The sequence below is a fragment of the Canis lupus genome, chromosome 8, assembly GCF_048164855.1.
Source record: "Canis lupus baileyi chromosome 8, mCanLup2.hap1, whole genome shotgun sequence".
Taxonomy (NCBI): Eukaryota; Metazoa; Chordata; class Mammalia; order Carnivora; family Canidae; genus Canis; species Canis lupus.
Window position 1 is genome coordinate 52749133 of NC_132845.1, and position 136935 is coordinate 52886067.

A 136935-nucleotide genomic window follows, 5' to 3' on the forward strand; every position below is an offset into this window, starting at 1 on the left:
CTCTGTGGCAAAGTGATCAAGATAAAAGAAATCACTGGACAGAAGGGAGAGAGTTGTCCAGGTGATTTCCTGTTCCCGGTACTCTGAAGCCCCATTGTAGGTAGGTGACAAGAGGGCACAGAATAGCAACAGCAAGAGGCATTTAGGGCAGACACTAGGGAGAACTTCTTGGCAGAGAATCAAGAGACTTATGACTGTGTGATTCTGAGGTATTTAGCACTACTTATTTCAGGGATATTTAAGAAAGGACAGATACCTTCAGGGACAGAGGGGCTAGGTGGTTGGTAGAAGCCTATGAATTTTCCCAGGGTAGGTGAGGAATTCTTCCCAGGACAGGACTGCTGCTCAACATAAGCAGGTTTTTCAAGCCATACTGTTTCTAGGTTGCCCAGAGAAAAGCATAAAAAGGAACCAAATTGCTTCTAGTATTCTGTCTAAGTGTGTCTCCCCAGACTCCCACCTTGGATCCTGGCTTCTACAGTCTGTAAGCCCTCTGGCTTCCTCAAAAGTCTTCTGATGTGGGTCTCTGTCACCATGCCTTCATTGACAAGTAACTGGCACGCTTATTTTGTCCCTGGCTTGTGAATCTCCATTTCCAAAGTTCATGTCTCCAACAGAGACCTCTGCATTTAGGGAGCCCCAATCCCTGCTGGTCATGAGGGCACTTTTAGTGTATTAACCATGGCTGGTCAGCATCCCAACAGACTAACTCTTGAAGAGTGGACCTTTGGGGTGAGGAATAGCTAGAGTGAGAGCAGACAGGCAATCTCTATGCATTGGGGCACTTTTTCCATCTGGGAGGACATAGGATCTGTGGTGACCTGTAATGTCAAAAATCCCTTATTCAACTGCAAAATTTTTCTCTTTGGTGAGTATTTCTGGAAAACAGCTTGTCTCAGAAGCTGAGAGCCCTCTGCTTTTCAGCTTTTTTTCTTTAAGATTTGTATTTATTTATTCATGAGAGACACACACAGAGAGAGAGGCAGAGAGAGAAGCAGGCTCCCCACAAGGATCCCAATGCGGAACTCGATCCCAGGACTCCAGGATCACTCCCTGGGCTGAAGGCAGGTGCTCAACTGCTGAGCCACCCAGGCATCCCTGCTTTTCAGCTCTTATCTTGGGGTCTGAGGATCCACTGCCAGTCAGCAGCGTGGGCAGGTGAGATCCATTCTACTGGGAAGTTAGTGTTCTAGGCCTGAGTCTGAGATTGACTTGCTGTGTGACTTTAAGGAAGTATTGTTCCACTCAGGGTTTTCATCTTATCCCCTCAATGACCTGGGAAGGTCTTTGTTTTTCTGACCCAATGACTCAAACAGAGCTACAGAAGAGCTAATACTAATTGAGTTGGACAGGACAGCAGGTTGAGTGGGATAATTTGCAGAGACAGAGAATATTAAGTTCTCTTAATATCTGGGCAAAGTATGTTTGACATGCATGATAGATATCCAAGAGAAGAAGTCAAGCAGATTGGGTTGCAACAGAGAGATCCAGGCTGGAGACATGTGTGAGGGTCATCAGCAAGGAAGTTGGGGTTCAAGCTACCATATCGAGTGAGAGCTTGTATGGAGTGAGTGTGGACATAGGAGATGCGTCAGAATCATCAAAAGAGAAAGTGAAGAAAGGAGGTGAAAGAAAGTACATCAAGCCTATGGGAACTCTGTTTCTCTCTTCCTGGTTGGAGCTAGAACTTGCTGTCAGTCCTGGGCATAAATCTGCTCTTTGTCCCCTGGATTAAAAGAACTGTCCCTGCTGATCCCCAAGCTCTGGGGTTGTGCATTGCATAAGCACAGCAGGAGGACTGCCATCACCCCAACTAAGTCTTGGGTTATCCATAGTTAATGATTAGCTGTGCTCTCCATGAAGACTGCAGGGATTCCGGGGATTCCGGGAGCTATCTGCTCAGGAGGAGGGTGGACCAAGAAATCCATGGAGAAACTGCCCAAAGGACTTTGCAGGTGAGCACCATTGTCAGTAATGGTGACCTAATGGGTCACTAAATGATCTCTAGATGTCAGGGCTAGGGAGGAGAGTAAAAATCTCCAGGAAAAAGCAATCTGCAACCCTAGGGACCTTGAAAGGGTCAAGTCTTAGTGAGGATGCAGCACTGGGCAAAGGAAAAGTATCTTTAGCATAGCAAAGAGAAGGACTGGAGTGGCTGGGAGAAGGACAGTCAAAGGGGGTGAGAATTGTATAGTAGTCAGGGAAGGAAGCCTGCCTGAGGAGGTGAGGCCAGAAGAATGAGCAAGAGACACCCATGGAAAGAGAGAGGAACCAGAAGGTACAAAGGTAACAAATATGCCCACCTAGGAGCTGGTAGAATATCTTTACATGTTTGTGTAGAAAATAGGAGAGGAGACACAAATGTTCAGAGACCTGAACATTCTGGCTCCTGCTGCCTAGACAATGAAGGATGGATCCAGCCATTGGTGGTTTAGATCACTACCTGAGAGACTAATGGATCATAGAGAATTGCTTATTGTTAATAAGTAGAATAAATAACAGATCTTTTACACTATTAATAAAGTTTTTTTATTGCTTTGAGGTATGCCTGGAAAAAAGGAGCTATCTCAGTCAAGATTCAGTTGAAGGAAATAGATGCTACCTGTATTAGTATTTACTGTAGTAAAAAACATCCAGGAGCTTATACTCATACATATTATTTTGCATGGGCTTGTGTGTTAGCTGTGGCTGTTAGGTTTCAGTTCAGCTCTACATGCGCTATCATCCAGATATGCTACTGGGATATGCTATTCTTATAATAGAAAACAGAAATGCAAGAGTTCCTGACCAGCTGCACAGTCTCATCTACTCACATCTCATTGACCAAAGCACATCCCATGAATAAGCCAAAGTCAATGAGAGGTAGATACAATCTCTTTCCCAGCATGCACTGTGCAAGTCATATAAAAATGAATGGGGACATGAAATCCTACTGTAGGGAACAGGCAATTGTTGGGGAAAAAATTCATTCCACCACACCACACTATTTTAAACACAGAGGTATTTATTGCATGAAATTAGGTGTTTATAGAATTATCAGATGGGTTAAAGAGGCAGGATTTGGACTGGGCATTGTGCTTTTGGAGAATGGCACACCAGAGGGAAACAGAACTGAATGCTGAGTGCCAATTTACTCATAATCAACACAAAATCTTTTCTGGAAGAAGCCTGTAAGGTTGTGATGAATCTCATTAAGCAGCTGACCTAGAGCAGTCTATACCAGAAAGATTCACCACTGTGACCTTTTTGCTTCACAGGTGTGACCATGTATTGGCTGCGGAAACTCCAGGGGCTCTGTATCCTATGGAGGACCCAGATCTCTAGTCGTACTGTCCGCCTCCATACCAAGCAACTGGCATCCCTGCAGTGGGGTCACCAGGAGGTCCCTCCCAAGTTTAACTTTGCTAGTGATATGATCGATCACTGGGCTAGCATGGAGAAGGTAATGGGGTAGAAAAAGGGCACAAAACTGAACAAAGTTCATTGATTCATCTACCCATTCCATAAATATTCATTGAGTACTTATATGTCAAGTACTATGATGAGCTATGAATAATTTGTCCATTTTACATGAAGGCAGCATAAGTAGGAGCAAGAGAGTATGGGGTTGGCAGAAAAGAGCTCCCGGGGGCTGGTACCAGGTAGATCAATCTGGAACACGTCCCCACCTTGGCCTGAGTAGATCAATCTGGAACACATCCCCACCCTGCCCCGGACAGCCAACACACAGTTTGCCAGTACATACATGATCTGTTGTAACCTCCCAGGGTAAAACAGGAGAAGGGGGCTGTCATCATAGAGAAAGTAGATTTGAGTTTAGTAAGACAAAATCAGCACTGACCAAAGGTTGAGTCAGTCTTCTCAGAAAAGTATGGGTTCTTGTCATTAGGGGTGTGTAAGCAGGGTGGCCAATAGGCAGAGATTGTTCAAAGGGCTCCATCACGAGATATCAGAGAAACAAAGCAATGTGGAAATTTTTGTTTCCTTTCCCTCCCTGGACTTCTAGAATTCCACCCCATTCATTGCCAATCCTGCTACTGCCTTCACCTGACATTCTGTGCACCTTTCTGGAGCATGGAAGATGAATTCCTGGCTAGTATAAGGGAAGAGGTGGAACATGGCACTCAAAGGAAGTCATACCATGATGTTGGCTTGAGGTCCCATGACATAGCCTTGATGTGCAGATCACAAATGCTGGACCTCTAGAGGAAGATGGCCCATGGTGCAGGGAACGCTGAAAAAATTAGTAGTAATAAGTCAACATTTTTTTTTCCTTTTCATTTGTTTATGTATATTTTTATTGGAGTTCAATTTGCCAATATATAACAACCAATGCTCATCCCATCATATGCCCCCCTCAGTGCCCGACACCCAGTCAACCCATCCCCCCACCCACCTACCCGACCCCTACGCCGTGGTCATTTCCCAGATTTAAGAGTATCTCACATTTTGTTGCCCTCTCTGACTTTTCCCACTCATTTTCTCTCCTTCCCCTATAATCCCTTTCACTATTTTTTATGTTCTCTGTATGAGTGAAACCGTATAATGATTATCCTTCTCCGATTGACTTACTTCACTCAGCAAAATACATTCCAGTTCCATCCATGTTGAAGCAAATGGTGGGTATTCCTTGTTTCTAATGGCTGAGTAATATTCCATTGTATATATAGACCACATCTTCTTTATCCATTCATCTTTCGATGGACACCGAGGCTCCCTCCACAGTTTGGCTATTGTGGACATTGCTGCTATAAACATTGGGGTGCTGGTGTCTCAGTTTTTCACTGCATCTGTATCTTTGGGGTAAATCCCCAGCAGGGCAATTGCTGCGTGGTAGGGCAGATCTATTTTTAACTCTTTGAGGAACCTCCACACAGTTTTCCAGAGTGGCTGCACCAGTTCACATTCCCACCAACAGTGCAAGAGGGTTCCCCTTTCTCCACATCCTCTCCAACATTTGTGGTTTCTTGCCTTGTTAATTTTCCCCATTTTCACTGGTGTGAGGTGGTATCTCATTGTGGTTTGGATTTGTATTTCCCTGATGACAAGTGATGCAGAGCATTTTATCATGTGCTTGTTGGCCATGTCTATGTCTTCCTCTGTGAGATTTCTGTTCATGTCTTTTGCCCATTTCATGATTGGATTGTTTGTTTCTTGGGTGTTGAGTTTAATAAGTTTAATAAGTTTAATAAGTTCTTTATAGATCTTGGAAACTAGCCCTTTATCTGATATGTCATTTGCAAATATTACCACAAAAATTACCATAGTCTTTGGCATGAATGTTAATTTATCTGATATGAGGATGGCTACCCCAGCTTTCTTTTGAGGACCATTTGTTCTTTTTAAAAATTTTTATTGGAGTTCAATTTGCCAACATATAGCATAACACCCAGTGCTCATCCTGCCAAGTGCCCCCCTCAGTGCCCATCACCAGGTCACCCCCACCCCCTGCCCTCCTCCCTTTCACCCACCTCTTGTTCATTTCCCAGAGTTAGGAGTCTCTCATGTTCTGTCTCCCTTTCTGATATTTCCCACTGTTCTTTTCTCCTTTCCCCTTTATTCCCTTTCACTATTTTTTATATTCCCCCAAATGAACGAGACCATATAATGTTTGTCCTTCTCTGATTGATTTATTTCACTCAGTATAATACTCTTTTGAGGACCATTTGAGTGGTAAATGGTTCTCCAACCTTTCATTTTCAGGATGGAGATGTCCTTGATCTAAAATGAGTCTCTTGTAGACAGCAAATAGATGGATCTTTCTTTTTTATCCAGTTTGAAACCCTGCATCTTTTGATGGGATCATTTAGTCCATTCACATTCACAGTTACTATTCAAAGAGGAATAAAGGGGAAAAGAGAGAAATGAGTGAAAATATCAGTGAGGGTGACAGAACATGAGAGATACCTAACTCTAGGAGATGAACAAGGGGTAGTGGAAAGGAAGGTGGGCAGGGGGTTGGGGTGACTGGGTGACAGGCATTGAGGGGGGCACTTGACAGGATGAGCACTGGGTTATATGCTATATGTTGGCAAATTGAACTCCAATAAAAAAAGAATATCACTACTTAAGTATGCTTAATTTAATTAAGTCATATATCAAGGGTGTGAGGCCAGGGTATATTTTAAATTATTGTGGATTTAAAAAGTGGCAAATGACAGTTAAGCTTATAGAGGCAGGATGAGTAGGATTTTTCCTATTAAATTTTCATAAGTTTGGGAGCTTTTGTGAATAATTAGGTCAATAAGTAGTGGTGAGAAAGCCAACAAGTTCAGTTTTATGCCACCATTCACCCACATCAGACTTCTAATTATGATTCATCCCATGGACATGTATGGGTAATACCCTGCAAAACTTGCCCTGAAAGTTAAGTGTAAGTATATTCTCAGTTTATAATTATAGCAGTGTTACCTCTTTGTGCTTATGGAGCATGAAATCATGTAACTTTGGGTTTTTTTAAATGTAACTCCCCCTCACCCCAAAAAGATATGAATTTAGTTTAATCATAATACCTATTCAGTCCCTGTTTTTGTGGATTATTTCTTTGGGCTTCCTCTTTCTCTTTCAGGGTCCCTTTTAATATTTTTTGCAGAGCTGATTTGCTCGTCACATATTCTTTCAGTTTCTCCCTATCTTGGAAGCTCTTTATCTCTCCATCTATTCTGAATGAGAGCTTTGCTGGATAAAGTATTCTTGGCTGCAGGTTCTTCTCATTTAGGACCCTGAATATATCCTGCCAGCCCTTTCTGGCCTGCCAGGTCTCTGTGGAGAGCTCTGCTGTTAATCTAATATTTCTCCCCATATAAGTTAGGGATCTCTAGTCTCTCATTGCTTTATGGATTTTCTCTTTATCTTTGGAATTTGCAAGTTTCACTATTATATGTTGAGGTGTTGAACGGTTTTACTGATTCTGGGCGGGGGGGGGGGGGGAGACTCTCTATCTCCTGAATCTGAATGCCTGTTTCCCTCCCCAAATTAGGGAAATTCTCAGCTATGATTTGTTCAAATATGCTTTCTGTCCCTCTGTCCCTCTCTGCATTTTCCCAATTATACGTAGATTCTTTCTTTTGAAGCTATCATTTATTTCCCTTAACCTTTCCTCATGGTGTCTCAGAATTGTTTTTCTCCTTTTTCCTCAGCTTCCTTCCTTGCAATCTACTTGACTTCTATGCCACTCACTCTTTCTTCCACCTCATTAACCCTCGTGGTTAGAACCTCCAGTTTGGATTGCATCTCATTTCATTGATTTTTTTATTTCAGCCTGATTAGATCTAAATTCTGCAGTCATGAAGTCTCTAGAATCCTTTATGCTTTTTTCCAGAACCATCAGTAGCTTTATAATTGTGCTTCTGAATTGGCTTTCTGACATCAAATTGTAATCCATATTCTTAATTCTGTGACAGTAGTACTGTTTCTGCTTTCTTTTGTGGTGAATTCTTCCTTCTAGTCATTTTGTTCAGTGAGGAGTGGTCTATGAGTGGGCTGAGTCTAGAATATCAACCACAGCCTAAGCACATGTATTACCCTAAGCAAATTTCACCTTAGATGATTCTGATGAGGTCAGAGACCAGAAAATGAAAACAAAGATCAGAAAGAAATATAACAAAAGGACCACTAAAGTGAAAAACAAATTTTAAAGCAAAGTAGTAAAATATACAAGGCCAAGAATCCCAAAGAAAAAGAAAAAAAAAGAAGATAAAAAAGCAAAAGTAAAGAGGGAAAAAAAGAGAAGAAAGAAAAAAGGGTGGGGAACTGGGAGATGGTGAAGAAGTTGTAGTGGAGGGAGAATGTAGTCTACCTGAGGGATTCTAGAAGGTTATCTCTTGGTTTGGAGTGTATTACATTCTGTGGGTTAGAAGAGGCTCTGTCCTAAATTTATATAAACCAGCAATACGGTAGAAATCCCCAACATTGACCACCAAAAGATAAATGAGACAAAAGAGGGGGGCAAAATGGGAATGAAGAGAGAATATAATCTCACAGAATGAACCAGTATGGTATATCACTTGGTGCTGGGTGCATGCTGGTTATGTTTTAGAAGGCATTAACTTTTGCCATTGTAGGACAAAATGAGGCAGAAAAAACAAAACACACACACACACACACACACACACACAAATCTCCTTTCTCTCCCCAAATTGAATTGATTATGTTGAAGGGAATCTAGTAGTGGAAAATATATCTAGGACGTGTAATTGTAGAAATATGAAAGTCAAAAAGACAGAAACTTAAAAATGAAGAGGTGGTAAAATATTGTAGTTAAGGTGGGAAAAGAGAAAATATATTGAAAATTTTTAGTCTGATATAAAAATGAGTTGTACTGGTAAAAGGAGGGTCAGGGAGGGTGCCCTCTAGTTCTATATACTAAATCCCTTGACTTTCCCGGGAGCTTTCCAGCACTGCTTGGTCAAGAACTTGCTCTTCCCCTGTTCTTCCAGCAGTTCTCCTGGGGGAGGGGACTGCTGTGCTGATTCTCAGGTGTGTGTACCTGGGGGAGATGCCCCCCCTTCTGGTGCTGGGCTCAGTGGGAGCTGTTTATCCTGTGAGGCCCCTGCTCTCTGGTGGCCCCGCCTCTCCCAGGCACATGGTGAAATAAGGAGGAGCAACGACAGTGGCTGCAGCCAGGTCTCCAGCTCTGGAGTCCGCCCCCTACAGTAACTAAGGCAGTCTCCCAGTCCGCACTGGCCTAGAAGCTCCCGGGCTGGTGGGGGGCCTTGATCTGCACAGCTTGGGGGCGCCCAGCAGGAGAGTCCTCACTGTCCTGTGCCTTCCCCATCTCCGCCTGTCCTGCGGGGTGAGGAATCGTGGGCTGTGTCCCCCAGCGCCCTGGAATCCAGGACCCTGCGCTGCTGGAAAAGCGCTTTTGGGGCCCGCATCTCCCGAAGGCATCAGAGCGCAGACCCCTCCATCCAGAGCAGCCCGCCTAACCGATGGACTTCTCCCAGATACCCCGCCAGGTGCACTCCAGCCCTTTACCAAAATCAGCCCATGGTTTGTGGTGCGCGCTCCCCTGGGCGCACTTCCTCTATTAGCGACTCTGGGAAACTGTAGGCTTCACTGCCCCCCTGTGATTCTGCCCAATTTCCCTGCTGAGCACTTTTCCTTCTGGGAAGAATCGGTGTGGATTTTTAAGTTTCTGCTTCTCCGGGGCTGGGCTTTCCTGTCCCAGAGGCTCTCACTACCTGGCCTTAGCTGGGCATCTCGCAGTGCCCTTCCCCCACTTGATTCTTCTTTATTTTATTTTTTTCCGCCCTCCTACCTTGCTAGACGTGAAAACCCTTCTCTCTGTAACGTTCCAGCTGTTCTCTCTTTAAATATCAGGTCGAATTCGTAGGTGTTCAGGATGTTTTGAAAGTTATCTAGGTAAGTTGGTGGGACCAGGTGAGTTGAGGACCCTACTCCTCTGCCATCGTGCCCTGCCCCCTAAGTCAACATTTTAAAATTGAAATTTTTCAGATAAAAATTTAGGTTTCTGGCTTTTCTTTAAAAGTTATATCTCCTTAGAATAATGAAGAAGGTCTTTGCTACCATGATTCAGAATTCTGAATCCATAAAAGAAATGATTTAATAAATTAGCTACATAAATATAAAAAAACCACTACATTGACAAGCAATACCATAAATAAAATAAATGATTGACAATCAGGGGAAGATATTCAACTCCTATGACACCATAAGAGTTAATATTCCCAACACAAAAAGAGCTCCTAGAAATCAAAATAAAGAGATACAACCAAATGTACAAGTGGGCAAGGTGTATGAATGGACAGTTTACAGAAAAGTGAATCCAGGGGTGCCTGGCTGGCTCAGTTGGTAGAGCATGTGACTTTTGATCTTGGGGTTGTGAGTTCAAGCCCCATATTGGGCATAGAGATTAATTTAAAAATAAAATCTTTATAAAAAATGTGAACTCAAATGGCCCTTAAATATAAGAAAAAATAATTAACCCCACTCATAATAAGAGTGATATAAAATTTTACTGAAATAATATTTTTACCTACCATTTAGTTAAATACAGAAATTTGACAACATGCTCTGTTGACAGGACTATGAGAAAAATGACACTTTTACACTTACTTGTCAAAGTGCAAAATGATGCAACTATGAGGAATTTTGAAATATCTAACACGATTACTATTAAATTTTATCTTTGACTTTGTAGTTCTGACCTCAAACTATGGTATGGAATCCCAGAGGATACCTGAGATTCTTTCAGGGTAATCTGTGAAATCAAAACTATTTCAGAACAAAGCTAAGATAAATTGGAATCCTTGTGCATTACCAGTGGGTTTGTAAAATGGTATGGTTTCCATGTAAAACAGTGGGGCAGCTCCTCAAGAAGACAGATCATACCATGCCTATGTTCTCACCACAACACTGTGAAACTTGAATTCAACCACGAGAAAAAAAAATGGGAAAGACCACAAATACATGGATGTTAAACAATATGCTACTAAACAATGAATGGGTCAACCAGGAGATCAAAGAAGAAACAAAAAAATACATGGAAATGGATGAAAATGAAAAGCAGGGTCTTGAAAAGGTCTTGGAAAGATATTTGTACACCTATGTTCATAGCAGGATTATTCACAATAGCCAAAAGGTAGGGTCAGTAAATGAATGAATTTGTCCATTCAACAGAATGTGGCACATCCATATAATGAAATATTGTTCAGTCTTTTAAAAAATTAAATTTCCATTGTATGCTACAAGGATGAACCTTGAAGATTTTAGGTTAAGTGAAATAAACCAGTCAGAGGACAAAAGTATGGTTCCATTTATATGAGGTTCCTAGAACAGTCAAATTCATAGAGACAGAAAGTAGAATGCTGGTTGCCAGGGGCTGGGAGGAGGGTGAACTGGGGATTTCTTGTATAATGGACAGAGTTTCCATCCAGAAAGATGAGAAAGATGGATGGTAGTGATAATTGCACAGTAATACAAATACACTTATTACCACTGAACAGTACACTTAAAAATGATTGAAATGGTAGATTTTATGGTATGTATATTTGACCATAATTGAAAAACAAAAATATATACGTAAATAGAGGGAGGATAGCAAGCAAATAAATCTAAGATAAATAACATTTGCCTTTTTTGCTGTCATACTCTGACAAGTACACAGTGGTATTTTCCAGAGAATATATACATAGCAGGTGAAAAGAAAGAAAGAAAGTGATAGAAACAGATACCAGAATCCAACTGTCTTCTATTAAGGAAGGTGCTAAAAGTGTTAAAGAGGCTTGAAAAAATGTGAAACAAAGTCACTTTCTTTTGTTTTAGAAAGTACACACTCTTCATTGAAACATATTTGTGGTAAGATATAATGGCTTGTTACTGTTATTTGTAAAAGTACACATTTGTAAAATTTCTCAATTTCTAATATAGTAAATATGGATAGATAAAAGCCATATAAATAAAAGCTCTTTGGAGTGTATAACGGTCCTGAGATCAAAAAGTTTACTAAGCATTGATGTGACAATTCCAAGACAGGATTTATTCTACATGCCTGTGAGCCAGCCCACCCTGATCAGCAGGTGTTCTCTTTCTTCAGGCGGGCAAGCGACCTCCAGGCCCAGCCCTATGGTGGGTGAGTGGTGATGGAAATGAACTAGTGTGGAACTTCAGCCAACTGAGTGAACTCAGCCAGCAGGCAGCCAATGTCCTTTCAGGGGCATGTAGCCTGCAGCGTGGGGACCGTGTGATGATGGTGCTGCCCCGAGTGCCTGAGTGGTGGCTAGTGACCCTGGGCTGCATGCGAGCAGGTTGGTAAATGACCACCTGGCCTGATTACTATTTCCCTGGTGAAGCTGATGGCAAAGAAATTCCACCACCTGCCCCTCCCAAAAGATGCCCCCTCTACTTAGCATGCTGTCTCTCCTCATATGGAAATACCACCCTTCTTCCAATTATTTAAGTAAACTGCACCAAGCACTGTGCTAGAGGTTGCTAATACAGTAAACAAAACATGGAATATAAATTCATGGGGCTTAAAGAGATTTGGAGAGAGATAACTTTAAACTATTAATTGCACACATAATTATTTAATCACAATTTTGATAAGTGGCACAAGAATTTCATAAGAAGCTATTAGAAGAAAAAAGTTGGCAAACTATGACCTATAGACCAAATCTGGTCTGCAGCTTGTTTTTGCAAATAGAGGGTTGTTTTTTTTTAACACAGCCATGTCCTGTTTATGTATTGTCTGTAGCTGATTTTGCCCTACAATGGAAGATTGAGTGGTTAGGACAGAGAGCATCTGGCCCACAAGGCCTAAAATACCTACTGTTCGACTCTTTGCAGAAAAATTTTGCCAACCGCTATTATAAAATCTGAGGGGGCCACTGAAGTCTCAGTGGAGTGATATTTGGGCTAGGATCTGAAGGATAAGTGGGATTCAGCCAGAAGAAGATGCGGAGAGGAATGCCCCAAGCAGAGAGAACAGCACAGAGAGGAAGAAACCTTGCAAGTTATGCAAAAAACTTAAAGGGTATCTGCGTGTTTAGAGGCAGCAAGGATAAAGTAGTGGCAAGTGACCCTGGAAAGATGGGCAGTGTCCTGGGGGCCATGGTGAGGGGTTTGCATCCTTATCTAGTGAGGAATGGAAAAGCATGGATGGATTGAGTGACATGATCATACTTTGTTCCTTAGGGGTCACTCTGGATGGTGCATATTGATAGGATGAAGGAGGGCAAGAGCAGGTGTGGGAAACCCAGACAGGAAATAAGGAATGATGATGGCTTCAACCTTGGATAGGGTTTTGGAGATGGAGGTAATTGGATGGATTTAAGAGGTAATTAGGAGGAAACTGAGAACACCATTTTTTGATGAATGGCATATGATAGAGGAATAAAGCCAGAGAGATGGGGAAGTCATAGATACTCTGGTACTGGGTGGGTGACGTGGGCTTCACTGAAGTGAGAACCACAGGGAAAAGTAGGTATGGGGCTGTCAGGGTAAGATGGAAGGTTCAGTTTGGTAACTATTGAGTTATGAGGTATCCATGTGGTTTTCAAGAAGGGATGAGAAGTTCCAGTTATAACATAACATCCGGAGAATGTAATGTACAGCATGGGAACTGTATTGTGTATTCGAAAGTCGCTAAGAGAGTAGTTTTTTAAATAATAAATTTATTTTTTATTGGTGTTCAATTTGCCAACATACAGAATAACACCCAGTGCTCATCCCGTCAAGTGACCCCTCAGCGCCCGTCACCCATTCACCCCCACCCCCCGCCCTCCTCCCCTTCCACCACCCCTAGTTCGTTTCCCAGAGTTAGGAGTCTTCATGTTCTGTCTCCCTTTCTGATATTTCCCACCCATTTCTTCTCCCTTCCCTTCTATTCCTTTCACTATCATTTATATTCCCCAAATGAATAAGACCATATAATGGTTGTCCTTCTCCAGTGCAATTGCTGGGTCGTAGGGCAGGTCTATTTTTAACTCAGTGTAAGAGGGTTCCCTTTTCTCTGCATCCTCTCCAACATTTGTGGTTTCCTGCCTTGTTAATTTTCCCCATAAGAGAGTAGATCTTAAAAGTTGTTGTCGCCAGAAAAAAAAAAATGTAATTATGTGTGGTGATAGATGTTAACTTAGAATGGTAATCATTTCATTAATATATCCATATATCAATTATATCAAATTATTATTATGGTACCCCTAAACTAGTACACTGTTATATTTCAATTATATCTCAATCAAAAATATGTATGACAAAAAGAAAAGGGATGGGAAGTGAGAAGTTGCATTGAAGGGCACAACATCTGAGATGGAGCCAGTAATTCAAGAATCATCAACCTTTAGATATGAAAGAGAGGAGGTGTAAGCAAGAGTCACAGAAACTCCTCTACAACCTACCCTCATTCTCACCCTACCCATCCTGGCCTCCCTCACACATAACAGGTATTCTCATCAATAAGGTGGAAGATGTAAGTATGATCAAGACGTAGGAGTAATCAGAGGAAGTAGAAACAACTGTAGGCCTTTGAGGCCCCACAAGGAAGATGATGCACTAAGAGATTATGGGAAGGAGAAGTCAGTGAGGGAGAGGTTATTCTGTGTCCCTGACTCAACATGGTCATCATGCTGGAGATACACCAGAGATGGTTAACAGATCTGCAATATGGATCCTGAAGTGTTAAGAATGGGAAGAAAGCGAACCAGGGGTAAAAGCTGTTCCACCAGGAGGAACGTGTGAAATCAGCTCTGTGAATGGTGAACTGTAAGTCTAGTTATTGTCCAAAGAATAAACAAAATTACCTGAGTCTCATCAAGATAGGTAACAAAAACAGAAAACCAAGAGCTGTCTTCCCCAAGAAAATTCAGTGGGTTCCAGGTTTTGGAGAAGTAAGCAGGCCCTAGAACAGGACCTGCATTGCAGGATAGAGAAATTTCAAGTGCCTTTCCTTAGTTTAATTACTGTGTGAAAGTCTTTTGAAACAGGAAACTCCTTTAGGGCATTGTGTGTGTACGTGTGTGTGTTGCATATCGGGCAACTCAGTTTCTGTAATCCTGGTAGACCCCTTATAGTTCTAACACCCCCGGAAATATGTGTTCAAATCTCTCTGACCTTGGATGCCTTGTTATTGATATCACCCATTGGTCACCCCTTCTCCAACCTCTCTTTCCCCATTTGTTCCCCACTGGTTGTTTACATCAGGCTTTTCTAGGGCAGAAAATAACCCTCCTTTCCAGTTCTCTCTAAGACATTTGGCTTCTCTAGGCCTCGTCTTCATTCCCGGGACTATCCAAATGAGAACCAAGGACATTCTCTATAGACTGCAGGTGTCTAAAGCCAGGGCCATCGTGGCTGGGGATGAAGTGGCCCAGTTAGTGGACACCATAGCCTCTGACTGCCCTTCTCTGAAAACGAAGCTTCTGGTGTCTGAGAAAAGCCGAGATGGGTGGCTAGACTTTAGGACACTACTACGGTGAGTATTTATATGTCTCAGCCTACCTTTTCACCAAAGGTAGAAACTGAACTTATGAGCAGGTGCTTTATTTGGGAGGTCCAGGGAACAGACCATGGGACTGGGGAGTGTGAAGCAGTGAAGAAGGAAAAGCTAATTTAAGAGTTTATTATCAAGTCACTGCATGGGATAAGTGGGCTTGATCTGCAGGAACCTCACAGAATGCCTCCCAGGATTATCCAATGAAGGGCTGACAAAAATTGAGCCATTAGCACCTAACCCCATTGGTAGAGAGTTGTACAGGGGATGGGGGTATCATCCCACATGCATGCATACAGAGCAGGCCTGGAGTCTCATGCCATGATGGCAACACAGAAATCCTAGGGCACAAAGTGAATCACCCATAGTCCACACCAGAAGCACCAGCAAGTGGATTGAAATGTTCAGCGCTGTTTACTGCAAACCTGGCAGGAATCAGAGGTGAGGCCAATAGCATATGAGGTAAAATAGAAAGGAGGCTGATATACTGAATATCCTCTCTCACCCTCTGCATATCTCAGCTAGGTTTCTAAAGCAGAGAACTCTGAGTCCTTCCAACAGCGTATGGCAAGCTTGGCTGGAAGAATGAGTTTCCCTGTTACATGTCTGGACTCCCTCCATTAGAGACATAGATCTTAGGAAACCCTTAGGGAGAACAAAAGCTTTTTCTAACATCATTATTTTAACGATAACTGTCAGAGAAGGAGACAACATGCAACCAGCTTTTAATGACTTGAAATTGGGACACTAGAGGAGAGGGAGGTCAAGGGAACAGAAGAGGTTGTATTGCAAAAGCTAAAACTAAATGAGCACCTACTATTTACCTGGTATCATGCAAGGGCTCCTAACAACAATCAGATTAACATTTATTGAGTTTTTGCTGAATAACACATTTTCTTTGTGTTAGAGTTAGTTTTCTCAGTAACTCTATGAGATGGGTATTATTGATGATATTTCACAGATATAGAAAGTGAAACTCAGAGAAGTGAAATAGTCCAAAGTCACATAGTTAAAGTGCCACATTTCAGTGGCATTTGAGTCCAAGTGTGACTGACTCAGAATCCCTTGATCTTAACCATTCATAAGCACACCTTCTGAAGTGCGTTGGCTGACTTGCCCTTGCCAGTATGGGGGAATGTGAGAAGAGATGAGTTGCCAGGACATCTGGTGTCCAGAGAGCATCTGAGAATGTGACAATCTGTGTCTTTGTCAGAGAAGCATCTACCACTCATTGCTGTGTAGAGACTGGAAGCCAAGAAGCAGCTGCCATCTACTTCACCAGTGGGACTACTGGCCTTCCCAAGATGGCAGAACATTCCCACTCAAGCCTGGGCATGAAGGCCAAAATGGATATTGGGTAAGAGAAAACCTTTCTCTCTACAGAGAACTACAGGGCTTGAGAATTAACCAAGCTCAAATACAGTTCTCTTTGAATGGGCTACCATCTGGTGCTTCTGAGAAAGACAGTCGAGAAGTGGGGCAAGAGGGAGCATAACTTAGCAAGCTGAGTATCTAGTGACCTTTGGTGGGACATTTTTGTTTTGGATAACTTGATATCTCCAAGTACTCAGTGCTTTGAGTACTTTAAGCCATATGTCTAATGGGATTACCACAGGGTATATGCATTTCCCCCCTCCAGTCCAATCTATATCTTGTTCTTGGAATGCTGGTTTCGTTTTGATGCCACCCACATTCCAGGAGGGCATTTTGGATATCAGCATCAAATTACTTTTCAAATCTGTTGAGGTAGAAGCTATAATTGGATTATAGTATACCCTTGAGTAATACAAGGGTTAGGGGCATTGGCCCCTGTGTAGCTGAAAATCCAGGGATAACTTTTGACTACTCCAAAACTTTTTTTTTAATAATAAATTTATTTTTTATTGGTGTTCAATTTGCTAACATACAGAATAACACCCAGTGTTCATCCTGCCAAGTGCCCCCCTCAGTGCCCGCCAACCAGTCACCCCCACCCCCCGCCCTCCTCCCCTTCCACCACCCCTAGTTCATTTCCCAGAGTTAGGAGTCCAAAACTTAACTACTAATAGGCTTCTGTTGACCAGAAGCCTTATTAATAACATAAATAGTAAACATATTTTGTATGTTATATGCATTATATACTCTATTCTTACAATAAAGTAAGCATGAGAAACGAACATTTTATTAAGAAAGTCATAAGGTAGAGAAAATACATTTACACTATTGTACATGTACTCTATTGAAAAAAATCTGCATGTAAGTGGACCCATGCAGTTGAAACCCACACTGTTCAAGCATCAACTGTAATGAGGTGATGTGAGATTCTATAATTCAAAATTACCTTTTGCTATATATCAACCTCATCAAAGGAATCAGAAAATATTGTGCCAAGGTTGTCATGCAATAATACTAAGAGATATTAAGAGTCTTCTTTTCTTTTTTCAGGATATCCTGCTTATCATGTTAAGTCTATTATTAGAACTGGAAAAATATTTTAATGCAAAAAAAAATCTCAAAAACTTAAATGTCCCATCTATGAACCTGTAGTGCCAGAAGATTAAATTAGTTAATAGAAGAGCTATAGTAAAAATGCAGTTTCCAAAAGGTGGAGTGATAAATCACTTAAATGTAAGATATTAAATTTCCACCCCTCACCTCAAAATTTGGTCCCAATAGGACACAATTTCCCCTACAGAGCTGAAAATATTAATCATCTTCAGTAAGAGACTGTGATGATTCCCAGGCACAGGGAAGTTCTTTGTGTCTAGCCTGAATCATTTTGCTCTAAGACAGGGCTAACAACTTTTATTCTGGTCTGAAGAGAGAGACACATTTCATCCTGTATAATACCTTCCACTGTGATAGGCAATTCATGATTCTTTAAGAAAACCAAAGGTCTATCTGGTCAAACTTGAACTTAGCAAGGCCACTTTTTTTAGAATATTCACTTCTATGTCTTTTGTTAGTAAACATTTTCTGGGTAGTTACCTCATGCCCCAAATTACTAAGTTCTGGGGATAAAATGAGAATGAGACCTAGTTATCTGTTAAGTCAAGTCTACTGGGATCACACCTTCTGAATACTCGCTTCTTCTTGAAATAGGGGTGTGTGGATAGAACAAATCCCCTTCTGCCTGCCTCCTTATAGTTATGCACAGTGCTACAAATACACAAACACACACACACACAGACACTTAGATATCCATACACTTATGCAAACACACCTTCCCCTCCCCCCACCACACACTCATTCTCCACCTATCCCATCATGCACTCATGTATATACAAATGTATTTCTTCTATATTCTCAGTGTATGGACAGACATGCAGCCTTCTGACATAATATGGGTCATATCAGACACAGCTTGGATATTGAATATCTTGGCTTCATTTCTGGAACCTTGGGCAGTAGGAGCATGCTCATTTATCCATCTCTTGCCAAAGTTTGACCCAGTCATCATTCTAAAGGTAAGATAGGATCCAGTTTGCACCAGATGGTCAGAAGAAGTTCAAGGTTTGCACATTCCAATTTATTATGGTTTCTTTCAACTCGGCATTTTTTTTTTTACTAAGTCTTGCCACATGGATGGACAGTATTCAGTAAGTGAGATGGAAAGGTCCCTGCCCTCATTGAGCTCCTGATCCAAGAAAGCAGAGAGACCCATACACAGATAAAAGAAATATGTTTAGGAGGCAGTCATCATAGGCCATTCATTACCCAAAACATATTTAATGGGCTCTTGCTTTTTGGTGTTGAATATTAGGTAGAGTTTTTCCTATGGAAATTCATGGGTCAGCCATTAAATAATATTTATATATTACATGACCCTGTACCATCAAAGCCATGGAAATGGGTTTATTTTGCTTGCAAAGTCATACACTATGTTAGATTCTACTTGTGATGGAGAATTGGACCCTTGATGTTCTGAGGCCTTCGGGTCTCTGAAGTGATTAATGGCTCACTCAGATTTCTGTTTGGCCAGCAATAGAGACCCTGGGAGCAAACTGAGACATGGATGGCATACTTAAAGATCAAAGGTCAAGCATGGTCTAGGTTCTCTCAAGAGATTCTTTACAGATGGTTCCATTACTCTCTATTTTAAACAAATTTAAACAGTAACTGCCTCCTTCTGAAAGGATTTGAAGTGGCTTGTGTTAAGTGTCAAAAATAGAAAACAGATGTAAAGTTGTAAAGCATATTAGGAAAATATAGGATGGGGATTTCAGTGGGTTGAGAGGGTGGAATTAAGAAAAGTAAGGAGAAGTATAGCAAATAAGTAGCTGATTGCATGTTGGGCTTCCTGCAAGGCAAAGCAATAAGGAAAATGAGAAAATTTTCATCACTTATACCAGTTCATCAAGAACACTCAGAGGAAATAACTGTGTGAGGTGCTAATGTTAGTATTTTTTTTCTAGACATTTTTGCCTGAACCACTCTGTAATAAAGTATGTGTGAAGCAAAACATGGGATGGAGTTGGTGTTGCATAACAGTTAAAAGTACAGGCCAGTAATGCTGGTTCCACTCACTGCTGGTTGTATGACCTTGGGCAAATTACTTAATTAAACCTCCTAGTTTTCCCTTCTTAAAATGGGACTGATAATACATACTCCATGAGGTTATTGTGAGAATTCAATGAGATAGCACAGGGGCTGGCAAGTATTCAGTTCTAGCTATTTTTAGTAACATTTCTACTGAATTGTCTATAGGCACTTATAATTTTTCTTTTTTAAAAAAAATATTTATTTACTTTAGATAGAGAGCATGAGAAGGGGGAGGGGAGAGGGAGAGGGAGAGGGAGAGGGAGAGGGAGAGGGAGAGGGAGAGGGAGAGGGAGAGAGAATCCTCAACCAGATTCCTTGTTGAGCATAGAGCCCAACAAGAGGCTAGATTATGACCCAGGCCAAAACCAAGAGTTGGCCGCTTGACTGACTAAGCCGCCAAGGCACCCCAGTGCTTTTAACTTTTCAAAACACTTTTCTACCTGAATTATGTCCCAAAAATATCTTCAGGAAAATAGGGCTGGAATTCATCTGTTAACAAAGCTAGTCCTGGAAGGTTAAGTAACTTAACCAAGACAATATGTCTGATTTGCAACAGTAACTGAGCTCCTTCCCTTGGTGACTAGGGGGTGTGTTAATGGGGGCTGGTCATTAAATTGGCAGGAATAGTGAGCCAGAATTTGACAAAAATATTCCAAATTAGTCCTGGACCCTTCCTTTAAAATGTTAGGTGGTTATTTTTCTATTATTTTTGACTTAAGAATTTGGTCTGAAATAGAATAAAGAAAGTAAGATTTCCAGAGCCCAACTCCAGGACCCATGCTTGCAACCACTATGCATGCTGGTAAGTTCTGTACCTAACCTGGTGCTTAGTGTCAGTCGGCTCTCTCCCTCCAGGTGCTGTCCAGCTACCCAATCAACAACTTTGTAGGAGCACCCATCATTTACCAGATGTTGATACAACAGGATTTTCCTAGGTGATGAGGCTTTGGGGGTTGGTAAGAGCCTGTGGGTTTATTGGCCCATCCTCCTGTGTCCACCACATACACATATGCTCATCTCTCTGACTTGTTAAGCATGGGTTGCCCTGTGAAGCCTACCTCATCATTAAAGTACCTAGAATCCTCTCTAGGCCTGGACAGAGTTGGTTCTAGGGAGGCTCAGGGTGAATATTTACCTCTCTTCTCTCCTTCAGCTACAAGTTCCCACATCTACAGAACTGCTACAGTGGAGGGGACGCTCTCCTTCCAGACATTTTGGAGAACTGGAGGGCCCGGACAGGATTGGACATCCGAGAATTGTATGGCCAGACTGAAACGGTACCTACTCCTAGGGGAACCATGTGCTGGTGAACCTGGTGGGCTTCCAAAGGCTCTATGATAATAAAAATATGAGCCACTACTTATCATGCACTTATTCAATAAATATTTATTTTGCAACTACTATGGAATAGGTACTGTTTTAGCATCAACAAAGCAGCCAAAGCTCCTACTGTCCTGGACATTACATTCCAGTGGAAATGGGGGTGTTGAGACATAAACTAATAGATATATAACATGGCAGACAGTGAGACATTTTATGGAAAAAAGTAAAGCAGGTGAGATGGGGTGAGATAGGCTGAGGAACTGGTATTTCAAATATGGATATCAGGGAAGTCCTCTTTAATGAGGTAACATTTCAGCAGAGACCTGAATTTATCAAGCATGTTATCCTCTGTACTAAGCTGCTCAGACTAAAGTGAGGAATGGGGAGAAGAACCCGCTAAGACCCCCACCTTACCTGCTGAGATGTCTTCTTGGAACTCTTGGGCCCCTTGAGCATGAGGTGAATTCATATTGCTCTGTACCACACCGCTTATCAAAAAAACCCTGAGGCATAGTTTCCCCAGCAACTTTTCCAATGCCTCTTGTGACTCTCAGTACCTCTGGCCTCCTCCTCTCCACTCTTTTATCCCACACCCCTCTGTGGCTAATAGGTTTCCCTGGCAGGATTCCTGAGATAGCTTGTGGAAGAGAGTGATATGATGTAGAAGAACTTTGCAAATGTGGGTGAGGACAATGGCTATGTGGCAAGGACTTCCAGCTGAAATGTTTAGGGAATGTTCCTTTCAATACCAGCATCTCTGTCAGATTCATTTTAGGATTCAAGCAGGGCTAGCTCTCTTATGAGAGGTAATTTAATCCCATACTGTTTTAAAGGATTTTTGTTGTCCATCATCCTTATTATAGTATAGTTCCCTCTAAATAGATTATGATGTGGCTGGCAGTTCCTTTTCCCTGGGGAGGGATCAGTCAGATTGCTTTCCCAACAATGTAGTGCAACCCCTGAGGATGGGGGTTCCAGTCAAGGGTTGGGGGAGGAACCAAGAAAAGGGACAGAGGGAGCTACCAAAGAAAAGGCCACTTCATGACTGTGTTAGGATCTGCTCTGTTCTACTAAATCTTTGTTTTTTTCTGTGACCACATGACTCCTCCTGAGGTTTGCCAATCCATCTACCACTTTCTGCAGGGAATAACTTGCAGAGTTTCCAAGAACATGAAAATCAAACCTGGTTACCTGGGAACTGCTATTCCTCATTACGATGTGCAGGTTTGTTAGGGGCTCTAAGAAGGGAGGGAAAAATAGGGAATGCACTAATTTTTCAGTAATTTATTTATTACATTGTTCACTGAGGAAAAATAATTGAAATTAAACATATTTAAATCATATTTAAAAAGGAAGAGTAACAATGAAAAGAAGGAAGGGGGATCCCTGGGTGGCGCAGCGGTTTAGCGCCTGCCTTTGGCCCAGGGCGCAATCCTGGAGACCCGGGATCGAATCCCACGTCGGGCTCCCGGTGCATGGAGCCTGCTTCTCCCTCTGCCTGTGTCTCTGCCTCTCTCTCTCCCTCTGTGTGTGACTATCATAAATAATAAATAAAAATTAAAAAAAAGAAAAGAAGGAAGGGAGGGAAGAAGAAAGAAAGGGAGGAAGGGAGAAAGGAAAGACAAAAGAAAATTAATCATATTTATATAATCCAGAGAAAACCACTTTGAATAGCAAATTAAGTAACTAGCTATTTACATAAATATACACACTTTTTAAAAAAATAAGAGTCAGTCTTGACATATCATTTTTTTTAAAAGGGAAGCATTTTTATCCAGTTCAAATGTAGATATTTTTTGTCAAAGCTAGCAAAAATATGCACTCTGATACAAATATATTTGCTAGATACTACTTATCTATAAAACTTAAAATTCACTCCTAAGTTTAAAATAGACTTTAATATCATTTTGTAACTCACTTTTATCCTTGAGCAAACTTGAGTGACCATCTTTCCAGGTCAAATAATATCTACTTATAGCATGGGTTTTAATGACTACCTAGTAGTAGATAGTATGGTTCCACTACTCTTTATGCCTTTCGTTGGTCAATGGATGATTTCCAAAATTTTCACTAGTAAAAACATTAAACAAGGTGCTTTACCTAAAATTTTGCTCTTTTCCCTTATTATTTCTTTGGGCTAAATTCCAAGAAATAGAATTTGTGTCTATGGTTACATGCATAGATATATGTATCTAAAATGTATAACAACTTACACTCTATTCAGTGTTATTTGTAATTGCCTACTTCTCCCTCCCCCTGACTATGATCATAAGTTTTAAATTTTAAATCCAATTATCCAACATATAGTAGTACATCATTAGTTTCAGGTATAGATTTCAATAATCATCAATTGTGTATGACACTCGGTGTGTAATCATTTCTTAAAGATTTTGTTTATTTATTTATTTATTTATGAAAGAGACAGAGCATCAGTAGGGGAGAGGGAGGAGAAAAGGAGAGGGGAAAGCAGGCTCTCCGCTGAGCAGGAAGCCCGACATGAGGCTCCATCCCAGGAACCTGGGATCATGAACTGAGCTGAAGGCATATGCTTAACTGACTGAGACACCCAGGTGCCCTGATAATCATTTTTAATATCCTTTTAAAAATATTTTTCTTCATTCTCATATAATCCTGTGACATAAGCTGTTATTATCTCTGTCATACAAATGAAGGCAGTGAAACATAGAACTTAGGCAGCTCAAAGTCAAGTAGTAAAGAGCCATAATTTGAGTTTTGATCTGTCTGATGTCCAAGTTCATGGCCTACAAAGATCATGGGAAGCTATTCTATTTACTAAGCTCCCACAGACAGGAGGTTCTCTTCCCAAGGTCATCTGGTGCAGTCTCAATAAGGGGGTTTACCTCAACCATACCAGGTAGATGGATTAGAGGTTGGGATGTAAAATTCTTTGCTCCTCTTTGTTTCTGGTTCTTGTTTTCAATCACCACTAGAGCAAGAGGGTCTTCCATCAGACCAGATCAGCTCTTCCATGGTGCTGCTCCAGCCACATAGAATCTACTTTCTATCTGCTTCCTCCTTCAGGTCTTGGATGACAAGGGCAATGTCTTGCCCCCTGGCATCGAGGGAGACATTGGCATCAGAGTAAAGCCTATCAGGCCTATAGGCATCTTCTCTGGTTATGTGGTGAGGAACCAACTCCTCCCCTCTGTTCTCTATGAAGATAGTGGACTCTGAGAGGGATGGGGGGGGCAAAGTTATGTACCTCCCAAGAGGTAAACCATGACAGGACATGGGACAGGTCCAGTGTCCAAGAATAGGAACTTTGTGGAGAGAAAAAAAACTGGGTATTCACCCCTGCCATCCTTAACCTACCCCAAATTCTATTCTTGAAGAATTATCTTTCTCCTATTACCCTTTTCCACCCCCCAAAAAATGTTCCATGTCAAAAAGTTTATTATCCCCAAACTACATAAAGCAGTACTCTCCCAAGGCAACCCTGCCCCTCTCCAAGTATCTGTCCCCCATTGATATACTTTAGAGCCATCCTAGACATGACACTGAGACCTTACCATATAGATGGAAACTTCCCTATCTTCAGACTTTGGAACATTAGAAATAGATGATCCTCAAGCCTGACTGGCTTGCTATACAGATGAGGATGGATAGTGAAGTCAGAGATTACAAGAGTCAACCAAGACCACTGCTATTGAAAAAATGGGCAGCGGAGACCTCAAACACACACCTTCTGATACCAAGATGATGAAATAATCACTTAAATAAATCCAATGCTAATAGTTGCTGCCATTTATTGTGTGCTCACTACAACATAATGCCCAAGAGCATAGGTGAATAAATGAATCAATAGTATCCATCAGACTGGACCCTGGAGAGTAGTTAAGAGACACTAAGTACAATAATTGAAATAAAAGGGAAAGTTCCAGGTCCATCTGAGGGCTGAGGGCAAGACCGTCATGTGTAGTTGTTCAATCTACAAATCTGTTCATGCCAGCCCTGGGGCAGAGGATTTAGGCTTTGCAGTTATAGTGACTATGGCTCTCTGTGGTTACCAGGACAGTCCTGAGAAGACAGCAGCCAGCATTCGAGGGGATTTTTGGATACTTGGAGATCGGGCAATCAAGGATCAAGACGGCTATTTCCGGTTCATAGGCCGGTCAGATGATATCATTAACTCCAGTGGGTGAGCTTTGTTTCTGGGCTGGAAAGGGTAATCTGGATCTTTATTCTGGATGGTTCTGAACTTTTGGGCTGGCCAAGAAGTTGAGTGTCTAGTGTTCTCTGAAAGACAGGCTCTTCTACAGGTATCGGATTGGGCCCTCAGAGGTGGAGAATGCACTGATGGAGCATCCTGCTGTAATTGAGACAGCTGTAATCAGCAGCCCAGACCCTGTCCGAAAAGAGGTGACATGGGAGCACTAGCCTATGGCTGCAGGGGTAGGAGGTGGGGTGTGCAACTTTTGGAGACGTGGGCACATGGCTTGGTGGTTAAGATTTGATGAAATCTATGGGCTGGAAAGCCCTACCACTTACTACCTGTGTGACCTTGGGCAAGTTACTCAGCCTTTTTGAGCCTCAGTTTCCATCTGTAAGATGAAGTGTTATTGTGAGAATGAAATGTGTTAATATTTGTAAAGTGCTTGCAACAAAGCCTGGCGCACCATATAAGGACTATTATTATGAGGCCACAGCTATTTCATTCTGCTGGTTGCCATTTGAATCCCAATTTTATTCCTGACTAGAACAGAGGAGGGATTTGAGCCAAGGGATAGAGCCCCTAAGCCATGGGGTTTACGAGAACATAAGGAAGAAGACCCCTTTGATGTTACGGTTATAGAAACAGGCCCAGATGGAGTCTAACAGACTTGGTATATGTGTAGAGAAAAGTAAGGTACAGAGGTGGGGGGGGTCAATGTCCAAGTCCATTTTGATAGGGTACAAGTTGAACATCATATCTCTGGCAGATATGTGTCATATCACCCATGGAAATCATAGGAGCCACTAGACAAGGGAAGCCCAAACGGGATCCTCTACTGAAAATCCCTCTGTGCCAAGCACTGAGCTATGGCTTGCTATATATGATTTCATTTTATTTCCCATGAATTAATTATGACAATTGGGTTATCCTTTAATAGAGGTACAAACTACAGTCTTTGTTTTTTGCTCTTCTAAGAAGTTTCTCCCTGTCACTCTGTTATCCCTAGGTTATGAAGTGAGGGTACTTTTTAATTTATAGTCCTGCCTATCCATCCAATAAGCCACTTGAAAGAGAACTGGAACCTTAGGTATTGTTAACCCTATTTGTTCCCTTTCCTTTGCTCAAATATCTGGAGGCACAGTTGAGGGGATATAAAGGTGGTAGATTTGGTAGGAAGCCTTAACTCTACTTCTGTATTATTCCAGGATATGGCAACACACTGATCCTTTCTCTCTTGGCCCTCATCCTCCCGGTAGGTGGTGAAGGCATTTGTAGTTCTGGCCCCACAGTTTCTGTTCCACAACCTGGACCAGCTCACCAAGGAGCTACAGCAGCATGTGAAGTCAGTAACAGCCCCATACAAGTACCCAAGGAAGGTGAGGCCTCCGAGCTCCCATGCTCCCCTCACTTGAGGAACAAGAGATATTTCTCTTCTTGTATTTATCTTTTTCAGGCTGTGGGTAATGCCTATAATGCCAAAGTTCTGCCTGACTGTAACCAAGCAAGTCCCAAAAGACCATCCAATAGCTGTTTAGATGCGTGAAAATTGGCCTCAGGCTTGCTGAGCTTGCTTTGAATTGAAAGTTGAGGGCTCCCATGGGAACAAGTTCTGGCCAATACCCCATCAAATTCCTACTCTCTGCACTGGGGTCTTGCTGTTTGTTCAGGATTCTTTCACTTGTCAGAAACAGAAATCCAACATGAACTGTATCGCTCACACAATTGAAAAGTGCAGGGACGGGGGCATCTTTAGTTGTGGCTGGTACCAGACATTCAAATGATATAATCAGGGATGGTTCTTTCACCTCTTGACTCTCTTTCTTTCTGTACTGGCTTCATTTCTTAAAATTTTCCTCCTTTGTACTGGCTACCAGCAGCTCCAAACATAGGTTTTTAGCAGTTTAGCAAATCACAGTTATAAAAGAGCATCTTTCCCCGCAAGGCATCAGCAAGTCTTCAGGTTGATGCTCATTGGACCAATTTAGGTCATGGGCCCATCATTAAATAATCCCTATAACTAGGGTGAGGGAACACTTTGATTGGCCAGTTCTGGGTCATGTGATCACCTCTGAAACAAGTTCAGGAATGATGGAGAGAAAACTGCTATACCCATGATATGGATGGAGGGAGAGAAGGGTGGCTTCCCATAGGAATATGGAAGTGCTCTTACCAGAAAAGGCAGAAAGTATATAATCCACTGTACCTGTTTTCATTCTGAGACAGGGAACTAAGGCATGGGAGTGGACACTGAAGGGGGACCCAGTTTTTGGAGGTAGGTAGGAGCTTGCCCCAGGGAAAAGAGAAAAAAATGTTTTTGAGTCTCTGGTAGAGATGAGAGCAACTATATTAAATTTAAAGCTACTGAGATGTATACCTAACGTAGAAGCTCACCAATGCTTTGTCAGCATAGGTTAATTGTTGCAAGTGGATTTTCCAAGAAACAGACTAGATTAACATATAAGAGGTTTGTTAGGGAGTTCTTCTGGATCAATGTCTGGAGAAAGAAAGAGAAGGGAAGAGAAGGGTGCAGGATTGGGCAGAAGGTGAAGATGCACTGTGATATTATTATGTCACTGAGGGCCTCAGGCAACCCCATGGGGAGTTCTGCAGGCAGAACAACCTTTCTGAGATCCGGAGCTGCAGGTGAGGTTGGGAGAGTGCTGTATAGTTCCATGTAGATCAGGAGTGGATGTAGGCTGTGCTGGAATGGGGATGTGGCCCTGGGAGAGGCAGCTCTCCTTTGGCTGCAGCAGTCCCCAGGGAGATCTGGCAGTGAGAGCTGGGAGGGTTAAATCATTCTTGCAGGGGAATCTAGCAGCCCATCAAAGATTCCACCACATAGACTTTCAGCCTCAAACTCATAGTAAGGCAGTCAGTACAGCACAATCTATAGAATAAGGCAGTTGCATTCAAAATTGATCTCTATCACTTACTCAACAATCTCTCTATGCTTCGTTTTCCTTGTCTGTGAAATGGGGACAATAGTGTTACTCCTTTCCAGGTTGTTAATAAGAAGAATTAATATTTGTAAGACATAGGCACTCAGAAAATTAGCGCATAATAAGCATTTAATAAGTATTTTTAAGGGGAATTAGAAATCTAATAACACCCAATATATTATGAATTTTGAATTGTAACTGAATATTTTGGAGGATCCAGTGGATCCACAATATAATGTTATATTACTCAGTAGATGTGTCTCTTTTTAAAAGTCTCTTCTCTAAAATGCTTTGGGCAGGATTCTTTGATCTCTTCCCTCCTTCCTAGGACCAAACCCTTCCTAGATCTCCCCTGTGGCTTCTCTTTACCCTGCATCTATAGCCTTTACCTTCTACCCAGTTCTGCCTTATAGTGCTAAAGCATCCAGAGACCACAAGAAATGAATAGGTGTAGCTGTGTTTCAATAAAACCTCATTTACAAACATAGGAGGAGGGCTGGATTTTGCCCTCAGGCTATAGTCTATGAATCCCTGCTCCATCCCATTGTGATTTTACCAAACCCCTCCCTCAACAAAGTCAGTCTTGCCTATGTAAGACCCCCACATCAACTTTTAAGAAGATAACTTTTTCCATATTAGTATTGGTATCCCTATTTTTATTACTTTTATCAAACTCACAACCATCTGACTCCTGGACCAATGCCCTGGCAAGCTGAGCCTTGTAATAAGGAAGTCTCTGTGAACTGTCTTCATCATCCATATCTTAGGATTCAGGAATATTAGAGATGGAGGGGTCCTCGACTTCAAACATTTTTTCCCCACAGATATAAAAAATGAGATTGGAGAGATCTTATAGTTCTGCCAACAGGAAATGACTGAGCTGGAATTCAAAGTCAAGTCTCCTAGCTCTTAAATATTTACTGTCTGTAGTCCAGGTTAATAACCACAGCTAATATTTTGAGTGTTTACCCATGCCAAAAACTTAGCTTGCCTAATTTCATTTTTTCCTCACAATAACCCAACAAAGTTGTTACTATCCTACAGTTAACTCAGTGGGAAAATTGTCTCAGGAAAGTCAAGTGACCTGTCCAAAGCCAGGGAGGCAGTAGAGGAAAGACCATAGGCCTTTCCTATGGTGATGTCAAAGCTCAGGTGTTTGAGGACTGCATAGTGTCACATTTGCTGTGCTGCTTCTCTTCTGTCCTAGGGTATGTTAGACACCATTGGCTGGACCTTTATGTACCATTCCAGCCATTGTCTTCTTGCCTTTGTCCCAGAACACTTTCTGAAGCTTCTTATTGCTCAGGGGCTGCCCTGGGAGTGTTCCAATCTCAGTCTTCACTCACCTGGAGCCTCCAGCCTCAAGAGCTTCTTCTCACCCTATAGCAGTTCTTCTGAAAAATCTACCCCTACTCGGGTCACAGATGGCCCACACTAGGCTAACTTTTCCCAACAGGTGGAGTTTGTTTCTGAGCTGCCCAAGACTAACACAGGGAAAATCCAGCGGAAGAAGCTTCGAGACAAAGAGTGGAAGACATCCAGGCAAGCTGAGGCCCAGTGAGACCTACATGGGCATCCCTTTGGGCCCTACACTTCTTACTTCCATTTCCCTTTGGACTTTCTGTTTTCCTCTAGGGATAGAAGATTCCTTATGACAAGACAACTTATTTCTGTCTTTCCCTGGAAAGCACAAAATCTTACTGTATTAGATGTTGAAAGAAGAAAGGGGAGGGGGAATAAAAGAGAGGAAAAAAGAGAGGAAGAGAGAAAAAGGAAAGAAAAATTAGAGAAAGAATGAAACAGCAAAAGAAAGCAATTAGGAAAGAAAAAGAGGGAAGGCAGGAAGAGGGGGATGGTGGGATAGAGGAAAGAGAATTGGAGGAAGGCAGAGAAAGAGAAGAAGGAAGGGAGGGAAGAAGGGAGGAAATAAAAAAGCTTGATAAAAATAGTAAGAGAGAGAAAAAAACCCCAAGATTTTGACAAATAACCTAGTGTCCTTTATATAATGCTGAAATATAACTCAAGATTGGCTAAAAAAAATAGTAAGAGACTGATAAAAATGATTTATCTCACGGAGAAGTGAGGGCAACTAATAATTATTCTCACAGGTAGATGGACAGTGGCAGAGTCCAGCAGAATCCTAGATCTTAGGAAGAAAATGAAAAGTCAACGCACTTCATCTTACCCCTGGACAGACCTCCTTACAGACAGGCTTGCGCCTGTGGTTAGGACATTGGAGGCCTCCTCAGGTCACCTCAAACCTCAGGACACACATGACCAGAGGAGGGGAATATCCACTATTGAGTAATTTCCATATGCCAGACACTGTCCTAAGCATTTTATAAATACTATCATGTTTTACCTCTGTGTGGCATCTACAAACTTTGGCACATAGGTGTGAGAACACTATAGGAACCTCAAAAAAGTGTCCCTTCCCCATGGCTCATGTTTGTGGTAGTATCTACTCTTCCTAGAATCAAGTAATTGTTGGGCCAGTGGGATCAAGGGGGATCAGGAGGCACCAACTAAATGGCGGCAGACCCTCCATCTTGTTACCCTCCCCTCAGAACTTTCCCACCACCGGCAGACCGCCCAAGGACACATCATCAGGTGGAGACAGGACCTATGCAGGAAACCTGAACCACACCTTACCCAAACCCCATATAAGGGCATAAGCAGTTATCACCCCATACAGACACAACTCCCTACCCCTCTCCCCTTAAAAGCTCACATGTACTCCCTTTGGGCGCGCCTTCCCTGGCCCATGACTCCCCACTCTCTCCCTCTCCTGTGGGCCATGGAACCTTGCCTGAGAGCACGTCTCATTAAAAGCTTGCCTCAACCAACTTTTGCCTGGCCTCTCTATTTCATTTCACTACCAATTGGATTAAACCTGACATTTGGTGCCGAAACCCAGGAGGAGATCAAGGCCGCACTCTGGTGGGGAACCTCTCTCCTCTCTCACCAGGACCTTGTCTGAACCCAATGCCTTGGATTGGGCCGTTCCCCCAATTCTGTGCCCCTGTCCAGGTGGTACTGCCTGAAGCCACAGCCACACCAGGGCAACTCCACTGAGCCACCGGGTGGCTTTCCATTGGTCCCTAGAGATCAGGAGACATCCTCACAGTGACCTGTTTCTATCCGTGACCCTGAGCTGCAAATGGGGACACCTGTTTTCAGTGTCTGGGTTAACTGGCAGGAATCGTGGGAACTGCCCAATCCAAATTTGACCCCCAAAACTACCTTGGGTTGTCTACTGGCCAATTTTGAAACTCTGGAGTTCTCACAGGAACTCAGAAAATGCTGACTTACCAGACCCTTACAGATCTGAACAACCTTTGTCAACGCCAGGGTAAATGGCCTCAGGTCCCTTACATTCAGGCTTTTTGGAACCTCTGCTCTCGCCCTTCCCTCTGTTCCACTGCACAAATCCTTCTGGCATGGGCACCACCTTCTTCTACCCCCAAAACAAAAGCCCCTGATTCCTATCTTCCTTCCCCCCTCTTGGAACCTCTTAAGGGTCTCACTCGTCCCCCAGTCAGGGGAATCCCTACCCCTCCTCCTCCCTACTCGAAACCTTCTGCCCCCCCTCCCTTTCCCTCTGCATCCCAAACACCCTTACCTATCCCTGACCCTCAACCTTCACTTCTTGCCTCCCCTCCAGGCTCTACCCATACAAGATCTCACAGGGTCTCTTCCTCCCCTGACCTACTCTGTCCCTTACCAGAGGTGGCGGGTGCAGAGGGCATTGTACGTGTTCACGTCCCATTTTCACTCCAAGATCTTTCCCAAATCTAGAAACAGCTGGGTTCTTACTCTGTTAACCCAGGAAACTATATCAAGGAATTCCAATATTTGGCCCAGGCATATGGCTTGACTTGGCATGATTTGCATGTTGTCCAGACCACCAGCCTTACAACAGAGGAGAGGGAACATATTCAGGCTGTTGTCCAAGAACACTCAGACCAGGTCCATTTGACCAATGCCACTAGCCGGTGGGTGCTCAGGCAGTTCCTGCTGGGGATCCTGGATGGGATTATCAGACTGGCCAAGATGACCACTGCCGCCGCCACCGCATGATCCATTTTCTTATTGCTGGCATGTGGGCGGCCTCTAACAAGGCTATCAACTATGATAAACTCTGGGAAGTTGCTCAGAACCCAGATGAAAACCCTGCAGTTTTCCTTAATAAGCTCACTGAGGCCTCAACCCAGTACACTGGCCTGGACCCAGCCTCCCCAGAAAAGCAGAAATGAGCAGTCTTTTTCCTCCCTAGCTGGAGCTACTGTCTTGGCGACCCATTTTTATCTCTCAGTCCTCCCCTGATATCATAAAAAAATTTTAAAGGTCAAGGAGGGTCCTCGAACTCCCATTTCTGACCTGGTGAAAATGGCATTTATTTTTTTTTAATTTATTTTTTATTGGTGTCCAATTTACTAACATACAGAATAACCCCCAGTGCCCGTCACCCATTCACTCCCACCCCCCGCCCTCCTCCCCTTCCACCACCCCTAGTTCGTTTCCCAGAGTTAGCAGTCTTTACGTTCTGTCTCCCTTTCTGATATTTCCCACACATTTAAAGTCTTTAACACCCGAGAGGAAGCTGTTGAACTTAAGAGGCAGGCTAGACTCCAGCAAAAGGTCCAACTCCAAACCCAAGCCGCCTTGGTAGCAGCCCAGCCCTTGGGCTCTGGAAGCCAACAGAAAGGGGAAATCAACTACACCCCGCCTGGGGCTTGCTTCAAATGCGGAACTGAGGGACACTGGGCCCATCAATCTCCCAATCCCAAGGAGCCAACATGGCCATGCCCTCAATGCAAGATGATGGGCCACTGGAAATCCGACTGCCCCAGTCTTGGAGGATCCTCGGCACCTCCACGAGGTGGAAACCCTGAGCCGGTAAGTCCAGTCTTCCAACTACTCAGATTGGATGATGACTGACGGGGCCCAGACTCGGACACCTCCCCTAACCCAGGCTAAGCCCAGGGTCATGCTCCAGGTAGTGGGTAAGTCCATCTTTTTCCTGTTGGACACGGGGTGACCTACTCTATCTTGCCTTCCTACTCGGGTGCCAGTTTCCCCTCTCCAATAGCGGCGGTGGGAATTGATGGCACCTCCTCCGTTCCACAAACTACCCCACTCCTCTCTTGCAGCCTGGATGAGTTCCCCTTCTCACATTCCTTCCTTATAATTCCTTCCTGCCCCGCTCCTCTCCTCGGCCAGCCAGGATATCCTACACAAACTCAAGTCCACCATTCATCTTTCTCCCTCACCGTTTCTGCTCACCTCATCTTACCCTTAATCTCTCCTGATCCCTCCCCACCACCCCATCTCCCTTTACACGTTAACCCCCAAGTCTGGGAAACCTCTAAACCAATTGTGGCCACTCATGACCCCCCCCCCCCCCCAGTAAAAATCCAGTTAAAAGATCAAACCTCCGGAATCCCTGGGTGGCGCAGCGGTTTGGCGCCTGCCTTTGGCCCAGGGTGCGATCCTGGAGACCCGGGATCGAATCCCTCGTCGGGCTTCCGGTGCATGGAGCCTGCTTCTCCCTCTGCCTATGTATCTGCCTCTCTCTCGCTCTGTGTGTGACTATCATAAATAAATAAATTAAAAAAAAAAAGATCAAACCTCCTTTCCTTCTCATCCCCAATTTCCAATTTTGGAAACTCACCAACGGGGTCTTAAACCTATTAATTTGTCCCACTGCTTTAGCTGTGCTGCCTTGGGCAAAGCCCCCGGTAGCTGTTCTGCTCCCTAATCATTTAACTGCACCAACCCCACACCCACACCTCCGGGACCTTCTCCCTCTCTCCACAACATTTCCTTATTCACCGACCCTCTCAACCACCAATTTCCTTTCTGTTATTCCACCCCTAACTCTTCCCTCTGCAATGTCACCCTTTCAAATGTTACCTCTCATCACGCCCCTATTGGCAGTTGCTTAGGTGCAATGGCACCCTTTCTAAGTCTCTCAATACCTCTGCCTCTCTCTGTTTGCCTGTCTCCTTGGTTCCATGATTAACTATCTATAGTCAGGCAGAATTAGCCCTCCTTGCCAGGGCCCCCAAAAGCAGAAACGAGTGGTCTTTTTCCCACTAGTTATCGGGGTCTCCCTGGCCTAAACCCTGGTGGCCACGGACTGGGGACGAGGGCCTTACTCCACTCTGTATATTCCACCAGGGACCTATCTGAAAGGCTTCAAATGGCCATCGAGGCCTCGGCAGAGTCTCCGGCTTCCCTACAACACCAGGTAACATCAGTGGCTCAAGTTGAGCTCCAAAACTGACAGCCTTGGACCTCCTCACCACAGACAAGGGCGGAACCTGCATGTTTCTCAACGAAGAATGCTGTTACTACATCAGTGAAACAGGTGTAATTGAGGCCAATCTCCACACCCTTGCCAAAGTTCGTGAGTCTCTCAAACCCGGTACCACCGGGGCGGTCCAACTACACCCCAATGGTGGCAGACCCCACTAACTGCATGGCTCCTCCCCCTCCTAAGCCCATTCCTAATCATCAGCATATTATTAACAGTGGCCCCTTGTGTTCTCCGATTTATCCAGGAACGAGTTTGAGAAATGTCTCGAGTATCTGTCAATCAACTCCTCCTACACCCGTACTCCCACTTGCCCACTTCTGAGGGACCCCAGGATGCCCCCTACTCAGCAGGAAGTAGCCAGATCTGAACCAATGCCCTATAACCACAAAAGGATTGGAATGTTGGACCGGTGGGATCAAGGGAGATCAGAAGGCACCAACAAAATGGCGGCAGACCCTCCATCTTGTTACCCTCCCCTCAGAACTTTCCCACCACCAGCAGACCGCCCAAGGACACATCATCAGGTGGAGACAGGACCTATGCAAGAAACCTGAACCACACCTTACCCAAACCCCATATAAGGGCATAAGCAGTTATCACCCCATACAGACACAACCCCTTACCCCTCCCCCTTAAAAGCTCACATGTACTCCCTTTGGGTATGAATTCCCTGGCCCACGACTCCCCGCTCTCTCCCTCCCCTGTGGGCCACAGAACCTCCCCCAAGAGCGCGTCCCATTAATAGCTTGCCTCAACCAACGTTTGCTTGGCCTATTTCATTTCACTACCAATCGGATTAAACCTGACAGTAATAAAATCATTTTTAAGTCAAGAGCATGGGGATTGTGTTTGGAGAAAGTAAAGAAGTGGGGAGTGGCATTGAATGATGAATCACAGAATCCGTTCCTGAGGGCTTTGGGCTTCATTTCCAATGAAGGGATGGAGGATGAACCTTCCTAGCAGGTACAAGTGAGCTGGAGAAGAAAGCAAAGGATCTCTGAGGGTCTAGGCTCTTCTCTGTCAGAATACTTTGTAATAATAGCAACAACAGTATTAAGAATATCAATCACTTATCAAGTCCTTACCAAGTGTCAGGCACTATGCCAAACAAATACATATGGTGGTTAATGTTCATAGTCACCCCTTGATTCTGGTAGTATTATTTTTTTCCATTTTCCAGAAGAGAACGCAAAGACTTGGAGACATTAAGTGATACTACCCAAAGCCATGTAGCTGGTAAATGACATTTACAGGTTCAAAATCTAGACCCATTTGCCTACAACACCTATGTATCCTTTCCTCTTGCTTGCCTTCTCTTCCAGCCCCTGACAAAGCACTTCTCTTGAAGCCATCTTAAAATGCCCACTAGAATGTGTACATCCTGTGATATACTTCTCCTGGGTAGTATATGGGGCTCTGGATGACACCAGAGTTTTATGTTCATCCTAGCAGAGAAACACAGTCTGCTAACCAAATAGCAAAACTATGTCTTTCTCTGTCTGAATTTATCTACATTTAGAGGAGCATCATTTAATTGACAGCTTCCAAAAATTTAAAATCTAACAAATTGCTCATTTTGACATTTTCAGTACTATTTATCATTTTTAATCATGTCTCCCACTGACCACACACTCACAGTCTCCTTATCTTCTCTAGGTTCATAAATGATTGATGATGGGAAGGTTATACAGCTTGTATAAAGTAATCATAATATTTCTCCAGTCCTTTTCACAAAGATTGGCTTCCTGTGACTATAATGAAATCACTGAATATAGTCTTTTTCAGGATGAGATAAAGATAGACCACCTCATCCTTCCTATTCTTATTTAATAAAAGCCTGTAAGATATCCCAGTAACTCTAAGAACAAAGAGGTAAGGGTTTCCAAGTCCCAGCGGTCCGATATGAGATGTATATAACTTCCCTGGGCAATTATTAGCTCTAGGGGGATCCCAGACTAACCAATCTGTGTGTTTGTTTGTGTGTGTGTGTGTGTGTGTGTGTGTGTTGATGGCATAAGGTGTCCTAGGCTTATTGCCATTATTTGTAGATATAAGGAGGAACTTAGCTTAGGGAAAGTACACTCAGTATTTCAACATCAAGTTCAAGTTCTGAATGATAAAAGGAAGATCATTATAATACATGCATAAATGGTTTGGACTTCATCTGGATGGTAATGAGCTCAGTCAACAATGCATTTCTAAATTATTATCTTGGTAGCTGAAAAGTGAATACATTAGAGGTAAATTTGAGAAATTGTTTTTCCCTTTAATATTTATTTATTTACATAATCTTTATACCTAACATGGGGATCAAACTCATTCCCCCAAGATCGAGAGTCATATGCTCTTGTGATGAAGCCAGCCAAGTGCCCCAAATTTGAGAAATTCTTAGAAGAATTTCTTCTTGGAACTTGGTGACTTAGTGACTAAATAAGGCAAGTGGGGTTAAGGTAAAAGAGGCACTTAAGTATTATGTCTAGGTTTTTGATTAGTTACAATTAGTAGGTGATTATAATACTTTCTGAGAGAAACAGGTTTGAGGTGGGAACATTGAATTCTGTCATGGTCATGTTAATACAGGGCTGGTATGTATTTAGTAATCAGTTGGATATTTAATTTTGAACTCAAGGGAGAGGTCATGATTTTAAATGTAGTTTAGGAAATTATCCAGAGAAAGAGAAAGAATGAAATAGAAAGTTCCTAGAGAACAAGAGGAACTATTCACTGAAGATAGGTCCTTGGAGAACAAGGCTATCTAAAGAGAAGAAAGAGGATCTCATGGACAATATTGAGAGAGAAGACTCAGAAAAGGCAGGATGTGATAACAGAAAGAAGAGAGCAATTAAAGAGTTCATTGACATTGCCCAGAATGACCAAGAGTGAGAACTGAAAAGGATCCATTTATCTGACAGCAAGAACATTAGAGAACTTGTTTCCAGAAACAAAGAAACAACAGTTTCAATGAGTAAATAAGGGAAGAAAAATTAGCTGTGGATTATGACAAATAAAAAAGATGATAACAGCTAACGCAGTCTACTCTGTCCAATAAACATTAATTGGAAGGGGAAGAAACAAAAGAAAAGATACATAATCAAAGAAGCAACTTTCAAGGAAGGAAGGACTTGAGCCAGTGTGGTGAATATTGCTTTTCTCCTGTTGTTATGGCCTGAATTGTGTCCCCCAAATTTCATATGTTGACACCCTAACCTCCAGTACCTCAGAATGTGACTGTATTTGGAGATAAGGTGTTTAAAGAGGAAATTAAGTTAAAATGAGGTTATTAGAGTGGCATCCTCATCCAATCTGACTGGCATCATTAAAACGAGAACAGATTAGGACACACAGAAAAATACCAGGGGTGCATGCAGAGACAGATGACCAAGTGAAGAGGCAGCAAGAGAATGGTTATCTGCAAGCGAAGAGGATACCAACCCTGCCAGCACCATAATCTTGGACTTCCAGCCTCCAGAACTATAAGAAAATAAATGTCTGTTGTTTAAAACACCCAGTGTGTACAGTTTTGTTGCACAGCCCTAGCAGACTAATACACCCATTCAATGACCTTCCCCACAATCACCTCTATACCAGCTTTTTTACCAGGTTCTGCTAAAAGAACCCTGATTTTGTCCAAAACCAGAGTGAGCTCACCCTTTCCATTTCTCTTCCATTAAGTCAATTAGAAAGTCTCAGTTTGTGACTTCTATGTCTTCTGCTCCTTTGTGGTATGATAGATTTGTTTTCCAGCAAATACTCATCCTCTACTCACCCCTTCCCCCTTACACATCTGATGCAGGGAGGAATATGGTTCTCTGTTTGTTGAGTTGCACTTGGTCTGTGGCTTGCTTTGGCCAATAGAATGTTAATAGACATGATGCAAATAGAAGTTTTAAATGTCTTTATGGTGTTTGTCTTGATTTTATGTCTACTGTGGAAAGAGCCACTAGTCTGAGATTTGTGAGAAGGAATTGTGTGTTAAATAAATGTGCACACTGTTTGTTATGCAATATTATCATAGCAATAAATAACTGAGGAACCTTAATTTCCTTTTTTAACAAAAAGATAACAAGGCTGGTCTCACATATTTGGCAGGGTACTCTACTGGAAACAGGGTTTAATAACAGAAACAATTTTTTGTTCACTTTCACTGTATTCATTTTTAGTTTCTTCCCTGTAGTAAGTAAAATAATTACTTAATTATAGTAGTGGTACAGAGTTTCATTTGGATTGCTATGGGGGGTTTTCCTGTTTATTTAATATTTAAAGGAAATTCATGTAAAAGAGAATATTGAATAAATAACAATAGAGGTAATCATGCATGGTTATAACAAAAAAGAAAGGAGAGAAGGAAGGGAGGGCGGAAAAGAAGGAAAGAAACAAAGCAAGAAAGAATGAAAGAAGGGAAAAGAAAAGAAGGTGAGGTATGGCTAAGTTTGAGAAACAGTAAGAAGAGGACAAAATTCCAGATGGAACCAGATTGGAAACCTAAAAGAAAAGGCAAGTAGTGTCATCATAACCCAAAAGAAAGTATCTAAGAGGATCCATGGTGAAAGGAGCCAAATTTTTTTTTTCCTACTTAAAGAATATACTGATTTCACACAAATCTTAAGATAATTTGTTCCAACTCTCTGAAGAAAGTCCTTGGTATTTTGATAGGGATTGCATTAAATGTGTAAATTGCCCTGGGTAACATGGACATTTTCACAATATTAATTCTGCCAATCCATGAGCATGGAATATTTTTCCATCTCTTTGTGTTTTCCTCAATTTCTTCCAGAAGTGTTCTGTAGTTTTTAGGTTATAGATCCTTTGCTACTTTGGTTAGGTTATTTCTAGGTATCTTCTACTTTTGGGTGCAATTGTAAATGGGATTGACTCCTTAATTTCTCTTTCTTCAGTCTCATTGTTAGTGTATAGAAATGCCACTGACTTCTGGGCATTGATTTTGTATCCTGCCACACTGCCCAATTGCTGTATGAGTTCTAGCAATCTTGGGGTGGAGTTTTTGGGTTTTCTATGTACAGTATCATGTCATCTGCAAAGAGGGAGAGTTTGAATTCTTCTTTGCCAATATGAATGCCTTTTATTTCCTTTTGTTGTCTGATTGTTGAGGCTAGGACTTCTAGTAATATGCTGAAAGCAGTGGTGAGAGTGGACATCCCTGTCTTGTTCCTGATCTTAGGGGAAACGATTCCAGTGTTTCCTCATTGAGAAAGATATTTGCTGTGGGATTTTTGTAGATGGCTTTTAAGATGATGAGGAATGTTCCCTCTATCCCTACACTCTGAAGAGTTTTGATCAGGAATGGGTGCTGTATTTTGTCAAATGCTTTCTCTGCATCTATTGAGAGGATCATATGGTTCTTGTTTTTTTCTCTTGCTGATATGATCAATCACAATGATTGCTTTATGAGTGTTGAACCAGCCTTGCATCCCGGGGATAAATCCCACTTGGTCGTGGTGAATAATCTTCTTAACGTATTGTTGGATCCTATGGGCTAGTCAGGGGAATATTAAAAAAGAAAACCATAGCTGGGGGCATCACAATGCCAGATTTCAGGTTGTATGACAAAGTGTGGTCATCAAGACAGTGTGGTGCTGGCACAAAAACAGACACATAGATCAATGGAACAGAATCCAGAGTCCCGAAATGGATCCTCAACTTTATGGTCAACTAATATTCGACAAAGCAGGTGAGACTATCCACTGGAAAAGGACAATCTCTTCAATAAATGGTGATGGGAAAATTGGACAGCCACATGCAGAAGAATGAAACTAGACCATTCTCTTACACCATACACAAAGATAAATTCCAAATGGATGAATGTTCTTAATGTGAGACAAGATTCCATCAAAATCCTAGAGGAGAACACAGGCAACACCCTTTTTGAACTTGGCCACAGTAACTTCTTGCAAGATACATCCATGAAGGCAAGAAAAACAAAAGCAAAAATGAACTATTGAGACTTCATCAAGATAAGAAGCTTTTGCACAGCAAAAGAAACAGTCAACAAAACTCAAATACAACCTACAGAATGGGAGAAGATATTTGCAAATTACCTATCAGATAAAGGGCTAGTACCCAAGATATATAAAGAACTTATGAAACTCAACAGCAAAAAAACAAACATTCCAATCATGAAATGGGCAAAAGACATGACCAGAAATCTCATAGAGGAAGACATAGACATGGCCAGCAAGCACATGAGAAAATGCTCCGCATCACTTGCCATCAGGGAAATACAAATCAAAACCACAATGAGATACCACCTCACACCAGTGAGAAAGGGGAAAATTAACAAAGCAGGAAACAACAAATGTTGGAGAGGATGTGGAGAAAGGGGAACCCTCTTGCACTATTAGTGGGAATGTAAACTGGTGCAGCCACTCTGGAAAACTGTGTGGAGGGCCCTCAAAGAGTTAAAAATAGACCTGCCCTATGACCCAGCAATTGCACTGCTGGGGATTTACCCCAAAGATACAGATGCAGTGAAATGTCGGGACACCTGCACCCTGATGTTTCTAGCAGCAATGTCCACAATAGCCAAACTGTGGAACGAGCCTCGGTGTCCATCGAAAGATGAATGGATAAAGAAGATGTGGTCTATGTATACAATGGAATATTACTCAGCTATTAGAAATGACAAATACCCACCATTTGCTTCAACGTGGATGGAACTGGAGGGTATCATGCTGAGTGAAATAAGTCAACAGAGAAGGACAAACATTATATGGTCTCATTCATTTGGGGAATATAAAAAATAGTGAAAGGGAATAAAGGGGAAAGGAGAAAAAATGAGTGGGAAATATCAGAGAGGGAGACAGAACATGAGAGACTCCTAACTCTGGGAAACGAACTAGGGGTGGTGGAAGGGGAGGTGGGCGGGGGGTAGGGGTGACTGGGTGACGGGCACTGAGGGGGAGCACTTGATGGGATGAGCACTGAGTGTTATGCTATATATTGGCAAATTGAACTCCAATAAAAAAATAAATAGAATAAAAAAAAGAAATGTAAAGCTCAGCCAAATTTTGGGAAAAAAGAAAGAAGTAACCTCTTAATGTTATTTACCTTTCACTAAACATTTAGTCTTCCAAGAGATCCAGTCCGCTACAGAAGGAGGGATAGAGGGGAAGAGTGAGCAGGAAGGGGGCATTGGCTCAGAAGAGCAGGAGTATTTGCAGAAACTAAGATCCAGCTTGTGGATGCAGTCATGGTTGTTGTTGTTGTTTGTCTGGCCATTCTTTTCTATCTGCTCATGGGTGTCATTCCATCTCCTATGTCCCTCTATGGTCTAGGTACTCTGAAAAGAAAAGGATCCTTGATTAATAGAAACAGACACCCCTGAGGCTGTGATCTGGATAAGGAGCCTATCCCACAATTAGTTTGGGAGATCCAGATATCCAAGCAAACCGTGCAGAGATATGAGACAATATGGTATCTGACAGCTATAATGCAGAATGGGCCTTACAGATGTTCTAAACGAAAGATTCACAGCAGCCCTACTCTGTTTCAAAGGGGGAAAATGCTTTATTGATATAATAAAAATCGAATGGAAATAGAAAAAAAGAGAAGGGAAAATCTATGCATAGATGAAGGCAATAGTAAGCAGTAAAGGAGAATAAGATGAACGCAAGGCAACTAGGAGGCTCAGTAGGCTGAGTATCCAACTCTTGTTTTTAGCTCAGATCATGATCTCAGGGCTATGGGATCCTGCCCTGTGTCAGGCCCTGCTCAGTGCAGAGTCTGCTTCAGATCCTCCCTTTCTCTCTTTCTCTCTCTCTTTCTCTCTCTCTCCTCTCAAATTAAATCTTTTTTTAAAAAAAGAATAAGACAAAGTTATATCAAAGTTAAATCAAATCAGGTACTTAAAACATCCAACCTCATTAGGTTGGAAAGCCCCATGGAGAGATCCAGGGTGGAATCTGGATTGAGAGGCCAGGGCAGAGCATTCTCCCTTCAGGTGAGACTTCTGAGAGACCATCTCCATAATGGCCATATTTATAGGGTAAATGATGGGGGCTGAAGTTTAATATTTGTTTGCCTATGGGCACTTTGGAGTAATCTGAATTTCTATATCATCATGTCTTTACATATTCAAGGAGACTGGGCTAGGTGTACTTGCCTCCCCTCCCCTCCCCTCCAGATTCCATTCTCGTGGGCAGGGAGTGGGGGAAGGCTAGCCTGGAGCCAGAAGACATGCAAGGAAAAATTTATAGCTCTTTGCATTTCACACCAGAAGGGCCAATTCTGATCTGTGAGGCCAGCTAATGTCAACTAACCATGTTCCAAGGTCACTTATATAGCACTAGTCTCACAAATAATTTTCTTTAGCCCACCTGCATACATGCAGGTCTCTGACATATTTTGATGTTACTATCTCCACACAGTTTCCAGGACTACTGAGTCAGGGGAAGAGAGATCGAGGACTCACACCTGATCTTAAATGCCTTAGACCAGATATGACTTGTTTGCCTAGTGTTCACTGTCCAGACCTGGAATTCAGTGACCTCATTCTAACTAAAGAGAGTCATGAAAATGAAAAGAGAATGGAATCTTCAGAGAATTCCACCATCTTTACCATAGACCAGTTGTTACAGATGACCAAACTAAGGCACAAGGAGATAAGAAACCTGTTCAATGTTACAGAGCTGGTAACTGGTGAAAGCTAGACTGAATCCAGACTGCCTTCCCCAGAGTTGGTCTTCTTTGCCCACAGCACCAGTGTTACAGTACCATACAGGAGATCCACTGAGATCCACAGTGTGTCTTGTAGACTTTTCCACCTATCCCCATTTCCCTCCCCAAAGTGACTGCCTCTTCTGCTTGAGTAGCAGGGTCTTTTATACTTTGACACTTTGGCTGTTTAATCTTTACTTACTATGGCTGGTCAACTACCATTGCCTTCTCACTCGCTCCTCTCCACAAAAAGCCTGTCTTGAGCTGAAAACAGATCATGAATGAATTGTCCGGGAGGAGGACAATCTATCTCTCAGAAGTGAGGCTTCCCCCTCAGCCCCAGTGGGAATGTTCTAGATGTTTCCAGCAATCTTTGTGGTGACTTCAAGTAGAGGTACTTTTGTCCCTGGTTCATTGGGAGGTGGGAGTGTAAAGGTGCTGGGAAAGTTGGGCCAGAGTCCTAAATATCCCCATACCCCAAAAACACCCCCAAATGCCTCTAGTAGAAAACTAACAATACAAGCCACTTCATGCAGCAATCCAGACTTACTCACGGCAACATCAATATCAACTCAACACTTACATGCATGAGCCAAGTGCTGTACAGACTTTATCTGGTGCAACTCTTTCAAAGGTCTCAAGGAACAAATCTTATTAACAATCTTTTTTTTTTTGTTAGAAGAGGCAAATAGTTTGTAAGCCATTTTGTAAGTTGGTGAGCCTGGATTTAAGCCCAAGACCTGGGGATTCAAAAAACCCTGAATTTTGTTAGTACACCAAATTGTTTCTCAAAGTCCCAATTTTTTAAGGTTTTATTTTATTTGAGAGAGAGAGAGCACACATAAGCACAAGCAGGAGAGAGGGAGAAGCAGGGAGCTTGATTCCAGCACCCTGAGCCAAAGGCAGATGCTTAACCTACTGAGCCACCCAGACTTCCCCAAATCCCAAATTTATAAAAACAGCCAATATTGATTATGCAGGCCAAGCACTGTGTTATGTGATCATCATGAATTATTCCATCTAATCCTAAGAATGCAGTAGTGAACAAGACAATCATAAGAAACAGGTGTCACTATTATCATTCTCATTTTAACATGTAAGGGAGCAAGGGTAGAGAAAGGAGGTGAGTGAAAGTCAACAAGATTGTAGGTGGCAGACTGTAATCTTAAACTCAGATCTTTCTGCTTCCAGAACACAGGCTTTAACCACTAGGCTATTCTGCCACTTGACTGGCTGTCATTTAAATGTGAACATTGGAAGTATGGGGCTGGGAAAGAGAGCAGGTTAGCCAGAGTTAGTGAGAATCCTCCATTTCACTTTATTTGTTCATTCACATCATATACCATCCCACAAGAACTGGAATGACTTCATATAGTTTATTTTTCCAACTGTCTGTCCATAGAGGGGTGTGATTGTTTTCTGTGTTGTTCTATCTGGGCATCTACTCCCACTTCAGGATCATCCAATTCGTGCCAAGTTCTCCTCCATAGAGATGGGCAGTTCTTTTTGCTTGCACAGTCCTAGGAACTTTCCTGATCAGAGACAACTGAATATATAAAGTCCCCATTTCTATACCACTCCAAGATGAAGCCCAGCTGTTTCCTAGACAATACTAGGTAAGACAGAGGTAAATGACAGCTTCTTGGTGAGGTGTGTGAGTGTGTGTGTGTGTCAATGCACCCATCTGTCATAGGGCAGTGAAATATTTACAGAGCCCTGAACTTAAAATCCAAAGGCTCAATTTCAAGTTCTGACAATGTCACTTAAAAACTGGTTGACTTTGGGCAAGGCTGTTAACTTCTTTTGACACTTCACTTCCTTGGTATTGGTGGTGATCTCTCCTTTCTCATTCATGATTTTATTAATTTGAGTTTTTCTCTCTTCTTTTTATTAAGGCTGGCTAATGGTTTATCTAACTTATTAATCTTTCAAAGAACCAACTCCTGGTTTTGTTGATCTGTTCCACAGTTATTCTCGTCTCTATTTCATTGAGTTCTGCTCGAATCTTTATTAACTCTCTTCTTCTACTGGGTGTAGGATCTATTTGTTTTTTTTTCTCCAGTTCCTGCAAGGTTAGCTTTTGTATTTGAGTTCTTTCCAGTTTTTTGATAGATACTTGTTTTGTGATGTATCCCCTCAGGACTGCTTTTGCTGTATCCCAAAGATTTTGAACAGTTGTATCTTCATTCTCATTAGTTTCCATGAATCTTTTTAATTCTTCAGTAATTTCCTGGTTGCCCCTTTCATCTTTTAAATATTTATTTATTTATTTACTTATTTATTTATGATAGACCCCTTTCATCTTTTAGCAGGATGGTCCTTAACCTCCATGTGTTTTAAATCCTTCCAAACTTCTTATGGTTTAGTTCTAGTTTCAAAGCATTCTGGTCTGAAAATATGCAGGGTACGATCCAAATCTTTTGGTATCGGTTAAGACCTGATTTGTGACCCAGTATGTGGTCTATTCTGGAGAAAGTTCCATGTGCACTTAAGAAGAATGTGTATTCAGTTGCATTTGGATGTAAAGTTCTGTAAATATCTGTGAAATCCATCTGGTCCAGTGTATCATTTAAAGCTCTCGTTTCTTTGGAGATGTTGTGCTTAGAATATCTATCGATTGTAGAAAGCGTTGTGTTCAAGTCTCCAAGTATAAGTGTATTATTGGGGATCCCTGGGTGGCGCAGCGGTTTGGCACCTGCCTTTGGCTCAGGGCGTGATCCTGGAGACCCGGGATCGAGTCCCACATCGGGCTCCTGGTGCATGGAGCCTGCTTCTCCCTCTGCCTGTGTCTCTGCCTCTCTTTCTCTCTCTGTGACTATCATAAATAAATAAAAATTTAAAAAAATAAGTGTATTATTGTCTAAGTATGTCTTAACTTTGGTTATTAATTCATTGAAATACTTGGCAGTCACCACATTAGGGGCATAAATATTCATTATTGTTAGGTCCTCTTGTTGGATAGATCCTATAAGTATGATATAGTGTCTCTCTTCATCTCTTACTACAGTGTTTGGGATAAACTTTATTTTATCTGATATAAGGATGGCTACCCCTGCTTTCCTTTGAGGACCATTTGAATGGTAAATGGTTCTCCAACCTCTTATTTTCAGGCTGCAGGTGTACTTACATCTAAAATGAGTCTCTTGTAGACAGCAAATAGATGGGTCTTGCTTTTTTATCCACTCTGAAACCCTGCGCCTTTGATGGGGTCATTAAGCCCATTCACGTTCAGAGTTACTATTGAAAGATGTGAATTGAGTGTCATCATGATACCTTTTCAGTCTCTGTTTTTGTGTATTATTTCTTTGGGCTTCCTCTTTCTTTTACAGAGTCCCCCTTCATATTTCTTGCAGAGCTGGTTTGGTGGTCACATAGTCTTTCAGCTTCTGCCTATCTTGGAAGCTCTTTATCTCTCCTTCTATTCTGAATGAGAGCCTTGCTGGATAAAGTATTCTTTGCTGCAGGTTCTTCTCATTTAGGACCCTAAATATATCCTGCCAGCCCTTTCTGGCCTGCCAGGTCTCTGTGGACAGGTCTGCTGTTAACCTAATACTTCTCCCCATAAATGTTAGGGATCTCTTGTCTCTTGCTGCTTTAAGGATGTTCTCTTTATCTTTGGAATTTGCAAGTTTCACTATTAAATGTCGAGGTGTTGAGCGGTTTTTATTGATTTTAGTGGGGGTATTTCTCTATCTCCTGGATCTGGATGCCTGTTTCCCTTCCCAAGTTAGGGAAGTTCTCAGCTATGATTTGTTCAAATACACTTTCTGGGCCTCTGTCCCTTTTGGCGCCCTCTGGAACCCCAATGAAATGTAGATTTTTCCTTCTGAGGCTGTCATTTATTTCCTTTAACCTATCCTCATGATCTTTTAATGGTTTGTCCTTTTTTCCTCAGCTTCCTTCCTTGCCATCAACTTGTCTTCTATGACAAGTTGTTCTTGTCCCTCACTCATTCTTCTACGTCATTAACCTTCGTCGTTAGGACCTCCAGTTTGGATTGCATCTCATTTCATTGATTTTTAATTTCAACCTGATTAGATCTAAATTCTGCAATCATGAAGTCTCTTGAATCCTTTATGCTTTTTCCTAGAGCCACCAGTAGCTTTATAATTGTGCTTCTGAACTGGCTTTCTGACATTGAATTGTAATCCAAATTTTGTAACTCTGTGGGAGAGAGGACTGTTTCTGATTCTTTTGTGGTGAGTTTTTCCTTCTAGTCATTTTCTTCGGTGCAGAGTGGCCAACAGCAAGTTGTACTGGAAAAAGGAGAAAAAGAGAGAAAAACGAAAAAAATCGGGGGGGGGGCGGGGACAAACAGAAACCAAAAAACAAGGGGGAGTATCCTCTGATTCTATATACTGTAAATCCCTCGACTTCCCCTGGCACTTTCCAGCGCTGCTTGGTCAATAATTTGCTCTTCCCCTGTCCTTCCAGCTGGCCTTCTGGGGGAGGGGCCTGCTGTGCTCTCAGGTGAGTGCATCTGGGGGAGCTGGCCCACCCCCCTGCCAGGTGCACGGCTCAGTGGGAGCTGTTTATCCTGTGAGGCCCCTGCTCGCTGGCGGCCCTGCTCAGTCCCAGGCACAAGGTGACACGAGGAGGAGGAACAACAGTGGCAGCGGCCAGCACTCCAGCCCTGGATTCAGCTCCTGCAGTCACTACTGCAGCTCCCAGTCTGCAGGGATCTGGATGCTCCGGGGGCGGGGGGGCGCTGATCTGCACAGCTCAGGGGTGCCCGGTGGCAGGAGCGTCCTCGCTGTCCAGTGTCCCCCGGGCCTCTGCCTGTCCTGGGGGGTAGCGCCGGATCCTCGGCTGTGTTCCGCGGTGCCCTTGGCTCCAGGGCCTGCGCTGCTGGAATCACTCTCCCGGGCTGCGCAGCCCCCTCCTCCCGGGGCCACCGCCAGAGCTGCCTCCCAGCTGCTCCCGGGTCCAGCCGGGCAGCGCTGCAGACCCTTAGGGAGCTCGATGGCGGGGTGTGGCGCCGCTCTCCCTGGAGCGCAGGTGCTCTGTTAGTGACCCTGGGAGCCTGAGGGCATCACTGCCCATCCTGGGGTCCTGCCCGTGCTCCTGCGAGCGCCTTTCCCTCCAGGAAGATTGGTGAAGCTCCTGCTTCTCCGGGCCTGGGCTTTCCTGTCCTGGAGGCACTCGCCCTGCGGCCTTAGCCAGGCTCCTGGTGGGGGCCCCTCCCCTTTGGATGCTTTTTTATTTCTATTTTTTTCCATCTTCCTACCTTCATAGAAGTGCGAACTCTTCTCACTGTAGCGTTCCAGCTGTTCTCTCTTCAAATCTCAGGCCAAATTCGTAGGTTTTCAGGATGATTTGAAAGTTATCTAGGTAATTTGGTCGACACTTCTCTTCCACAATACAAAATGAGGATGGTGATATTGAATGAGAAGAATAAATGAGAATACATATGTGATATGCTAGCACATAGAAGGCATATAGAAGCCGATCTATTTAATGTGGTAGGCTGTGGAGGAGGTTACAGAGGGGAGTAAGAAAGACCCAGAAAGTTAATACTTGAAAGAAAATTCTGCAATGCAGAAGTTGGTTCATATTATATAAAGTGAATGGCTTTCATTTTTTTTTAAATGCTTTTTAAAAAAGGTATCTAACTGGAGGGGTTTGGCTTCAGAATTTGCTGGGAGTTCGAGAGCACTTCAATATTTATTGAGCTCTTTTTGTATATTAGACACAACTGCTGGCAACATAATTTATATAGATTATCTCACTAATCCCATGGGAAGCTAGGTGGTAGATATTACTGGTGTGTTTTCAGGTTCAGAGACATAAACAGAGGCCACGATCCCTCAGCCTGTAGGCAGTGGAACCAAGTTTGACTGTGTAACTCCAATATCCCCTAAATATGTTGTTTCATAAAATAAATAGCTGTTTCAGTTCAAAGACTTATGAAATCAGAGCTCTGTTGCAGGAATCTTTTTTTTTTTTTTGTATTTTTTTAAATTGGAGTTCGATTTGCCAAAATATAGTATAACACTCATTGATCACCCATTAAGTGCCCCCCTTAGTGCCCAACACCCAGACACCCCATCCCCCTGCCCACCTCCCCTTCCACTACCCCTTGTTCGTTTCCCAGAGTTAGGAGTCTCTCATGTTCTGTTATCCTCTCTGATATTTCCCACTCATTTTCTCTCCCTTTCCCTCCAATCCCTTACACCATCCTTTATGTTCCCCAAATAAATGAAACCATATAATGATTGTCCTCCTCCGATTGACTTACTTCACTCAGCACAATATATTCCAGTTCCATCCACGTTGAAGCAAATGGTGGGTATTCCTTGTTTTTAATGGCTGAGTAATATTCCACTGTATACATAGACCACATCTTCTTTATCCATTCATCTTTCGATGGACACCAAGGCTCCTTCCACAGTTTGACTATTGTGGACATTGCTGCTATAAACATCGGGGTGCTGGTGTCTCAGTTTTTCACTGCATCTGGATCTTTGGGGTAAATCCCCAGTAGTGCAATTGCTGGGTCATACGGTAGATCTATTTTTAGCATTTTGAGGAAACTCCAGAGTTTTCCACAGCGCCTATAGCAGTTCACATTCCCACCAACAGTGCAGTCCACATCCTCTCCAACATTTTTTGCCTGTCTTGTTAATTTTGCCCATTCTCACTGGTTTGACGTGGTATCTCATTGTGGATTTGATTTTTATGTCCTTGATGGCAAGTGATGTAGAGCATTTTCTCATGTATTTGTTGGCCATGTCTATGTCTTCATTGGTCATTTGCAAATATCTTCTCCCATTCTGTAGGCTGTCTTTTAGTTTTTTTGACTGTTTCCTTTGCTGTGCAGAAGCTTTTTATCTTAAGTCCCAATAATTCATTTTTGCTTAGGTTTCCCTTGCCTTCATAGATGTATCTTGCAAGAAGTTGCTGTGCCCAAGTTCAAAAAGGGAGTTGCTTATGTTCTACTCTAGGATTTTGATGGATTCTTGTCTCACATTTAGATCTTTCATCTGTTTTGAGTTTATCTTTGTGTATGGTGTAAGAGAATGGCCTAGTTTTATTCTTCTGCATGTGACTGTCCAATTTTCCCAGCACCATTTATTGAAGAGACTGTCTTTTTCCCAGTGGATACTCTTTCCCGCTTCGTCGAATATTAGTTGACCATACAGCTGAGGACTCATTTCTGGGTTCTCTATTCTGTTCCATTGATCTGTGTGTCTGTTTTTGTGCCAGTATCACACTGTCTTGATGATCACAGTTTTGTAGTACAACTTGAAATCTGTCATTGTGATGTCCCTGGCTCTGGTTTTCTTTTTCAATGTTCCTCTGGGTATTCGGGGTCTTTTCTGATTCCACAGAAATCTTAAGATGATTTGTTCCAACTCTGTGAAGAAGGCCCATGGTGTTTTGATAGGGATTGCATTGAATGTGTAAATTGCCCTGGGTAGCATAGACATTTTCACAATATTAATTCTTCCAATCCATGAGCATGGAATGTCTTTCCATCTCTTTGTGTCTCCTTCAATTTCTTTCAGGGGTGTTCTAGAGTTTTTAGGGTACAGATCATTTAACTCTTTGGTTAGGTTTATTCCTAGGTATCTTATGCTTTTGGGTGCAGTCGAAAATGGGATTGACTCCTTAATTTCTTTTTCTTCACTCTTAGTGTATTGAAATGCCACTGACTTCTGGGCATTGATTTTGTATCCTGCCACATTTCCCAATTGTTGTATGAATTCCAACAATCTAGGGATAGAGTCTATTGGGGTTTCTATGTACAGTATCATATAATCTGTGAAGAGGGAGAGTTTGACTTATTTGCCATTTTGAATGCCTTTCATTTCTTTTTCTTTTTGTTGCCTGATTGCTGAGGCCAGGACTTCTAGTACTATGTTGAATAGCAGTGGTGAGACTGGACATCCCTATCGTGTTCCTGATCTTAAGAGAAAGGTTCTCAGTGTTTACCCATTGAGAATGATATTTGCTGTGGGCTTTTCATAGATGGCTTTTAAGATGCTGAGAAATGGTCCCTCTATCCCTACACTCTGAAGAGTTTTGATCAGGAATGGATGCTGTATTTTTCAAATGATTCCTCTTCATCTATTGAGAGGATTATATGGTTCTTGTTTTTTCTCTTGTTGATATGACCTATCACATTGATTGTTTTATAAGTGTTGAACCAGCCTTGCATCCCGGGGATAAATCCCACTTGGTCATAGTGAATAATCTTCTTTATGTACTGTTGGATCCTATTGGCTAGTATCTTGTTGAGAATTTTTGCATCTCTGTTTATCAGGGATATTGGTCTATAATTCTCCATTTTGGTGGGGTCTTTGGTTTTGGAATTAAGATGATGCTGGCCTCATAAAATGAGTTTGGAAGTATTCTTTCCCTTTCTTTCAGAACAGCTTTAGTAGAATAAGCATTGTTTCTGCTTTAAACGTCTGATAGAATTCCCCGGGAAAGCCATCTGGCCCTGGACTTTTGTGTCTTGGGAGGATTTTGATGACAGCTTCAATTTCCTCCCTGGTTATTGGCCTGTTCAGGTTTTTTATTTCTTCCTGTTTCAGTTTTGATAATTTGTGATTTTCCAGAAATGTGTCCATTTCTTCTAGATTGCCTAATTTATTGGCATAGAGCTGCTGCTCACAATACGCTTTTAAAATCTTTTGTATTTCCTTAGTATTGGTTGTGATGTCTCCTCTTTCATTCATGACTTTATTAATTTGAGTCTTTTCTTTTTAATAAGGCTGGCTAATGGTTTTTTTTACATATTTTTAATTTGGGGTTCAATTTGCCAACATATAGCATAACATCAAGTGCCCCTCTCAGTGCCCATCACCCAGTCACCCCCACCCCCGCCCACCTCCCTTTCTACCACCCCTAGTTCGTTTCCCAGAGTTAGGAGTCTTTCATGTTCTGTCTCCCTTTCTGCTATTTCCCACTCATTTTTTCTCCTTTCCCGTTTATTCCCTTTCACTATTTTTTATATACCCCAAATGAATGAGACCATATAATGTTTGTCCTTCTCTGATTGACTTATTTCACTCAGCATAAGGTATTATCATCTCCAGTTCCATACACATAGAAACAAATGGTGGGTATTTGTCATTTCTAATGGCTGAGTTATATTCCATTGTATACATAGACCACATCATCTTTATCCATTCATCTTTCGATGGACACCGAGGCTCCTTCCACAGTTTGGACATCGCTGCTATAAACATTGGGGAGCAGGTGTCCTGGCATTTCACTGCATCTGTATCTTTTGGGTAAATCCCCAGCAGGGCAATTGCTGGGTCGTAGGGCAGGTCTATTTTTAACTCTTTGAGGAACCTCCACACAGTTTTCCAGAATGGCTGCACCAGTTCACACTCCCACCAACAGTGTAAGAGGGTTCCTCTTTCTCCACATCCTTTCCAACATTTATTGTTTCCTGCCTTGTTAACTTTCCCCATTCTCACTGGTGTGAGGTGGTATCTCATTGTGGTTTTGATTTGTATTTCCCTGATGGCAAGTGATGCGGAGCATTTTCTCATGTGCATGTTGGCCATGTCTATGTCTTCCTCTGTGAGATTTCTGGTCAGGTCTGTTGCCCACTTCATGATTGGATTGTTTGTTTCTTTGCTGTTGATTTTCATAAGTTCTTTATAGATCTTGGATACTAGCCCTTTATCTAATATGTCATTTGCAAATATCTTCACCCATTCTGTAGTTTGTCTTTGAGTTTTGTTGACTGTTTCTTTTGCTGTGCAAAAGTTTCTTTCAAAAAACCAACTCCTAGTTTTGTTGTTCTTTTCTACAGTTCTTCTGGTCTCTATTTCATTGAGTTCTGCTCCAATCTTTATTAACTCTCCTTTCTTCTGGTGTAGGTTTTATTTGCTGTTCTTTCTCCATTTTCTTTAGGTGTGAGTTAGCTTGTGTATTTGAGTTTTTTCCATTTTTTTGAGGGAGGATTGTATTGTGATGTGTTTCCTTCTCAGTACTGCTTTTGCTGTATCCCAAGGATTTTGAACTGCTGTACCCTCATTTTCATTAATTTCCATGAATCTTTTAAATTCTACTCTAATTTACTGGTTGACCCATTCATCTTTTAGCAGGATGCTCTTTTACCCCCACGTGTTTGAGTTTCTTCCAATTTTTCTCTTGTGATTGAGTTCTAGTTTCAAAGCTTTGTGGTCTGAAGATATGCAGGGCATAATCCCAATCTTTTGGTATCACTTGAGACCTGATTTGTGACCCAGTATGTGGTCTATTCTGAAGAAAGTTCCATGTGCACTTGAGAAGAATGTGTATTCAGCTGTTTTCAGATGTAAAGTTCTGTATATATCTATGAAATCCATTTGGTCCTGTGTATCATTTAAGGCTCTGGTTTCTTTAGTGATGTTGTGGTGAGGAAATCTGTCATTTGCTGAAAGTGCCATGTTGAACTCTCCTCCTATTAGTGTATTATTATGTAGGTATGTCTTTATTTTGGTTATTAATTGATTGATATACTTGGCAGTCACCACATTAGGGACATAAATATTCATGATTGTTAGGTCTTCTTGTTGGATAGACCCTTGAAGTATGATATAGTGTCCCTCTTCATGTCTTACCACAGTCTTTGACATAAACGTTAATTTATCTGACACGAGGATTGTTATGCCAGTTTTTTTTTTTTAGGACCATTTGAATGGTAAATGTTTCTCCAACCTTTCATTTTCAGGCTGGAGATGCCCCTAGATCTAAAATGAGTCTCCTGTAGACAGCAAATAGATGGATCTTGTTTTTTTTTTATCCAGTCTGAATCCCTGCATCTTTTGATGGGATCATTTAGCCCATTCACATTCAGAGTTACTATTGAAAGATATGAATTGAGTCTCATCATGATACCTATCCAGTCCCTGTTTTTGTGGGTTGTTTCCTTGGACTTCCTCTTTCTTTTACAGAGTCCCCCTTAATATTTCTTGGAGCTCCAGTTTGGTGGTCACATATTCTTTCAGTTTCTGCCTATTTTGGAAGCTCTTTATCTCTCCTTCTATTCTGAATGAGAGCCTTGCTGGATAAAGTATTCTTGGCTGCATGTTCTTCTCATTTAGGACCCTGAATATATCCTGCCAGCCCTTTCTGGCCTGCCAGGTCTCTGTGGAGAGGTCTGCTGTTAATCTAATATTTCTCCCCATATAAGTTAGGAATCTCTTTTCTCTTATTGCTTTAAGGATTTTTTCTTTTTCTTTGGAATTTGCAAGTTTCACTATAAAATGTCGAGGTGTTAAATGGTTTTTATTGATTCTGGGGGGGATTCCTCTCTATTCCTGAATCTGAATGCCTGTTTCCCTCACCAAATTAAGGAAATTCTCAGCTATGATTGTTCAAATATACTCTGTTCCTCTGTCCCTCTCTGCGTTTTCTGGAACCCCAATTATACATAGATTTTTCCTTCTGAGGCTTCATTTATTTCCCTTAAACATTCCTCATGGTGTCTTATAATTGTTTGTCTCTTTTTTCCTCAGCTTCCTTCCTTGCAATCAACTTGTCTTCTATGCCACTCACTCTTTCTTCCACCTCATTAACCCTTGTGGTTAGGACCTCCAGTTTGGATTGCATCTCTTTTCATTGATTTTTAATTTCAGCCTGATTAGATCCAAATCATGCAGTCATGAAGTCTCTAGAATACTTTATGCTTTTTTCCAGAACCACCAGTAGCTTTATAATTGTGCTTCTGATTTGGCTTTCTGACATTGAATTGTAATCCATATTCTATAATTCTGTGACAGTAGTACTGTTTCTGCTTCTTTCTTTTGTGGTGAATTCTTCCTTCTAGTCATTTTGCTCAGCAAGGAGTGGTGTATGAGTGGGCTGAGTCAAAATTATAAACCATGACCTAAGTAAATTTCACCCTATATGATTCTGACATGGTCAGAGACCCAAAAATGAAAACAATGATTGGGACGAAATAAAACAAGAGGATCACTAGAGTGGAAAACAAATTTTAAAACAAAGTTGTAAAAAATAAAAGGCCAAAACTCCCAAAGAAGAAGAGAAAAAGAAAAGGAAAAACAAAGAAGAGGGAAAAAAACAAAAGAGAGAACAGAAAGAAAAAAGAAAAAAAAGGAGGAAAAAAAAGGGTGGGTAACTGGGAAATGGTGGTGGTAATTAAGTTGTAGTGGAGGGAGAATGTAGTCTACTTGAGGGGTCCTAGAGCATGATCCTCTTGGTCCTGAGTGTATTAAGTTTTGTATGTTAGAAGATTCTCAGTCCCAAATTTATTTAAACCAGGAATAGTTGTAGGGACCCCCACCATTGAACATCAAAACATCAATGAGATTAAAGAGGGGGGCAGAATGGGAATGAGGAATCTCACAGGGGATCCCTGGGTGGCTCAGTAGTTTAGTGCCTGCCTTTGGCCCAGGGCGTTATCCTGGAATTCTGGGATGGAGTCCCACATTGGGATCCCTGCTTGGAGCCTGCTTCTCCCTCTGCCTGTGTCTCTGCCTCTTTCTCTCTCTGTGTCTCTCATGAATAAATAAATAAAATCTTAGAAAAAAGGGAATCTCACAGAATGAACCAGCACTGTATACCACTTGGTTCTGGGTGCATTCTGGTCATGTTTTAGAAGGTATTAACTTCCATAATTGTAGAACAAAATGAGGCAGTGAAAACAAAAAAAACACAAAACAACCCAAAAAAACAAATCTTGTGTATCTCCCAAAATTAAATTGAGTATGTTGAAGGGAATCTAGAAGTGGAAAATATATCTAGGATCTGTAATTGTAGAAATATGAAAGTCAAAAAGACAGAAACTTAAAAATGAAGAGGTGGTAAAATATTGTAGTTAAGGTGGGAAAAGAGAAAAAAATATTGGAAATTTACAGTCTGATATAAAAATGAGTTGTACTGGAAAAAGGAAGGAAAAGTATAGGAGGAGCACCCTTTAGTTCTGTATACTATAAATCCCGCAGCTTGGTCAAGATCTTGCTCTTCCCTGTTCTTCCAGCAGTTCTTCTGGGGGAGGGTCTGCTGTGCTGATGCTCAGGTGTGTGTACCTGGTGTGATGCGCCCCCTCACCACGTGTGGGGCTCAGTGGGAGCTGTTTACCCCATGAGGCCCCTGCTCCCTGGTGGCCCCGCCTCTCCCAGGCACACGGTGACACAAGGAGGAACAACCACACTGGTGGCGCCAGGTCTCCAGCTCTGGAGTCAACTCCCCGCAGTAAGTAATGCAGTCTCACAGTCTGCACTGGCCTAGATGCTCCCAGGTTGGCAGGGGCCCTGATCTGCACAGCTTGGGGGTGCCCAGCGGCAGAAGAGTCCTCACTGTCTTGTGCCCTCCCCATCTCCGCCTGTCCTGGGGGGAGTGCAGGATCCTGGGTTGTGTCCACTCTGCTGGAATCGCGCTCCTGGGGCTGAGCCTCTCGAAGGCAGCAGGGCGCAGACACCTCCGACCAGAGCTGCCTGCCTGACCGAACGGCTTCTCCCAGATGCCCCGTAGGGTGTGCACTCCCACCCTTTACTGAGATCAGCCTAACGTTTGCCCTATTAATGACTCCAGGAGACTAGAGGCCATGGTGGGCAGCCTGGGTGGCTCAGTGGTTTAGCACCTGCCAGGGACCTGGGATCGAGTCTCACCTCAGGCTCCCTGCATGGAGCCTGCTTCTCCTTCTGCCTATGTCTTTCTCTCTCTCTCTCTGTCAAATAAGTAAATAAAATCTTTTAAAAAGAATGAAGTCTTTGTCTAGTAATGGAAACCTGTGTCTCTTTAGGGTCAGTTTCTGGAAATTCATTTTGTTCCTTCTAAAGGGGAACATGGCCTTGTGATCTGTTGTTGAATATTGGATATTTGAAAAAAAATGCAGCCAGACTCTGTCTTTGCAGCTGGATCCTTGCAAAGAAAGGCCTTCAGTAATCTGACCAATATGAAAACTTAAGGTCTTGGGCATGTGTCCTTCCTAGGCCTGTGCACATGCTTTTTTCCTCAACTTTCCCAAATATGTTGCTGCTTTTGCATGTTTTAATTTCTTTAAAAGTCTCACACCTACCTCGTCTTGGGGCTCTAGATGTTTTATTGTTCTTCTTCTGTCTGTAGTCTTCCCCCAAGGTGGCCACGGTCTACAGTTTCCACTCACTGTGGCATCTGCCACTGCTTTTAGATACCTCCAACCTGATACTCAAACCATGGCACCAATCTTTTTTTAAAATAAAGATATGATTTTTTAAAGATTTTATTTATTTATTCATGAGAGACACACACACAGAGAGAGAGAGGCAGAGACAAAGGCAGAGGGAGAAGCAGGTTCCCCACAGGGATCCCAATGTGGGACTCGATCCCGGAACTCTGGCATCATGTCCTGAGCCAAAGGCAGATGCTCAACCGCTGAGCCACCCAGCCATCCTGTATGGCACCATTCTTATCTGAGCTCCAAGTTGGATAAAGCAGAAACCAGTCATGATAAGCCAGAATATTGAAACAAATTCCAGTCTTTTCCTCTGTCCCAAGGGAGAGGCTAGGAATTGGATGGCTTCCTCCTATTTCACACAACACCAGAGAGGGGATGGGGCAAGGGTAAGCAAAAACAACATAAAATTTCTTACCATTTTGAGTATGGATTTTTAATGTTTGGACATTTGTTGGTTGCTGCAGATCCTTGACTGCTCCTAAAGTTCCTACAAAGCTATTTTAGTCTATTGTTTACATTTCTGTGAGGGAACAAAGGTTACCTTGGAACTTCCAGGTCTGCCTTCTTGCTTATTTCACCTCTAGATATACCATAATTTTAAAAATAAATTTCCTCAAATATTCAAGAATTAGTCTCTTGTTTTGTTGTAATAATAATAATACTAACAATAATGGTAATTTTATTGAGTACCTACTATGTGCCAGGCATTCATTATTTAAAGAGGTAAAGTGTATGTGATATGTGTATGTATATGTACACTTTATCTCTTTAAATAATGAATTTAAACTTTACTGCTTTCTAAGAAGTATTGCACCCATTTCATAGGTGAGAGATGTACCCATTTCATAGATGAGAAAACAGGCACAGAGGAGAACCTATTGTCCATATGAAACTGAGACAGACACATGGGGGAATGAAATTTTAAGGCGTTAATAGGTACCATGAAGGCTATTCATGATTTTATGTGACTTAAGAGGAGGTGGTGACGGTAGACCAGAAGAAGTTGACTGGATCATACACTCTATCCCCAACTTCTTATGGTTCTATAAATGCATTAAAATGGGATCTCAGTCCTTGAGCTACACTTTCACTGAAATGTGTCTATGGTAGTAGATTGGTGAGGTAAGTGGCCCTTTTCTTTAAAGTAGAAAGTAACACTTGGTATATGATCTTGACCAGGAGGGCAAGAGAGGTCCAAACCCAGCCCTGTGGTGTGTGAATAACCAAGGGGATAAACTGAAGTGGAGTTTCAGAGAGAAAGCAGACTTATCCCACTGTGCAGCCAACGTTCTTACCCAGACCTGTGGCCTACATCAGGGAGACCATCTAGCCTTGATCCTGCCCCGTGTGCGTGAGTGGTGGCTAGTGACCATAGGGTGTACCTGAGAAGGTCAGTGACTCAAAGAGACCCCAATAGATTTAGGTCGGGTCTAGAGTTCATTGGTCCTGAAATATTAATATTCCCTACCATGTTTTTAAATTCTGCACAGTCTTTGTCTTTCTCAGATTCTCTCAAATACTCTTTTACTCCTTCTCTCTCTCCCCTTCTCTCTCTCTCTCTCTCTCATATTTACACACCTTCAAACACAATGTCATAACTCTCTAATTCATCCACACACACACACACACTTTCTCCTGCACAGTCTCATTCCTTGTTTTTAAAGATCCATCAGGTAATGAGCACTGGGTGTTATATATGACTAATGAATCACTGAATTCTACCTCTGAAACTAATAATACATTATATGTTAATTAATTGAATTTAAGTAAAGAAAGAAAGAAAGAAAAAGATCTATCAGTTGTTAACATTTTGAATCTCTCCTACACTTAATCATTTAAGTATCGGTTGCAGACATTGGGACATTCATAAACACCAGAAAACCATCCATAAACACTGGAGTATGCATCTGCATTGATCCAAGACATTCTCCTGACCTAACCACAACAGAGTTGTCATACAAGACATCTATCACTGATACATCCATAGTCAAAATTCTTTAATTGTCCCAGTAGTGTCTTTTTTTATTTGAATCCAAAATCCAATAGAGGATCATGCATTGTGTTAAGTTGTCACACCTCCTCAGTCTCGTTCAATCTAGACTTTTCTGCATGAACAAGTTTTGGAAATGTCTAAGCCAGTTGTTTCGCAGAAGGTGCCACAATATTTGTATTTCTGACTCTTTCCTCAGGATTATATTCAGTTAAACACTTTTAGTTGGAGTACTAAAAGGACAATTTGCTTATCTCATGCTTTACATCAGGAGATACATCAAGTTGGTTTGTCCTACCATCAGTGATATTTACCTTTGTAAGGCACCTTTTCCCTTTGTTTTGTTTTGCTTTTTTACCTTTTCCCTTTGTAATTAGTAAGTAATCTATGCTGTAATACTTATGAGATTATGTGAATATCCTGTTCCCCAACTGTCTTTTACCCTGTGACTTGAGAATCCATTGATGATTCTTGGTGGAATTGAATATTATTATGGTGGTTTTATGTAAAAATTTTCTACTTCTATTATTCTTTCTATATTTATTAGTATTCTCCTATAAAAAAATAAAAAAAATAAAAAAAAGTATCCTCCTATAGATATTTTCCTTCCCTTTTTAATTGCCAATCTATTTATCTGTATAATTTAGAATTGGTGTGGGACTTATGGGCTGTTTTTTGAATTACTTTGTAATGCGTGTTCATATATTCTCTCACTAATAAAATACTAGATTAATCCGTCAAGGTCATGTGGAATCAAGAATTAACAGCAATGGCAAGTATAGAGAGTATAGAGAAGCCATGTCCTCTTAGAGCTAAGAGATGGCCCATGGGAAACTCAAGACATGAGCTGAGCCCTCTGGGAGAGGCAGAATTAAAGGATAGAAGCAAAGGAAGGGAATTGCAAGAATGGGCATAGCACACGCAAAGACTTAAGAGTCAGGAGAAGCTTTATGAAGAATAGCTATCTTGAAAAAGAGAATAGATTTTCAGGAGAGAAAGATGGAGGGTGGGCAGTGCCTTCAGTGTTGGGTGGAAAGTATGATGTTTTCCTGGGAAGGTAAAGGTGCTGGTGAAGAGAAGAAAAGTGGAAGGGGAAAAGTCGGGTTCTATAGAACCTGAACAGAAAATAATATGGAAGTTGGGTAGGAGGAAGACTCAGGATAAGGCATCTGGTGGAGAGATTAGAACCTAATAGGGCCATATGAAGACTTGAACTAATTGTTGGTGATAGAAGATGGAAGAAGGGAAAGCAGGTGATTGAAAATGGAAGGGGTAGTACGAAGTTCAAAAGATAATGTAGTTAAATTTAGATATGAAAAGTGAGGGAAAGAGAGACGATTCAAGATTATATAAGGCCCAGACAGAGAAGGAAATGAGAGGAGAAAAATGGAGACAGGGATGTAGCTAATCCTGATGTCAGGGACACTGTCCATAGTCCCAGATCCTGTATAAACTAGGATCCACCTGTCTACTGGCTAGATCCATATAGAGTAGAAAATATTAGGGCAGGCTTTTCAAATTTCAATGTGCATAGGAATCCGTTGGCCATCATGTTCAAGGGAAGATTCTGACTTGGTAGGCTTGGGATGGGGCATGAGATTTTGTGTACTAATGATGCTGGTCCATGGACCATACTTTGCACGGCAAGAGGCTAGTGGATTTCTATGTAGATAAGCCAGGCCTGAAACCCAAAAGTTCCTTTTTCATTCCCAGGAATAATCTTCATACCAGGAACCACCCAGATAAAGGCCAAGGACATTCTCTACCAATTACAAGTGTCTAAAGCCAAGGGCATTGTGACCATAGATACCTTTGCCCCAGAGGTGGATTCTCTAGCTTCTGAGTGTCTGCTCTGAAAACAAAGCTCCCAGGGTCTGACCATAGCCATTAAGGGTGGCTGGACTTACGATCATAGATGAAGTGAGTTTCTGTTCTGATGAATATGCTTTCCAAGGAAAGGCAGGAGAAGGCCATTTGCTCCCAAGTGCTGGTAGACAATTAGTGGGAGGCGGCTCACCAGGTCTGATGGCAGAAACCTTTTTTAAAGATTTTATATATTTATGCATGAGAGACACACAGAGAGAGGCAGGCAGCAACATAGGCAGAGGGAGAAGCAGGCTCCCTGCAGGGAGCCCAATGTGGGACTCGATCCCGAGACCATGGGATCACGCCCTGAGCCAAAAGCAGCTGCTCAACCACTGAGCCACCCAGGTGTCCCAGAAACCTTTTCCCAGTTATGCTACTGATTTGGTGTGTTCCAAATCAGTTCCTTCCCCTTTCTTGAGTGCAATTGCTTTATTTGTAAAATGAGGGTACTGAACTTCCACACCTCTGTCACTAAAGTATAATCACCCCTATGCAAAGGAGATGTATAAAGTCAGAGAGTTGTTGTGTTGTGTCTTTCTTGTAGGTAGGGAAACTGAAATATTATGCTTATATAAAAAGTAAATATATGAAGAGGTTGAATGAAAGATTAAGGGTTGAATTTTTAAGGGAAAACCTGATACTGCAAGAAAATTGAGCCTGTTGCTGGCAGGCAGCTTGGGGGAGAAAACACTTTCCATCTTTTAGGGACTGCATACCTTTAGAGTATTGAAGGTAAGAAAGACCACTTCCACCTCCGAAATTCTGATTCGGTAAGCCTTCAGATATATGAAAATCATATAACCCACAAACCACACCGGGTTTCTTTTCTTAAAGTAACCCCTCAGTTTTTAAAGTCCTTTACTTCAGCCTCAAAAGGCAAATATCATACTGAAGTCATATCTTACACTGGATTTTAAAGTCAATTAGAAGAAAATGGTGTAAATAAAGAGTATTCTCTAAAACTCCCTCAAATTGCCAAAAAGTCAATACGATATCATTTTACAGCAAGAGCCAGTGTGTCCTGCAGCCTTGGGATCATTTGCTGATCAAACACCATAGGGAACTTGCATTTATAATAGGTATAGGCTCGAGAGACTCCCAGTCTAGGAGAAGCCTCCAAGAATTAGGCACACTGGGGGACCCTACAGATTCTACCTACCATCTCAAGCTTACACAGGGGCAAATGTGCATCCTCATTTTCTCTTCCCTACCCTTCATTGCCAAGGTTATGGGGTGAAATTCCTATAAAACTGGTTCCTGTAGAAAAAAAGCTTAACAGTGTGATTATGAGCACAGTCTGAGGATCAGACTGAGTGAATTTGAATACTGGCTGGACCATTTAATGAATACATGTCTTCTGAGCCTCAATTTTCTCATCCACATAATGTGAACAATAAGAGCAGTATTCGCCTATTAGGGTTGCTTTGAATGTTGAATGAGTTCTTATTTGTAAATCATTTGGAGTATTGCCTGGAAGTACTATTTCAGTGCTTGTTACATGTAAAATAACCCACTTTATTCCTCCACCCCTTTTTTAAATGAAGAAATGTCAATCTACTTATCCAACTCACTTTCAAACTCTGTTTGATTCCTCATTGTGGGAGAACCAGTTTTCCCTCCAGTATTAGAAACCTCCAGTTTTCTGACTCCAAGCCCCATATTGTTTCTTTTGCTTCTCCGGGGATGGAAAAGCAGTAAATATGACTTCTCTCCTTTTGTATTGAATCCCTTGGCATATCAACATCCCCAAATTACACCTGTATTAAGTCAAAGACACTGGACCTAAGGGCCATCTTCTTCACCAGTGAGACCACAGGCTTACCCAAGATGGTGAAACACAATCATGGACTTGCCTTGCAATCCTCTTTCCCTTCAAGGTAGGAATGAAAGCATTGATTTATGGGCTGGGACACATATCTGGGGCAGTGTGTGTGTGTGTGTGTGTGTGTGTGTGTGTGTGTGTGTACATGTGGGTTGGGAAAAGAGCTCTAAGCAGAATTGACTCCATCTTGTTTCTCCCTTTTGTGCTATTTGGTTCAGTCTGATGAGAGTCTGAGAGTTAAATGCTGGGAATCCTTACTTTTTGCTGACAGAGGCTCTGATGACAAAGAGGGGACATTTAGGTCCTGCACCTTGACAGGAGGTATGTAAGAAAGTCATTGTGTCCATGTCAGTGGACTCAGAGTTTGGTGAGGAAAGACAGAATGTTTTAACAATTTCACTTGAAGTGACAGATCCTTTCCTCTCCCCAATATGGACAAGTGAAATTTAGAGTTACCCCATCATGAACTGTTAGGGAAAATAATACCTAGAACCAAGACACACCAAGCCATTGCCCCTAACCTAAAACAATCTTAGAGGCTGAAGCTGTAGCCTTGGGTTAATCTCTTAATCAAATTTAAACTAAGCCTATTTTCTCCCCTCTGCCCCATCCCCAGATAGTAATATTCAGACAAGAACAAGTTTTGTTAATAAGTTTTCTAACTTATTAACCAGACCAGAGGGAAGTCAAGGTTTTTGGTGGACCACGGTTATCTGTGATGATGCAAAGTTATACAATGATAACAACTGAATAGCAAGACCCTGGAGGAATGGGGGTGGGAAGAAGAGGGAGGCTTTCTGTGCAGTCTGAATAGCAAGAGCAAAGGCACAAAGACATAAAAAGTAGCATTTATCAAACTATAGAGACAAGGATAGCTGGTTCTCAGGGTATAGGGTAAGGGATAGACAAGAGTTGGGAAAGTGAGCAGGACCCAGATCATGCAGGATCTTGTGGGCCTTGGTATAGAGATTGGAGGTATTGGAGTAATAGCAAAGGAAAGCCCTAATCAGATTGTGTTTTGAAAAGATCACTGTGGGGGTACCTGGGTGGCTTAGTCTGTTCTGTGTCTGACTCTTGATTTCGGCTCGGGTCACAATCTGGGGTCCTGAGATAGAGCCCCATTGTGGGCTCTGCATTGAGCATTCTGCTTGAGATTCTGTCCCTCAGCCTCTGCTTCTCCCGCCCCCTGCCCCTACACATACAAACACACACACACACACACACACTCTCTCTCTCTCTCTCTCTCTCTCAAAAAATTATTTTTTAAAAGGAAAAGATTATGTGGCTGCAAGATAGAGAATGTGTTGGAAAAAGATAGAATGGCCAGCTAGAAGGTCTTAGAATAATTCAAAATGGTGGTGGCTTGGAAAAGGTGCCAGAAACATTAAAGAAGTTTAAATATTTGAGATTTTAGGAGATAAAATGGACAGGATCTGTTGTCTAGATGTGGAAGATAAGAGAGGGGCAAGGCCAACTCTCAGATTTTGGGCTTAGACAGTTTCATGGACAGTAATGGCATTCACTGAAATACAAAGAACACTGGAGGAGAGTTAGTCCACGGGAATTAGGAAAGATTAGGATCTGCTGGGTTTGAAGTGCCTCAGGGATACTCCAGAAGAGATGTTCAGTGGGTAGTTGGGTCTGAAGCTGAGATCCTCCTAGCTAGTCATGTCTTGTGGGTGAGCCACAATCCTAAGAGAGCTGGGATAAGGGAGATTGGGTTGTTTTTCAAATCCCTTTCGTATTAATAGTAAAGTTCTTTAAAGCCATGGCCTGCTAATGGGAGGGTTGTGTTTTCTTAAGGAGTTATACACACAGAGGTCCTACAGAAGCAGTAAGGTAGGGTAGAGAAATGAAAACCCTTATCCACTCCACCTTCCAATTTTTGCCTATTGTCTACTTGTTTCTGGTCCTTGCCAAGTTGGGGAATTAAAAATTAACTCTGGGAAACTAACTAGGGGTGGTGGAAGGGGAGGAGGGCGGGGGGTAGGGGTGACTGGGTGGTGGGCACTGAGGTAGGCACTTGACAGGATGAACACTGGATGTTATTCCTTATGTTTGCAAATTGAACACAAAAATAAATTTATTATTAAAAATAAATAAATAAAATATGTTAACTGACAAAAAAATTAAGTCTTCTCCCTCTCTCTCCCTCTCTCTACCTCTCCCTATCTCCCTGTCTCTCCCTTTCTCTTTCATTTTCTCTTTCTTTCTCTTTCTCTTTCTCCATCACAAATGACAGACATCCCAATCTAAACTTCTTTAAGCTAAAAAGTAAATAAAGGAATTTATTGAATCACGAGGCAGGAAACTCCAGGGTTTGGCTTCAGACATAGCTACAGAGTCTCTGGATTCAGTTTTTGTCTCTCCACCTGTCAGCTCTGTTTCTGATATCTTTTGATGCTCTTCTCAGAAAGGCTAATCTCTTGTTATCCCCAAATGGCTGCCAGCATTACTTAGGACTATATCAGTAACAGAGTCAAATCCAAGAAAGAAGCTACAGATTTTGTCCCCATATTCCCAGCCTTAAGGAGCATTATAACTATACCAGATGAAGGCACACATGATCACGAAATAGGATTTGGCATACTCTAGGGACCTAGCATGGGAGTGTGTCTGGAGACCCACTCAAACCACATGTGCTGAGAATGAGCGGTGGGTCACCACCTGAAAACCAGAGTCCCCAGCCCTTGATCACATCCTCTCATAGCTGAGACTACTGTATTTTGGAGTTAGCAGGAAATTACTGCAACTCAAGACATTTGATATCTTCTGGTGCTTTTCGGACTCAGGCTGGGTTTTGGCTGTCTGGGGTTGTGTGCTGGAACCATGGACAGCAGCGGCTACAATCTTCAGCCATCATCTGTCCCAGTTTGACCCCATGATCATTGAACAGGTAAGAAGACCAACCTTCTGGTATCAACAAACTCTTAGAAGAAACTCGTGTTTCAAACTCAAAAGCTGGGCCCTGCTGAGAAATATTTTATTTAACAAAAGGTCCTATAAGCATTATATAAACCTGGTTCTGGTTTTCTCAAAGTATAGAGCACTGAATTCTTCACTGTATCAGAATCACATTGGATGAAACTTTGAAGAAAATACAGATTCCAAGTCCTTCCCCACACCTATGCATCAGATTTTGTGGACTTGGGACCCTGACAACACATTTTAAGAAATTAAAGAAATCAGAGCAAGGTCACGTACCCTGGATCCTGAATCTGCCAGAGCTAGGTAGCTGGTGTGTAGTGTGTGTGTGTGTGTGTGTGTGTGTGTGTGTGTGTGATGGTGATATTGCTCAATTTAATGAAATGTTTAAAAACAGAGCCCTTGGAAAATGACACATCTAGTTTCTTATCCCATGTTTAACATTTATTTGTGGTTTCCTTGCTACTCTGAGCCTCACGTTCTTCATCTGTAAAATGGGAGTTTTAATAATTAGCATATCACAAAGTTGTTGGAATATAAAATAAGATGGTATAGATGAAGTGTGTGAAGATCTTAGCTCTGAGATGGCATACAGGAGGCATACAGCAAGCAGTGGTGCTTGGTGATAAGTCACCCACGTGAACCCCCTTCCTGTACTTTCCCTTCACCTGAAAATGCTCTTTGGATCTCTATGCACACCTTTGTTTTCCATCTCAGAGGCAGACCTGCCCCTCTACCTTTCAATGTTTAGTCTGGAAAGCCTATTCTTTTTCTCTGTCCTTCTGTTAGGAGCTGTTCTCATTAATCTTTTATCCATTAAACCTTTTCTCCCATATTTTTAATCTCTCACTTTGCCCCTCTTCATTAATCTTTAATCTATTAAATATTTTCTCCCATATTTTCAACCTCTTACTCTTCACTAACTCTGCTCCCTTAGTCTGTAAACACATTCAACATTCCCCATCCTAAAAAATACCTTCCTTGCACTCTGGTGCACACTGGACTAACCCTATTGTTCCTCCCTTAGTATCAAACTCCTCTATAGAACATTTTCTGCTTACTGCAGCCACATCCTCTTCACCCAGCTTACTTCTGAATACTTCAGTCCTCCAAGGGTCTGCCCTCACCTTTCCTCTTCCTTCTAAACAATCTCCTCTACTTCCATTTCACCTGCATGCACATCCATTTGGGGGGCTCTCAAAACTATGCCTTAAGTCTAGTCTTCTCCTTCCATGCAAATTTCCCCTCATTTATCTCCCTCAAGTCCATCTGATGATCCCTCCAGCATGTCAGATTATATTTCCCATTTCTCCTTCCCTGCCTCATGTCAACATCTACCTCTCCATCATTATTTACTGTACACAATCTGCCAGTCCCTGAGGGTTAAAGCTGCACAAGGAACACTGAATCCAATCCACCTTTCCCCTCCTCACCTCCACTCCATGAGTGTCCCCAAAGTCTCAGTGTGTTTTAAGCTTGAATGATTTCAAAGTATTAATTCTACAAATTTACACACATACACACCAGCATTTGGAAGTTTATTTTGATTTATTTTTCACTTGTTACCTTTCTGAAGTTTTAACAATAACACTTTTAGCTTCAATTTCTCTTATTGAGGATGAGAGATACTGATTAAAACAAAGAATGTTAAATTAAAAACGTACTCTCCATATAATTCAACACAAAAAAACCCCTCCAAATAATCCAATTGAAAATTGGCAGAAGACATGAGCAGACATTTTTCTAAAGAAGACATACAGATAGCCAACAGACACACAAAAAGATGCTTATCACTCATCATCAGGGAAATACAAATCAAAACCACAATGAGACATCACCTCACCCTTGTCAGAATGGCTAAAATCAAGAACAGAAGAAACAACGAGTGTTGGTGAGGATATAGATAAAAAGGAAATCTGGTACACTGTCTGGTGGGAATGCAAGCTGGTGCAGCCACTGAGGAACACAGTATGGCGGTTCTGCAAAAAATTAGAAATAAAACTACCATATGATTCAGTAATTGCACTCCTATTTAGCCAAATAACATGAAAACACTATTTCAAAAGGATATATGCACTCCTATGTTATATTTTACATCTTGACTATAAAAGTAAAGTTCCTTCCCTTCATTTTCTAGATGTTGTTCAAATACCCCATCACCCAGTGCCTTGCTGCACCAGCCGCATATCGAATGATTCTATAGCACACTTCTACCAGGTATAGTAAAAGTGGTGGTGGCTGGTCAAAACAATCTTTGGGTAGGAATTTAAGGAATCCAATGTACCATCATCGATTTTTAACTGGGGTTCTTTGTGTGCATGTGTGTGTGAGAGAGAGAGAGAAAGAGAGAGAAAGAGAGAGAGAAGTGTTGGTAATTAGCTCATTAAAGCAAGACTGAGATCCAAATGAAACACTCAGTGAGCCTTGCAACATTGCAGTTTATTCTTTTTAAAATATCTTTTCTTATGAAAAGATGAATATACAGGAAAATGCATAAGATGTAAATGTATAGATTAATGAATTATTGAAAATAAAACTGTGCCACCACTCACCTGAGTCACAAAAGTAGAATATTGCCCACACCCCAGAGATCTCTTCGTGGCTCTCTATCTCCTCTAAAGGAATTTACTGTCTTGACTTTTATGGTGTTTTATTTCCTCATTTTCCCTTATAGCTTAAGGAAATTTCCCTATACAAACTATTATATTTTACTTGCCTTTGAACTTTATATATGTAATCATATACCATTCTGCAGTATCAGCATTATGTTTTTAAGATATGTCTGTGTTGTTACATGTTGCTATAGTTAATTTTCATTGCTGTGTAATATCCCATTGTATGAAAAAATGGCATGTTTTAATCAGTTCTACCATCAATGGACACTTGGAAAGTTTTCATTGGGGGACTTTAGTGATTAATGCTGCATTGAATTCTTGCATGTGTACTCTGGTATATATAAACATGCATTTCTGTAGCATTTTTTCTGGAAAAGGAATTGCTAGTTCACACTGACACTACATTTTACCGTGTGATTCTCAAAGTATTGAATCAGTCTGTGCTCCCACTAGCAAAGTAGGAGAATTCCCATTGTTCCAAACATTGCTAATATTTGTTATTGTCATAGTGTTTAATTCTGGTCAATCTGAAAGATGCAGAGTGTTACCTTACTATATAGTTTTATTTTTACATTTCCCAATATTTTCGAGTTAATTTTAGCCAAATGGATAGCTACTCTTTGAAACTTATGGGCATTTATGTATCTTTTAAAGAGTCTCAGATTAAAATAAGTACTTCAAAATTCAGAGTAACAAATTAATAAAATCATGAATGAGAAAGGAGAGATCACTACCAACACCAAGGAAATACAAACGATTTTAAAAACATATTATGAACAGCTATATGCCAATAAATTAGGCAATCTAGTAGAAATGGACGCATTCCTGGAAAGCCACAAACTACCAAAACTGGAACAGGAAGAAATAGAAAATCTGAACAGGCCAATAACCAGGGAGGAAATTGAAGCAGTCATCAAAAACCTCCCAAGACACAAGAGTCCAGGGCCAGATGGCTTCCCAGGGGAATTTTATCAAACGTTTAAAGAAGAAACCATACCTATTCTCCTAAAGCTGTTTGGAAAGATAGAAAGAGATGGAGTACTTCCAAATTCGTTCTATGAAGCCAGCATCACCTTAATTCCAAAGCCAGACAAAGACCCCACCAAAAAGGAGAATTACAGACCAATATCCCTGATGAACATGGATGCAAAAATTCTCAACAAGATACTGGCCAATAGAATCCAACAGTACATTAAGAAAATTATTCACCATGACCGAGTAGGATTTATTCCCGGGACACAAGGCTGGTTCAACACCTGTAAAACAATCAATGTGATTCATCATATCAGCAAGAGAAAAACCAAGAACCATATGATCCTCTCATTGGATGCAGAGAAAGCATTTGACAAAATACAGCATCCATTCCTGATCAAAACTCTTCAGAGTGTAGGGATAGAGGGAACATTCCTCGACATCTTAAAAGCCATCTACGAAAAACCCACAGCAAATATCATTCTCAATGGGGAAGCACTAGGAGCCTTTCCCCTAAGATCAGGAACAAGACAGGGATGTCCACTCTCACCACTGCTGTTCAGCATAGTACTGGAAGTCCTAGCCTCAGCAATCAGACAACAAAAAGACATTAAAGGCATTCAAATTGGCAAAGAAGAAGTCAAACTCTCCCTCTTCGCCGATGACATGATACTCTACATAGAAAACCCAAAAGTCTCCACCCCAAGATTGCTAGAACTCATACAGCAATTCGGTAGCGTGGCAGGATACAAAATCAATGCCCAGAAGTCAGTGGCATTTCTATACACTAACAATGAGACTGAAGAAAGAGAAATTAAGGAGTCAATCCCATTTACAATTGCACCCAAAAGCATAAGATACCTAGGAATAAACCTAACCAAAGATGTAAAGGATCTATACCCTCAAAACTATAGAACACTTCTGAAAGAAATTGAGGAAGACACAAAGAGATGGAAAAATATTCCATGCTCATGGATTGGCAGAATTAATATTGTGAAAATGTCAATGTTACCCAGGGCAATATACACGTTTAATGCAATCCCTATCAAAATACCATGGACTTTCTTCAGAGAGTTAGAACAAATTATTTTAAGATTTGTGTGGAATCAGAAAAGACCCCGAATAGCCAGGGGAATTTTAAAAAATAAAACCATATCTGGGGGCATCACAATGCCAGATTTCAGGTTGTACTACAAAGCTGTGGTCATCAAGACAGTGTGGTACTGGCACAAAAACAGACACATAGATCAGTGGAACAGAATAGAGAATCCAGAAGTGGACCCTGAACTTTATGGGCAACTAATATTCGATAAAGGAGGAAAGACTATCCATTGGAAGAAAGACAGTCTCTTCAATAAATGGTGCTGGGAAAATTGGACATCCACATGCAGAAGAATGAAACTAGACCACTCTCTTTCACCATACACAAAGATAAACTCAAAATGGATGAAAGATCTAAACGTGAGACAAGATTCCATCAAAATCCTAGAGAAGAACACAGGCAACACCCTTTTTGAACTCGGCCACAGTAACTTCTTGCAAGATACATCCACGAAGGCAAAAGAAACAAAAGCAAAAATGAACTATTGGGACTTCATCAAGATAAGAAGCTTTTGCACAGCAAAGGATACAGTCAACAAAACTCAAAGACAACCTACAGAATGGGAGAAGATATTTGCAAATGACATATCAGATAAAGGGCTAGTTTCCAAGATCTATAAAGAACTTATTAAACTCAACACCAAAGAAACAAACAATCCAATCATGAAATGGGCAAAAGACATGAACAGAAATCTCACAGAGGAAGACATAGACATGGCCAACATGCATATGAGAAAATGCTCTGCATCACTTGCCATCAGGGAAATACAAATCAAAACTACAATGAGATACCACCTCACACCAGTGAGAATGGGGAAAATTAACAAGGCAGGAAACAACAAATGTTGGGGAGGATGCGGAGAAAAGGGAACCCTCTTACACTGTTGGTGGGAATGTGAACTGGTGCAGCCACTCTGGAAAACTGTGTGGAGGTTCCTCAAACAGTTAAAAATATACCTGCCCTACGACCCAGCAATTGCACTGTTGGGGAATTACCCCAAAGATACAAATGCAATGAAACGCCGGGACACCTGCACCCCGATGTTTATAGCAGCAATGGCCACGATAGCCAAACTGTGGAAGGAGCCTCGGTGTCCAACGAAAGATGAATGGATAAAGAAGATGTGGTTTATGTATACAATGGAATATTACTCAGCTATTAGAAATGACAAATACCCACCATTTGCTTCAACGTGGATGGAACTGAAGGGTATTATGCTGAGTGAAGTAAGTCAGTCGGAGAAGGACAAACATTATATGTTCTCATTCATTTGGGGAATATAAATAATAGTGAAAGGGAATATAAGGGAAGGGAGAAGAAATGAGTGGGAAATATCAGAAAGTGAGACAGAACGTAAAGACTGCTAACTCTGGGAAACGAACTAGGGGTGGTAGAAGGGGAGGAGGGCGGGGGGTGGGAGTGAATGGGTGACGGGCACTGGGTGTTATTCTGTATGTTAGTAAATTGAACACCAATAAAAAATAAATTAAAAAAAAAACAAAATAAACAAAATCACCATCATTAAAATAATAACAAATCTGAGTAAATGATGGTGGCATTAATGAGTCAAAAAAAAAAAAAAACTAAACTCAGTCATCCACACCATGGAATATTACTCAGCAATAGAAAGGAATGGACCATTGACACATACTTGGAGGGATCTCAAGGAAATTACATGGAGTGGAAAAAAGCCAGTTTCGGAAGACTTCGTACTGTGGTTCCATTTATAAAACATTTTTTTAAATGACAAAATTACAGAAATGGAGAACAGATTTGTGGTTTTCAGGAGTTAGGGAGAGGCAGAGGAAAGAGGTGGCTGTGAATATATAGGGGTAGCAGGAGGATCCTTGCGACGAAATTCTGTAACTTGGCCATAGTGGTGTTCACACAAATCTACATTGATAAATGCTTAAATTAAACACACACACACACATGAATGTAAAACTGGTGAAATCTGAATAAAGTTGATGGATTATATCTTTGTCAGCTTCCTACCTGTGATACTACACTATAGCTATGCAAAATGTCATTAGTAAGGGAAACTAGATGATGAATGTATGGAATGTCTGTAATTACTGCATAAAATTGCATATGTACCTACAATAATCTCAAAATAAAAAGTTTAAAAAGTGAAAAAAAATTCAGAGTAACATATCTTAAATATAGAATTAAAATATTAAGGATTCTGTGACTACACTTAAGAAGCTAACTCTGAAACACAACTTGATTTTATTCATAAAGCCTCAAGCTGGTTGGATTCTGTTTCCATCTGTATTTCAAAGATCATGTTAGGCTACTTTTTGAAACATTCCCCAGTTGATTATCTCTCTCCAAGCTCAGTAAAAATCTGACCAAAGCATACCTAATTACTTCATCAGAGACTCTCCCCATTTTATCTACTTTGGATAAAGCAGCAGAAGAATGAGGAAGATACCCTCAGTGAAACCATCCCTCCCGTCCCTGATTCTGACTCTGTATGTAACAGGACAGGGTGACAAGGATAAGAAGGTGAACCAGACGTCTGCTACCTCTCTTATCCTCAAGAGCTCACCTGGCTCAGCCCCAGGCCACCTGGTACTCAGACCTTAATCACTTTTCCCATGTCCTTCAGGGAACCCATCATTATTTTGTGTTTTTTTTTATTAGTTACAGAAAATGTTATGAGGAAAAATGAAGAAGAGGATTTGCATCATACAATGTACCTACTACAAATGTTCATGGCTGACTTTTCTGCTCTCCCTGAAATTTCTTCTCTTGGGGCCACTGTCTGCAACTCTTCTCTCTTTTCCCACACTCATCTCAGTCTTCTTTGATGTCCTAAGCAATTCATTTCCACCCTGTAACTTGCATTCTCTTCTCCGAAATACAAAAGCCCTTCAAAGCACATGACCCTACTCTTCATAGGTGACGGTGCAGTTCTGTTATCATCCCAACATGCTCTTGAGGCCTTAACCCCCACCACATTATGGTTTATTAAATACCCCTCTTAGCCATAGAGAATGTGAAGGCAAGGTCTGATAAAAAAAAAGTCTTTGCCAACATTTTATGTCAACTTCCAATTTTGACCCAAACCTCTGATCCAAACCCATTAGCCTCACCACCACCACCACCCCTTGTCAGAAGAATTAACATGAACTGACAGAAAGTGAGTGACCACTTGGCTTGGCTTTGACCACCAGCAAATTGCCCAATAGGCAAGTAAGAATGTGAGTAAGCAGAAGCGCAAATGATCCAGATGACAAGGCTCTGAGTTCTTAGCACTCTGGGCCTGGGGCAGAGCACCCAAGGCTTGACCACAAGTTCTATTGTCACTTCACTTTCCTTTAAGTCTCAAGTTTCCTACCCTGAAGTACTGCACTACTGGTGGGGAGGCTCTGCTGCCAGAAGAGCAAGAGGAATGGAGAAGACGGACAGGTCTTCTGCTCTATGAGGGCTACAGACAGTAGGTAAATGGTCCTTTCTGGGTCAGTCAGGATGTGCTTAGCCACTGAGCCCAGTAGATGAGCTGAAGCATGTGTGTGCAGAGGTCCCACTCTGCTCACAGCATTGCCTGAAGCCAATGCAAGGTTTCAGAATTTTAGGCTAGTTTGCTGCAAATCAGTGTGCATGAAGACAATTCATAGTTCATCAATTTGTCAAGAGACTAATGTACTGAAAACTTTTAGACAAAACTTTGAAAGAGGTCTAAGAACATGGTGCTACTGTCCTTGTGATTATTAGCTCTAGGGAGCCCAGGAGGGGTGGTGGGATGAGAGGCTCTCTCCAGTAACATGAAGGCCACCTGCAAGTCCTGCTCACTTACCCATCCCTTCCTAGGGTGGTAACCACAGGCAATCAGGAGCTGGCCCCAGAGGTTCATTTCTGGGTGTTTATATGGACAGCACATAGGTGTGATTGTTGAACAGTAGCTGGAGTGGAGGAGGGAGCAGAGACTTTCTGAGTATACCAAACACACACACACACACACACACACACACACAAACACACACAAACGAGTGTGGCTCTCAAAGGCATCACTCAGCCAGGTGGCAAGACATTCAGAGTATTATGCATGTCTTGAAACACAAAAACGTTATCAATGACAGTACATTTCTTCCAACACATTCTCAAGACATTTCTGTTGCTGGACAGAGCCACTTACCCCAACTCTGTTATTCCTGTAGCTGACAGGGGGATGACTGCCATCTTGGGAGCTATAGAAAAATAGCTATTTTAGTCTCAATTCATATACCTGTCTGACTTCTTGTGCAAAAATAATTATTTTAAATAATCAGTTAATTGGTCTTAGGCTTCCACGCCTAAGAAATATTAAGACTCTAGGTTTGTCCTTGTATGGTTCATAGTTTATATTTGGACAAGGAGGAGGGTGGATGTGAACTATAATACACCCATAACCCAGGTCCCTTTGCATCAACTATTTGCAGCAACAGGATACTCCCTTATACTCCCTCATAGCTACTTTCATAGCTACTGACTCACTCTATTTCCTACATGCCTGCACTGTAAGCAGCAACATAGCAAAGGGGAAAGAGCTTTCCCTCTCAGAAACTCAGAACCTGGTTCAATTCTCAGCTTGCCAATTACAGGCTTCATTGCCAATAACAGTCTCTGCTCCCTCCTCCATTATAGGCTTCAAGGCGACAGGCATAGTATTGAACCTTCCAGAGTCTCTGCTTCTCTGTTTCCAAAATGAAAATATAATCCAGTCTTGCTGGGTTGTGATAAGAGAAATGAAATGATGTATATAAAGCTCTGGCTAAATTCCCAACTCCTTGTATATGCTTACCTTGCAGTTACTCTTGTTTCCAAGTAAGTATTGTGCTAGATGCTAGGATAGTAGACATGAATGGGGCAATCTTTATTCTCAGGATGCTTGTTATCCACTGAGAGAAACAGATAAGTATAAGATAAGTGTCATAATTACCCCCCCCCCTTTTATAGAGGAGTAGATCTAGGGGGATTAATTGGCACATGGCTGGAGTCAAGACTCAAATCCCGGGCTGACTTAGTTTTAGAAAGCATGATATTTTAGCGTCCTTATTCCTACCGTAAAGGAGGAATAAAGTTCATCAGGAAGAGAAATGAGGGTAGGGTAGTTCCCTAGTAGAGGGGACAACACAATCTGAGTACTCTCAACACATTTTCAAGTAGTTGAGACAGGGTTCCTATCACTGTTTAACAGCCTGAGTAAATGTTAAATGGCTTCATGGCCTTCCTCAAGCAAACCAACACATGTCTTACATACAGTGGGCACTCCACACCTCACATTACATACCGACAGCCCCAGGCTCACCTATTTGCTGCCATTTGTTGGCCCCTCCAGCTGGACCTAGTAGCCCCTAGGAACTTGCCCAGGCTTAGCCCATGTCCAGTTCAGTGACTATCTGCTGACCAGAGTTGGGTCAATGCCCTGAGCCTAGAATCTGGACCTTCTCACTTCCCCACTAGGACTCTTTGCACAGCATTAAATGACATAGATGAGTGAGGATGCTGTGTGTGCTTCCTGATGCTTTGTAATCAGCCTGGACTCTTTGACCAAACCCATTCTCTTTTGTTAATAGGAAATAAGTTGTGGTACTTCCCAGGGAATGAAGATCAAGCGGGGTTCCCTGGAGAAAGCCATCCCCCCTTTGACATCCAAGTCTGGTCCTGAAGGCATTTGGTGGGAGCATTTAGGGATTAGCTGGGATTGGACAATTGTGTGACACCCACCCCACCCCCAACCCTAGACATCGTCCTTCCTCCTCTCTTCCTATTTCCCCTGGATTTCTTGAGGCAGCTTCAGTTGATAACTGCAGTATCCTGGGCATGAATACTGCTCAGTCGGGAAGCCTGAAGCCTCACACACAACAGATGGGATCAGAGCACCTGGAGGGAGCTCTGGCAGCTCTCTCCATCAGCTGGTGCTTCTAGATTTTCCTGATCTTGAAGCTTGAAGACACACCTTGTCATATCTGTACATCATCAAACAAATAGACTCATAACTTGGGTTTCACCATTTTCTGATTTCAGAGACTTCCTACAGTTTTAATCTTTTTTCTGATAGGGCTCCTCCCCACATTTATTCTCACTAGTGTCACACAAGTAGGTAATGTTTGGGTGAGGGAGGTGTGCTAGGGTGGCCCTGCAGGGTGGGATTCATAGGCCCCTTGCTCCAGATCATTGACGACAAGGGAAATAGCCTGCCACTCAACACTGAAGGCTACATTGGCATCAGTATGAAACCCACAAAGCCCACTGGGCTCTTCATGGGCTATGATGTAAGTGGTAATCCTCACCTCCCCCCTCCAGGCCCCCCAAATCCCTTCAGGGAGCTATATGGGTGCTAAGGGGGGTGGATTCAACTCTGTGTCATGAGCCTTCTACACACCTCGCTTCGTTCACTCCAACTCAACAAAGCCTCTTCTAATTAATCTCTAAGTAAGCTCATAGTGTGTGTGTTCCCAGATCCTTTCCTGTCCTAAGCCATCTGGCATTTAAGTGCTGATAGGGTGGAAAGAAGCCTGGCTTCAGAAGCACCAGACTTGTTTCCAATGATTTCTTGAGCTTGAGTGTACAAGAACCTTTGACTGGCTTCAAATCCTACAGTCCCACTCACCAACAGGGTGTGTGCAAATCTCTTAACCTCGCTGAGCCTCCAGGATGCACCATTGTCCCCACTTCACAGAGGAAGAAAGAGTCCATTGGAAGTTTTGTTTGTCTTCCCCTGTGTGGGGGTGGGCAGTCTAGGATTTCCAAACCCTACATAAGAAATCCAGGGATTACATAAAACTGTGATAGGCTCTAAGGAAACCTGAAACTCTTGACCAAGCAAATTCTCAGCTTCCAAATTTGGTCAGGGGCAGATCTTGAAATTGATATCAGACCCATCTCCTTTCTCCGCAGGAACAGCCATTGGTATCACTGTTGTCCTCACTCTATGGTCATGGTGCTGCTCCTTTTGTGATATTATTGCCCAAAAGCAAATATACAGGCCCTAGCCTTAATTCACAGTAGCACAATTTTAAGCTTGGATAAAAGAAAAAATAAACACAGAGTAACATTTATATAGATCAGTAGTTCTCAACTCTGCCTATATGTTAGAATCATTTGAGGAGATTAAAAACAAATAATTCTTGATTCCAACCACAGAGATTCTGGTTAAATTAAACTGGAATGTTTCAGAGCAATGGCATTTTTTTAGATTGCAAATATTTTATTTTACAAAGATGTCCTCATCTATGCCCACCACACCTAAATACATATATATCCCATTTCACATGCTCTCATGATTATAATATGTTCTCCCTCTTCCACTGAGATTTGTTTGCTTTTTTCCTTTTACTGATGTAAAACATATAAAATCTACTCTTTTCACCATTTTTAAGCATAGAGATTGGTGGCATTGAGTAAATGCCATTACCACCATGCATCTACAGAAATTTTTTCCATCCCCAACAGAAACTCTGTGCCCGTTAAACAATAACTGCCCCACTCCTCCTTGTATCCCCAGCATTTGGTAACCTTTAATATACTTTTTGGCTTTAAGAATTTGCCTATTTTAGGTACCTCTATTAAGCGAAATTGTACATTTGTCATTTTGGGTCTGGCTTATCTCAGCACATGTTTTCAAGGTTCATCCATGTTATAGCATGTGACCAAATGTCATTTTCTAAAGGCCGAATGGTATTATATGGGTGTACCATATTTTGTCTATCCATTAATTTCTTAATAGACATTTAGATTATTTCCACCTTTTCACTACTGTGAATAATGCTGCAATGAATACTGGTTTGCAAGTATCTATTTGAGTTTCTGCTTTTACTTCTATTGAATATATACCCAAAAATGAAATTCTTATATGATAATTATATATTTAGCTTTTTGAGGAACTGCCAAATGTTTTCTACAGTGGATGCATCATTTCGTATTTCTATCAGCAATGCACAAATATTCTAGTTTCTCCATATCCTTGCTACTCCTTATTATTTTCAGATTTGTTTCTTTTTTGTGTGTATAAAAATCATTCTAATGGGTGAGAAATGGTATCTCATTGTGGTTGATTTGCATCTCCCTAATGACTAGTGATGTTGAGCATCTTTTCATGTGCTTATTGGCCATTTGTGTATCTTCTCTGGAGAATTGTCTATTCAAGTCTTTGCCTATTTTCTAAATTGGATTGTTTTGTTATTGATTTGTAAGAGTTCTTTGTATATTCTGGATATGAGTCTCTTATCAGATATATGATTTGCAAATATTTTCTCCCATTCACTACATTGCCTTTTTACTCTTTTGAAGTGTCCTTTCATGTGAAATTTTTAAAATTTGATGAGGAACATTTTATCTATTTTCTCCTTTTCTTTCTTGTGCTGTGGGTGTCATAGTCAATAATTGCCAAATCCAAATTCATGAAGATTTCCTCCTATGTTTTCTTCTAAGAGTTTCAGAATTTTACCTCTCATGTTTAGGTTTTTTATTCATTTTGTGTATATAGTATAAGGTAACAAATGTTCATTTGCATCTGAACATCCAAGCTTCACAGTACCATTTGTTGAAAAGATTGAGTTTTCCTACTGAATGGTCTTGGCATTCTCATCTAAAATCTATTGACAATATATGTGAATGCTTCCTTATGGGTTCTCTATTCTATTCCAATCATTTTTGTGTCTTTTTTTTATGCCAGTGTCACACTGTTTTGATTACTGTAATTTTGCAGTAAATTTAAAAACCAGGAATGAGGGGCACCTGGGTAGCTCAGTGGTTGAGCATCTGCCTTTGCTTCAGGTCATGATCCTGAGGTCCTAGGATTCAGTCACACGTCAGGCTTCCCAGAGGGAGCCTGCTTCTCCCTCTGCCTATGTCTCTGCCTCTCTCATTATGTCTCCCATCGAATAAATAAATAAAATATTTTTTAAAAAAATCAAGAATGCAAGCTCTTCAACTTTCTTCTCCCTTTCAAAGATTGTCTTAGCTATTTAGAATCCCTCAAGATTGCATATGATTTCTCATTCATTTGGAGAATATAAATAATAGTGAAAGGGAATAGAATGGAAGGGAGAAGAAATGGGTAGGAAATATCAGAAAGGGAGACAAAACATAAAGACTCCTAACTCTGGGAAATGAACTAGGGGTGGTGGAAGGGGAGGAGGGTGGGGGGTGGGGGTGAATGGGTGACGGGCACTGAGGGGAGTACTTGACGGGATGAGCACTGGGTGTTATTCTGTATGTTGGCAAATTGAACACCGTTAAAAAAATAAATTTATTACTTAAAAAAAGAATTTTAGGATGAGTGTTTCTTTTTTTTTTTTTTTTAGGATGAGTGTTTCTATAACATTGAGATTTTGATAGGTATTGTACTGAATCTGTAGATAGCTTTGGGTAATATTGTCATCTTAATAATTTTAAGTTTCCAAGCAATACAGTAAATCTTTCCATTCATTGATGGATGGAGCTTTTCACTTTCTTGACTAAATTTATTCTTAGTTTTATATTCTTTTTGATGCTATTCTAAATAGAAGAGTTTTCTTAATTTCTTTGGGCTATATATAATATCTTCTGGTTTTTAGTTCTTTGTTCATTTTTTCCATTAGTTTTTGATCACATTAAACATATTTGACTTATTATTTTTCCTTCTAAGTTTTTATTTAAATTCCAGTTATTTACCATACGCTGAAATATTAATTTCAGGAGTAGAATTTAGTGATTCATCACTTACATACAACAGCCAGTGCTCATCATAACAGGTACCCTCCTTAATCCGCATCACCTATTTCACCTGTTCGCTGGCTTCACCACCCCCCAACCTCACCCCTCCTCTCTGGTAACAATCACTTTGTTCTCTACAGTTAAGAGTCCATTTCTTAGTTTTCCTTTCTTTATTCCCTCCATGTTTAGGTTTTTTTCTTAAATTCCACATTTGTTTCTTGAACTCTAGAAATCAGATTCTCCCACTTTCCTAGGGGTTGAGGTTGCTGGCATTTTGTTATTGTTTTGGTTTTGGTTTTGGACTGTTGAAGGCTATAGTAGTCCTTTGTTGTGGTACTTTTGCAAACTCTTTAAAGAGTGTTGTTTGTCATGTGTGATCACTGAAGTTTATGATCCCTTAGTTCATCTTCAGTTAATGTTTTGACAGAGATTTCCTTGAGTGGCAGGAGCTCAAATGAACAGAGTAAAACATCACCAACCAAAAAAGAGAGAAAACAACCACTGTGCAGACCAGCTCAGGGTTGGAACACAACTTCACCACTTAGCTGGACCTGCTCTGAACCTAGGGATCAGCCTGAGATGAAAGCTTAAGGTCTTCTCAGGACTTTGCTGAGCATGCATCTTGCCCAAGCAGGTTCATGGCTGCCTAAATTCCCTCATGTACATAGCTGTCTTGAATATCCTAATTTCAAAAAAAGAAAAATCTCACCCCAGCACTTCCCTCAGATCTTGAAGGTCTATTGTATATCTCCACCCATAATCTCTTACCTCAGGTGCCTTCACTTTTGTAGTCTGCCCAGTAACTTCTATAAGCAGCGCCTGCTGCTTTTTTTCCATGTGTGTTCTGAGTTATAGAAAATGAGTACCTTATAACTGTCCTTCAAGCAGCTCCCAGATAGGTTAAAACAAGTGCACATAATAACCATTATTTTACTTTAAAACATCTGTTTTTTTTTAAAGTTGATTTGGTATCACAAGAGGGACAGTATCATTTTCCAAAAACAGAAGGCAATTATAACCGTAACTATAATGCAAATAGACAATTCTTCTTGAATTCTAGCTAACGCCATGCTGAGTGTAGAGCCTTACACGGGGCTCGATCTCACAACCCTGAGATCATGACCTGAGCCAAAATCAAGAGTCATCTGCCCGGCCAACTGAGCCACACAGATACTCTGCAAACATACAATGATCTTAAAATAAACAGTTTAATTAGACAAATAAAAGCCCTATAGGTTTCCAGAAGGATCAGATGAGGTAGTATTTTGGGAAGGAAATTCATTGAACAAAAGTTTATTGACACCTCTCATTTGTCCAGGCACTATGTGAATGCTAAGCTGAGTACAATAAATAAAATAAACAAGGCCTGTGTCTAATGGAAAGTTTATTCTTTTTTTTTAATTTATTTTTTATTGGTGTTCAATTTACTAACATACAGAATAACCCGCAGTGCCCGTCACACATTCACTCCCACCCCCCGCCCTCCTCCCCTTCTACCACCCCTAGTTCGTTTCCCAGAGTTAGCAGTCTTTACGTTCTGTCTCCCTTTCTGATATTTCCCACACATTTCTTCTCCCTTCCCTTATATTCCCTTTCACTATTATTTATATTCCCCAAATGAATGAGAACATATAATGTTTGTCCTTCTAGAGTACCACACAAAAGTGAGTTAGTGCTATAGAAAACTATCCTTAAAATTGGCTCAGTATTGTCCACTAATTGACAAGTAGTGTTAATTGGGTACTTGGATATAATGAAAATAGACTCAAAGAGATTACAAAACTTGCCCAGGTGCCACATGGAGCCAAGGGCAGGATCCAAACCCAGATCTGAGCACCAGATTGTGGCTCATCATCTCTAAACTCATTGCCTTCAACAAAGGAGTGGTGTTCTCTTTGCAGGAAAATCCAGTAAAGACAGCTGAAATAGAGTGTGGGGACTTTTATAACTCTGGAGATAGAGCAACTATGGATGAAGAGGGCTACCAAAAAAAAAAAAAAAAAAAAAGAAGAGGGCTACCTGTGGTTCCTGGGGAGGAACGATGACTTCATCAAAGCCTCTACGTAGGTGTGGCTGACCTGAACTAGGAGGATTCACCCTCATTTGCCTCATAGAATCTAGCTTGTCCCAACATTCAACCATGCGTGGTGATGGGACTCTCAGGCTAACTCTGAACAGAGCTCTGTCTCAGGGCCCTTTTCTAGGGATATCTGTGCACCTCCCCCCACCTCTGCATCCAGAAAAATCAATCAAAATGTAGCTCAAGATGGTCTGCAAGAGGAACCATAATAAGACATTATGCAATTTGAAGGATTTAGACAGAAGACTTTACTTAGGCCCCATTGGCTAAGGAAGCTTACTCTATGTTTAGCTCCTCTAATGGGACACAACACAACGTTGAAAAAAATAATAGCAACACAGAAACCTTTATGGGGCACTTACCATGGGAAAGCATGCTCTGCAGTGCCTTATACAACCCACTTCTCAATGCTAGAAGATAGATGCAATTTTGCCCATTGATAGATGAGGAGCTGAAATGCTGACTGTGAAGAAAGTTCCCTAAAGTTTCAAAGAGTACTGGGTACAACCCAGATTTACCAACGTTGTCTGTTTCCACGTCAGTTGTCCCTAAATGTTACGTGATTTAGAAAGAAAATTAAAAATTATACATTGCACCAGAGTAACAAGTTCCCTTGGATATTTCAGGGAAATTGAATTTGTTTACTTTTAAAATTTCTAAAACATGCTAAAATAATGGGGAACAGCATGCAGAATTTGCATGACTGTTTAAGATAAAGGTTAAGGCTCCACTAGGTTTCATGCCAAGGGTGGTTGCTTGAGCCAAGTCCCTGAGCTCAGAGAGGACTAAACATTCACCTGACCAAAAGCAGTGAGGTGAGAAACTCTGGGTAGTCGGTGAGGGTTGTATTTCTCAGGGCAGGGTGCCCATTCTTCATGTGTGGGGCCCATGACAAAGCCAGGCGACAGATATCTGGCTCCCCGTGACACTTATCCTGCATGCCAAGGGAGGATGTGACCCTCCAAAACATGAGACTTGAGGGTATGGGTTACCAGGCCCTGGCACCTGCTCAGAAACCCAGAAGGAACCATTGACCCTCCAGGTACTGCATCCGGCCCGCAGAGGTGGAGAATGCCCTGGCTGAACAGCCAGCAGTGGCTCAATCAGCTGTGGTGAGCAGCCCGGACCTGATTCGAAGGGAGGTAAGAAGGAGGACACAGAGGTCATCGTGTCTGTGTGTGGGTCCTGGAGGACACGTGTAGGGGAACCTTCCAAGAGGTCTCATCTCCCCTGCCTTGCACCTAGGGTGGAGGGAGGGCCCAGGCGGTGTGCATATGCATTTACACTGTGTGGTCACCAGAGGACAGTGTGGCCTCAACTGTGTATGACAGAAACTGATGCTTGAGAATGTGGCTTGCTGCTGGGGCTGCTGCTGCCAACCTCCTGTTTACTGAGCCCTTCTTACCTGCCAGCTCATCTCTCCCTCACAGTAACCTAATTAATTAAGGGCTCCGATACCCTATTTTAGACATAAACAAGCATAAGGAGATTAAATAACTTGCCTGATCACAAAGCTATTAAGTGGTGGAGCTGGAATGGGAATCTGAGCTGTCTGGCTCCAGAGCATGTACTCATGCATTCAACTACTGTGTGCTGAATTCCTACTGTTTACAAGGGCCTGTGCCCTGTAGTAGGAACATAAATAACACAAAAATAATTACCAACATTTATTTAATGCCCACAGAATTCTGCCTACAATAATAGTAAAAATGGTGCTGATAATGATAGGAATAAAAATAAATTTAAATTAGTTTCATGTTTTATATGAATTATCTCAATGAATCTTTTTTAAATATTTATTTATTTGAGAGAGAGAGAGAGAGAGACAGAGCGCACAAGCAAGGAGAGGGAGTGCAGGCTCCCCACTGAGCAGGGAGCCCGACTTGTGGGGTGGGGTGGCACTCATTCCCAGGACCCCTGGATCATGACCTGAGCTGAAGGCACATGCTTAACCAACTGAGCCACCCAGATGCCCCAATCTCAATGGATCTTGACATACATGCTCTGAGGAATGAAGCTGTCTGTTCCCACATCACAGAGAAGGAAATGGAGGGCCAGAGAGGTGAAATAATTTTCCAAGGCAAAGAGTAGAAATTGGAAGCATGGAAAACTGGTCCTGTTATTTTCCAGAGGTTCAGCTGTCAAGTTGTTTTTCCATTTATTTCATAAACATTTACTTTTTAAACTACACACTTGGTTGTCACTCCTGCTGAGCCTCCACTCTGGTTCTCCACTGCAGGTGGTAAAGGCATTTATCGTCCTGGTGCCAGATTTCCTGTTGCATGACCAGGACCAGCTCATCAAGGAGCTGCAGCACGTGAAGTCAGTAACAGCCCCGTATTAAGTACCCCAGGAAGGTGAGTGAGGGCAGAGGGATGGGATCTGGTCCCCTCCACTGGGCCCTGGGACTCTGCTGTCCCAGATCCATAAGGTGGCTGGGCAGAGCTTATGTAGCCAAGGAATGAGCATTTTTTCTACCGGATTCAACTTAGGGGTTGAGAGGACTCATTAATCAGATGGAACCTCTATTCTGTGTCAGAAAACAAAAAGAATCCATGGTTGGTATGTCAACCTAAAGAAAAAAAATCAGTCAAGAGCCTAAAAATATCTGGGAAGGTTATTTGTAATCTTGCATAATTTGAAAAGGAAATTCAAGTCAACAACTCCCACACTTTTTAAAAACATTATTTGGGGACGCCTGGGTGGCTCAGCAGTTGAACGTCTGCCTTCAGTTCAGGGCATGATCCTGGGTTCCAGGATCAAGTCCTGCATCGGGCTCCCTGCAGGAAGATTTCTTCTCCTTCTGCCTGTGTCTCTGCCTCTCTCTCTGTGTCTCTCATGGATGATTAAATAAAGCTTAAAAAAATAAATAAAAACACTATTTGTATTAAGAAATATATACTAAATTGCAACCCAATACGTATGTTGATACATAAAAAAACAAAAGCTAACAGAATAATACTTATTCTAGCATAAAATACTTTCTGATAGTTATTATTCTACCTCATTTGTTTTCAATGCCACGTGTGACCTATGAAAATGTTCCACAATAGAGAAATGATTAAATTATTCATGGTATTTAATGCTGTCCTATGATTTAAAAAGATGATGCAGATCTTTTATTTGTAACATAAAACATCACAAAAATATCTTATTAAGAGACAAAGCAGACTGTGAATAAATATATATAATATTATTTGATGTGCTGAAAAAGACATTTGACAGGTTACCTGTAAAAAAAAGTTAACATGTCCTTCTTTGGTAATACTATATTACTGTGTTTTATGAAGTTTATAATCGAGACATAAATGTATACAGCGAATATTTATTGAACATTTAGTGTGTGTTCCAAGCTCTGGACTCAAAGATCTCCATGTATTGTTATTTCATTTAATCCCCTCCCAACCTGAGATCGTACAACCACCTATTTTACAGAGTAGAAATGGAGGCTCAAAGACTCAAACCAAATTGCCTGAGGTTGGAGCGAATCAAAGGGCAGGGCTAGAACTCAAACCCATGTGTATCTGACAACAGAGTTCACGCTCGAATGTTAAGCTGTGCTGCTTCATAGAGAGCAGAACAGAGGATGCATACCAGTTAGGATGGACTGGATGTTACAGTGAGTAACCAGTAGTCCCATGTCCTAGGAGCTTCTAATAAGGGAGGTATCTTTCTTGTCCTGCCACATGTCTACATGGTCTTCCTGGGACCAGGATAAAAGAGAACCCACCATAGGTAGCTTCCAGGAGCCGGGAGAGATGGCCAAAGGAGGTGGCCAGACTCCATTGTTCTGTTCCAGGTGGCACACCTCACTCGCACTCACATTTCACCGGTCAGAGCGCATCACAGGGCTGCATCCAACTTCCCTCGTCAGAGGACACCCTGACATGCTTGGTGGAGCCTACTGAGGCTACCACATGGTTCCAGCCCGTCCATGGAACTGCACAGGGGCAGAGGAGGGGCATGGGGCATCGGTAGGAAATGACAGTAGGACTAAGTCAGGAAGGGTTTGCTTTATCCTCACCAGGTGGAATTTGTCCCAGAGCTGCCCAAAACCATCACTGCAAGATTAAAAGAAGTGACCTTCAGAAAAAAGGGATATGGTCAGATGTAATCAGCAAAACCCTCAGAAACCACTGTGTCATCTTGGCCAAATCCCTGATTGCCTCAATTTCCCCACTCTGAGAACGGTGAGGAGGGCAGTGTTGGGCATTGATTTGTAAGAGCATCAGGAGTGCCCACGTTCCAGCATCTTTGTTCTTTCAAATTGATGTCAGCTACACTCCTGCTTCCATGTCCCCGAGGAGTGCTCAGAATGTGGCTGGGGTAATAAACTGACATCAGCATCCAAGGGGACCTTGTGTTGTGCTTTTATTCTTTGAATGAACTGGTGCTACGTGCTGTCCCTCCATGATTCTCCCTGAGCCCCATCAGATAGGACTCTGGGGCCAGAGTCTGTCTCCTGATTCCAGGGGCCCATTCAACCAACAGGACACAGAGGTCTGGGGAGGGACCCTTCCTTGGCCCCAGGGGTCCACCTCTGCCTGGCTTTCTCATGCCCTGCTGGAGGGTGAGGTCAGGGCCAGAGCTAGTGAGGTGGCTGGGGAAGGGGAAAGGGGCCAAGGGCAGCCCAGCCTGGTGATACCACTTGCCTGCCAGAGCATTCTTCACTGGTCCATCCACCGCCCCACGGATCTGCCTCTGCTGCCTCTGAATGCTGCTGTTGCTGCTGCTACTGCTGCTGCTGCTTCCAGGTCCCAGCCTGCACCAGCATAGGTGTGGGAAGGATCTGCCCTTTGGGAACCCAGGAATCCTGCAAGACTTCTCCAGCCCTTTCCAGGGATGCCCAATCCCCCATTCCTTCCAAGGAGCCCAGGAGCTCCATTCCCCAGTACTCCCTAGGGGTCCTCACTCACTCACCCTTCCCAGGGCCCAGGAATGCCTCAGCCTTGCCAGGGGCCCAGAGCCCTCCCCACACCTTATGACCTCCTCCTGCCATCTGGAGCCTAAGAGATGATTTCTACAAAGGCCAAGGCTTAACACAGGCCTGACACAGGAGTGACCTGGCTTGGCACCAGTGTTGTCATTAACAGCTGTGACACTTTTAAGGCACTGGATCTAGGAAGACACTTGCCCCATGAAGATGATGATGCTATTGTCCATAGGTGCTCAGCATGTGGCTTCCTCTTGTCTTTAGCACAGTTGCCTATGACACAGGTATGGACACTCCCATTTTACAGAAAGAAACCAGCCCAGGGTCACACAGCTGTAAGCAGCACAGCTGGATCTCAAACTCTAGGCTCCTGGTCCTGTCTCCAGGGCCATGAAGGGTTGCCTAGTTGGGAGGCTGACACTAGCTTTGGGGACACTTCTCACCCTTGAGTGATCTCACCTGATCGGAGGCCCCAAACTCTGTTCACTGCTATTTCTTTCCCTGCCCCTGCTCCAGTTATAATCAGGGTGACCCTGGCCACCCTTCCTGGACTTCCCTAGTCTCCCTTATAGACTGGGCCTCTCTCCCATTCACTTTTGGGCTAGTCTGACTTCACCCCTTCTGTAGCTGGTGTCTCCTTCCTTAACCAGGACAGCCACACTCTGGGACTCTTGAGGCAGGCAGCAGCATCTAGACAGAATTGAACACTGTTCAATTTTGTTAACTTAGTTTTTTTGTTTTAGTTCACTTTTTATGTTTTTTTATATATATTTATGTTAAAGACATTATCCCCTATTTCAGCAGTGCTAAAATGGTTCCTGTTTATAAGAAATCTACATAATAATAAAGTGGTGGTATGTGGAGCACTGATTTTCAGCTGCCTTGGGGCTGAATGTGTTGGGGAAACATTGTTAGTCTTATAGAGAAACAGTTTAGGAGAGATGATCATAGGGGGGTTGTCTCATTACCAGGGTCCCTGGCCCCTGCCCACCTGCTTCGCTCTCCTGGCCCAGCGCACCTGGCGCTGCCAATTCTCTGGATCGTCCCTGGATCCCCAAGGAGAGAAGATGATGAGCTTTCTCTCTTCAAATGCTCTCATTCCTGGAGGTCCCAGGAGATCCCCTGAGAGTGAGCTTGGATTATTTCCCCTGTGAGGTTCACAAAGTAAAGCCCAAGCTAATGGGCAGGAGGGTCACATAGACCTGTGACAGAGTTACCACTGTTTGAAGTAGTAAAATGTCTTCGTTGGTTAGGGATGATTTTGAGACCATACAGTCTTCTCACACCAGTATTCCAGGATATTCCAGCCCAGCAGACATTTTTTATTTCAATCTTATCAATGCTCTTAGCCTTTAGTTCCATTATAGCTCTTTTTCTTTGAGATTTCTTTACCCATATTTTACTTATGGAGATACTTCTCAATTTCTAAACATATGGGAATTTCTAGTTAGCTTTTTCTCAGTGATCTCTAGCACATTATATTACCAAAACAAGCTCTGTGTGATTTCATGTCACTGAAATATATTGAAATTTCCCTTAGGGCCAAAATAAATTTTAGTAAGTGTATCCTATGTGCCTACAGTTAATGTGTCCTGCACAGTGTTATGTGGATGTGGACAGATATGTAACACACAGATATATAGCTGTGGGATTCAGATGGTTCAATACCAAGATATACCATTTATGGGTGTTTTGTCTGCTTTAAGGTGCTGAGAGAGGGTTGAAACCTCCCACTCTGCTTGTGTATTCGATTGTTGCTTCAGTTCTGTCCTCCTTTTCTTTATATGTTGTTCAGCCAATGGCCATGGGACGGAGTTGAGAAAGGAAGGAGAGAGCACCCAGAAGAGGAAACAAGGACCTGGGTTGGGAGGGAGTAGAAGCCGGATGGTCTGCCAAGGTTGCAGAGGGACCTGTCATTGAGATGGTGTGTGGTGGGGCACCAGGTAGAAAGGGGCTTTTTAAAAAATGAGGTCACAAGGGGTTTCCATGCTGATCTACCAAGGGCAAAGGCAGCTGATTGGTTGAGAGTATAAAGGCTCTGGGTTGCTAAGGAAATGTTCAACCAGGGGAAGGCTTGGAGGAAGATGGATCCTTCTCCACTCCAATTCCTGAGAGTTCACTTAACTTGCTACTGTGTCCTGCTGACCTAATGATTTCCTAACCTGCTGATCTACTACCCTTTCTGAAACCTCCTCCCTCCCCTCAAGTATTTAATCTGACGGTGGCACTGTCCCATCCTTTCTTGTAACAAACACCTTCCCCAGTCCTATCCTCTGTTCGCATCCTCTCCCATCCCTAATTACCAACTTGTCCCCTTTCCCACTCCTCCGCACTCATCCCACCCCCACCTCCTCCTGCCTATCTCCACCTCCTCCCCCGTGCCCCAGTGCCCCTTGAAAGAACCAGGATATGGAGGTGTAGAGTCTGCTTTCTGGTTCCTCTTCTTTGTTTTTTAATATTTATTTATTCAGAGAGAGAGGGGCAGAGACACAGGCAGAGGAAGAAGCAGGCTCCATGCAGGAAGCCCGACTTGGGACTTGATCCCAGGTCTCCAGGATCACACCCCGGGCTGCAGGCGGTGCTAAACCGCTGCGCCGCGGGGCTGCCCTCTGGCTCCTCTTATTCCTGTGTCCTGGTTGCCCAAACCCAAATGTGAGTAAACATGGCACATCAGTAGTGTCTTCCTTTTTTTTTTAAGATTTATATATTTGAGGGAGGGCGGGGCACAGGTGCTAGGGGAAGGGTAGAGGGGGAAGGAGATAGAGAATCCCAAACATGATGTGCAGAGAACCCAAAGAGGGGATCAATCTCAGAACCATGGGATCATGACTTGATCCAAACCAAGACTTAACTGCCCAGAAGCTGCTGGTGATGTCTTCCATCCTGCTGGGTTCTTTCACACTGATTAAATAACAGCTTTTTCAGTCTCCTTGATGGGAACTTAAGGAGAACTTTAGTTCTTCCTGAAGATATTGAAGGGCAGGTTTTCTGGTCAGCCTGAAGGGGTTGTGGCCACAGCTGTCCACATCAAGTTCTGGGTCCTGTCTGTGCTGCTTGGCCCAAAAAGAGCCGTGTTGGCATAATGCAAACCTGAAAATACTAGGTTTATTGTGTCAAGAGGGAAGGATTTGCCAAGATACAAAAGCCACTGACCATTATGTCTTAAATAGGGAGCTTGTCTGGTATGTAAATTATATTTCATTAAAATTGTCTTTAAAAAATTTCAAGAACTCTAATTTATAGGAGCTATAGATATTAGACTGACTCCTGGAAGCCCAGTCAAGATCCTCCTTCAAGTCTTGTAAGTTTAGGGTCCATCTTATATGTAGTTTGCATTCCCATCAGCACATTGCTCATATTTGTGAACTTTGGCAGCCTGGGGAACAGTGATAACTTAAGCATCAGTGTAGGTACTCGAGTTAAAAAGTGAAATGTCCTTTGTGCTCTATGCTTCCTGGGTGGTTGACTTCTCATAACTCTGCATTCAGCCCTTTCCTTCTGTTCTTGGAGGCTGCCCCCCAGGAACTCTGTGTCCCACCTGGATCATGGGGAGCCCTAGAAAGCCCAGCAGACACTAAGTGGCCACATCCTGCTGTGACACTTGTCATAGGAAAATCAGTAGGAATTATGTGATCAGGAAATGAATGAGGCATTGTCCTTTCTTTGGCCAAGTGTGTGCAGAGTGTTGATTTACCCAAGCAAAAAGGACCTGACTGTTCTTAGGAGTATCCGAATATGAAGAAATATCTGGTTCCCAGTGTGAATATGTCACTCTGTCATTAAAAAGCAAAACTGGTACCCTCCAGGAGAGAGAGAAAGAGACAGACAGGGAACACCCATAGAAATCAGTAGACTGAAATCTGGCATTGTGATGCCCCCAGATATGGTTTTCTTTTTTATAATTCCCCTGGCTATTCGGGGTCTTTTCTGATTCCACACAAATCTTAAAATAATTTGTTCTAACTCTCTGAAGAAAGTCCATGGTATTTTGATAGGGATTGCATTAAACGTGTAAATTGCCCTGGGTAACATTGACATTTTCACAATATTAATTCTGCCAATCCATGAGCATGGAATATTTTTCCATCTCTTTGTGTCTTCCTCAATTTCTTTCAGAAGTGTTCTATAGTTTTGAGGGTATAGATCCTTTACATCTTTGGTTAGGTTTATTCCTAGGTATCTTATGCTTTTGGGTGCAATTGTAAATGGGATTGACTCCTTAATTTCTCTTTCTTCAGTCTCATTGTTAGTGTATAGAAATGCCACTGATTTCTGGGCATTGATTTTGTATCCTGCCATGCTACCGATTTGCTGTATGAGTTCTAGCAATCTTGGGGTGGAGCCTTTTGGGTTTTCTATGTAGAGTATCATGTCATCGGCGAAGAGGGAGAGTTTGACTTCTTCTTTGCCAATTTGAATGCCTTTAATGTCTTTTTGTTGTCTGATTGCTGAGGTTAGGACTTCCAGTACTATGTTGAATAGCAGTGGTGAGAGTGGACATCCCTGTCTTGTTCCTGATCTTAGGGGAAAGGCTCCCAGTACAAAGCTGTGGTCATCAAGACAGTGTGGTACTGGCACAAAAACAGACACATAGATCAATGGAACAGAATAGAGAACCCAGAAGTGGACCCTGAGCTTTATGGTCAACTACTATTCGATAAAGGAGGAAAGACTATACATTGGAAGAAAGACAGTCTCTTCAATAAATGGTGCTGGAAAATTGGACATCCACATGCAGAAGAATGAAACTAGACCACTCCCTTTCACCATACACAAAGATAAACTCAAAATGGATGAAAGATCTAAATGTGAGACAAGATTCCATCAAAATCCTAGAGAAGAACACAGGCAACACCCTTTTTGAACTCGGCCACAGTAACTTCTTGCAAGATACATCCACGAAGGCAAAAGAAACAAAAGCAAAAGTGAACTATTGGGACTTCATCAAGATAAGAAGCTTTTGCACAGCAAAGGATACAGTCAACAAAACTAAAAGACAACCTACAGAATGGGAGAAGATATTTGCTAATGACATATCAGATAAAGGGCTAGTTTCCAAGATCTATAAAGAACTTATTAAACTCAACACCCAAGAAACAAACAATCCAATCATGAAATGGGCAAAAGACATGAACAGAAATCTCACAGAGGAAGACATAGACATGGCCAACATGCACATGAGAAAATGCTCCGCATCACTTGCCATCAGGGAAATACAAATCCAAACCACAATGAGATACCACCTCACACCAGTGAGAATGGGGAAAATTAACAAGGCAGGAAACCACAAATGTTGGAGAGGATGCGGAGAAAAGGGAACCCTCTTACACTGTTGGTGGGAATGTAAACTGGTGCAGCCACTCTGGAAAACTGTGTGGAGGTTCCTCAAAGAGTTAAAAATATACCTGCCTACGACCCAGCAATTGCACTGTTGGGGATTTACCCCAAAGATACAGATGCAATGAAACGCCGGGACACCTGCACCCCGATGTTTATAGCAGCAATGGCCACAATAGCCAAACTGTGGAAGGAGCCTCGGTGTCCATCGAAAGATGAATGGATAAAGATGTGGTTTATATATACAATGGAATATTACTCAGCTATTAGAAATGACAAATACCCACCATTTGCTTCAACGTGGATGGAACTGGAGGGTATTATGCTGAGTAAAGTAAGTCAGTCGGAGAAGGACAAACATTATATGTTCTCATTCATGTGGGGAATATAAATAATAGTGAAAGGGAATAGAAGGGAAGGGAGAAGAAATGTGTGGGAAATATCAGAAAGGGAGGCAGAACATAAAGACTGCTAACTCTGGGAAACGAACTAGGGGTGGTAGAAAGGGGGGAGGGCGGGGGTGGGAGTGAATGGGTGACGGGCACTGAGGGTTATTCTGTATGTTGGTAAATTGAACACCAATAAAAAATAAATTAAAAAAAAAGAAATCAGTAGACTTCTATAAATTGGCATCCACTAGATTCTTAGAGAAGGCTCTGGAAAGTCCCAGTAGTCAGGAACAACCCTTGTATTGAGGCAGAATCATCCCATATGAATACCTCGAGTCAAAACAGACTCTATTCTATCTCTTTTGAGTCTTCAATGGAGGAAATTCCTCAGTAGACTTTACTGAATTATTCCCATCCCTGGGCTGCATCTCCTAGATCAGCTCAGTTTTCCCTCCCTCCCTCGTCTCTGAGCTCTTGCACAAACTAACTTGTCTTGCATTTCCCACCTCCATCTGTACGTGGCCATGGTCTCTGAGAGCCTAGTGTTATTGGCCCCATTGTATATAATCTAGTTAAACATCAGCCACTGATATAAGCATCCAGACAGCTGTCAGATATACCAAGCTTGTCCATGACTGGGGATGTTTCACATGGTTAACAAGGTGACCTCTGTTTTTTGCATTTGATCCTTGTGTGGAATTCCAAGTAGCACCTGAAAGTGGATGTGACACAAAGCAGGAGTCAAGGATGATTTTGTTCATTTTGGGTTGTTTCCAGAAACCTATTTATGTACCTTAATCATTGGAGGAGAGAAATGTAAGTTGGTAGGATACTTGATTTTTCTCTTACATCTCTGGTGATGACATAAGGATTCACAGTGATTAAATTTTCCAAGAATGGGTTTACAGATGGGAGAAAAATTAGAAGGCCTTTTTTTTGTATTTCTTCATTTAAAAAAAATATTTTAAGTAATAACCTCACTGAAATAAGGTCTTCTTAAGTTTCAAATGCCATAAAAACTTGCTTTCTTCAGCCACAATGGGAATGCTAAAAAGTTAGTTACACCCAAGTGTCAGATAATATATCGCTGCTGCTAATACACTAGAATTACTCACACTGGTTTTCCTAATAATCTTAAAAATTGTTTTCTCTCCATTTAGTTAATTTACAGCAAATAACTGAGAAGATCATTTGGTTTAAGAAAGAAAACAGGAAACTTGCTGAAGGAATATCCATTTGGGAAAAGAAGGTATAGGTATTTTTTCAGATATTTTTTGTGATTTCATTTCAGTTACTTCCACCTCTGATATTTGCCCTATTGACCTATTTCAGGTGATCCAAAAACAGTCCCAATTCAAGATAAGCTTCAAAAATATAGAACACTGCCTCTTTATTTGTGGAAGGAGTCATACATTTGAAGATAATATATAGTGCTAGACAAACCTATTTTTGAATTCTGATTCCTTTTTCATATGTTTTACAGATCAGGGAAACAAAGAAACATCTTCCAGAAACTGAGAGGAAATATGTTTCTCTCTGATGAAGATCCTAAATTAAAGGTAAGAATCCCTTCTTTGCCTGAATTGTGTTCTAACAACAGAAATAAAAGTAATAAATTATTATTACTAATATTATTTTAAAGATTTGTTTATATGAGAGAGAAACAGTGGAGGAGGACAGAGGGAGAAGAGAGAGAGAATCCCAAGCAGACTCCAGGCTGAGTGTGCAGGCGCCTGAGATCAGGATTTGAGCCAAAACAATGAGTCAGACTCTCAACAACTGTGCCACCCAGGTGCCCCAAGTAATGAATTATTATTACTGATTCAATATGTTTTGTTGAAGGAGAACATCAAAACAGTTGAACAGCTTAGTGAAAATTTAAATGACACCCATCAGTGTGCACATACTAACATGCAATCTGAGAAAAAGAAGAATGTCAAGAATCAGGACAAGGTAAGAGTCTGTTAGTCTAATAGTCAGCTATTGAGTCTTATCATAATGTGGCTTAGGAAGCTTTTTGTTCATTGGGTGAGGTGAGTGCAGTATATTCACTTGCTGTTTATCATGGTTGAGAGTGGACATCTGGGTACTGAAATTCCCTCTGAACAGTGAGCTGGAATTTCCCTTAAGACCACAATGATGAGTTTTGCTATTTCAAGGACTAGGAAGTATGGTTTATTTTCACAGCTAGGTAATTATCATATTCAGCCCTGCCCTCTGAGATACGTAGAAAATCCCACAAGATATTTGAGCAATGAGGGCGACAGCTAGCCCAATTGTATGGTCGCTTCCTCTCTTAATGCTGAAGAGAGAATTTTCACAGTGAATAGGGGAAGACACACACCCGTTAAGGAAGTCATTTGTGAGTCCTTTGATTTACACTATTTTCCACCTTCCTTACTTTCTCCATATTCTATTTATGCTTCAAGGACTTTGTTGCACTGCATGATCCTGTTTCTATTAGATGCACTCATATTGTTCTGTGATCATGATTGCTTGAATGTCTTTTCTTATATCTGTCTTAAAGTTGCAAGATGTATTCGAGGATCCAGAACTGAGAGTTTTGAGGTCCAAGAAATGTGATCTGGAAGGTATGTTGTTTTGTGGGAAGAAATCCCCATGTGGTGGCAATGAGTGTGCATTAGGAAGGGAAAGAATACTTTCCTGCCCTCAAGGTCCTTGCCCAGAATTCTTCTTCCCCATCACAAGCAAGTTCTCAGGTCATGTGCACACACAGAGAAGAATACCATTATTTACAGAAAGTAAAAAGGTCCTGGAAGACAAGTGCAATGCATTGAGTTCTGTGAAAACAATGAAGGAAGCAGAATTGAAACAGCTGAAGAAGAAAGTAGATACCTTGGTTGAAATGGTTGAATTCTATGAACAAAAAAGAATGGCTGCAGCAGAGTAAGATATTCCTATGCTAATTGTCACAAATACTGTTGTATGAATTTGTGTGGTGGCCAATATAGAAAACTGTCTTTCTTTTAGAATAGGATCTAGAGTATTTTTGCCAAATCAAATTCTACTGCTAAGTAGAATTGTCTGCCCTTCCTACCTTGATTTCTGGAACCCGCATTTTCCTTTCTCTTCAAACTGCTTGTCACACGTTGTTTGGGATAGAAGAGGGAAAATATCAGCATTAATCCCTTTGATACCTGGATCCCCTCTGGGTCTGTCTACATTGCCCTTTAGGTTTCAGTCTCATTACAAGTTCTTATCAACTGTGAATTAAGTCATTTTTCTTGTTCAGTATGAGACTTGGTTCAAGAATCTGTTGGAAAAAAATGGAATTCTCTGCAGAAACAGCGGAGGTTTCTTTCCGGAAAGTAGGTTGGGACACCGGCAGTACTGGATTGCTTCATCCAGTGTACGGTAGAGATCATTCATTGCAGGCTCAATCCCTAAGAAGGCTGGGGTATTCCCGTCCACCTGATTTTGTAGGTGTCACACTCCTAGGTCCCAACCAAGCCTGCAGTTTCACCAGGGCTTACCTTTGTTGGCTGACCCTGAACTTAACTTGTTTCCTCCTAAGCCTGTGCCCATAAAGTTGTTCAGCTTCTTTGCAGTTCACTTGCCTGTTCCCAGAATTTACTGATGAGTCCTGGAGAGATTGGTTCCACCTGCCAGGCTGGCTTTCTTTTAGGCTGCCTTCTTCTCCATCTTGTTCTCCTGTTTCTTCATGTGCTAGTTAGAAATTTGGTGCGTTCACTCCTGAACGTCCTCTCTTGTCTGGTTCCTCTTTTATCCATTCTCCTCCAGTTTCCTTTTTTTCTCAAGGATATCAAGACCTTAGAGTCCCTCATGATTGTTGAAAAATAAAACTATTCCTTCTCTTCACTGGAGACTCAGCTTTGTGTTATTCCTTCACACATCTGGGGTGGCGGCTGCTCTGACTCACTGGCATCTTATTTTTGTTCATTGGTAAGTTTTTTGAGAGGAAGGTACAGTGCCTTGACCACCTTCTTTCTTCAGCACCTTACAACTGAGCCACTACAATACAGCCCCCCCATAAAACTTTGGCTGAAGGATTGCTTGAGAGACGCAAATGCATTTGTATTTTTCTGTGTAGAGCTTTTGTCTGAGTTTCTAAGAGTCTTTTTGCATGTGATTCTTGAGTCAATCAAGTGTTAGGTTGAAACTCTTTAAAAATCAACACAATGAACGAAAGAATGTGAGAGCAACAAGCCAACCAGGCTTTCTAGGCAATGCCCTTTGCTACCTTCACTATTAATGAACTCAGTCTACTGAAAGTAGGTTGACTCCATGCAGTTGATACTTTTCCACCTGAAATCTGTTTCCAGGATTTAACACCCTGACTATATGACAGCTCACATAATCTTATACTTCAGTACATATGCTATCACAATATTCTTTTTTTGGGGGGGGGAGACAGTGCTTTGACCACCTTTCTCTCTTCAACACCTTACAACTGAGCCGTTACAATACAGCCCTTCCAGAAAACATTTGCTGCATGATTGCCTGAGAGACCAGACACAAATTCAAGTGTCTTTCTGTGTCTAGAGCTTTAGTCTCAGTTTCTAAGAGACTTTTTGCATGTGATTCTTGAGTCAATCAAGTGTTAGAATATGAGCACAACACAGCCAATCAGCCTTTCTAAGCATTGCCCTTTGCTACCTTCACTATCAATGAACTCAGTCTTCTGAAAGTAGGTTGACTCCATGTGGTTGATAGTTTTCTACCTGAAATCTGTTTCCTGGAGTTAACACCCTGACCATGTGACAGTTCACATAATTTTATACTTCAGTACATATTGCCAGCACTAAGATAGGCTTTTTCCTCCACTGGGATGTTCAAAGAGGAGGCAGATGTTGTACTTCTAAACCCTATAGATGACTGGGAGTGAGCTTCAATACTAATGAAGCCATATTCTGGAAGGCTTTCTTTTGGGCTGATTGTCCAGGCACATCCTTGGCCTGAGAATCAGGGCTCCCCAAGGAGGTATAGGACTAATGATGATCCCCTGCTTTATCCTAAAGGGTATAGTTGGTCAGACATGGCTTTTCACTTTGAATTGAAATGAGCCTTTACCGTCTCAAACAAAAGACCAACTCTGAGAGGGCACAAAGTGTAATTTTATTTGAAGACTTAATGATGAATGAATTGAAATAGAGAATATAAAGACAGCTCTGATTGCAGGGGACTTGGCAGCAGCCAGAGTTTGGTTTTCTTTAACCCTAAATGGGGCTTTCAATTCATTTCTGATTGTGCTGTCAGTCTGTGTCTTTATGGGGGAGGGAAGAAGGGACATTCAAATCTAGGCCATCAAGAGTGCTGGGAGGAAAAACTGCAGAACTTGTGGGTCTTGGCTACTGGACTATGTAAATACCTTTCCCATCTTAGGAAACTGGAAAAGACACACTATGAACTGGTGGCAAAGAAGAATCAATTCTCAACTAAAGAAGAATTTTTTAAAGTAGCCACAGAAGAAATAGACAGATACAAGTGAGTTCAGGTATTAAATACTAGGGCCACCTGAAGACTCTGTTCCCATTTTGTTTTAAACCTCTGTACAATGTTTAGACTCAATTAACAAGTAATAGAAACAAAAATTCAGAAGACATATCCAGAGAGAATAACAGACATAAAAACAGAAGTTTTAGAAAGAACAATACAATTATGTTACTAAACATATCCTGATCCCCAGCACTGGCCTGATGCTGTGGAAACTACATCCACACCAGTGTCCCTGGGGGTGGTGTAAATTGTCCTCATTTTAGGAAAGCGTTTGTTGTAGGTTAAATCATACCCAAAACACAGTAATGCCATCTGACGGCCCTGGTCTTTGCCACCCTGGGAAACATGGTAAGGATAGAACTTAAAGGAGAGAAGAGCTTTACGACAAAAGACACTTGCCACAGGATAAATTAGGGAATGACTGAAGACAGGTAAGGAAATTATATCAACTCTGAACCCTGCAGGTGTGGGAAAGTGAGTAAGGGAAGGATGTAACAATAGCTTTGATCCAACTGTACATTTATAATCATGTGATAAGTGTTTTCCTGTGTCAGGATAAATTGGATGAGGGGACAGATAAGAGGAGGATGGCCACATGGGCCAGTTATTTAAAATCCTACCCAATAATGGGCTTTATCTAATGAAAGCTATTGTAACTCACAGGCAACAAGTCCAAGAAATGCAAGAACAGCTGCAGGAGTCAGAACTGACCTTCAGACTCCAGGTAACCTGAGCTCTGCCCACTGTGCTGAACCCTTGGCACCTCCTGCAGGAGACAGCAGTGGCTCATCGAGTCCCCAACCACGGGCTTTTGGTGTGCTGGCTTTTTCAGATAGCAATTCATGAGAAGAATGCTCAAGACAACTGGGTAAGTGTTTGCTTTTTCATCCTTTTTGTTTGGTGCACAGTCTGGCACAATTGAAGGTGGAAGCGTTTTTCTCCCCCAGGTCAAGGCTCAGATTTGGGAGTGGGAGATAGCGCAGCAAAGCAGGGAGAAAGCCTACTTGAAACACAGGTAGGGGAGATTGATGGACATTGTCACGGGTGTTTGCGGGAGGACAGCTGTGCTGTTTAGTGTCAGGAGAGGTGGTGGTGTTGTGATTCTTATAGATATCCATTATCTGTTCAAGACTAGCCATACTAGAAGGAAAGATGCTGCCTGAGAGACACAGGAGGCAGGAACTGATTCCGGGAAGACCTGAGATGCAGATCCCTCAAAGGAGAGGTAAGGGGCACTTTGTGAAGTGCAGCAGCCCAATTGCTGCTATGAAACCACATGGCATCCTTCCAGGTTCTGTGGGTGATCGCTGTGTGTCCTGAAGAGAATCACAAGCGCTACCTAAGGACAGCAGGTTATCTGAAGGGGTAACAGGAGAATATTTTCCTCAGGTGCCCCCAGGGAGCAGGGCACCTGTCCCCATGACAGTTGGAGCTCCTGCCCCTCCCCTGACTGAAGACCCTCCCACCGTCTCCCTCACCCCAACCTGAGGAAATGTACCTGGAGGGGTGATGGTCCTGAGCTTCTTTCCCACTTTGACCTAGTGATGAAAACTTTTTTTGTGGAAAAAAAGGAATATTTTTAAAAGACATTTATCCACTCTTTATGGAGTTTATTTCATTTTGGAATCTACAGTACTTCATTCATCAATTCATATAATTTTATTCCTTTAATGTTATCAGTAGAATACGATAGCTTTACTGCTTAATCCACCTATTTTTTCTTTGCTCATGACTATATGATTGTCTAAGTACATTCCTCAAGTATTTCTATAGTGGCCAGTCACATATGCTAGGCCTCATCTGTAGACTGAAATACTGAACCATCAACCTGTGGCCTGAGAAGAGAATGCATGCCATTCATTTGGAGGGTGCATTGATATCACCCACCCATGGCTATTCTCAGTTCAATTAATAATCTATGAAGAAAACATGATTTTCTTTGATGTGGCTTGCTCACCGAATTTCAGTGTTGATTTCCAGCCAGTTGTACCCTGTGCTGTCCTCTGTTGGTTGATTCATTATGAAAACATGGGAACCAGGGCTCTGTAGTGTCTCTCTCACATCAGGTTATGGTATCTCCTTTAGCAAAGGAGTCACTTGTGCACGGGGTGTTATTCTGTATGTTGGCAAATTGAACACAATGAAAAATAAATTTATTATTAAAAAAAGGAGTCACTTGAGTCATGTGGGAAGCTGTCTATTCTGATAAGGGACTGAGTGTAAGAAAGAGAGCAAGATGGGGGAGGAAGGCATAGAGGGTACGCAAACCACAATAAGCCTCCATTCTTTGTCAATTTCAGAATCTAGACCAGTTCCCGAGAAGAACAGCAGCACCATCCCTAAAAAGAACCCAGAGATGGCTAAGGTAAATGCTGTTGGTTTTCAGTTGTAGCCATTTCTGAAAGATGTCTTGGCCTTGTCTGTTCATTGTGTCCTGTGATCTGTCTAAGGCATGTTCGCCTTTCAAAATGCAAGCTGTTTACCAAAGAGCCTATAGGCTTCTCCATTAGAGATCCTCACCTTAGGTGGTACCTCCAAAAGCTACAGATGCTTAGAGATGTATGACCGCAGGATGCATACCGTGTGTGTGTGTGTGTGTGTGTGTGTGTGTGTGTGTAAATAAGTCAAGGTAGGTGACATCTCACTCTATCCTGATATGCCATCTGGCTGTCTCTTTGTTGTTTGCTTTCATGTGGAAGTGGTAGGTTGCTAGTTTTGGGGTTAGGAGACTAATGTGGGGCAATGTCTGGGGTAATCCCCACAGGTGGAAAATGGGAAAAACCATGCCCTCCCTGGCACTCTGTGCTACGTGCTTTGGGTAGATTTGAGTGTGTATAGAGAAGGTGGGTTTGCTACCTCATGTGCATTCCATCCATTGGGTAAGGATACAACCCAGTATTCCTTCAGGTGACCCCTGGGTGAGATTATTATGAACTCTGCCAGGTGACATAGGTGTAGTAGAAAACATCCACAGGACCAGCAGCCGTGAAGAAGGGATACCAGTGACGACATGCAGGCTCAACCCCTCACCCATGTTTTCTGTTGTGTGCCTGTGAACGGGTGGTCATGTGGTTTGGGTGGTTGTGCTGGCTGACAGGGTCTCCCCTGACCTACCATGGGAGTTTCACACCTACTCTCCAGACACATTTGTTTGCATCCAGTGATGTAGAGTCAGCTCCTCGGTGGTCCTTGGCACTGAAGGACTCTGCACTTGCTCTGTACCTAAGCTAAGGAGCATTCTGATCAACAGTGACGTAGATCCATAGAGCTGGTTCCCACTAACTTGTAGTCGTGTTCCTCTCAGAAAGCACTTTTCCACATCTCCTGCTGGACCCCAGAAACTCCCATCTCCTCAGTGGTGTCTGTTGCCATGGACAGCCCTTGTAGCAATAGAAGACCCCTTGTCAGGTAGGGAAACAGAGCGGGGTCAGGCAGGGGCTGGTGGATAGCGCTTTGACCCTTAAGGGGCTGTATTTCCATATTTGAACATTGGGCTTCTCATTGCTTCTCATTGTATTCATTCTTACTGAGTATATACATAATAAGCCTCTGAGGCCTCAAGGAATGAAGAGAGTGAAGTAGGCCTGGCCACACTTGCCTGCCTGCCTGTCTGTGACATGCTTTTTATGAGTCATTTGTTGTGGCCACTGTTCAACGGGTAGGACAAGACACCTTGAGGTCCCACCCTCTGAGAGATGGTTGGTGATGTGTGGTGACACTAACTTCCTTCCTTTGGCATCCTTCAGCTGCTCCGGACTGTGTGGTGGCATTCGGTGGAGGTCTAGGGTTTTGTGGCCCTAGTGCTCTGCTCTCCTGAAGCTGAGAGTGAACAAGGGTCCAGGTGCTGATACTTGTTTCATTGGGTTTCATGTTCTGCTTCTGTCTGTCATAGCAACATACCACTGATTTCTGTTCTGCAGAAACCTTGTGGATACAAGATCACTTCCTGCTGTATAAGGCCCATGTGGACATTGTACCCCACAAGTCCCCTTTCATCACCTTCCTGGGGCCCTGGGACACATCTCCCTCCACCCTCCCATTGGCTTCTGGGTCCTTATTCTGCACCCAAATCTACACCCAGGATAAGACGATATGAAACATATGAGTTGACTTATAAACTGTATTGTCTTCTTTCTTATCAGGTTGGTAGAGCAAAGGCAGAGTTTGTGCTGAGGGCCTCACAGTGCAAGGAGAACTCTGGCTGAGGACATTGTAACATTCTAGAGTTTCTCAGGATATTCATGGGTTGTACTTAGCTATTTCCACACACTGAAGAGTTCGGTGGAACTGGGTCAGGCAGGAAGTGTCTCTCTTGCTGAATGGCAGACACATTCATTATAGTCATGTCCAGAGTCCACATTTGTTGTTCTAGAATGGATGAAACACATCTCTCACTTCATGTTCAGCATGTTGAGTTTAATCTGTCATTTGATTAGTTATAAACCCTTGAAGCAGAGCTGTGGTCCCCTCATTAATCATTAGAGTAGGGGTCTCCCCATTGTCCTCGGCAGTCAGTCGGTACTTGTGGGAAACCCACTTGTCCCACAAGGGAAGTGAGAATGAGAAACAGTGGCACATACAGGAGGCAAGTATGGAGGGCCTGTGTGAATGTTTCTCAGTCACTTCCAATTGGATAAACTTCCGACTTTTCTATGGTGTTGTTCAGATATAGATGCAGGTGCATCATCTGTAAGGAATAGCAGGACCCATGCTGGCCTCACGTGTTATGGGAATTATGGGAATGTTGCTAAAGACATTGCAACTTTCTTCAATTGCTCAGGAGATACAGTATGTGAAGACTTTGTCTTTTAGTCACACTGAGATGGTTGGCAGGTGCCTTTCTGGGGAAGGAGAGCTGCTCTTTACTGAGTGTTGGGCACAGCAGGTCGGGGTGTGCACATTGTACAGAGACAATATTCTGTACTCTGGGAGGGACAAGGCCCACTCTCAACTTTAGGAATTTAAGGTGTCTGATAGAAGGGAGGTACACATTAATTAAACATCAGAGTTGTTGTGTTACACATGATGGAAGCATCAGCAACATATCTGAAGGACAAGTGAGGGTGCCCTGGATCCCACAGAAATAGGAGGTTGTGGATAAGAAGAATGGAGGTGCTCAGGGGTGTGGATTGGCCGCCTTCAGCTAGAGGAGCAGCCCTTTCTGGCAAGCCAGCATCTTGAGAAGTGAGTGTGAAGTCATCATGAGATACAAACCCAGTCTGTTCCATCACACAGAGTGGATAATGCTATTATTTGTATCGAAATGTCATTGTTGCCATAGCTAATTTATAATCGATAAAGACTGTTGTTTGCCCTGAATTTCTGAAGGTACTGAACTGTGTGAAGGAATGTCATGGAGATTTGGGAAGTTGAATTGGGTCTTTTGGGAGTCTTATCTGCCCTAATTTGTGTGTCCTAGTGAGAAAATGTGAGGATTGGACCTAGATCAGCTGAGTGACTGATTGGCCTTCAGCTTGAGTCACACCCTTAGTGGGGGATTCAGGGTTGACCAGGAGCCACACTAGCTTGAGCCCTGTCACCCCACCTCTGCATCGGCTGTCACCACCCTGTCTGCAGCTTTGCATCTCCCTGAACTTCCATCACAATATCCTGTGGCTCTGCCTCTGTCTTGGCCCTAGTACCAGCTCTCAGTGGGGCTTACTCAGAGCCACAGCATTGTTATCTATGAAATGGAGACCATATTGGTTTCTGAGGTCATTAGAGGAATAGGGGTTGAGGTACATAAAGAATGTGCACCTGGGTGGGTCAGTCAGCTAAGCATCTGACTCTTGATTTCTGCTTAGGTCATGGTCTCAAGGTTCTGAGATCAAGCCCCACATTGGGCTCAGCACTGAGTGTGGAGCCTGCTTGGGATTCTCTCTCTACCCCTTCCCTGTTTTCTCACAAGTTTGCCCGCCCTTTCTCTTTCTTTCTCTCTCTCTCAAAGAAAAAAAAAAGATTATGCAAAATAATTGGGCTGTTGGCCACTCTCCCTTCTCACTGTTTACATGAAAATAGATCCATGCAGATAATCATCAAAAAATGTTCATTAAGTCCCTGAAACTACCACTAAGGGTATAACACCTCAGCCCAGAGATTGGCAATCCTCATTTCAAAGATAAGGCAAAAACCCTCTTTTTTTCTATTAACTTACAGGTCCTAGCCAAGAAGATAGTAAAGGGTATTCATGAGAATACGTACATTCAGAGATTTATATCAGAGCTGTGATGAAAGTTATTTTCTATAATATAGATTCACAGAGGCAGCCATACCCTCAATTGTTCATTTAAGGCCTCACATATACTGTAAAGGCAAAATGCATATAGCAAAACAGAAGATCCCATTGAAATAACCCCAAACCTCTTTGCCTTACAGGATTGTTTCAGATTTGAAGACTTCCTGGAACAGTAACAACCTGGCTGTGCAGAGAGCATATTTAGAAAAGATGTCAGATCTGCCTAAGGGTCAGAGTGTTTCCCCTTCCAATCCTGTCCCCTGTGCTTTGTCACTCCTGTTATCCTCCTAATAAACCTTTCATGGTTCCTTCTCCATGTCAGCGTCTGCTTTCACCAGGACCTACCATCCCTCCCCTTGAGGGCATAATGTGAATCCTGCATACACAGTAAACAAACTGGCAGAAATGGTGGTGATGGGGGATGGCCACAAGATTACCCTTTGTGGGATCTTTACTGAAAAAGGCCCAGGAAAACTTCGGGGGAGGTGGACTCATCTAGTATTTAGATCTGTTGGTTGTTTTATTTACTGTTGGTAGATGCTCTTGAGCACATGTCTCCTGCTGGTTTAGTGGGTATGAAGTGATCAGCAGGACAAGTGTCTGTCCCCAAGCAAGTGGTCTATTGTGATGGTGAGAATTGAACAAAGGGTCAGGAGTGGCCCTGGAAACCCGGTGAGGAGGCCCTGCATTAAGGCAAGTTTTGTGCACTGGCTTCCCCATACCAGCTGCGCCCAACAGAACAAATCTAGGTGAGCTCTGAGGGAGCTGACAGTGGCAGTTTTCCTGGTAAGACCCACAATCTTCCCACAGTTTCCTATGAAGTAATGGGCAGGGAACAGGTCAATGATGGGAGACCCATTGTTCCCCCACCATGCAGGAGAAGATGGGGAAGTTGGGTGTGTGCTTCTGGATCTTTTTAGGTCCTCCAGGCCAATCCATTCTGCACCAGAGCTCCATGATCCTGCGGAGCCCTCCTTTCCAGGCTGTGGAGGCAGCCATCCTCCAGCAGCTTTGGGGTGATGGTTGGACCACAAAGGTGTTAAGGTCTGTCTGTCCACATGCTGTCCAGGGGTGACTGGTGACCTCACTGCTGCAGCCAAGGTCAGCCTAAGAAGCCTGGGAGCAGGCTGTGGACTGAAACATGGCAGGAGACCAGGAAAGAGAGGAGATGTGGTTCCCTGTTGTCCTAGACAGGGCTACACAGAGCAGAAGATCTGAGGGCCTGAGGAGAGACAGAGACTGTCAGGGAGAGAGACAGTAAGTGAATGGGGAGGTGGTGGTGGGGCAAGTCCTAGAAAGTGAGAGGAAGAAAGAGAGGAAGACAGGGTAGGGAGAAGCAGAGAAAAGAGGAATTACAAGGAGGAATGGAGGCTCCTGGTCCAGGGGTGTAGAGGGGGAACCATGGACGAGGATGGAGGGGTCTATGAAGGGGATCTGAGTGTTGGGACCAGTAGAGGCAGGAATTCTGGGCATCAGATTCCCTGAGCCCACTGCCCCCACCTTCCTGGGGCTGAGCTTTGCAGAGGTCATTTCACTTGGGAAGATGGGAGCACCTCCTTTGCATGGATTTGTGGGGCCCAGCCTCAGGATCTGTCATAGAGAGAGATGGCTTGGCTGGAGCAGAGCGCCCTCTCTGCCTCCAGCTGAGGGGCCAGGACCTTGAGCATTGCCGGGATTCCCAGGACGGCCAGCAGAGGGCGCGCGCGCGCCACCCCCAGGGAGGGGCAGGGTCTCTGCGTGCGCAGCCACGGCCAGCAGAGGGCGCGCATCGGCTGCGCTGACCCAGGGCGCCTCAGGGCGGGAAGGGCCTGTGCAGCCACAGGAGGATCCAGCCCAGTGCGCTGCAGGTGCCTCAGGACAGAGAGCCAGAGCTGCGTTTCCAGCAGGTTCTGCCGCCCGCGCCGGGGAGACCCTGGGGCCTTTGCAGCTACTTGGCGTCTCCTGAGGGACGAGCGGGACAGAGGCTGCCTTGCCGGGCCGAGTGCTGAGGAGGGGCCTCTGGGGGGCTTCCCCCGGGACACGCTGGTCAGTGAGTGAGCAGCACAATCCCTTGTGTTTTCTGGGCTGTTCCCGTCGTTTGGTCCTCATTTTCCCTGAGGGTGTTTGAACAAGAAGTATTTTACTCAGGGATCCGTGGATTGGGGGGCCCCTCGACGCCACGTCAGAGATGCTGTGGTTGGTTTATTACAGATGCAGGCTTGTTTCTGGGGAGAAATCCTGACCCCAAATCAGAGGAACTGGAGCCACACTCAGCGGCGACGTAAATACAGGAACTGCTGACTCTCAGCTCCTCCGAGAATGGGGAGCTGGGGTCCCACTTTCTGTGTCCTCCTGGAACCGGAGCCTGAGGTGAAAGCACAAACTGCTGTCCACTTAAACATGCTTGTATTACTTTTTCATTGTTTGTTTTTTTCAAACAACGTTGTAGTACTCGGAACAACTGAAAACCTGACAGGTACCTGGTGTCATAAACCTTGCATTATTTAACAGTTAAATATTTACACTTGAAAGAGAATTTGTTGTAATTACCCTTTTGTGTCTTCATCCTACACTCAATAATATCTTTAAAATGTAATCTTCACCTTATATCCTTCTCTTCCTTTTTTTAAGATTTCATTTAATTATTTGCGAGACAGAGTGACCATGAGACGCCGGGAGGGTCAGTGGGACAGGAGGGCAGCCTCCCTGCTGAGCACGGACACCCCACAAGGGTCTCCATTCCAAGACCCCGAGATTATGACCTGAGGCAGATGCTTAACCTACTGAGCGACCCAGGGTGCCCCAGGTTATCTCCTTTCCAATTGAGATTTGCTTTATTTTATAATTTCTCATGAACTCATGACAATCTTCAATTGTTTTAAGTTTCTTGCAATTTATAAAAAGCTCATTCACAGAATCCCACAGTGACTACTTCTGTTCAAAGAAAGTGTCAAGACCACTTCTACATATGCAAAAGATTGTACAAAACGAACTTTATAAATCCCTGTTTGAAGAAAAAGTGTGGTGGTATTTTTTAATATATTAGAATTGATGCTTACATCCACTGATTTATGCAATTCCACCTCCTCAAAGTTTTCCTTTGTTATTTCTGATTCAGACAGATTCATATATCTTCCTGAGTTTTATATTCATCACTTGTACATTCAAGGTTTCTTTCTGTTCCTTGTTAAAAAAAAAAAAAAAGACCTTATGATGAGCATGCAGCTTTCTATACTTCAGGATTTGTTGTTGTAGCTCATCATTAACTTTTCCTACCCATTTGAAAATTCATCCCACCTTGAAAAATTAGATTAAAAAAGTAATGTATGTGCATCAATATGATTTCATTTCATGATAGTGTATTTCTTCATTTGATGTTTTATGTATATATCTAAAACATGAAAATATCTCTCAAGTTGACTTTAAGAAAAGCATATTTCCTAAGTATGAATTTTTTTTTAGATTTTGAGAGAGAGCATGAGAGTGAGACAGCACTAGGAGGGAGAGTAGCAGAGGGAGAAGTAAATTCCCCACTGAGCAGGGAGCCCAGAACATGAGGTTTGATCCCATACCGTGGGACCATGACCTGAGCCAAAAGATAGATGTTTAACAGACTAGCCACTAAGGAGCCTCCACTTGCATCTTTCTCAGCAACAAGCTTAATTTAATAGGCAAATTATTTCCATTTCTGAATTGAATATGCAAAAATTTCATACTTTGGGGAGGTCACAAGAAAGCAAGAACTCTCCTGCTGCTGGGTGCCCCACAAGCTGTGCAGATCAGTGCACCTGCTCCTGCCCACATAAGCATTTAGGCCAGCATGGACTGGGAGACTTTGGTTAGTTATTCGCAGGGAGATTGACTCCAGAGCTGGAAATCTGGCTGCCGCCATTGTTGTTTTCCCACTTTATTTCACCTTGTGCCTGGGAGAGGCAGGGCCTCTATGGAAAAAAGGCCTCACAGGATAAACAGCTCATACTGAGCTGGGCAAGGGCCATACTAGCAAGGGCCAGGGCATTTCTGCCCAGGCAAAGACACCTGACAATCAGCACAGTAGACCCCTCCCCCAGAAGAGCAGCTGGAAGTACAAAAGAAGAGCAAGTTTACTGACCAAGCAGCACTGGAAAGCTCCAGGCCTGAGAGAAAATAGTATATAGAGCTAGAGGGTCCTTTTATTCTTTTATTTTTCTTTTTCCATTATGACTTGTTTTTATGTCAGACTAAAAATCTCCAATATTTTTTCTCTTTTCCCACCTTAACTACAGGTTTTTACCACTTCCTCATTTTTAAGTTTTTTCCTTTTTGACTTTCATATTTCTACAATTAAATGTCTTAGATCTATTTTTCACTTCTGGATCCCCTTCAATGTGTTCAGTTTAATTTTGGTAGATATCCGACATACAGGTTTTTGTTTTTTGTTTTTTCTGCCTCACGTTGTTTTACAACGGTGGATGTTAGTACCTTCTAAAACATGACCAGCATACACCCAGAACCAAGTGGAATACTGTGTTGGTTCATTCTGTGAGATTATATTCTCTCTCCCTTCCCATTCTGCCCCTCTATTTATCTTGTTTATGTTTCTGTGGTGAATGTTGAGGCTTTCTAGAAATATTGCTGGCTTACATAAATTTGGGATTGAGCATCTTCTAAAATACAGAACAAAATACACTCAGAAACAAGAGGATCACCCTCTAGGACCCTCAGGGAGACTACATTCTCCACTACGATGTCTTCACCACCCCGTCCACCCCCATTTCTTCTCTTTTCCCACTTTTCTTTACATTTTTCCCCTTTTTCTTCATTGTTTTTGGTTTTTGCCTTTTTATTATTACTACTTTATGTTAAAATTTGCTTTACACTTTAGTGATCCTTTTGTTTTATTTTGTTCTGTTTTTTTTTTCTTTTATTTTCTGGTCTCTGACCTCTTAGGAATCATGTATGGTGTGTTTTACTTATGTTGTGGTTCATATTTTTGACTCAGCCCACTCATACAGCCACTCTGCACTGGACAAAATGACTAGAAGGAAGAATTCACCACAAAATAAAGCACCAGAAATGGTACTCTCAGTCACAGAGTTACAGAATTTGGATTTCAATACGATGTCAGAAATTCAATTCAGAAGTACAATTATAAAGCTACTGGTGGATCTGGGAAAAAGCATAGAGGACTCTAGAGACTTCATACTGCAGAACTGGGATCTAATCAGGCCCAAATTAAAAATAGATTAAATGAAATGCAATCCAAACTGGATGTTCTATTGCTAGAGTTAATGAAGTAGAAGAGAGAATGAGTGACATAGAAGACAAGTTGATGGCAAGGAAGGAAGCTGAAGGAAAAAGGAAAACAAGAGCCCATGAGGAACAGCTTAGGGAAATAAATGATAGCTTCAGAAGGAAGAATCTATATATAATTGGGATCCCAGAAGAGGCTGAGAGAGAGAGAGGACCACAAAGTGTATCTGAACAAATCATAGCTGAGAACTTCCCAAATCAGGAAAAGGAAACAGGCATTCAGATCCAAAAGAGAGGATCCCCCCCACCAAAAAAATAAAACTGTTCCATACCTCAACATTTAATAGTGAAACTTGCGAATTTCAAAGATAAAGAGAAAATTCTTAAAGCAGTGCAAGACATATTCTTAACTTAAATGGTGAGAAATATCCAGATTAACAGCAGACCTCCCCACAGAGATCTGGCAGGCCAGAAAGGGCTGGCATGGTATATACAGTGTAATAAATGAGAATAACGTGCAGCCAAGAATACTTCATCCAGCAAGGCTCTCATTCACAATAGAAGAAGAGATAAAGAGCTTCCAGGATAGGCGGAAACTGAAACAATATGTGACCACTAAACCAGCTGTGCAAGAAATATTAAGGGGGACGCTGTAAAAGAAAGAGGAGGCCCACAGAAACAACCACAAAAACAGGGACTAAATAGGTAATACAATGACACTAAATTCATCTATCAATAGTTACTCTGAACGTGAATGGGCTAAATGATCCCATTAAAAGACGCAGGGTATTGGACTGGGGAAAAAAAGCATGACCCATCTATATGTTGTCTACAGCAGGCACATTTTAGACCTAAGAACACCTCCAGCCTGAAAATTAAGGGGTGGAGAACCATTTACCATTCAAATGGTCCTAAAAGAAAGCTGGGGTAGCAATCCTCATATCAGATAAATTAAAGTTTATCCCAAAGACTGTAGTAAGAGATGAAGAGGGACACTATAACATACTTAAAGGATCTATCCAACAAGAGAACCTAACAATCGTGTATATTTATGCCCCTAATGTGGGAGCTTCCAAGAATATCAATCAATTAATAACCAAGGTAAAGACATACTTAGATAATAATACACAAATAGAAGGAGACTTCAACATGGCACTTTCAGCAAATGACAGATCTTCTAAGCACAACATCATCAAAGAAACAAGGGCCTGAAATCATACACTGGACCAAATGGATTTCACAGATATATACAGAACTTTCCAACTGATGCAACTGAATGCACATTCTTCTCAAATGCACATAGAACTTTCTCCAGAATAGACCACATACTGGGTCACAAATCAGGTCTCAACCGATACCAAAAGATTGGGAGTGCCCCCTGCATATTTTCAGACCACAGTTCTTTGAAACTAGAACTCAATCACAAGAAGAAAATTGGAAGAAAATCAAACACATGGAGGTTAAAGAGCACCCTACTGAGGGGGGGCAAGATGGTGAAAGAGTAGGGTCCCCAAGTCACCTGTCCCCACCAAATTACCTAGATAACCTTCAAATCATCCTGAAAATCTACAAATTCGGCCTGAGATTGAAAGAGAGAACAGCTGGAACACTACAGTGAGAAGAGTTCACGCTTCTATCAAGGTAGAAAGACGGGGAAAATAGAAATAAAGAAACAAAAGGCATCCAAGGGGGAGCGGCCCTGCGAGGATCCGGGCTAAGGCCAGGGCGAGTGCCCCCAGGACAGGAGAGCTCCGTCCAGGAGAAGCAGGAGTTTCACCAATCTTCCCAGGCAGAAAGGCGCTCGCAGGGAGTTAGAGCAGGACCCCAGGAGGGCGGGGATGCCCTCAGGCTCCCTGGGACACTAACAGACACCTGTGCCGGGGGAGAGGGGGCCGAGCTGCCTAAAGGGCTGCAGTGCGCACGGCTGGACCCGGGAGCAGCTCAGAGGGGCTCAGGTAGAGGCTCCGCGGGGAGGGGGCTGCACGGCTCCGGGTGCAGCTCAGAGGGGCTCGGGCGGACGCTCTGCAGAGAGGGGGCTGCCCGGCCAGGAGCATGAATCCAACAGCGCAGGCCTCGGAGCACAGGGCACCGGGGACACAGCCCAGGATCTGGCCTCCCCCCAGGACAGGCAGAGGCCAGGAGGGCCCAGGACAGCAAGGACACTCCTGCCCCGAGCTGAGCAGATCAGCGGCCCCGCCCCCCGGAGCATCCAGGCCCCTGCAGACGGAGAGCTCCATAGTTACTGTAGGAACTGAATCCAGGGCTCCCGAGCTGGCCGCGGCCACTGTGGTTGTTCCTCCTGGGGCCTCACTGGATAAACAACCCCCACTGAGCCCTGCACCAGGCAGAGGGCAGAGCAGTTCCCCCAAATGTAACACCTGAAAATCAGCACAACAGGCCCCTCCCCCCGAAGACCAGTTAGAGGGACAGGGGAAAAACAAATTATTGACCAAGCAGCACTGGAAAATTCCAGGGGAAGTCAAGGGACTTACAGTATACAGAATCAGAGGATAATCCTCCGTGTTTTCTTTGTTTTGTTTTGTTTTGTTTTGCTTTTTGATTTGTTTACTTTGCCCACCCTTTTTTCCTTTCTTTCTTCTTTCTTTTTCTTTTCTCTTCTTTTTCCTTCCTTTTTTCTTTTTTTTCTCTTTTCTTTCCTTCTTTCTCTCCTCTGTTTTTCTCCTTTTCCCAATACAACTTGTTTTGGCCACTCTGCACTGAGAAAAATGACTAGAAGGAAAACCACACCTCAAAAGAAAGAATCACAAATAGTCCTCTCTCCAACAGAGTTACAAAATTTGGATTACAATTCAATGTCAGATAGCCAATTCAGAAGCACTATTATAAACCTACTGGTGGCTCTAGAAAAAAGCTTAAAGGACTCAAGAGACTTCAGACTGCAGAATTTAGATCTAATCAGGCAGAAATTAAAAATCAATTGAATGAGATGCAATCCAAACTAGAAGTCCTAACGAGGAGGATTAATGAGGTGGAAGAACAAGTGAGTGACATAGAAGACAAGTGGATGGCAAAGAGGGAAACTGAGGAAAAAGGAGACAAATAATTAAAAGACTATGAGGATAGATTACAGGAAATAAATGACAGCCTGAGGAAGAAAAATGTATGTTTAATTGGGGTTCCCGAGGGCGCCGAAAGAGACAGAGGTCCAGAATATGTATTTGAACAAATCATAGCTGAAAACTTTCCTGATCTGGGAAGGGAAACAGGCATTTGGATCCAGGAAATAGAGAGATCCCCCCTAAAATCAATAAAAACTGCTCAACACCTTGACATTTAAAGGTGAAACTTGCAAATTCCAAAAATAAAGAGAAGATACTTAAAGCAGCAAGAGACACAAAATCCCTGACTTTTATGGGGAGAAGTATTAGGGTAACAGCAGATCTCTCCACAGAGACCCGGCAGGTCAGAAAGGGCTGGCAGGATAAATTCAGGGTCCTAAATGAGAAAAACATGCAACCAAGAATACTTTATCCAGCAAGGCTCTCATTCAGGATGGAAGGAGAGATAAAGAGCTTCCAAGACAGGCAGGAACTGAAAGAATATGTGACCTCCAAACCAGCTCGGCAAGAAATTTTAAGGGGACCTCTCAAAATTCCCCTTTAAGAAGTCCAATGGAAAAATCCACAAAAACAGGGACTGAATAGATATCATGATGACACTAAATTCATATCTTTCAATAGTAACTCTGAACGTGAATGGGCTTAATGACTGCATCAAAAGGCGCAGGGTGTCAGACTGGATAAAAAAGCAGGACCCATCTATCTGCTGTCCACAAGAGACTCATTTTAGACAGAAGGACACCTACAGCCTGAAAATAAAAGGTTGGAGAACCATTTACCATTCAAATGGTCCTCAAAAGAAAGCAGGGGTAGACATCCTTATCGCAGATGAACTAAAATTTACCCCGAAGACTGTAGAGAGAGATGAAGAGGGACACTATATCATACTTAAAGGATCTATCCAACAAGAGGACTTAACAATCCTCAATATATATGCCCCGAATGTGGGAGCTGCCAAATATATCAATCAATTAATAACCAAAATTAAGACATACTTAGATAATAATACACTTATACTTGGCAACTTCAATCAAGCACTTTCTACACTCGATAGGTCTTCTAAACACAACAACTCCAAAGAAACGAGAGCTTTAAATGATACACTGGACCAGATGGATTTCACAGATATCTACACAACTTTACATCCAAACTCACCTGAATATACATTCTTCTCAAGGGTACATGGAACTTTCTCCAGAATAGACTACATACTGGGTCACAAATCAAGTCTGAACGGATACCAAAAATTGGGATCATCCCCTGCGTATTCTCAGACCATAATGCCTTGAGATTAGAACTAAATCAACAAGAAGTTTGGAATGACTTCAAACGCATGGAGGTTAAGGACCATCTTGCTAAAAGATGAAAGGGTCAACCAAGAAATTAAGGAAGAATTTAAAAGATTCATGGAAACTAATGAGAATGAAGATACAACCATTCAAAATCTTTGGGATACAGCAAAAGCAGTCCTGAGGGGGAAATACCTCGCAATACAAGCATCCATCCAAAAACTGGAAAGAACTCAAATACAAAAGCTAACCTTACACCTAAAGGAGCTAGAGAAAAAAACAGCAAATAGATCCTACACCCAGCAGAAGAAGAGAGTTAATAAAGATTCTAGCAGAACTCAATGAAATCGAGACCAGAAGAACCGTGGAACAGATCAACAAAACCAGGAGTTGGTTCTTTGAAAGAATTAATAAGATAGATAAACTTCTAGCTAGCCTTATTAAAAAGAAGAGAGAGAAGGCTCAAATTAATAAAATCATGAATGAGAAAAGAGAGATCACTACCAACACCAAGGAAATAGATACGATTTTAAAAACATATTATGAACAGCTATACGCCAATAAATTAGGCAATCTAGAAGAAATGGACACATTTCTGGAAAGCAACAAACTACCATAACTGGATCAGGAAGAAATAGAAAACTTGAATAGGCCAATAACCAGGGAGGAAATTGAAGGAGTCATCAAAAACCTCCCAAGATACAAAAGTCCAGGGCCAGATGACTTCCCTGCGGAATTCTATCAAACGTTTAAAGAAGAAACCATACCTATTCTACTAAAGCTGTTTGGAAAGATAGAAAGAGACAGACTACTTCCAAATTCGTTCTATGAGGCCAGCATCACCTTAATTCCAAAACCAGACAAAGACCCCACCAAAAAGGAGAATTATAGACCAATATCCCTGATGAACATGGATGCAAAAAGTCTCAACAAGATACTAGCCAACAGGATACAACAATACATTAAGAAAATTATTCACCATGACCAAGTAGGATTTATTCCCGGGACACAAGGCTGGTTCAACACTCATAAAACAATCAATGCGATTCATCATATCAGCAAGAGAGAAACCAAGAACCATATGATCCTCTCATTAGATGCAGAGAAAGCATTTGACAAAATACAGCATCCATTCCTGACCAAAACTCTTCAGAGTGTAGGGATAGAGGGAACATTCCTCAACATCTTAAAAGCCATCTATGAAAAACCCACAGCAAATATAATTCTCTATGGGGAAACACTGGGAGCCTTTCTCCTAAGATCAGGAACACAACAGGGATGTCCACTCTCACCACTGCTATTCAACATAGTACTGGAAGTCCTAGCCTCAGCAATTAGACAACAAAAATACATTAAAGGCATTCGAATTGGCAAAGAAGAAGTCAAACTCTCCCTCTTCACCGATGACATGATACTCTACATAGAAAACCCAAAAGACTCCACCCCAAGAATGCTAGAACTAATACAGCAATTGGGCAGTGTGGCAGGATACAACATCAATGCCCAGAAGTCATTTCTATACACTAACAATGAGACTGAAGAAAGAGAAATTAAGGAGTCAATCCTGTTTACAATTGCACCCAAAAGCATAAGATACCTAGGAATATACCTAACCAAAGAGGAAAAGGATCTATTCCCTAAAAACTATAGAACACTCCTGAAAGAAATTGAGGAAGACACAAACAGATGGAAAAACATTCCATGCTCATTGTTTGGCAGAATTAATATTGTGAACATGTCCATGCTACCCAGGGCAATTTACAAATTTAATGCAATCCCTATCAAAATACCATGGACTTTCTTCATAGAGTTAGAACAAATTATTTTAAGATTTGTGTGGAATCAGAAAAGACCCCGAATGGCCAGGGGAATTTTAAAAAAGAAAACCATAGCTGGGGGCATCACAATGCCAGATTTCAGGTTGTACTACAAAGCTGTGGTCATCAAGACAGTGTGGCACTGGCACAAAAATAGACACATAGATCAATGAAACAGAATAGGGAATCCAGAAGTGGACCCTCAAATTTTTGGTCAACTAATATTCAATAAAGGAGGAAAGACTATCCACTGGAAGAAAGACAATCTCTTCAATAAATGGAGCTGGGAAAATTGGACACCCACATGCAAAACAATGAACCTAGACCACTCTCTTGCACCACACACAAAGATAAACCCAAAATGGATAAAAGATCTAAATGTGAGACAAGATTCCATCAAAATCCTAGACGAGAACACAGGCAACACCCTTTTTGAACTCGGCCACTGTAACTTCATGCAAGATACATCGACAAAGGCAAAAGAAACAAAAGAAAAATTGAACTATTGGGACTTCATCAAGATAAGAAGCTTTTGCACAGCAAAGGATACAGTCAACAAAACTAAAAGACAACCTACAGAATGGGAGAAGATATTTACAAATGACGTATCAGATAAAAAGCTAGTTTCCAAGATCTATAAAGAACTTATTAAGCTCAACACCAAAGAAACAAACAATCCAATCATGAAATGGGCAAAAGACATGAACAGAAATCTCACAGACGAAGACATAGACATGGCCAACATGCACATGAGAAAATGCTCTGCATCACTTGCCATCAGGGAAATACAAATCCAAACCACAATGAGATACCACCTCACACCAGTGAGAATGGGGAAAATTAACAAGGCAGGAAACCACAGATGTTGGAGAGGATGTGGAGAAAAGGGAACTCTCTTAAAACCATGGTGTGAATGTGAACTGGTGCAGTCACTCTGGAAAACTGTGGAGGTTCCTCAAAGAATTAAAAATAGACCTGCCCTACGACCCAGGAATTGCACTGCTGGGGATTTACCCCAAAGATGCAGATGTAATGAAACGCTGGGACACCTGCACCCCAATGTTTATAGCAGCAATGTCCACAATAGCCAAACTGTGGAAGGAGCCTCGGTGTCCATCGAAAGATGAATGGATAAGGAAGATGTGGTTTATGTATACAATGGAATATTACTCAGCCATTAGAAATGACAGGTACCCACCATTTGCTTCAACGTGGATGGAACTGGAGGGTATTATGCTGAGTGCAGTAAGTCAATCTGAGAAGGACAAACATTATATGGTCTCATTCATTTGAGGAATATAAATAATAGTGAAAGGGGATAGAAGGGAAGGGAGAAGAAATGGGTAGGAAATATCAGAAAGGGAGCCAGAATATGAAGACTCCTAACTCTGGGAAATTAACTAGGGATGGTGGAAGGGAAGGAGGGTGGGGGTTGGGGGTGAATGGGTGACGGCCATGAGGGGGGCACTTGATGGGATGAGGACTGGGTGTTATTCTGTATTTTGGCAAATTGTACACCAATAAAAAAATAAATGTATTTTAAAAAATAAAATTAAAATTAATAAAAGAGCACCCTACTAAGATGAGTGGGTCAACCTGGAAATTAGAGAATAATTAAAAAGATTCATGGAAACTAATGAAAATGAAGATAGAACTGTTCAAAATCTTTGGGATACAGCAAAACAGTCCTAAGAGGAAGATACATCAGCATATAAGCCTCCCTCAAAAATTGGGGAAAAAAAAACCAAATACACAAGCTAACCTCACACCTAAAGGAACTGGAGAAAGAACAGCAAGTAAAACCTATACCAAGAAGCAGCAGAGAGATATAAATATTCAAGGAGAACGCAATGAAATAGAGACCAGAAGAAAAGCAGAACAGATAAACAAAACCAGGAGGTGGTTCTTTGAAAGAATTAATAAGATAGATAAACCTCTAGCCAGCCTTATTAAAAAGAAAAAGGACTCAAATTAATAAAACCATGAATGAAAGAGGAGACGTCACATCCACTACCAAGTAAATACAAATTGTTTTAAAAACATATTATGAGCAGCTGTATATCAACAAATTAGGCAATCTAGAAGAAATGGATGCATTTCTGGAAAACCACAACTTACCAAAACTGGAACAGGAAGAAATAGAAAACTTGAACAGGCCAATAACCAGGGAGGAAATTGAAGCAGTCATCAATAACCTCTCAAGACACAAAAGCCCAGGGTCAGATGACTTCCCAGGGGAATTCTATCAAATGTTTAAAGAAGAAATAATACCTATTCTACTATAGCTATTTCAAAGGATAGAAAGGAATGGAATAATTCCAAACTCATTTTATGAGGATAGCATGACCTTGATTCCAAAACCAAGGACCCCACCAAAAACGAGAAATATAGACCAATATCCCTGATTAACATGGATACAACAATTCTCAACCAGATGCTAGCCAATAGGATCCAACAGTACATTAATATTATTCACAATGACCAAGTGGGATTTATCCCCACAATGCAAGGGTGGTTCAACACTTGTAAAACAATCAATGTGATAGATCACATCAACAAGAGAAAATACAAGAACCAAATGATCCTCTCAATAGATGCAGAGAAAACATTTGACAAAATACAGCATCCATTCCTGATCAAAACTCTTCAGAGTGTAGGGATAGAGGGAACATTCCTCAATATTAAAAGCCATTTATGTTACTTGGGTGTTGAGTTTAATAAGTTCATTATAGATCTTGGATACTAGCCCTTTATCTGATATGTCATTTGCAAATATCTTCTCCCATTCTGTAGGTTATCTTTTACTTTTGTTCACTGTTTATTTTGCTATGCAGAAGCTTTTTATTTTGATTTAGTCCCAACAGTTCATTTTTGCTTTTTTTTCCCTTGCCTTCATAGATGTATTTTGCAAGAAGTTACTGTGGCCAAGTTCAAAATGTGGGTTGCCTGTGTTATTCTCTAGGATTTTGATGGATTCTTGTCTTGCATTTAGATCTTTCAACCATTTTGAGTTTATCTTTGTGTATAGTGTAAGAGAATGGTCTAGTTTCATTCTTCTGCATGTGGCTGTCCAATTTTCCCAGCACTATTTATTGAAGGGACTGTCCTTTTTCCAGTGGATATTCTTTCCTCCCTTGTCAAATATTAGTTGACCATAGAGTCAAGTGTCCATTCCTGGGTTCTCTATTCTGTTCCATTGATCTGTATGTCTGTTTTTGTGCCAGTACCACACTGTCTTGATGATCACAGCTTTGTAATACAGCTTGAGATCCAGCATTGTGATGCCCCAGGCCCTGGTTTTCTTTTTTAATATTCCCCTGGCTATTCGGGGTCTTTTCTGATTTCACACAAATCTTAAGATGATTTGTTCCAACTCTCTGAAGAAAGTCCATGGTGTTTTGATAGGGATTGCATTGAATGTGTAAATTGCCCTGGGTAGCATAGGCATTTTCACCACATTAATTCTTCCAGTCCATGAGCATGGAATGTTTTTCCATATCTTTGTGTCTTCCTCAATTTCTTTCAGAAAAGTTCTCTACTTTTTAGGGTATAGATCCTTTACGTCTTTCGTTAGGTTTATTTCTAGGTATCTTATGCTTTTGGGTGCAATTGTAAATGGGATTGACTCCTCAATTTCTGTTTTTTTTTCTTCAGTCTTATTGTTAGTGTATAGAAATGCCCCCTCATTTCTGGGCATTGATTTTGTATCCTGCCACACTGCCAAATTGTTGTATGAGTTCTAGCAATCTTGGGGTGGAGTTTTGGGTTTTCTATGCACAGAATCATGTCATGTGTGAAGAGGGAGAATTTGGCTTCTTTGCCAATTTGAAAGCCTTTTCTCCCCTTTTGTTGCCTGATTGCTGAGGCTAGGACTTCTAGTACTATGTTGAATAGCAGTGGTGAGACTGGACATTCCTATCATGTTCCTGATCTTAGGGGAAAGGCTCTCAGTGCTTCCCCATTGAGGATGATATTTGCTGTATGCTTTTCATAGATGGCTTTTAAGATGCTGAAGAATGTTCCCTCTATCCCTACACTCTGAAGACTTTTGATCAGGAATGGTTGCTATATTTTGTCAAATGCTTTCTCTGAATCTATTGATCTATTGAGAGGATTATATGTTTCTTGTTTTTTAACTTATTGATGTAATCTATCACACTGATTGTTTTACAAGTGTTGAACCAACTTTGCATCCTGGGGATAAATCCCACTTGGTCATTATGAATAGTCTTCTTAGTGTACTGTTGGATCCTATTGGATAGCATCTTGTTGAGAATTGTTGCATCCATGTTAATCAGGGATATTGGTCTATAATTCTCCTTTTTGGTGGGGTCCATGGTTTTGTTTCAAGGTCATGCTGTCCTCATAAAATGAGTTTGGAAGTATTCCATTCCTTTCTATCCTTTGAAACAGCTATACTAGAATATGTATTATTTCTTCTTTAAATGTCTGATAGAATTCCCCTGGAAAGCCATCTGGCCCTGGACATTTGAGTTTTGGGAGGTTTTGATGACTGCTTCAATTTCCTCCCTGATTTTTGGCCTGTTCAAGTTTTCTATTTCTTCCTGTTCCAGTTTTGATAGTTTGTGGTTTTCCAGAAATGCATCTTATTAACCTCAACACCCTGAAAACAAACAATCCAATCATGAAATGGGCAAAAGACATGAACAGAAATTCCACCAAAAAAGACATACACATGGCCAACAAGCACATGAGAAAATGCTCCGCATCACTGGCCACCAGGGACATACAAATCAAAACCACAATGAGATACCACCTCACACCAATGAGAATGGAGGAAATTAATAAGACAGGAAACAACAAATGTTGGAGAGGATGTGGAGAAAGGAGAACCCTCTTGCACTGTTGGTGGAATGTGAACTGGTGCAGCCACTTTGGAAATTGTGTGGAGGTTCCTCAAGAGTTAAAAATAGACCTGCCCTATGACCCAGGAATTGCACTGCTGGGGATTTACCCCAAAGATACAGATACAATGAAACGCCGGGACACCTGCACCCCAATGTTTCTAGCAGCAATGTCCACAATAGCCAAATTGTGGAAGGAGCCTCGGTGTCCATCGAAAGATGAATGGATAAGGAAGATGTGGTATATGTATACAATGGAATATTACTCAGCCATTAGAAATGACAAATATCCACCATTTGCTTCGATGTGGATGGAACTGGAGGGTCTTATGCTGAGTGAAGAAAGTCAGTCAGAGAAGGCAAATCATATACTTTAATTAAGCTAAGCCTTTACTAGATTAGTGGGCTTCCATCGCAAGAAATTTTAGTTAACAGCTAAATAGTCTAATCAACTGGCTTCAATCTACTTCTCCCACCACATAGGAAAAAAAGGCAGGAGAACCTCTGGCAGAATTGAAGCTGCTGCCTTGAATTTGCAATTCAATGTGATACTACACCACAGAACTTGGCAGGAAGAGGGATAAACCCCTCTTCTTAGATTTACAGTGTAATACATTTCTCAGCCATATTTTTTCAGCCATATTACCTATGTTCATAATTCAGTTATTTTCCACAAATCACAAAGACATTGGCATTATTTACCCACCCTTATTTGGTGCATGGGCTGGCCAGGTAGGCACCACTCTTAATCTCCTGGTCCGTGCTGAATTATGCCTGCCTGGTGCTCTACTAGGAGATGACCAAAAGTATAATGTAATCATAACTGCCCATGAAGCGAAACTATTTTTAAGTATACCAGTTATAATTGGAGGTTTTGGAAATTGACTAGGCCCTCTAATAGTTGGCTCTCCAGACATAGTATTCCCCAGAATAAATAATATAAGCTTCTGATTACTTTTGCCATCCTTTCTGCTATCACCTGTATCTTCTATGGTGGAAGCAGGTGCGGGAACCGGAATAACCATCTATCCTCCTCTAGCTGTCAGTCTAGCTCTCACAGGAGCATCTGTGGATCTAATATTCTTCTCTCTACATCTGGCAGGTGTGTCCTCAGTTCTAGATGTTAACTTCATTACTACCATTATTAATGTAACCCCCCCCGAAATATCCTAGTATCAAACCCCCTTATTCATATGATCTGTCCTAATTATAGCAGTCTTACTAATCCTTTCACTACCAGTATTGGCAGATGGAATTACTATTCTATGAACAAACTGAAAGCTTAATACCACATTCTTTGACCCAGCAAGAGGAGGGGACCTCAGTTTATATCAGCATCTATCCTGATTCTTCAGACACCCCAAAATACGTATGCTAATTTTATCAGATTTCAGGATAATCTCACATTTTGTTACATACTATTCAGGCAAGAAAGCCTTTCAGGTATATGGGAATAGTCTGAGCAATAATATCTATTGGTTTCTTAGGCTTTATCATATGGACCCACCATGTTTAGGGATAGGCAGTGACACATGAGCATAAGTTACATCAGCGACTATATTTACTGCTATTCCAACAGGAGTCAAAGTATTCAGCTGACTTGCCACCATTCATGGAGGAAATATCAAGTGATAACCTGCTATACTATGAGCCCTAGGCTTTATTGTCCTATTTACTGTAGGAGGCCTAACAGGCATTGTACTAATTAACTCATCCCTAGACATCTTCCTCCATATCACATACTGTGTAGCAGCACATTTTCACTACATTCTTTCGATAGTAGTGGTATTTGCTATCATGGGCGGGTTTTTTCACGATGCACTTTATGCTCAGGCTATACTCTTAATAGCACCTGAGCAAAAATTCACTTCTCACTTATGTTTGTTGGCATCAACAGAACATTCTTTTCTCAGCATTTTCTTCAACTATCCAGAATGCCTCAACACAATTCTGATTACCCAGATGCATATACAACATGAAATGCAGTCTCCTCTATGGGCACATTTATTTTATTAACAGTGGTAATATTAATGATATTTATAATTTGAGAAGTCTTTGCATCAAAATGAAAAGCAGCAATAAAACTTACTACAACAAATAGCGAATGACCACATGGGTGTCCTCCTCCATATCACACATTCAAAGAGCCCACTTATGTAACCCCAAAATAAGAATGGAAGGAATCTAACCCTCTTAGACTGGTTTCAAGCTAATGCCATAACCATTATATCTTTCTCAATAAAGACACTTCAGTAAAAATTACATAACTTTGTCAAAGTTAAATTATAGGTTGAAGTCCTTTATATTCCTGTGGCATACCTTTTCCAATTTGGTTTCCAAGACACAAACTCCCCTATAATAGAATAACTTTTACATTTCTAAGCTAATACACTGATAATTATATTTCTAGTTAGCTCCTTAGTCCTTTACATCATTTCATTGATATTAGCAATTACATTACCTCAAACAAGCACAATAGATGTACAAGTAGTAGAGACTGTATGAGCTATTCTACCAGATATTTTCATTTTAATCACCCTGTCTTCATTACAAATCCTTTATATAATGAATGAAATCAATGACCCATTCTTAACCATAAAAACCATAGGGTACCAATGATACTGAAGTTATAAATATACAGATTATGAAGACTTAAACTTCGACTCTTATGTGATTCCAACACAAGAACTAGAACTAGTTGCAGACAACTGCAATTACTAGATATTTGATAATTGGGCTGTACAACCAATAGAAATAACAATCCATATATTAATTTCATTAGATGTTTTACATTCATGAGCTATACTGTCTCCAGGTTTAAAAACTGATGCTCTCCCAGGATGAGTAAACCAAACTGCTCTAATGGTTGTACAACCAGAAATATACTATGGCCAATGTTCAGAAATCTGTGGTTCCAAACATAGCTTGATACCAATCGTTCTTGAGTTGGTGCCACCATCATACTTTGAAAAATGATCTGCATCCATACTGTAAAACCACTGAGAAGCTACAAAGCATTACCCTTGTAGGTTGAAGATTCAGAGTTGGGCAGCCTGGTGGCTCCGCGGTTTGGCGCCGCCTTCAGCCCAGGGCGTGATCCTGGAGACCCAGAATCGAGTCCCACATCGGGCTCCCTGCATGGAGCCTGCTTCTCCCTCTGCCTGTATCTCTGCCTCTCTCTGTGTGTCTCTCATGAATAAATAATAAAATAAAAACTTAAAAAAAAAGATTCAGAGTTTTAACCTTTCCTTAATGAAATGCCACAAATACATCAACCTGATTTATTATGATTTTATCAATGATTATACCCCTGTTCATCGTGCTTCTACTGAAACTCTCAAAATATTATCCAGAAAATCTAGGACTGAAGCTAGTAGCGACATTAAAATATCCTGCACCTTGAGAAAAAAAATGAACAAAAATTGTATTCACCTGTTTCATTACCCCAAAATAATAGGTCAGCCCATTGTAATCCTAACCATTATATCCCAAGTATCTTATTCCATTCACCCTCCTAGCTAGTCAGTAATTGTCCTGTCTCTATCCAACAATTATTAATTCAATTAACAATAAAACAAATGCTAGGGCAGACCCAATGGCGCAGCCTGCAGCCCAGGGTGTGATTCTGAAGACCCGGGATCAAGTCCCACATCAGGCTCCCTGTGTGGAGCCTGCTTCTCCCTCTGCCTGTGTCTCTGCTTCTGTGAGTGTGTGTGTGTGTGTGTGTGTGTGTGTGTGTGTGTGATGAATAAATAAATAAAATCTTTTATAAATAAATAAATAAATAAATAAATAAATAATAAAAACAGATGCTAGCTACTCATAACCATAAAGGCCAAACTTGAGCCTTAATGTTAATATCATTAAGTCTATTTCTTGGTTCAACCTATTTCTAGGTACTCTACCACATTCATTTACCCCTACTACACAATTACCAATAAACTTAAGAGTAGCCATCTCCCTATGAGCAGGAACAGTCATTACCAGATTTCAGCATAAAACAAAAGAATCCCTAGTTCCTTTCCTACCCCGAGGAACACCTATTCCCCTTATTCCCATGCTCTTAATTATTAAGACTTTCAGCCTTTTTATTCAACCAGTAGCCCTAACTATACAACTAATAGTTAATATCGCAGGTGGCCACTTATTAATTCACCTAATTGGAGGGGCCACCGTTGCCCTAATAAGCATTAGGACTACTACATGACTGGCTGAGTCTGGTGGCTGAATTCTTACAATAATTGATTTTGGGGTTTTTTTGCCAACCTGTGGAGGAGCCTCAGTGTCCATGGAAAGATGAATGGATAAAGAAGATGTGGTCTATATATACAATGGACTATTACTCAGCCATTAGAAATGACAAATATCCACCATTTGCTTCAACATGGATGGAACTGGGGGGTATTAGGCTGAGTGAAGGAAGTCAATCGGAGAAAGACAAACATTATATGGTCTCATTCATTTGGGGAATATAAAAAATAGTGAAAGGGAATAAAGGGGAAAGGAGAGATAATGAGTGGGACATATCAGTGAGGGTGAGAGAACATGAGAGATACCTAATTCTGGGAAATGAACAGGGGGTAGTGGAAAGGGAGGTAGACAGGGTGTTGGGATGACTGGGTGATGGGCACTGAGGGGGGCACTTGATGAGATGAGCACTGTGTGTTATATGTTGGCAAATTGAACTCCAATAAAAAATATACAAAAAAGATGATTTCTTATTTCCATTTTCTATATTTCTGAGCAATATTTTGTAAAGATCTTTCCCATCCTGATATTTAGAGGTTTTCTTAAGTAGCACTCTAGACTCATGGATTATTATTCAATGTTGGGAAACTATTCCTGCCATGATTCATTTGGATATGCAGATTGTCTTGATTTGGTCAATGGTGATCCTTCCAAGATGGTTCCTGTGTCCTTTTCACATGTCCCATTAGCTGTTGAAGATGTTCTCATTCTTAGCCACATTCAGTAGTTCAGACAAGGAAACCCAGAGCCTGAGGAAGGATTCACATCTGTTTGATACAAACACCTCTCAGTCCACACAGAGTCCAAGAAGTTTGGGGAACACAGTTCAGGGTCTGATAACACTTCTGGTTGACATGTAAGCCCATCAGAGCTGGAGTAAGAGGCCACTGGCCAGAAGTTAATCCTGAGTCTTCCCCTGAGATGGGTACTCTGAATCTACCCTTCCTGGACAGGCCTCCTTTTGTTATGTTTTCTACATACAGAAAATTCTGATTTCTATTAGTATTTAAATATCCCTTTCCTCCCTTAACCAGAAAGGACCAAGAGGCATGCAGCTCTATAGAAGCTTACAGAGTCTTGGGTAGAAGGGAAGGCTCTGCCTTGGTTGGAATATCAGCTCCCTTACTCACTGGCTGTGTGCCTGTCTCTGAGCCTCAACATGTTGATCCCCAAACTGGGGATGGTGAAGAGATTTTGTATTGTGGGGCACTATTGCTTGAGGACAGAATGATTGATAAAGAAGTTTGAAGCACACCTGACATAAAGCACTCATTGAACATGACATCTTATTACTTTTCCTTCTCTGACACTTTTTAGGTAACAGGCTTAACATCTGGAACATCTTTCAGGGCAAGACCTAACCATCGGCTGTGTCTCTTGACTTCTACCCTCCCCAGAGTATGCTGGTGTTCTTTCCAATGCCTGAAAAAGCCTAGAGTTCATTGTGTTTGTGTTGTATTCAATTACATCTTTGCTATATAGATCAATACCCAGGCAACCCAGGACTCCAGGGTGGGGCCCATTCCCTCAGGCAGACTCAGGACTTAGGTCAAGGCACAGCAGGACCTTCATTTATCCTCACATCCCCTCCTACTAATTAGAGGGGGATCAGGGGAGGGGGAGGACCCAAGGAACCCCTGACACCAGAAGGGTGAGAGTCTGGAGTCAAGGCAGATCTTGGGGAATCCTGGGGAGCAGAAAAGGAGGAAGAGACACAGAAAGTGGGAACAGGGGAATGGGGGTTGGATGAGGGTGAGACTAGGACTGGAGATGAAGGACTAGGTGAGCATATAGCCAAAAAGTACCCTTATGGATAAAACAGGAGTCAAAGAAAAATTTTCAAAGGATAGGACATGATACTTGAACTCAATAATAGAGCTACTGATAATGATCTGACAGCAAACATCTCCTTCCAGCCTGAGCATCCCATTTTGTGGGACAAGCTTGTATAATCTCACTATTATCTATGTCACTCTACTACTTTGTATGTGTAGTTTTTAAATTTTACACACAAATGGGGGGAAAAAGTAACTTGATGCTTATGACTAATCTTGGGATCTCCCAAGAACATGTGTAATTTTAAAAGGTAGATTCTCTCCTGGGGCACAGAGGGACAACACCCATAACTCTTAGGAGTGGTGGGAGTTATGAGCAGTTGGATCCCTCAGAAAGTGACTCTGGACAAGGATGTGAGTATAAGTAGTGTCTCTGGAAGGGTCTTCAGGAAGCAATGATAGGAGCTAAGGATGTGAAGAAGGAAGGAGCCAACAAACAATACAGGATGTTAGTGAAGAGGTTACTGCTGTGGGCAATTCTGTCTCCATCCACTGGGAACATCCAGAAGACTGTGCAGAACAGCCTTGCGTCATCGTACTCAAGTGTGCAAAGACCTGCATGGGATGAGTGCTTCCTTCATGGACATTAGTTACCTGGCAGAAGTGCTCACTCTCATGGCCAAAGAAGCCAAGGAAGCCAATCAACCCTCAGGCAAAGAACTGTAGGCAATTGCAGGAGGCAGCCACTGTGTGTACAAGATGGGGAGTGCCAGGGAAGACAGCAGGGCACTAACCCTTTCATCACATGTCTGTATTCAATATTATGACCCATGAGATCTGAAACACTAAGAAAGTAGTGTAGGACCCCACATCATAAGTAAAATGATTATCATGTTACCTTAAATTTATTATCATTTATACCTTCAACACTGACACCTCTTTAACAAATAACTTCTGTGCCATGAATAACCCCAACCCCACCATTTCAGTCTTAGAAGTCTCAAGTCAAGCACACTTTCTTATAAGCACTCTTCAAAACTTGCCAAAGACAAAAACATAATTCAAGGGATAGAGTGCTACCTAGGGTGTATACTTTGCACGTAGAACAGTGAACACTATTCTTCCACGAAAAATTTTCCCATTCCTTGGCGTTTCAGAAGGCTTGGGATCTGAAGTTTAGACTGCTCCCTATCCTTGAAATCAGTGTTACAGAGTATAGTTTTCCAAGCTTAACAGCAACTGATAATATGCTGTACTAGTGACAAAATAAACATCTACTCGCATTCTCTTCCTATAAATATTAACAATTAACTGTGTGTCTTTAAATCAAATATATATATTATATATAAGTATATATGTATTTATATATGTGTGTGTATACACATAAAAACATATATATATATTGAGAGCAAGAGACAGGAAGGTGTCTGTTGTGGGGAGGGCCAGAGAGAGAGGGAGACTCTTAAGCAGCCTCCATGCTAAGTGTGGAGCCTGATTTGGGGCTCAATCTCATGACCCTGAAATCATGACCTGAGCCAAAATGAAGAGTCAGATACTTAGTTGATCAATCCACCCAGGCACCCTCAAATCAAGTATCTTTTATTTCCTCTATTAATCTCTGTATAGCATTTGTTGGTATATTCTATTATGATAATCATGATTTTTCTCGCCATGAATATTAATTAGCCACTAGAATGGTAGGCAACAACTTTATAAAGCACCAAATGATGACACATCCATCGTACTTCAGAAAACTGCATTATCATATAATACATAATGTTATATATATGTGTGTGTGTTATCTTAATGTAAACTATGTAAAACAGATCTTTCTGTGATTTCTATATAATTGTGTATTATTCAATTACTGTAACATAAATGCTACTATTTAAATAAAACAACAGAACAGAGTATGTGTCAATGACTACTAGGACTAATTATGCAGCATTATGTGTTCACAGATAAAACAATGGCTACTAATAAACTTTCCATTTTATAATAGGTTTAGTTACCAATAGATCAAATAGGAAAAACAATACAGAGCATTTCCATATACCTAATGCTCAGTTTGCCACCTGTTTTTCTCTTAATTCCAGTATAATTATTAATATACTGTGCAAAGACCTACATGGCATGAATGCTTCCCTCGTGGACATTAATTACCTGGCAGAAGCACTCACTGCCATGGCCAAAGAAGCCAAGGAAGCCAATCAACCCTCATGCAAAGAACTGCAGGCAATTGCAGGAGGCAGCCACCGCATGTACAAGACGGGGACTGCCAGGGAAGACAGCAGGGCACTAACCCTTTCGTCAATTGTCTGTATTCAATATCATGTTCCATGAGATCTGAAACACTGAGAAATTGGTGTAGTACCCTACATCATAAGTAAAATGGCTAGCAAGGTTCCTTAGTTTTATTATCACTTACAGTCCCATCACTGATGCTTCTTAAATAACAAATGACCTTGTCCTGCGAAAACTCCAACCCCACTATTTCAGTCTACAGGTCTCAATTCAAGCAGCCTCTCTTATAAGCACTCTTCAAAATTTGCCACAAAGACATTACCCATTAACAAGGGATGGAATGCTACATAGGGTACACACCTTGTGCATAAAACAGTGAACACTTTATTCCTCCAGGGAAAAAAATTCCGATTCCTTTGAGTCTCAGAAGGCATGGAATCTGAAGCTTAAGAGTTCTCCTTATCCTTGAAATTATTGTCACCGAATGCAGCTTTCCAAGCTTAACAGCAACTGATAATATGATGCACTAGGGACAAAATAAACATCTAATCATGTTCTCTTCCAATAAACATTAACATTTAACTGTATGTCTTTAATAATATAAATGCTATTGTTTAAATAAAACAGACTTTGAATATGTGCAATTACTAGTAAGTAGGACTAATTTTGCAGTATTATGTGTTTAAAATTAAACAATGATTACTAAAAACTTTTCATTTTATAATAGGTCTAGATTTATCCAAAAACTGGAAAGACAGTACTCAGAGATTCCATATACCTAAGACTGTTACCAACTATTTTTTGTTTCATTTCCAGAAGAGTTAACAATAGTGTACAGTAATTTTGGGTGTACGATACAGTGATTCAGCACTTACATATGTCAGCCAGTGCTCATTACGACACGTGTACTCCTTAATACCCATCGCCTATTTCCCCCATCCGCCCAACCACGTCCCTTCTGGTAACTATCACTTTGTTCTCTGTAGTTAAGAATCTGTTTCTTTGTCTGTCTGTCTCTCTCTGTGTGTTTTCTTTCCCTTTAAAATAGACAAATTAGGAAAGCAGGCCACCTGTTTTTCAGTAGATGAATGGATAAAGAAGATGTGGTATACATATATAATGGAATATGATTCAGCCACCAAAAAGAATGAAAACTTGCCATTTGCAATAATATGGATAGTGCCAGAGAATAGAATGTTAAAGTGAAATAATTCAGAGAAAGACAAACACCAGATGATTGCACTTGTGGACTTTAAGAAAGAAAACAAATGAGCAGTCTGTCAAATATTCATTGTATCAATTAGTACATCTTCACAACTAATATGCAAAATTGATATACTATTATTAAATAAGTCTATAGTTTTACTCAGATTTTGTTAGGTTTTAACTTTTTCTGTTTGAGACTCATCCCAGCTGGCACGTTACCTCCAGTCATACTATCTCCCCTTAGGTTCCCCTTAGTCATGAAAATTCACAGACTTTCCATATTTTTCATCATCAAGAAAGTCTTGAGGAGTACAGCTCCTGTACTTTGTAGAATGACGCTCGGTATATGTCTAATGTTTTTCTCATATGGCTACATTGCAGTTCTGTATTTGGGAGCAGAAGGGAGACCACAGTGACAAAATGTCTTTGTCACTTCACATTAAGTATGTATACTCTCAAGATGGCTTGTCACTGTTGATATTTATCTTTGATCACCTGGCTGAGGTTGTGTTGGCCCGGTTTTTTCTTTGTCCATAGGTATGTTTCCTCTGGTGAAATCACTATATGCACATATCAAAGTGTGAGATCACTCTTTAAGGCCTAGGTATCTACATAATGCAAATACTTTTTGCAAAGTAATTTTGCTAGATTTGCAGACTCATTTTTTAAAGTCTAAACCTGTTTTGAATAAAAGCTAATCAATGATAACTTCATTTTTTCTGACACATGTGGTTGCATAATTAGCTTTACTAGGATTATTAATAATTGACAGTGATTCTTACTGTTCTTACTATGGTTTTATCTAAATAATAGCATACATGCCACAGAAAACTGAATACACCATAAAATATATTTCACAGAAATCTGTAACACATATTTTATGTTAGGATAATAACATATATAGAAAACATGGTATGTAGTATGTAAATATATGGTTTTCTGATCTTGAAGGAGTGTCATCAATTAGCTCTGTTTAAAGTAGGTCATCCTAGATCATCAGAAATATTCAGATTTTAGAGGATGTGATATTTCACACTGGCTGAATGTGTTGAAATACTGTACAAATGGCCAATGATTCCTTGTGGCTTGTTCACTTGTTCTAAGGAAGCCTTGTTTTTATCTTTTTCCCATTTATCCTTTTTAGCTAATTGAACAATCAAATATTTTAAATTTAAAAAGGCGAAGACTAAAAGCATGTATAGTAGTTCAATGAACTTTAGGCCAAAGGAGAAAGATGGGACCATGAGATAGCAGTAACCTTTCTTTGGCTACTGAGATGTTTGCAACAGGGGAGGTCCATCACAGTATCAACCTTTCCAATATTACTACCCAGAAGAACAAGAGGGCAAGACAGTGTCCTAGGAAAAGGGAAATTGAAGAGGGTGCTTATGTACCTAAGTGATGTCTTTTCCACAGCCTGGCTGTGGGTCTCTGGGTCAGAGACTTAGAAGACCATCAGCAGTTTAGGGTCTTTCAGTTTGAAGAGTTGATCTTACTTGATTAATGGACGGATGGATAGATGGATGGATTTTATTTATGATTATGAAATATTGGCCTCAGGTACATGGGATATGGAAATCAGGCAGCCAATCATGGCCTTAAAATCTAGGATTTAGGGTTCTGTTTTTTAAAAACTAGATGTGTAAAAACAATTTTGAGTTTGACACCAGCAGCAGGCTTTGAACTAGTGGGTACCAGCCTGCCAATATACAGGGGCCATCTTTGGCTCATTGATATTACAGAACAGAAACAAAATCAGTTATGATGAAGATACAATGTTTCATCATGATGTTTTTTTAAAACAAAAGGGTTCCGAAATTATTCAAACTTATAATTTATTACATTGTGCTTTGCAGCAAGTGAAAAACTATTTAAATATGGAAGAATATTTTGGGAGTGATTTAGGTGTTAAGTTTTGTGCAGTAAATAATTTACATTCTAGAGGATCACAAGAAAATATTCAATGCTCAAGCTATAGAAAGATTCTGAATTTAGAGTATTATAGACTATTATAATGTCTGTATATCTAATCATATAGGTACTGATGAATGAAATCTAGTCTTCATTGTATAATAAAATTCAAAAAGAATTTGTCATACTACTACAAAATTATGTTAGACTTGAAATGCTGTTGATAATATTTGAAGAAAAATGCTTCTCCTTGGTTATTGATGGTAAAACAGATGTAGCCCATCAATGAGGAAAAGCTTTAATTTTAAGATATGTCATATTAAGAATAGTGTCATAAGGGGGTGCCTGGGTGGCTCAGTTGGTTAAGTGGCTGCCTTTGGCTTGGGACATGATCTCAGAGTCATGGGATGGAGCCCCTGCTCAATGGGGACTCTGCTTCTCCCTCTCCCTTCCACGCCAACCCCTGCTCATCTTCATTCTCTCTCTCTCTCAAATTGATAAATAAAATCTTTAAGAAGAAAGAATTGTGTCATAAGAACAAATGATAGACTTGTTGGTTTTCTTATCATGGAGAAGAAAAAGAAGTTTATTTTATGAAATTAATAAATTGGAAAAACAGGATACTGTCATAAAGCTGTTCATATCCATGTACTGTTAACTAACTAGAATTTAAATAAAAATCTGAAAAGAAAATTAATTGCTCATACCCAGATATATGACAATGGCATAACTATGACATGTTTGTAGAAGACATAATTCCTTCCCCCAAAATGATCATGACCACTTGAATCTTTCCCAGCAAATATCCCTAATTAAAGAGGCAATCTCCATTTATTAATTCAAAAATGCACACCTTAAATATTCATACTTAGAATATATACTTTTATCAAATTCAATGAACTTGTGAGATAGTCTCATATTTCAGACATAAATATAAAATACTAAATGCAAATATCTTCTCCCATTCTGTAGGTTGTCTTTGAGTTTTGTTGACTGTATCCTTTGCTGTGCAAAAGCTTCTTATCTTGATGAAGTCCCAATAGTTCATTTTTGCTTTTGTTTCTTTTGCCTTCGTGGATGTATCTTGCAAGAAGTTACTATGGCCGAGTTCAAAAAGGGTGTTGCCTGTGTTCTTCTCTAGGATTTTGATGGAATCTTGTCTCACATTTAGATCTTTCATCCATTTTGAGTTTATCTTTGTGTATGGTGAAAGAGAGTGGTCTAGTTTCATTCTTCTGCATGTGGATGTCCAATTTTCCCAGCACCATTTATTGAAGAGACTGTCTTTCTTCCAATGGATAGTCTTTCCTCCTTTATCGAATATTAGTTGCCCATAAAGTTCAGGGTCCACTTCTGGATTCTGAACTGGTGCAGCCACTCTGGAAAACTGTGTGGAGGTTCCTCAAACAGTTAAAAATATACCTGCCCTACGACCCAGCAATTGCACTGTTGGGGATTTACCCCAAAGATACAAATGCAATGAAACGCCGGGACACCTGCACCCCGATGTTTCTAGCAGCAATGGCCACGATAGCCAAACTGTGGAAGGAGCCTCGGTGTCCAACGAAAGATGAATGGATAAAGAAGATGTGGTTTATGTATACAATGGAATATTACTCAGCCATTAGAAACGACAAATACCCACCATTTGCTTCAACGTGCATGGAACTGGAGGGTATTATGCTGAGTGAAATAAGTCAATCGGAGAAGGACAAACATTGTATGGTCTCATTCATTTGGGGAATATAAATAATAGTGAAAGGGAAAATAAGGGAAGGGAGAAGAAATGTGTGGGAAATATCAGAAAGGGAGACAGAACGTAAAGACTGCTAACTCTGGGAAAAGAACTAGGGGTGGTAGAAGGGGAGGAGGGCGGGGGGTGGGAGTGAATGGGTGACGGGCACTGGGTGTTATTCTGTATGTTAGTAAATTGAACACCAATAAAAAAAAATACTAAATGAAGAAATACACTGAAATGAAATCATAGATTTTTTAAAGATTTTATTTATTTATTTATTTATTTATTCATGAGACAGAGACAGAGAGAGAGGCAGAGATACAGGCAAAGGGAGAAGCAGGCTCCACGCGGGAAGACTGATGTGGGACTCGATGCCGAGTCTCCAGGATCACAGCCCAGGCTGAAGGAGGCACTAAACCACTGGGCCACCGGGCCTGCCCAAAATCATAGATTTCAATACACACAGGTTACATTTTTTTTGTAACTCACCATGGTGGGATGATATTTTTCAACTGGATGGGAAAAGTTAATAAAGAGCTACAACAACAAATCCTCAAGTTGTACAAAGCTGCATGCTCATCATAAGGTCTCTCTTCTATCTTACAAGTGACAGAAAGGAACCTTGAAAGTATGTATGATGAGTGTAAAACTCAGGAAGATATATGCATATAATATCTAATTAGAAAATACGCCACAATAGAAAATAAAAGAAAAAAGTTGGAAATGCAAAATCAGTAGATGGAAGCATCAAGTCTAGTATATATAAAAATAGCATCATGATTCTTCTTCAGTGATTTACAAATTTTGCTTCAGACACTTTTACCCACATTGAGAAGTGGTCTGGATACTGCTTGAACAGGATTAGACACTGAGATTTTGTTAATAAGCTTAGAGTACACTGCAATAATTACAAAGTATTTTTGATTATCATGAGTTCATGAGAAATTATAAAACATGGCAAATCTCAGTTGAAAAGGAGATAAGGATGGGATGCCTGGGTAGCTCAGTGGTTAAGCATCTGCCTTCAGCCCAAGGTGTGATCCTGGAGTCCTAGGCTCGAGTCCCACACTGGGCTCCCTGCATGGAGCCTGCCTATGTCTCTGCCTCTGTGTGTGTGTCTCTCGTGAATAAATAAATAAATAAATAAATAAATAAATAAATAAATAAATAAAATCTTTTTTAAAAAAAAAGAAAAGAAAAGGAGATAAGATAAAATGTTTTTTTATTGGTGTTCAATTTGCCAACATACAGAATAACACCCAGTGCTCATCCCGTCAAGTGCCCCCCTCAGTGCCCGTCACCCATTCACCCCACCCCCCGCCCCTCTCCCCTTCCACCACCCCTAGTTCGTTTCCCAGAGTTAGGAGTCCCACCCATTTCTTCTCCCTTCCCTTCTATTCCCTTTCACTATTATTTATATTCCCCAAATGAATGAGAACATATAATGTTTGTCCTTCTTCGATTGACTTATTTCACTCAGCATAATACCCTCCAGTTCCATCCACGTTGAAGCAAATGGTGGGTATTGGTCATTTCTAATGGCTGAGTAATATTCCATTGTATACAGACAAAATGTTTTGAACATATTGATGACTTTCCTGCCAACGAAGACAAGAAAGGACAGTTATAACCAATTCTGTTTCAGTTATAAATATTAAGCTGTAGTATAATGGAAGGTTTATGACCCCACACCTGTCAGGACTTCAGTCGTTCCAACTACTACAACATTGCAGGAAAAAATGACCAATGACAAAGTAATACAAGTATGTTTAAGTGGAGGGCAGTTTGTGTTTCTACCTCAGGTTCTGGTTCCAGCAGAACTGGGAAAGTGGGACCCCAGCTCCTCATTCTAGGAGGTCCTGAGAGTCAGCAGTTCCTGTATTCACATCTCAACTGAATGTGGCTCCAGTTCCTCTGAATTTGGATCAGGATTTCTCCCCAGAAACAAGTCTGCATCTGTAACAAAAACAACCAAAGCTCTGTCAGGTGGCAGCAATGGACCTCTCAATCCAGGGATCCCTGAGTAAAATAAAATAGGTCTTGTTTAAATACCCTCTGTGAAAATGAGGACCAAACCAGGGAAACAGCCCAGAAAACACAAGGGACTGTGCTTCTTTCTGACCAGCACATCCCAGGGGAAGCCACCTAGAGACCTCTCCTCAGCACTCAGCCCAACAAGGTAGCTTCTGCCTCGCACCTAGGGAGACACCAAGTTGCCACAAAGTTCCCAAGGTGTCCCTGAGTGGGCGTCAGAACCTGCTGGAAAACCAGCTCTAGCTCTCTGAGAAGCTGTGTGGTAGTCCTCTGATTCCATTGGAAGCCCTTCCTGCCATAAGACACCCTGGACCAGAAAAGGCCATGGCATGCCCTATGCCAGCCTTTGTTGACACATATGTGACAGTTAAAATGCAAGCCTAAAGGCAGCTACACATCCAATATGAATTTACTGTGTGAATCCTTAGATATTTGTTTTGCAAAGTGCTCTAGATGTGGCAGATGGATGAAATCATCTCCATCAATTCTTATAAGGAGCCAATTTTACCTTCAAATACTAATTTCCATCTCTTCACAACCAGAAGGCTCAATGGAGTAAGAAGGTTCTGTTTGAATATAGGAGAAGCCTATGGGATTTGAAACTGTGCCCCTCCCAACCTTCAGTGGACATGAGAATAGCAACCCCCTATTCTGCTGCACACTGCTAGCTCCAGAGCAAGAACACAGAACTCATTCTAGAATATTTTTGGTTGAGATCAGCACTGGATCTGTGCCAGTTCCGGGTTGCAGGACCTGGGACAGCACAGTGCCTGGGGCCTGGTTCTGGAACATGAGCAAGGCCTAGATGGGGCAGGAGGAATGCAGCAGGGCATAGAGCAGGCAGGGAGATGGCTCAGGGTCACCTCCCCACAGGGCAGGCTCTGGAGATTACCTGCCAAAGAGCAGCACGCTCTCCCTCAAGCCATCTTTCTCCCTGAGAGAGCCTGAGGCTGGGCCCCAAAACCCCAAGCAAAAGGAGGTGTACCCATCTCCTGAAGTGAAATGACCTCTGCAAAGCTCAGCCCCAGGAAGGTGGGAGCAGTGGACTCAGGGAATCTG

The 136935-nt window shown here is 41.7% G+C and overlaps 3 protein-coding genes, 2 long non-coding RNA genes and 1 other non-coding gene across 18 annotated transcripts; 5 read left to right on the plus strand and 1 right to left on the minus strand.

Annotated features, from left to right (window-relative positions):
- The first annotated feature begins 1798 nt into the window (after nt 1-1798).
- Nucleotides 1799-30753, plus strand: LOC140638524 (acyl-coenzyme A synthetase ACSM2A, mitochondrial-like). 4 transcript variants are annotated; one of them, XM_072836001.1, is made up of 14 exons: nt 1799-1955; nt 3258-3442; nt 11558-11768; nt 14725-14932; nt 16164-16307; nt 18240-18396; nt 20327-20406; nt 20625-20748; nt 21938-22018; nt 23837-23938; nt 24826-24953; nt 25075-25174; nt 26225-26344; nt 29364-30753. In XM_072836001.1, the coding sequence occupies exons 2-14, from the start codon at nt 3266-3268 to the stop codon at nt 29466-29468; spliced, it is 1737 nt and encodes a 578-aa protein (XP_072692102.1). In that variant the 5' UTR covers nt 1799-1955; nt 3258-3265; the 3' UTR covers nt 29469-30753. The 4 variants fall into 4 exon arrangements, with proteins under 4 accessions (XP_072692102.1, XP_072692103.1, XP_072692101.1 ...); XM_072836000.1 differs by lacking the exon at nt 1799-1955 and adding an exon at nt 2010-2286 and having other exon boundaries at nt 24826-24926; XM_072835999.1 differs by lacking the exon at nt 1799-1955 and adding an exon at nt 2016-2286.
- TRNAK-UUU (transfer RNA lysine (anticodon UUU)) lies at nt 9796-9868 on the plus strand. The gene has a single exon. It is a non-coding gene; the product is annotated as a tRNA-Lys (tRNA).
- A 4272-nt stretch (nt 30754-35025) lies between the features above and the next one.
- LOC140638525 (uncharacterized) lies at nt 35026-57526 on the minus strand. Of its 3 annotated transcripts, none has more exons than XR_012035549.1 (3): nt 57446-57526; nt 41295-41526; nt 35026-35203 (listed from the first exon to the last, which is right to left on the minus strand). It is a non-coding gene; the product is annotated as an uncharacterized lncRNA (long non-coding RNA). The 3 variants fall into 3 exon arrangements; XR_012035548.1 differs by lacking the exon at nt 57446-57526 and adding an exon at nt 42660-42725; XR_012035547.1 differs by lacking the exon at nt 57446-57526 and adding an exon at nt 42563-42700.
- A 445-nt stretch (nt 57527-57971) lies between these two features.
- ACSM1 (acyl-CoA synthetase medium chain family member 1) lies at nt 57972-86433 on the plus strand. Its single transcript, XM_072837685.1, is given in 15 exon segments — nt 57972-57977; nt 58210-58420; nt 60734-60865; nt 60868-60940; nt 62623-62763; nt 65445-65604; nt 67771-67850; nt 73651-73768; nt 75884-75968; nt 76467-76582; nt 81908-81986; nt 82018-82069; nt 83129-83228; nt 84326-84430; nt 86093-86433. Coding segments are annotated over 15 exon segments (1566 nt in total). The 3' UTR covers nt 86201-86433.
- A 729-nt stretch (nt 86434-87162) lies between these two features.
- Nucleotides 87163-104774, plus strand: LOC140638526 (transport and Golgi organization protein 1 homolog). 8 transcript variants are annotated; one of them, XM_072836009.1, is made up of 16 exons: nt 89045-89225; nt 89491-89671; nt 91544-92690; nt 93906-94000; nt 94229-94304; nt 94588-94698; nt 95273-95336; nt 95505-95652; nt 98110-98211; nt 98887-98947; nt 99056-99091; nt 99171-99238; nt 99354-99448; nt 100524-100588; nt 101528-101631; nt 104599-104774. In XM_072836009.1, exons 5-16 carry the CDS (start codon nt 94272-94274, stop codon nt 104747-104749), a joined length of 1038 nt encoding a protein of 345 aa, XP_072692110.1. In that variant the 5' UTR covers nt 89045-89225; nt 89491-89671; nt 91544-92690; nt 93906-94000; nt 94229-94271; the 3' UTR covers nt 104750-104774. The 8 variants fall into 8 exon arrangements, with proteins under 8 accessions (XP_072692107.1, XP_072692110.1, XP_072692109.1 ...); XM_072836005.1 differs by having other exon boundaries at nt 89046-89225; nt 93906-93994; XM_072836008.1 differs by lacking the exon at nt 91544-92690.
- Nucleotides 104775-104932: 158 nt separating this feature from the next.
- LOC140638527 (uncharacterized) lies at nt 104933-106855 on the plus strand. The gene is made up of 2 exons (XR_012035550.1): nt 104933-105244; nt 106649-106855. It is a non-coding gene; the product is annotated as an uncharacterized lncRNA (long non-coding RNA).
- Nucleotides 106856-136935: the final 30080 nt, after the last annotated feature.

Coding starts and splice junctions, on each gene's coding strand:
- LOC140638524 (XM_072835999.1), top strand. CDS start 2,238: ATGAGCAAGAGACACCCATGGAAAGAGAGAGGAACCAGAAGGTACAAA. Junction 16,308..18,239: donor AAGGCCAAAATGGATATTGG/GTAAGAGAAAAC, acceptor CTATATTCTCAG/TGTATGGACAGACATGCAGC. Junction 22,019..23,836: donor TTCCTCATTACGATGTGCAG/GTTTGTTAGGGG, acceptor TTCCTCCTTCAG/GTCTTGGATGACAAGGGCAA.
- LOC140638526 (XM_072836006.1), top strand. CDS start 94,272: ATGTTTCTCTCTGATGAAGATCCTAAATTAAAG. Junction 94,699..95,272: donor ATGTCAAGAATCAGGACAAG/GTAAGAGTCTGT, acceptor TCTGTCTTAAAG/TTGCAAGATGTATTCGAGGA. Junction 99,239..99,353: donor AAAGCCTACTTGAAACACAG/GTAGGGGAGATT, acceptor TATCTGTTCAAG/ACTAGCCATACTAGAAGGAA.